The sequence below is a fragment of the Cyprinodon tularosa genome, unplaced genomic scaffold (assembly GCF_016077235.1).
Source record: "Cyprinodon tularosa strain WSP-4 unplaced genomic scaffold, ASM1607723v1 ctg695, whole genome shotgun sequence".
NCBI lineage: Eukaryota > Metazoa > Chordata > Actinopteri > Cyprinodontiformes > Cyprinodontidae > Cyprinodon > Cyprinodon tularosa.
The window spans coordinates 1-143555 of NW_024039446.1; the positions used below are offsets into that span (position 1 = coordinate 1).

General features: G+C 37.3%; 4 protein-coding genes and 1 long non-coding RNA gene across 6 annotated transcripts; 4 read left to right on the plus strand and 1 right to left on the minus strand.

The window, feature by feature from the left end:
* Positions 1 to 1412: 1412 nt before the first annotated feature.
* On the plus strand, positions 1413 to 34453 carry LOC119771921 (insulin-like growth factor 2 mRNA-binding protein 2). 2 transcript variants are annotated; one of them, XM_038268163.1, is made up of 14 exons: positions 1413 to 1471; positions 4175 to 4226; positions 7628 to 7691; positions 9119 to 9409; positions 9494 to 9628; positions 14233 to 14355; positions 17287 to 17422; positions 19480 to 19617; positions 20042 to 20110; positions 22162 to 22284; positions 22697 to 22771; positions 22933 to 23064; positions 24855 to 24968; positions 27149 to 34453. In XM_038268163.1, the coding sequence occupies exons 4-14, from the start codon at positions 9180 to 9182 to the stop codon at positions 27245 to 27247; spliced, it is 1374 nt and encodes a 457-aa protein (XP_038124091.1). In that variant the 5' UTR covers positions 1413 to 1471; positions 4175 to 4226; positions 7628 to 7691; positions 9119 to 9179; the 3' UTR covers positions 27248 to 34453. The 2 variants fall into 2 exon arrangements, with proteins under 2 accessions (XP_038124091.1, XP_038124090.1); XM_038268162.1 differs by lacking the exon at positions 27149 to 34453 and adding an exon at positions 25252 to 25326 and having other exon boundaries at positions 24855 to 25028.
* Positions 34454 to 34456: 3 nt separating this feature from the next.
* Positions 34457 to 42352, minus strand: LOC119771923 (transmembrane protein 41A-A-like). The gene is made up of 5 exons (XM_038268164.1): positions 42002 to 42352; positions 40749 to 40899; positions 40259 to 40420; positions 38284 to 38422; positions 34457 to 36760 (listed from the first exon to the last, which is right to left on the minus strand). Exons 1-5 carry the CDS (start codon positions 42175 to 42177, stop codon positions 36540 to 36542), a joined length of 849 nt encoding a protein of 282 aa, XP_038124092.1. The 5' UTR covers positions 42178 to 42352; the 3' UTR covers positions 34457 to 36539.
* A 2612-nt stretch (positions 42353 to 44964) lies between these two features.
* Positions 44965 to 59057, plus strand: ehhadh (enoyl-CoA, hydratase/3-hydroxyacyl CoA dehydrogenase). Its single transcript, XM_038268161.1, has 7 exons — positions 44965 to 45125; positions 46818 to 46921; positions 47073 to 47242; positions 48354 to 48465; positions 52824 to 52928; positions 55619 to 55960; positions 56767 to 59057. The coding sequence occupies exons 1-7, from the start codon at positions 45052 to 45054 to the stop codon at positions 58014 to 58016; spliced, it is 2157 nt and encodes a 718-aa protein (XP_038124089.1). The 5' UTR covers positions 44965 to 45051; the 3' UTR covers positions 58017 to 59057.
* On the plus strand, positions 54089 to 55475 carry LOC119771924. The gene is made up of 2 exons (XR_005279205.1): positions 54089 to 54188; positions 54460 to 55475. It is a non-coding gene; the product is annotated as an uncharacterized LOC119771924 (long non-coding RNA).
* Positions 59058 to 65661: 6604 nt separating the features above from the next.
* On the plus strand, positions 65662 to 101652 carry zgc:162707 (UPF0524 protein C3orf70 homolog B). Its single transcript, XM_038268168.1, has 2 exons — positions 65662 to 66153; positions 98739 to 101652. The coding sequence occupies exons 1-2, from the start codon at positions 65970 to 65972 to the stop codon at positions 99401 to 99403; spliced, it is 849 nt and encodes a 282-aa protein (XP_038124096.1). The 5' UTR covers positions 65662 to 65969; the 3' UTR covers positions 99404 to 101652.
* Positions 101653 to 143555: the final 41903 nt, after the last annotated feature.

A 143555-nucleotide genomic window follows, 5' to 3' on the forward strand; every position in this document is an offset into this window, starting at 1 on the left:
TATCTACAAACTGAGCTTTAAACTGTTTTTCTACATGAATGTATGCCGACACAGTGAGGTGCTGTTTTTTATGCTTTTTTTCCCTCTCCCCATTCATTTCCTATGGGATTTTTTTTGCGACGTTTTCGCTAATAATTCGCAAACCTTCGGACTAATGAGAAAGTTTTATACAAGCATGCATCGCACCATTGGTCCCTACGCGTGTGCCAACTTTGGGCCCGATCCGACGAATGGTGCGTGACTAGTTACACGCCGAAGTTTTTAGGGGACGAGGAGAACTATAAGCTATAATAATAATACGCGGAATAAATATGTGCAATAGTAATAGGTGGGCCATGCCTTCGGCATGTGGCCCCCCTAATAATACGCGGAATAAATATGTGCAATAGTAATAGGTGGGCCATGCCTTCGGCATGTGGCCCCCCTAATAATACGCGGAATAAATATGTGCAATAGTAATAGGTGGGCCATGCCTTCGGCATGTGGCTCCCCTAATAATACGCGGAATAAATATGTGCAATAGTAATAGGTGGGCCATGCCTTCGGCATGTGGCCCCCCTAATAATACGCGGAATAAATATGTGCAATAGTAATAGGTGGGCCATGCCTTCGGCATGTGGCCCCCCTAATAATACGCGGAATAAATATGTGCAATAGTAATAGGTGGGCCATGCCTTCGGCATGTGGCCCCCCTAATTACTTTGATTAAATGTATAACTTATTGCATAATATTTATCATAATAAAATACATTTGATGTTTTGTATTAAAAGTCCATTATGGTCCTCCTGTCGCATACTGTCTGGCCCCCTCTCTCAGATGGTATCAAATTACATATTTGGGTCTATATGTTGGAAAATGACAATATTTAAAAACCAGAATTAAAGAGGCTGAAAAAGCATGTTGATATATTTAAAATGAAAAACATTTTTTTAACTAAAGATATTCTCGAGGGGCATCAACCACCCTGGTTTTAACCAATTAAAGTTTGTCCCTCCTCTGACCAACCCTTTACAACTCTGATATTTCCAAACTTAATAATACGTGACAGTGTCTTCAGAGAGTTGATGTCTGGTTTTGTTGCAGTATATTTAAGATTATGTTGTTAAAAATAAGGAACTGCTGGGTAGCTGCTTCCCTCAGCACATCTGGATCAGGTCTTGGTAGTTGACAATGAACATCGCGTCTTTTTCTAGCTAACTGTAATCTATATCTATGTCTATTATAAAATTTGCTCTTATTCTAAATTTCTAGCTTTCCCCCTTAGCAGCTGATGTGATAAATTGACATGCTTGTATATACTTAAACTATAAATAGAGTAGAGTTGGCAGCTGGCTTTACTGTAAACAGATGACTGTAAGTGTGTATGAGTTTGTGGTTCAGGTCCGTTAAATCCACTCCGCCTGTGTCTCTCATCTCTGCAGGAGTCGGAAGATCCAGATCCGGAACATTCCCCCTCATCTGCAGTGGGAGGTCAGTTGTTTTCTATCTCTGTTTATGTGTGCATGTGTGTGAGAGACAGTGATGCCCAGTTGAACAGCAACAGGCGGCACATAAACCAATTTCCTAACGATGAGTCACCGGCCTTTGTAGTCTGGTCCTAAGTGTTTGTGAGCACGTGAGTACTGTTGGGATGAACCTGCATCATTGTGTCGACATCCTTAACCTTGTAGGGGTCCGAATGTTGTTGTTCTCCATCTCTATGCCTGCAAGACTCCTATTTCTCTGCATTCAAATCTACATGCAGTTTGCAACTTACAGAGAAACTCACTTTATTGGGAATAATAACTTAACTGGCCCGAACATCTGTAGCATCCTTTCAAGTCAGTTTTTAGCAGTTACATTAAAACAGAAAAGTTGGGCTGAAAGAACTTTATGTTTTGTGCTAATAGTTGACAAAATTGATGTAGTTATGATTATTTACTTCTATTAAAAGTTTGTTTTTAGAAAAATAAAACTGTTAAATGCAGGTCAGGATTTCTGATCAGATCTGCGTTCTCATCTGGCTGCAGCATATCTGCTCAGAGATGACAATGTGTTCCCAAGCAGGTGAAAAATGGTTGCTCAATTTTGTATTTGTAAAAAGAAAAGAAAAAGCAATGACAAAAGAACTCTTTAGTACCTTTATATACCTTATTTCAGCAGACTACGGTGTGAATTATAGTTCATCTATACAGACTTAAATTAGTTCTTTAGTGGTTTAAATTTGCTTCTGTATGACTTTCTTTCTAAACGAATTTTTGATTAAACATAAACCGATCTAATCTTAATTATCAATGGAGCATTTAGACATATGTTCAACATATTGCTCACCTAATCAAAGTTATCAATTACATTCTTATTATTTGATATATAGATTAATGCAAAAATACAGAATAAACTGAACATTGTAGACATTTCATATGTTTTGCAGTTGCAGAACACTGAGAGTGTATGGAGCTGATGTGAACTGAATAATCAGCACAAGTGTCAACAAAATGTTTCATTCTATTAAGCCCCAGAAAAATAATAAGAGCCATTCTTTCAGCCCCCTGTTTTTATGGGTACACCTCTAAATGATGAAAAAATAATTTTTGCTTTGAGGTAAAATACAAAGGCCCAGGTTGTATGTTCCTGTGCCAATTATGATTTCTGCCTTTTGAAAACTCTGGCCTGCTGATATAATTTTGGCCTAATTTCTTCCCATTTTCATAGCATAACAAACTATTAAACACTGATTTTTCTACCAAAACAGAACTATAGAGTTTTAACTGTTACTGGGAATCTTAAATTTAATTTCTCCAGATTTTTGGATGAGAAAACTATACCCCCCAACCCCCTACCCAAAAAAAAAAAATTAATAAAATACAGTAAAACCAAATGAATCTCCACAATAAACTACATAATAGCTACTTTTGAATAGCCTTGAAATAAACACATGAACCAGATACTAGCAAAAACACTTTTTTCCAACCTGAAAATCAATCTTGGGATGGTTTGACGTATTAGAGTAAAAATAAATCTGTTGGCTCTCTTCATTCCACAGTTTTTCATCTACTTTGCATTTTTATGGTATTTAAACAAACTTTACCCAAAGTAAATAATGCTCCTGCATTTCTGTGCAGATAAGCTGCACCATCATTTCTAGCTTATTTGTGCTGCCAGTGCAGCATAACTTAGAAATAACATATATACCACCACATGAGCCCCTTCTATTGATTTAAATGAAGGATGCTCTAATGTTGCAGCAGTGACCTGATATTAATATAGGATCATCCCATGCTAATTTATTATTAAAATTTTTGTAGCTTGAAATGGCTAAAACAGCACCAGGACTGGATTCATTTGCTAATTAAGTTAATGTTTAATTATTTCATTTTTGTTTTCACTTGTTAACCTGAAAACTGGGCAAAGTTGGCCTTCACCTTTGGCTGTACTTAGCAGTTTGATAAGCTTAAATGAGAGTAATCAGAGTAAATTAACATGCTGTTGGTACTGAATAAGTGACTGCATATTAATTATGAGAAATTGGGGTGACAATTTGCCAAAGCAATCATTGACATAATGTATCAATGTTAAAGAGATAATTTATTAATAATTAACAAATAGGTTATTAATGTTTGGCCATCATTAGGAAACTGCATTTAAACCATTTATAGAAGATAAATAGATCATTTTACGCTGCCATGTTAGTTTAGCCTTAACGCTAACATCAGTGGACCAATGACGTGAATCTAGCCTTTATTTTTAATTTAACTTTATCTGTCATGTTGAACTTATCCTAAAATCAGTAGGCTTAATACCTTAATAGATAATCTATTTAACTTTTATAAATGGTTTAGATGTAGTTTATAAATTAATTAAACAATGGTAAATCTTTTTAACATTTAAAATAATGGTTATTGTAAAGTTTAACTGGAGAATAAGGTTCAGAGATACTTTTCAAAATAAAAGCTCTTTAAAAATTTGACTATTATAAAGGTTGTTTTACAGATCCCTAATACACTTTAAAGCCTAAAGCATTTGTGGCACCCTTAATATGGTGCAGGAGGGTATGCGTTATATAGCTCGCATCTCTAGTTTTACTCTTAGTTTCCTTTGAAAGTTGCTCTAAATCAACTTGTGCTGCAACATAAGTCTGTTCTGTTTCAGGTTTGTATTTATGTCTCTGACCTGAACTTTGGTGTCTCTCCTTAGGTTTTGGATGGCCTTCTTGCTCAGTATGGTACTGTAGAGAACGTGGAACAAGGTACAGAACCCTCCTCCTAGATCCTCACATGTCATATTTAGTTCATCCTTCTCCAACTGTTTGATACATGTGTGTCTTTTTAGCAAAACTTCAAACACCCAGACCTCCCAGTGAGTCACGACCCCCTGTGTGACTCCGCTTCCTCATTATCATTACCACACATCCATTATCTAAACATGCTGTTTCTGCATATAAATCAGTCTTTATCATCTTGTCTGTCTCTGTGTGTTAGAGTTTGACCCAGAGCCAGGATAGTGTGAGGCTCTAAATAAGAAAGGTCTGCCCCCCTGGGCCTGTTAGACTCAGTGTACGGATTGAAGTGGGCAGACGAGGCGGAAATCCCGGAATAATGCGCCTGTGTCTTTGAGTTTTGGGATGCGGCGTTGTGGCACAGGAGGCGCCTGTGGTGAAGCTTCTGAACTCTGATGTTGTGTGTTGATAATTTTTCTCTCTGTACATAGATCCATGAGCAGACATGAGATGGGGGTGGGGGGGTAGACACAAAAAAATGCAAGCTTGGAAAAAAAAAAAATCTTGGCACATATTTGCTGAAGGATTCTCTGTTTTCAAACAGCCAAGATGAGCTGCCGCCCACTGTTGTGATGACAGGTGCTAAAAGGCAACCCAGCAGAGAAATTATTTTACGCTTAAAGTTTTGAAAACAGTTTGCTCCAATCTCTACACGACACCAAGGGAATTTCCTCCTCTGTTTGGCACTTCAGACATCACCGGTTACTATGAATAACCCGTCTGAGCCACCTCGTCTTCTTATTGTTCCATTTTTCCTGCATAATGCCACTTCTTCCTGCTTCAGTTCCTGCACTCTGGTTACAGTTTTCTGGAACAGTCCCATATGTGCGTAGTAGCGGGACAGAGCTGGCTGTGAGAGCAAGCTTAGTGCCAAGCTCTGTCTTTGTTTCCTCTCTCTCTCTCAGGTGGGCATTTAACCTATCCAGAGTCAAATTTGACCAACTCACAATGTTCCCCCCTTTTATGATGTTGGCTCTTTGCTGTCCTTATTTTCATGTGCTTTGGTAATTGGCCTTACAATTACGTCTGTTTGAGGGGATCATTTAAGCACTGAGGGGATTTGTCAGCATGACCTGGTAGCTGTTGTTTTTACTAATCAGAATATTGGCTGGTTGGATTTGTTTTGGCGCTGGTTGGTTCTGGTCAAGCTGAAAATTCGGCAGGTGCATTTCTAAAAAAAGAAAAAAACTCTAATGTTACAAAAGACAGATTATTGTTACCTCACAACATAACAAAATATTTTAAAAATGTTTTAAAGTGCTGCACTACTCAAGAGCTTTCAATCATCCCTGATTGTTTATCGCATACAGACTTCGTAAGACTCTTTTTATCTTTTAATATGATCAAATCAATAATTCTTAAGAGTTTTTGAAGGTGGATGGACTTTTATTCCACTATTTCCACTATTTTTATTCCACTATTTTACTTTTGTTCTATTTACTGTTTTAGATGTAGTATATGTTCAGGAATAATAAGTCTGCTAAATTCAGGTGAAGAACCAGTTTTGTTTCAGCACATTGCTGACAATTGAACACATAAGTTTTAAACTGTTTTTTTTTGCCCTCTATTGCAAAGGTCAGGAAAGAAAAAAAAGAAAAAAAACACAGAAAACTGTGAATTTTTTAGTTAATTTAAAAAAATACCAATGGTGATTTGTTTTGCTGGGATAGGAAAAAAACATTTCTCGATTAGAAAGGTGGTTTCAAGACAGCTTCAGATTTCTTTACCATCCTTGAGTTCAGGTTATCTGAACAGTTAGATTATTGCTTTGATTTTAATTCAATTCAAATGCATTTTTAAAATCCGTTATTAATCCCAAAGGGAAACTAAATGTAGAAAATAAATACATGCTTGCAGGTTTAGATTATTAGCTGTTGTCTTGTAGCCCTTTTCCCTAATTATGAAAATCAAGACAGACCTCCTGTACCTGCTCTGCATGCATTTTTGTCTTTTATGGTTTGAAATTTATTAATTATATTATTCAGATCCAGCGGTAAAGTAAAAAACTGGATTCCAATTCAAGAGATGTATTTATCTGTTGTCTGCCTTAGAGGATTTATTTTGTAAACTGTCGGAATTATATAAAGCAATTATATAAAGGATAGTACAATTTTATAACGTATTGTAGATTTTAATAAATTCATGAAAAAAAGAACCATTTTTTGAAAAAAATTTCCTGTATTGTCAATTAAGCAAATATGGAAGCAAATATGATGCATATAGAAATAGCTTTGAAAACTCTTTGTTCTCTTGTCTTTCCTTTCTCCGAGACTGGCTAAGATATATAGATCATATTGTTCAGCGGAAACTAAGTCTATGATGCTTTAATAAAAGTTCCAATGCTAGACTATGACCAACCTAAAACTTTAAAGTATGAATAGTTTCAGCTTCCTTGTATTTAAATAAACTTTTAGCAGTGCCACTAATTTTTTTTCTTATTTGGAATTAATTTAAACTGTTTAAATTAGTCCACTTAAGAGCTGGATTTAGTAACAGAAGATTAAGCTTCTGTTACTACAAGATGAATTTAATTTCAGCCATGTGGTCAATATAGGAAGGTGCTTTACTGTTGCTTTATTATATTTTTTGTTTTGACCAAGTTGTCTTTATTTTATATGAGAACTGCAGAATATTATTGAATGATTGGGTTTTAGGGCTGCTCAAGAAAAGAAAACAGCCGAAGGCAAGCCTTACTTTAAATAAGAAGTAAAATAAGTGTGGGAAACTTTGACAGAGCCTATTTTAAATTAATAGATGCCCAATATACCAGGGGCTATCACATATTTTAGCTGCAGATTTAATAGTTAAGCTTTAAACTCAGATTTTTGTCCCTCTTGAAGCAATTTTCATAATCAGCTCATCACCCAGACTGATCACCTGATTAAGGTGATGGTGTTGTTTGTCGCTGCATGTAAGGGATTCTCTAATTAGTGCCTCTCTCTGCATCAGACCTTGCGTTATCTCAGTGAGATTCACTCTGTGCTGCTCCGTCTTTACAGACAAATGCTCGACCACCTATGTACACCAAGGTGTGTCTCTATTGTGCTCTTCATTTGCTTTAATCGGCCATTATTTGCTTTGTTCAGGCTGTTATGTTGGACTCAGATCCGTTTTGGTGAAAGTGACAGCGAGGCCTTTGTGTTAAGCAGCTTCGTTCTGTAGTGGAAGCAGCAGGGTTTGGAGAGAAGCCAGCATGGTGATGGCTGTAATGGATTCACACAGACAAGCAGCTTTCTGGGTCGCCACGGGAACCTGGACGCGTGTCCGACTCACCTACAGAAACAACAAAGGCCTGATATGTGCATGTGTACTCCTTTGTTTATTGTATCTCATGTTTTTTCCTCTCTCTCTTTTCTTGTCTTGTCCCACAGTGAACACTGACACAGAAACAGCAGTGGTGAATGTTACATACGCAACTAAGGAGGAAGCTAAAGTGTAAGGAGCTCGAATAATGTACTATATGAGCCAAGCACCATGTGTAACACTGATGTACAGACACAAGACACAACTTATAGAAACACTTCTTGTGTCTAACCTGTCAACAAAAGCTGGGGACACACTACATTTTTCACAGTCTTTATAAATAGTATAAATTATTGCTAACAGACTTTGTTTCCATTTCACGACTAAAAATCAAGCTTAACAGATCAAATGAGATCAAGCTAGCAGAATGTATCCAGATCTTAAAAAAATGTGAACATTTTTGTTTGACTGTGGCGAATGAACAGATCCAGTCATTTCCTACGTCAGAGCAGACCTTTCCCAATGGGAAGTTGATGGATAGTTGGCATATCAATCCATCCGTCCATCCATCCATCCATCCATCCATCCATCCATCATACATCCATCATCCATACATACATACATCCATACATACATACATACATACATACATACATACATACATACATACATACATACATACATACATACATACATACATACATACATACATACATACATACATACATACATACATACATACATACATACATACATACATACATACATTCATACATGCATCCACCAACCCACAATATTCAAAGTAGAAAAATAATTTTCCCTTAAAAAACTGTTAAAACAAAATAAAAAATGACTGAAATGAAAATAGTCACATAATTTTGATGTATGTATTATAATATATAATGAGAACAACATTTCTTAGGTGTTTTTATGCGTAATATTAACTTAAATTCAGTAAGTCTACAGAAATCACTTTAGTTAATTATTGTTTATTTTCTATTTTAAGCGTTGTCATTCAGAATGTGCACAGAGGTACAAACTATATTTTTTTGGAGTGACTGGAATAAGTTGTGATTTAAATACCTTAGCATAATTTGTAAAAACAGTCTCTCTAAGACCTCTGTGCAACTGTATGCATATTTTCCACAAGAAGAAGTTTCTTTAAGCTTTCTAAACAGAAAGCTTTCAACATTTTTCTAATCTATCACAAAATGTGATGAGAGATCATGGGTTGCTTTTGCCTATATTAGTGTTTATATCTATTTATTATTATAAAGTTCAAATCGTATTTTGATTTCAAAGCATGGGCAGATTGCAGGAAAATTAAGTGGAATTATTTCAGTGTCTAAATGTGTGTAGGTAGGTTTTTATTTTGAACAGCTAAACTTCAAGTTTGTGTTAGCTGCATGCCATGATCATATCAGTAATAAATGCTTAGTTTATATTACTCATTATTTAGTTACACTTTATACAATTGTATTTTTTTTCTTTTTTTAAGTAGAATACCTTAAAATTACAAATGTTGTTAGTTTTCCAAATTACTTTAAACTGTAATAACATTTGAGTGTTTCCTCTCTGTTTCCGGCTCTTACTTAGTCTCCTTCTCTGCATCTCCTCAGTGCCATCGAGAAGCTGACAGGACACCAGTTTGACGACTACTCCCTAAAGGTGTCGTACATCATGGACATGGATGCTGCCTCGCCTGTCCAGGCTCCACGAACGCGGCGTGGAGGGCGATCCTCCCGGGACCAGGGCACCCCTCAGCCTGGACCGTCGGGAGGCTTTGGGTCGCCCCGTCTCAGACAGCCGGACTTCCCCCTGCGGATGCTTGTGCCTACTCAGTTTGTGGGAGCCATCATTGGCAAAGAGGGCCTGACCATCAAGAATGTCACCAAACAAACCCAGTCCAAGTAAGATTTTGAAATCAGTTGAAAGGCTTACGTTGTCAATTGAAATCATTTGAAATGTGTGTAATCTCTGCATCTTTCTATCAGGGTGGACATCCACCGGAAGGAAAACGCAGGCGCAGCTGAAAAACCCATCACCATCCATTCAACACCCGAGGGGTGCTCCTCTGCCTGCCAGATGATCCTGGACATCATGCACAAGGAGGCGAACGAGACCAAGACGTAAGCCTGTAAAAAACAAGCACATGTAGCGACTTGCCATAAAGCTATATACCTGTCAGCAGGTTGAACGCATATGCAACCCAACATGGAGATTAAGCATCATGTCTGCAGGGCTGTAATCCCATCCTTTAACGTAAGCCTGCAGACTTTTTAATCTCATTGTGCTCTCCTTTCTGGCCTGGACCACTAACACAGTAAGCATTGCCACCTAGCGAGCACGTGATCTCAGCTTAGTGTCCAAGAAATCTAATTGGGTTTGACACTTTTTACAGGAAGCTGCACCTTTTTACGGCTCTTTGAGCTTCTTGGTGTAAACAGCAACCTTTATTTTTAGCATTTGTCCGCTTTTATGTGTGAGCATGTAAACGTTTTAGAGAATGCTAGTTTTATTTATTTTTTTTTTTATTACATTTGTTTTTTTTTTCATTTGGGAGAAGGATAGAAGCATTTGAAGGAAGCACATTTAAATGCATCTAATTTTATATGTTAGAACTGTCTTGCTCTGGTTTTCGGATGAAGTTTTGGGTTTTTGCAGGTCATTTAGGTATAAGCTGCCATATATAGATTTAAAAAAAAAAACTTAAAGCAAAACAACTAAAGGGACTGGAGTTGCATTCTGCCTTTATAGTTATAACTTATAATAAATATATTATTATTGTTCTAGGCAGTGGCTGTTTAGGTCTCGCGTATCTGTGATGGTATCACAGCTTCACTGTTATGTCATATTTATATTTCTGTGGCTTTATTGATCACTGCACTCATTGTTTTAAGATTCATTTTAGATGTCTAATTTTCCTGAATCCAAACTTAAAAAGTTTATTTCATGTGTTGCTAACACTTTATGCACATCTATTTTTCATTTATTTTTTTCATGCTTGTTCATTAGAAGCTTCAAACCATAATTCAAAGTTAATATTCTACTAAATTAATCTACTAATTTGTGCTGGCACACAATAATAATAATATCTATGTTTTATTTAGTTTTTCTGACAAATCATTCACCTGTTGGTCAGTAACAATAGCATCTATATTACACATTAAGCTGTTACACTTCCTAAATCCTTTAAATAATATCCCAGATTAATTCAGTTTATGTTATTAACCGATGTTACCACCACGTGAATTGACCACATTCCTGTTTCCATAGAGACAGCCAAATGGAAAGAATTTTCAGTTGTTTAATGAGGGGGGGAATGACCCACTCTGTAACTATAAATGTAATTCGACATCATTTTTTCTTCCCAAAACATCTGCAAATAAATGCACACAAATCGATATCGCAAAATGTTTCTTCTATATTTCAGTCTCATCCTATCAATACACCAAGTGTCCAGCCTTTCATTCTTTTCCTTTTTTGATTTGATGTTTCAATCATTTGGCTTCCATGGAAACAATGAAATGTTAATTTCATTGTTTTTAGGTGGGAAAAATAAACCGTCCGTTCTGCCCATATGCATCCTTTTAGAAAATACATGATAAGATGAACTATAAGTGGGAAATCATGAATTATGAAATACTTGCTAAGATGTAAAGAAGTTACAGAGATTTAAATACATGGTGATAAATAATTATCAAGATAAAAGACAAGCAAGTTTATGTTACATTATAGTAAAAAGACAATTAAGAGTGCTGCACATGAGCAAAACAAGAGGAAAATACAAAGAGGAAAGTGCAATGCAGCTGCTTAATAGGAGAAAAAAAATGCTAAAACTGATATTTGAAGGTAACAGATTGAAAGATAAAAATTAAGAATTAAAATAAATCCCTTTATTGACCCACAATGGGGACATTCTGGTGGGACAAGGAATGGATTTTCTATTCTATTCTAATTAAATCATTTTAATTATTAATGTTTATTGTATAAAATGAACAGTAAGATTATTAGTCACAAAATAATTACTCACATACGCTACGCTAGATAACAGATTTAATTGAATAATGTTTAGACAGCACAATCAAAGCCTCCCAAAAATATATATATATATTTTAATCTCAATTGGCAGCAACAGTGGGTTTCAGTGCTTTTTCTGTTTTTAGAGAGTTTTAGTCTTTTAATAATTTTATCTTACTTTTTTCAATCATGTATCTTCTTTATATATATATATTCCTCTTATTTTATTTTGTCACTTTTATTTTATTTAAATATTTGTCTTGCCTCTATGCCACTGACATATATATATGTTTATTTTTTTGTTTTGTTTCTCATTTACAGCAGTTTCATATTGTTGGCAACTGAAATTTGCTATATAAAAAACTTGCCTTGCTTCGCCTTCTATGCATTTACCCAAGGCTTAAATGATTCATAGTCGCCTTGAAATATAGTGTGTGAGAAAAAAAGAAAAAACAACTCCTATTTTGAAAATATATCTATGAACATTTTTTTTACAACCTTTTGTTACCTTTATGTATTTCTACATGTTTTCAATAGAATAATATATATTTTTGGTAATTATAAAAGATTGCTTTAAGACAGTTTTGTTATTATTCTATGTAAAATGAAAGTAAAGGAGTGTTAGTGTTTCAGTTGGTGTAATCTACCTCAATCAGTCAAGCACTAATTCTTCCTTCAAAAATGACAATAACGCCCACAGCTTCAAGATGTGTCAACAAAGCGACACCGCGCTGCCTCGCCTAGTGCCACACCTGCAGTAATAAAACCGGTTGCCAGTGCCGCCCTCCACCCTGTCACTCCACTCAGCCTGAACCCACTGAAACTCAAACCACAAGACCCACACATTTGCCGTACCCTCTCAATACACCCCTAACTAAAGACACTATGCAACACAGATCTGTATTTACAGATTGCAGCCCCTAAAAACACACTTCAGGTCCAGCCCTGAAGAAACCCCCAGCATCTGGCCAGCCTCCACCACACCCCACCACATCCCCTGATATAGATTCACACCCTGTAATTGCCACACAAAGCAGTAATGTAGATAATGCAGGAGTTTTTCTTCTTCCAGTAAATGATCATAATCGTACCATCTGCTCCCAACAGGCCCACAGAGGCAGATGTTGTAAATCAAACAGCTTTAAATATTACTTCAGCCCCGACTTTTGCTATCTTTTTATATGGTTGCATCATTTAGTCAAATATGTCTTTGACTTTAAACATATTAATGCACAATAGGTAAACATTATTTGTAAGTCAATCTTATCTGTATCAAGCCAACAGAAAATGTGACTCACCTTACATTACTTTCAACATACACAACACAGAAAATCTATTATGCACCTTAATACGTCTTGTAGAACCACTATCCTCGGAAAGCTTTTAGACAAACATGAATCATCGAATTCTGGGTATTATTTTTCTTTCTAACATTGATGTTCTTTCTTTAGTTTGGATTTGGAAGTAGTCTCTTTTTAGCATGCAATTTTTGTTTTGTTTCTCCTCATGTCATGAATAAGTACATAAAACAACCAATTTCGACTCATGATTAAAGAGTATTGAATGGTTTATATGATGTAAAATCTGCAGGGTCTTATATCAATTCATCAATTCATCTGCAGAAGCAAAAGCATTTTTAGGCAAAGTGCAGAATCATTATCCCAGCTGAACTATCTTCCAATGGATCTTGTTTGTTCTAAACTTTTGAACCCAAAGGAAATCTTACAAGAATCAAATCAAAACAAAAACCAAGTGAAGAAAACAGTACTTCCAGCTACTTCTCTGCATCTATATGATATAAAAGTGTTTTTTTCTGGTCTATATGTACTAAAAGCTCTGGTTTCTTATGCAAGGTGAGACTCTTGGCTCCCCCCCCCTAGCTTTAGCTGACGTGGGCTGAATGTGGCCTTGGGGCCATTTGCTACCAGGGTAATGATTCTGTGCAATCCTGAACAGCTGCACAACTACAATGCACATAAAAACTTTCTTTTTATATATTTTTTATCCTTATTTAGATTTTTATTTATCCACAACTTCTAAATGGAGATAATAAATTTTAACCTATTTCAATAGATCTTAAGTACGATACAAAGAAGCCGTTTCCCATCAATCAAATGTATTGCTTTAACTATATATATCCGTTTACTCAACCTGCATTATTAATGGGAAACAAGCTTATTTCTAATCTAGTAGATAAAAAAACACTCTTTAACTTTTTAATACATTAATACACTTTTTAATACATCTAAGACTTTTTTAGGTCTACAATGAATAACAGATCTATTTTACAGAAACATTTGTGGTCCATAGGTATACTGTACACCAAATAAAACTACATAATCATTTAAAAGAGTGGATGTTAAACGGATAAAATTCTCATCTCTAGTTCTATTTTTTATAATATTTAGAAAAAAAAACTGATATTTCCTCCTAGCACAGTAGTTTCAATAAAAAACAAATTGTATTACTGTTGTTTTGCAGAAACTTGTTTGCAACCTATGTATCTATCAACATAAAGAGATAAATCATTTAGCTTCCGTATCAAAGTCTTGTGCTTAGAGAAGCATTTGCTATGAGGCAGCTGTCCGCATTCCAGCTCATCCCTGTCATTCCAACGACATTCCTTACACCCTAAGTGAGGTGAGAGCGACACTCAGTGGAGTCAGTCTTCTGTCATCCCATCTAAATTTTTTATGTTTCTGCGTGTCTTTAGGACGGAGGAAATCCCTCTGAAAATCCTTGCCCATAACAGCCTGGTGGGTCGGCTGATTGGGAAGGAGGGCCGCAACCTGAAGAAGATCGAGGAGGAGACAGGGACCAAGATAACCATCTCCTCGTAAGTTTGTCATCAGTCATTTACATAAGGGGCGTAGCTTTCTAAATGATGGAACAACTACATAGGATTTAGTTTAATGATTAAAAAAATAGAAACAAAGGGTTCAGCCATTGTTTTTGCTCATTAAAATATTTTTTTTAAATAAAACAATCCAAAAACAATCACATTTTCCATACTTAATCAGGCCTGGAAAATATTCCAGCCATATCCCAAACCTTTCCAGACTTTTCAAAACTTTTCCAGACTCTATAATAACAATGTTATTGTTCCCATTGATCAGATGAACCAGCTCGTTATTTACCACCCCCTACCTTTGGTCCAGAACAAGTAATATCAGAATATCAACATTCATTTTCCAGTTTTCCTCCACCCTAATTGGTAAATATTAGTATCAGTCAGCTGAGGAGATAAATGTATATGCATTCAACCACAGACTGGAAGAATAAAGTAACTGAGGCTGTATGAACCATTGTGAAAGTCTTGCATCATCGCTCCATCTGCAAACACTTTGCATGATGAGGCCTTTCCAGTGGAAAACATCCATACTGTTCATAGTATAAAATCTATGCTGGATTCAGACCTGATCGATAAGCAGCAGGGACCCAGGCCTGTTTCTGCTCATCCAGGTGTGTGAAGATCTAAAGAAATCTACCTGTAGATTTGAGGCCCAGTCACTCTCTGTATCAGTGGAATGACGGTGAATATCGCCCACTCTTAACCTGGTTATACGATGTACACAATTTGCATCAGACATCCAAGCTCCCCATTTAAAAGTGAGGCTCCCATCCTACTTGGCTTAACCGCAATCACTTAGCAAAACAGCAGCAGATATATTCCCAATGCTTATGCGTAACAATATTTAGACTGCTCTATTACTGCTTTGTTACAGTATGTTCTGCTTCATGCAGCCACACCCTCCTTCCTGTACGTTCATCTTTTTAGTTTCACCTACTGTAACTGAGCTGCTGAAAGTGAAACTATGTGGAGATGATTAAGACTCCAGGACATGATGTCAGTGAGGAGGAGATTACATCCCATTCGGCAGAGCTTGCTCAACCGGATTTTTTTTTCTGTTTAGAGAAACCAGCAAACTGGTGAAATATCCTCTGTTGTACTGAAGAAAAATGGATAGAAAAGTATAAACTGCAGGGTTATACCCAGGTGAATTGTTTTGTAGGGAGAGAACTTTAGTTATTGATTTCAAATTGTGCAAAGACTCACATTTTATTGACAGTTGAATGGTCTGTGTTTGTGCTATAAAGGCGTCTGTCAAAGTGAGCATTGATTTTGTCGAATGAGTGAAAGTTTTCATTGCTCTAACCTCTTTTATGAGGTATTTCGTCTTTAAGCAGCGTGCGGCTGTGCTGCAGTTCTCAGGCTGACCTGGCTTCACTCGTTTCGCACAATGTTTTCCAGAAAGGTTGCTCTATTCATCCTACACTCCTGAGAAGGGACAGGGAAATGTCTTCAATATCAAAAAAATATCCTGCTATGTCACTTATTTTATCTCAGTTATGTCTTGTGTCCTGCAAACTGCATAAGTGCCAGCTTAATTGTAGGGACAGCATTCGTACAAACAACGAGGTCTAAATGGGTCTGGCAAGGGTCCTTACTAAAATAGTTAACCTTTTTATGTTTTATCAGTAGACAATAATGAACTTTAACACATTTTATCATCTGATAAATATCCCAGAGTGGTGAATTTTTTTTCCCCCCAACTTTTATTGTCATAACACTGTCACAAGTACAGAGCAATGAACTCTCTGCATTTAACCCATCCCCTTGGGAGCAGTGGGCTGCCATTGTTCGGCGCCCGGGTAGCAGTGTGGAGTTAAGGGTCTTTGCTCAGCAAGCCAGAGTGGCAGTCTGTGGGAGTGGGGCTTGAACTCACCCATGATGGGGGACTTACCACTTGAGCTAGTCAGCTGAATGTCTGTAAAGTGGAGGAAAAATAATACCAGCTTAAAAAACACAAAAAAAAAATAAAATAAAATAAACTGTCTAAATCCATTCAGGACTTACAAGGATTTTTTTGACCAGTCTTCTTTGCAAAACAGTTCAATCTGACTGGATAAAAAATGTCTGCAGATGTCAGATTTTCTTAATGCTTCGCTGCAGCATAAAGCTGCCACCGCTATGCTTGAATGTGGGGTTGGACTGTTGTTTAATTTTTTTGTTAGACATACATTTTAATCCTTCTTAATTTTTTTAATTTGTGCAGTGCATTCCTCGAATTACTTCAGGTTTTATTCCCCCACCGGAGCTGTTATTCCCTGCAGCTCCTCCTTGCATTTTTGTGTTAAACTGTCCTATCAGTGGGATGTTTGACTCCCAGATATTGAAAATCCAAACTCATTCTCCATGATGCTGAATGTTCTCTTGCAAACCCCTGAGACCCTCACATTTATGCATTCAAACTGAGGTTAAATGACACATGGGTCACACTTATTAATGAGGTTGATTTAGCAAGCAATTGTATTCTTTTTTTTTTTTTTTAGCTGTGTCAAAGTTAAAGGGTATAAGTACAAGTGCACATCAAATTCTAAATTTCTGTTTATAAAAGTAATTGAAAACCATGTATTTTTTAATTTTAATATCCTACCTTGCAACCATTAATATCACTGTGTTGGTCTGACACATAAAATATCCGTGGATTACATCCAGTCTGTGGTTGTCATGTTACAAAAAGGCAAAAACTGCATGGGTGCTTTTGCAAGTCACTGTTTTAGTCACTAATATCATTTAAATGTCTACAAAAACACCCCACCTTAACATGTAGCCTTAATTGAGTTGATTCCAATTGTATTTTAAAGGAAATCTCTTTAAATATCTGAGTTTTGAGGAACTGTACACATACAATCAGGAACCCTGGAGCTATTTAGAGTATTTCTGTATTCTTCCTATTGATTGTGTGTGCCCTCTCCGTTTCAGGTTACAAGACTTAACTATTTACAACCCTGAGAGGACCATCACAGTGAAGGGAAGCTTGGAGGCTTGTTGTAAAGCCGAGGTGGAGATCATGAATAAGCTGAGGGAAGCCTACGAGAACGATCTTGCTGCTATAAACGTAAGCCCAACACTTACCATTTGCAGCCCCTTTGTGCTGTTTCTGTGTTGCCCTTGTGGTGATTATGACTGTCGGATGACTCACACAGACTGACAGGTGAGAGGTGAAGGAGATCGGGGGGGGTTTGACCACAGGATGATATTAGCTTCCCCTGTTGTGCGTTACCGCCAGCATTAGTAAGGCCTGCTCTGTAAACAGATAACAGTAAACGATCGCTGAATAGCTCATTAAGCGTGTTGAGTATTTGAGCGCAGCTTGTCTCCGTGTCTCTGACTCACACTCCCTTCCCTGCTGTGTGTGTCTGTGTTCCTGTTGTAACACACCGCGTTTCCCAGCATCCATCCGATATCTGCAGGCCGCTATCTCAACCCGGCTCCTCTTTCACACCGGCCTGTGACATCAGCAGCCGCTGAGGTCAAGCCTCAGACGAAGAGAAGCAGCGGGGATGTCACGCACTGCATCCTCTCTGTTTCCGGGCTGATGGGAATGGATGGACATCAATGATGCTCATTATGACCAACGGCTCCAAAGCCAAGGAGAGGCACTGGAGATCTTTAGGCTAATATATGAGGTCCGTTAGTCCAACTGCTTCTCTGTTACCATGTTTGCTTTACTCTTTAAATTATTATGAGGAAGTTTCACTCAGCATGCAGCTGAATGGCTCTGGCTTGCTTTAGTTGCCGTGGCAGCTGACAGGTTGAGCTGTGTGTGGGGAGTGCCACCTAGCGGTTACCTTTGACTATTACAAATAAGATCCAGCGGAGTATTCAGAAAGGAAAGACGACAGAGAAAACTGGAGGATCCATCCATCCATCCATCCATCCATCCATCCATCCATCCATCCATCCATCCATCCATCCATCCATCCATCCATCCATCCATCCATCTCAGTATTGGGTCCAATTTCCAGATGGTAGAATTGAGAGAAATGGCTGCTTTGTGCCAATTAGCCTTTCAGAAGGTTGCTATCTAGGTTTTTTTTAAGATAACTTAAATAAATTAGTAACATTTTAATTTGAAGACAACTTTAACGTATAACAATTGTTTTATATTTAGCAATGAAAAAAAATAATCTCCTACCGAAACAGCAAAGGTTTGATTTAATATTAAATAGAGAGGAAAAAGTTGTGTCCTTTCGTACAAAAGTAAACTGGTGCCATTTGATCTTCGATGACATGCTCCTCTACTGCACCTTTAACCATTTATAGGGTAAATTGCCATTTTTGATTACTTGCATACCCCTTATGAATGGAGTCCCCCCCCCAGCCCTCAGTGAGTTCTAAAAGCATAAGACTTTTATCTAGCCATTAAGCAAAGATGCTGCTACATGTCTGTACATGTTAATTTGGCATTTGACCAATTAAATGAGTCCTTGATGATATATTACCTACAGTAAATTCAATTTGTAAGAAGTTGAGAAAAAAAAAGATAAAAAGCTAATTGAACAGTTCAAAAATAAAGTAAAAAGGTAATTGAGTTAATTTTAAAAAGTAAAAAAATGCAATTGCCTGTATCAGCATTAATGCTCTAAGGTTATGTTGTAACAAAAACAAAAGTTGTTTCTTTCACTCTGTGACTATTTTTCATGATTTTAATATAGAAGCACTTTGGTTATTTTTCTTAATATATTAGGGGAAGGGGCCATTTTTTGTTATTACATTGACCTTCATTTCTGCCATCAAAATATACATGTTTTTTTAATTTCTCAAAAGTAATAAGGTCCTGTCCTTCAATAACACTTTTGGCTTTAAATGTTGAATTTCAAAGTATTTCAATAAGTGCCCCATAAAGGGTTAAAGACAGCTGAATGCACAGCGCTGTTTGCACAGTAACTTTGAAGCTAGAAGATCATAGGTTTAAATTCATCTGGGACCCGTCTGTATTTTGAGTATTCTTCCTGTGTGTGAATGAGTTTTCTTTTGGTACTACAGCTTCCTGTACCAGCCTTAAACAGAATTGTTGGGTTAATCAGTATCATGGTCTCATCCCTTTTTATTATCTTATTAAAGGAATAAGATAATTTAAATAATCAGACCCTCATAATTCTTCATTTACAGCAACAAGCCAACTTGATCCCAGGCTTAAACCTGAACGCTCTGGGCATCTTCTCCTCTGGTCTGCCGGTGGTGCCTGCTGCTGCCGGACCACGTGGTGCAGTGTCCCCTGTAGCATCAGCAGGATACAACCCCTTCTTAGTAAGTCCTCTCTTTACCTATTTTGTTTACTTCCATAAATGCCGTATTTAAGGAAAAATCCTTAAATACCTTTTTGGATTGGTTTCCTCTGTGTTTGTTAGACATTGTAAATCATCTTCCCCTAGAAGTGCCTTCAGGCGGCACTACACTGTTGACTCAGGTCCTCCTGAATGATGTAGATTGAAACAAGCAGAATTCCCCATCTTATGTGGAAATGAGTCAGTTTGTCTGTGAAACAAGGTCTCCACTCATTTCCCAGTGTAAGTGGTGTGAGACACTGTGCTAGAATGCACAAGCGTGCTTCACGGTCAAAACGATAGGCGTGTGATTCACCGTGAGTGTGAGCCCTGAAATCCCCTCAAGAGTGAACACAGTTTATGTTTGTGTTAACATGCAGTCTGACGGGCCTGTTTATCCCTTTCAGAGTCACTCTCCACATCTCAGTGGCCTGTACGGGGTTCCTCCAGCAAGTGCCATGCCCCACCAGCACTCAGTAGGTTCCCTCTCCTCTTGCAGCTTCAGCCATTGCTGTAAAGTTTAATCACTGTTTGGTATCATATTACAAAATATATGCAACAGAGATACAGTCGATAGTAAAAGAGTTTTAGCAGCTAAACAAAGATCTTTTGAACCTTGAGTATTCAACCATCGGTTTATGACGTTAAGCTCAAACCCATTTGGGAAGGCCCAACTCTGAATGGATGTTAAAACAAACAAAAACCCTAAATAAAGGATTTTAACGTGATATAGTTACTGACATTCGGCCAAGATGCTGCAGCGTAACCTTAAACAGACTGTCCATTGTTAAAACCCTCTACTGTGTCTAAATTTAAACAATTCAACAAATTTCAAAAATTCCCTACAGGTTGCTATTAGTTTTTTTCCCTCTAAAAATATATTAATAAGGATTTTAAAACAGTTTTCTTGTTTTTTCTTTTTTATGTTATATATATTTTATTGACCCTTTTAAAAGAAAACAATTACAACATTAACTTAACTGGGTATACTTCATTGTTAATTACTTTGCTTGTAGAGTGTCCATTATTTTCATTTCTTTTCCAATTGTGGTCCTTGTAGCCTCAGTCTGAATGTTTGTTTATCTTTTAGGAATATGTCTTCTATTGTAGTTATTTATCCATTGCTGATTTGATGATACAGTAACCTTCCCCCATTTCCTTGTGATAATTTTTGTTGCTGCTACCAACATTATTTTGACCAAATATTCATCAGATGAATATGACAATGAAATGGGGGAAGATGAATAAAACCATCACAAAAATTAGACAAATACAGAACTTTAGGCTTTAAAGGAATTGCATATCCCAAAACTTGGCACATGACAACAAAAGTATTTCGGGCATTTTCAAAAAAATGTGTGAATGATCAGCATCTGTTTCTCCACGTTCTCTCCAGCACTTCTGTTGCTTCTGCAATTGTTTGCTTTTTAACTTTGGTGTAATAAAGAATCTTAGAAGATTTTTCCAGGCAAACTCTCTCCATGTCTGAACTGGTAGTCATATGATGGAATTTCCACATTTCTAACCAATCCAAATACCGTAATCAATTTCAATATTAAATTCCTTTTCCTATTTTAATTTCACTTTTTCGGTTGTGTGTTTATCCTTGTTTATCAATTGCTTTATATAATGCAAAGATTGTTTTGTCTTTAACGGTCATATTAATCATCTTTTCTCCGATTTGATAATTTAACAAAATGGGTGATTACTAGAAAACTAGTTTTAGACCTCTTTATTACCTGTTTCTCTAATTCCTTGCTCAGTTTACTTTCAGGCTTTATATTACCAAAACAGATTATTGATTTAGGGGATTATTGAGTGACCATTCTAAAGGTCTTTTAAAGCTGATTAGTTGTTTTTTTTATGCATGGGTTGTAAATAAGCATGTAAGTATGTGTTGATGGAGGTCAGATAAATATTAAACTGGATCTTTCAGTGTTTCATTACCGCAATTATTTTTACCAAGACATTAAAATTACTTCCATTAAACTTTGGAGAAGAAAAAAATTATAATTCTAGGAAAATAGTACTGGAAAGCAGGAAGGCAATTCTTAAGGAGCTGCAGCCGGCATAATAAAGCAAACGACCTGAAGGATGATGCCTGTCTAATATCTGGTACCAGAGGTTTGCTGACTGCTTTTCCAGCAATTAAAAACCTCCTATTCAGACCTCTGCCTTCCCTGTATATACAAAGAAGGAATAGAAAATAGCTAAAAGCTAAAAGGAACTGTTAGATAAATTTGAGATATTAATTGCTTCCTTTTAAGGAAATTCTGTATATTTAAGAGATGTAAATAATAGGCCATTGCAGCTTCTTATTGAGGTAGAGACGATGGTTTCTGCTGTTTCTCATCACCTAGTCAACTGAACACCAGAGATTATTTTGTTTGCAGCACAAAGTTATACAGTAGTTTTACAAAATTCACTTTTAAAACCTCACTAAATAATAATAATGAGTTCCTTCTAATTTTTTGTGCTATTTTTTTAAAGTTTTTCTGTTTTACTGGTCCCTTTCTCTTTGGTTCAGCAACAGGCTCCAGAACAGGAGGTCGTCTACCTCTTTATTCCCACTCAGGCAGTGGGGGCCCTGATAGGCAAGAAGGGCCAGCACATCAAACAACTAGCCCACTTTGCAGGAGCTTCCATCAAGGTGGGTCTGTTTGCATCACCTGCTCTTTAAACCTTAGAAACGTTGAGAATGGCGTTAATCTTCCTGCAGGATGGAGTTCTGCAACGTGAAATAGACGTGCCATGCCTTTTTAAAATAGGATATCACCAATCATTAAAGGGATGTTGTTCTGTTGGGAATGATTGCGGTCTGAGTCAGCAGCACTTCACTGACCGCAGCATGGGCAGCTTTTGTGATTAAAGAGCAGATGACTCGAGAGATGGGCACTTCACATTATATAACTAGAGTCTTTATATTGCATTCGATGTGTTTATGCTTTATGCATTTTTTAATATTTGTCATGATCATTTTGGGCTAAAGCACTACCTGTGAAACCAGACGGAAGGAATTTAAACATGACTTTTTCTCCCTCATTTCATTGTGATTTTCTTAGATTGCTCCAGCAGAGAGCCCAGATGTTGCTGAGAGGATGGTCATTATTACTGGAACCCCAGAGGCTCAATTTAAGGTAATCACACAAACTCAAAGTAATTAAATCAAAAAGAAGAATAAGATCTCTTTTAACAGGAATGACATTTGTGACATGTGTCATAGTAAACTGCAATGGAGCGTCTTGTGTCCCCATCTTCCCCAGTCTCTCTTTGTCTCATACCCGCCTTTGTATTCCAGGCTCAAGGTCGGATATTTGGGAAGCTGAAAGAGGAGAACTTCTTCTCAGGAAAGGAGGAGGTCAAACTGGAGACGCACATCAAGGTTCCCTCAAGTGCAGCTGGCAGAGTCATTGGCAAAGGGGGCAAGACGGTGAGTACACTCTTTCTTATGCAAATAAACCTATATGGACATGATTAAAACCTAAATTTTAACTCCAAAATTCCTTTTTTTTGTAGTCAAAAGTTTAAATGCAATATGCATTGACAGGGAAGTTAAAAAGGACCAATCAAATAGGGGACAAAATTGATTTAAATGTTTTTCATTAATACTGGATGACTTAATTACATAATATTTAGCTTAATATTTCATAGAAATTTGATTCTCAACTCAATCGCAACACAGCCGACTTTTATGAAGGGGTTAAAAGGGACAAAATGTTATAGTTAACTATATTATAAAATAGATAAATGTTCAGTGACTAATACCCTTTTTCCACTGGCCGAAAAACCTGTTTAAACCGGGGAACAATTGGCTTTTAGTGACAGTAGGAACATCTCAATGATGCGTGTTAACCCGGGTCAAATCAGAATCAGAATCAAGTTTATTGCCAAGTAGGTTTGCACTTACAAGGAGTACTATATACAATAAATAGTATATAGCTGTATAATATAAACGCAGTAGACTGTGCATTAATGTAAGGCAGGAGGTATAGAGATGCTACATCGGTGTAGCTTCTAGATTCTGAACAGGGGAGGGAGAGAGGTAGTGTCAGCGTCACGGGGGTCTCTGGGCCTTGTTGATAAGGCTGGTAGCGGATGGGAAGAAACTGTTCTTGCGGCGTGAGGTTTTGGTCCTGATGGGCTGCAGCCTCCTGCCAGGGGGAAGTGTCTTTAATAATTTGTGGATGGGGTGCGAGGGATCAGTCACAATCTTCCCTGCTCGCCTCAGAGTCCTGGAGGCGTACGGATCTTCTAGAATTGCCAATCACCTTCTTTGCAGACCGGTGACATCAATAACGCTAACCCAGCGTGATGGTGTCACCAGACACACAACGGTTGGGGTATAGAGGCCACACAGCTTGCCAGCTAGAGGTTACACCAAGCTTTTTTTTGGCCAGTGGGAAGGGAGCCAAATGTCGATTGTTAGCGGGTCGACCCATCTTTGATTAACCTGAGTTAACATGTAATTTTCAGTGCGAAAGAGGCTTTAGATTAGTCCGTTTCATGTGAGACTCTGACTGGCTCCTTCACACTGAGCGAACCACGAGGGCTTCTTGCTAGTTTGCAATGACTCTTAGTTCCATATTTTGCCAGAAAGTGCATCAATATCTTTAGTTATGTGTAATGGGGATAGCAACTTTCAGACGGGAACAACATTAGCCCCGCATTCTGACTAACACTCGCTCCCATGTAGATATTTCGAGCTAAACAAGAAATAAAAACAGTGTTTTTATAAATAAAAGGATGATGTGGAGTAAGAGGTTGTTCTGTTCATAGTGGTGGGGGATGCTCATTGTTCACCAAAACAAATCTGAAAAAACTAGTTTGCAGCAACCAAACCATAACCATTTGATCGCTGCCATGCTTCAAGTATCCTGTACCCCAGCTAGTACTATAAAACCTAATCTGCTGGTAATAGTTTTTATTAAAATAGTCATAACAAGATCCAAACTCAACCGTATTTAATTCAAAACTACTATTCTATAAAGTTGGATTTATGTCATTTTTCAAATTAAAAGCCAGATTTATGCCGCAAGCTCCTTGGTCAAAAAGAGCAAAAAACTAAATAAAATAAAAAGGACAGCACTACCTCACATCGTCATTAACATGACTTGTAGGCTTAAGCTGAATTTCCCTATGAGGAAAATTTAAATGAAAAATGTCTGTTTTGTTGTAAGTGTGTGTGTGTAGGTGAAATCTGATTCAGGTTGTGTGTTCCAGGTGAACGAGCTGCAGAACCTGACGAGTGCGGAGGTCATTGTACCGCGGGACCAAACTCCTGACGATAACGACGAGGTCTTTGTAAAAATCAGTGGACATTTCTTTGCCAGCCAGGTACACAAACATCAATATGATATTTTGCAAATGTTACAATGTCCTGTGGTATTTGACCCAACGGGGGCATTTACACATCCACCAACAAATTTATCAAAAGACGAGCACAAAACATAATTTCAGCACTATGAAGCTAAATGAAATAACAAACAAAGCAAAAATAAATGAAAACGATGTTGCAAAGACACACACCAATGTTAGTGCAACTCGGTTCTATTAATGAAAACCCAAACCTTGCACTTTCTGATGGTGTCAGCATCAATGGAGGTTTCTGATATGGGCCACATGCGCAGCTGCTGGCGGAGGGGGGCAGTATCACCACGCTAAAGGCGAAAATCCCTGAACCAGCCCATGAAGGGGAATGATGAGACTTATTTCATGAAGCGAAGAACATAAACTCAGTTTCACTTTCACTAATGTAAAAATATTGTTCCTGGTTCATAACTACTATTCACTATCTACAGCTTTTCCATCTCCTGGTGGTTATGTGATTAATGGAAACAGATTCTATTGGCTCTGAGGGTTCAGAGGACGTGTCAGTATAAGTATTTTGACAAGACTAAAAAAAGAATCCAACTCATTTAGTCTAATATCCACCTTACATAGCTAATATTTTTTCAAATCTAAATATTGATGCATCAGGATATGTATTTTTAAGGGCAATAACTTTCTGTGGTGTCCATGGATATAAGGACAGAAAATAATGTTTATCAGCTGTTTTTTTGTTGCACTTTTTATGTTAATAGTTGTAAAACTGTCTCTTTAGGGCAGAAAAAAATTGGGATAAATTAGCATTTTTATAGCTGTCTCTAAGTCCGATAATATTAGTAATATTGTTAATAATTAGTTATTTGAGGGTTTTTAATCTTTTAAATATAGAGAACTGCTTCTCTAAAAACATACTTTTCAATATATTTTACCATACTTTTATTTTGAACTATTTCAAGCCATTATTTGGAAATATATTTCTTATTGCCCAATGTAAACCAATGAATTAAGTTAGGGTAATGAGTATCTATGTGTGGCTGGATTTATTAACTTTAATATAAGTTTATAATGGCAATTATTATTTTAATAGCAAGATGTAACTTTGGTGGTGTAATTAACTATTGTTCCATTAATTTATGCATGTTGTGGTGTTAAAAAAATACATCTTATTTTGACATTTGACCAATTAAATAAGCCCTTGAATGATATATTACCTACTGTAAATTAGTAAGTTATATTTAGGTTTATAAACAAAAAAATATAAGTGCCAGTACCAGCATTATGCCTCTAAGATTATGTTGTACCAACAAAAAGTGTTTCTGTCACTCTCAGTGTTTTTCATGAATTTTGTTTATAGAAGCACTTTAGTTATTTTTCTTAATTTATTCAGGCAAACTTTGGTTATTACATTGACATTCATTTTTGCCACCCAAATATCCATATTTTTTTTAAAGTTCTAAAGGTAATAAGGTCTTATCCTGCATTCCAATAACACTACTGGCTTGAAATTTTGATTTTGAAAGTATTTCACTGAGCGCCCTATAAACGGTTAAAAATATTTGGACTTGGTGTTGTTGACTTCATTCCTGTTGGTTATATGTTCAAGATGATGAGTAAACATGGAATCGTGTAGGTGATATCATTCTTTTTACAATAATTTTTTTTATTAACGTTTGAGAAAAAAGAAAAAAGAAAGAAAAGACTTTGGCATTGAGAAGAATTTAAAAGTCATTAAATCAAACTTAAAACCAGCTCATATCTTAACCAGAAAGGTCAGCACCATTTTTTTACAGTTTTTCAGTTTATTCATTCCAATGGAGCCATTCCCCTCATTTTATTTTCTTACAAACAATAAATGTAATGTACAAGTTGGAAGTAATAGTCTTTCAGGCAGCAATACTTAAAGATTCATTAAGAGGCATTGAAAAAGGTTGCCTGATGGGACAAAAATAGTAAGACACTGGGCGTATTAAGTTTCTATCTATGAAATTACATTAAAACGGTTTAGTCATCAGTGTCAGAGGTTAGTAGACCTCCAGACAATGTGTCAATGTGTGGCCTTTTTTTTTTTTTTTTTTTTTTTTTACATAGATTTTTTGAAAGGAAACTAGTATTTGAATTGCATGCAGGGTAGTTTGTTTTACATTTTGCATGTACCAGATTGTCACCAGTCTGTTTGTTTCCTGCCACAGACTGCACAGAGGAAGATCCGGGAGATCATTCAGCAGGTCAAACAGCAGGAACAGAAGCACCAGCAGGGCGCCGCCGTGTCACCGCACCACTCCAAGTGACCCGGCCAGGCGGCTCCAGTGGGCACCAGCCAATGAATGTAGCCCTCCCAAAACGGACAGAGACTGAGCCAGACTGAGGCCAAGGCCAAGGGGGATGTGCAGGGCAGACCAGCAGCGGCGGCAACGGGATCAAAACCAAAGAACTTCGCTACGGGGGGAAACAAGTGAGAGCCAAAGGCTGAGGGCATTTAGTGCACTGCCAGCCCTGCAAGAGCAGACAGAGTGGGAGAAAACATACTGATAAAAAGACCAAAAAAAAGCAACACATAAGAGGTGGGAACTGCATTAATTTGAAAAAACAATACATCTTATGGGTAAAAAATAACAAACAAAAAAAACCAGGATATGTCGCCCTGCATAACGTTTATCTCTTTAGTTGGACTAACATAGGCCTCAACTGATCAAACAAATAAACCTATTAACACGAGTGCATACAAGGCATTTTGGATTGACAGCGTGAGTTAGAACAAGAGCGACTCCTCTTTATGAGAGTATCCTTAGCAGTATTAATGCAGAGTAGAGATGTATATTGATACACTGAGAGTATGCACTGTTTTTTTTTCCCTCTATCCGAATGACAGAACCAACCTGGTGCCGTTTTAAATGTGTGAATCTGTTCAGTAGACTGAGCTGAAACAGCCACAGAAAGCGATCGATTTCACCCCCTTTTTGTTTGCTGAATTTAAAATCCCTGAAAGTAAACCTGATGAAAGGTTCTGAGTTTTTTTAACAAGCCTGTGTGTGTGCCAACGCAAAAGATAACGTCCCCCTCCCTGCTACTCTCACTGTTCATTTCCCATGCTTTGCCCTTTTTCTTTATAAATTCTTTCTGCTAATTTCTGCTTTCATTGCTCTCATCTGGCATTGTGTTCTTATTGCAAAGGAAGATTTTTTTGCCTTTAGCCTTTTTGAGAAAAAAAAAATTGATTAATAACTGCCACTTTCTTGTTAAAGAAAGGTGAAATGAGAAGAATTGTATCACCCTCCATGCAGTGATGTCCTTATATTAAGAAGAGGCAATGACGATCAGAAAAAATAAAAAATAGATCAATCGCGTCTTAAAGAAGCTGCGCACCTTAGCTAGTGAGCAGGTAATCATTTGTTTTGAATGTGCACTGTCACACGCTTGGCCTTATGGGACGTCACAAGGGTCAACATGAAGGGGTTGAGTAGAGAGCCCAGAAAAGAGGACCTTGTTAGGGTGGGAGGGCGAAAACACTCATAGGCTTAGAGAACAGGCATGGGCCGGTAAATAAGAGATAGAATATGCTGTCAACACGTTTTAAAACAAAAAAAGTATTTTATGATCAAATTTCTTTATTTAAATCTACAAAGCAGCAAGCCATTCTACTGCTACTAAAATACTGTTACATATATTTATTATTACAGCTTTATTAAATATTATCTATAGCAAATATTCTATATTATGTAGATATATAGTACAAGGGGGGAAGTTGAGCTACTTTGTCCTCTGAACAGCCAGAGAAAACTCAGGTCACACAATCATTTTCTCGGATGTCTTAGATAAAAATAAGAGACTTTGGACAAGTCTGGCTGTAACTGTGTGAATATTATTAAAGTTAGTTTTGCTAGTGTCAGAAAGGTGCTGAAAATAATCATTAAAAGCACAATAGCTTTAAGCAATTTAGAAATGATCTTTTTTTGTTCATATTTTAATTTAGAAATGTCAGAGTGGAGACTATAAACTTTTCACCATTCCATTTGGTGATCATTTTGCTGCCTCAAACAGCATGTATTCAGCAAAACTAAGCAGATAACCGAATAGCTCAACTAAGTACAGCTAGTTTGCCATTTTCTACTCTTTTGAGTTTCATCCTATGCTATAAAAATGCAGGATTTAGAAATATTGGTAGCCTTTCAAAAATCTCTGGGTTAAATGTCTAATTTTTTTTAGGAAACTGCAATAGTGTGACAATATAAGATCTGCCCCTAACTAGTTTTTGTAGTTTATGACTTTTTTCCCCTCTAAAATTTTGGTGAATGCATTGAAGGAAAAACACTTTCAGTAAAAAAAAAAAATGCATTTAATCACATTTTCAGTTCCCCAATTTCAGTAAAATAGAAGGAAAATAAAAGACAAAGAACAAAACCATGATAAAAGCAGGTAATAAAGCAATTAAAACCATTCCATTCATTAAAACAGTTTTGATCAATTTTTGAATTAAAAAACCTTTCTTGTGTTTAAAAAAACATACAAAATAAAAAAAAATTATTATTAACATTTTTATTAAAGTTTTTTTTTAATCCCATCATACTTCATTGTTAATAATAATTTATAATTTCACAGCTGGAAGGAAAAAAAACAAAACCTTTTGAAACCTAAACTTATATATCTAATTTCATTGTAATTCTTGAAGAGAAATAAGAATTATTCTTTTATTTTTTAAACGGAGATTGGGCCCAAAAATGAAGAGTAGGAACAAATAATTTATAACTGACTTTATAAAGGCTTGATCCAGGTAACCGGCCCATGCCTATTGGTGGTTGGGAGGAAAGGGGCGGGGCTTGGCACCGTATGACCTGTGGTACACACACAACCGCAAACCTGACCGCATTGGCGTTTGGCTTTAACCCTCTCTTTGTCAGGGAGCTTTCTAAGAAAAAAACGGCATGACAGCTGTGAATGTACAATATGCAGCCTTTTTTTTTTTAGAACACCTCACCTCCTGCCGTGTCCAGAAGGCCGGACCTGCCACACAGACTGTCACTCTCCCCTTCACTCTTTTAACCCCAACTTGGCATTTTTGAAGTAACCGTTTGTGGCCGGCCGCCTCAGTGAACACTCAGGACTCGCAGGTCATGGTGTCCTTTCGTGCTTTACTTTGGAAAGACAGTGGAAGCTTGTTGCCTTATTTTGTCACCTCTTAAACATCACCCATCAGCTTCATCTTCCAGACGCAAGGTTATTGCCAATACGCACAGCTTCCTCCGTGTGTGTCTCTGTGTGTGTGTGCGCGCACGTACGTATGTGTGTATGTATATATATATAAAAACAGAGTAATATTTATGAATCTATTTTTTCCTATTTGTGATGAGATCTATTGATAAGAAACGAAAAAAAGAAAAGTCTGCTTCTGTTTTTTCTTTCCCTCCCTCAATGGGACACTGCCATATTATTTTGAAGGGAAATGTTTATTTTCTTGAAAACTAAGACTATGAAAAATAATATAATAAGAAGAAACGATAAAAACCTGAAAAAATACAAGTCAAGTGAACCACGGCGTTAACTTTGGTTGGGATGTGAACAGTGCGCATGTCAGTATTGTGATCTACCTCAGGCTTCAGGGTACCTCAGTCCAAACTTTCATTTACCCCCTTATTTTCCACATTTTGTATGCCTTGTTAAATGATTATTTTGAGCATTTTTTTTTTTAGCAGAGAAAAAAAAAATCTGTACACTTTCAGATCCAGCTGACTAGTGAAACTTTGCAAAACAATAATCCGCTGGACTGTGTTTGCCTGGACGCCATGCAACCTCTAACGTCCATTTTGTTAGAAAGGAATGAAGCATGGGATTTTTTATAGGGTAGATACCCGAAAGATCTTTGGTAAGAAAGACAGAAAGATACAAATCAGCTAGAAACTAACCAACTATACCTCCTGTTTTTCCCGACTTGACCTTCAGGTTTTTGTTTAAAAAAAAAATGTAAATGAAAAAAAATGACGTTCATTGATTTGTAAGATATTGATAAGTGTTTTATACCAACCTGACCTAATCTCACAAGTTCCGTTTGATAGAAAAAAAAATCACACATAGCAAACCGGATCGGATTTAGAAGAGATCAAGAATGCCGCAAAAATACACTGACAGAACCCTTAAACACGTTATAAAACCCAAGTTTTGAGTGCAAAATGTCAAAACAAGCCTAGTCGTTTGAAATGTCACTGTGCACGACAAGAAAAAAAAACTGTATATCTGTAAACATGTACAATAGAGCCACACATACAATGTTTTCTGTCGTTCTATAACATAAAGCATGGCGGGGGAGTCTAGAGCGCCACAGCTTTCCTTAAACTGACCTCCTAATTTGAATTTGGTGATTTTTTTTTTTGTGCTGTACATTTCAGAATCACCTCTCTAAATCCATGGCTGACTTTAGATACTAAAAAATATGTGTGGTGAAAAAAAAGGAGGTAAACAAGTCATATAGTTGAAGTTTTTGTTTTAGAGCAGTTTTCGTTTTCCCATTTGTTCGTGTAGGACAGCAGAACTTTAGTCTTCAGATGAGGTGGATCATTTTTGTCCCAGTGAACACAAACTTGCAGTACTATATTAAAGGTCTAACAAACTCACACAATGCCTGAGGCTGTTGTTGTTGCCGCCAGCCTCCCCACAGCCGGTACAGTACCTCATACTGATGATGAGAGCCCGCCAGACACGATTCAAAGTAACCCAACGCGACTGAAATGCAGTACGGTGCTCGGACTCCTCAGACAGTCTGCTTCACCTTTTGTAGAGCATGTTTCAGAGAAAAACGGCTTTTCATTGTAGCACTGATACCTCTACTGCTGCTTGCAAAGGTATTAGCATCCCTTAAACCTTTAGGCATTTTGTCACGTTAAAACAAGAAACTGCAATGTGTTTTATTAGCAACACAGGCTGCTTCATGATTAAGGTGATTTTTAAGTCTTTTTTCAAATTCAAAATCCTTAAAAACTCTGCTATCTGTTGTATTTAGTGTTTTAGAAAAGATCTACTGTCTTTGCATGCTTAAAAGAAAATAATTCAAGGTTCTCAGGTTGGATGAAGAGCATTCATGAACATGACTGAAGCTCTCTTTGTCCATGCTTTGGAGACATCATCCAAGAGGCCTAGTTTTATCTGTTTGTTAAAAAAGATTTCACAAATGAATATCACTGCAAAAATGATAAAAATTTATTTCTTAAACTAAGTGTATTTATTCTTAATTTTAGTTGGTAAATTAAATGATCTGTCAATGGAATGAGTATGATTAGGCTTAAAATAAGGTAATTAGAAAGTATGCCCTTGAGATAAAAGACTCCAGTTGTTTTTTTTTCGTACCGTATTTTAAGTTTAAATTGCCTTATCCCATTGGCAAAGTGTCTTATTTACCTGCTCAATTCAAGAAAAAATGCACTTAATTTGAGAAACAGAATTTTTTTTGCATTGTACCACCTAAAGCTTTGCTAAAAGAGTTTTGGAACAACCAAATACCCTTTTAACTGAGGATCAGAGAAAGAGGATAAGGTGGAATCTTAGGTAGCAAGAGTAATTATCAATGTAGGAGCCAGAAGAAGGAATTTAAAATTGTTGTTGCAGTTTAAAAATGAAGAAAAAATCTATTTAAATGGGATGAAGGCATCAAAGGGAGGCCAGACTGACCCGAGGGAGCCAAAGCTGACATAAAAGACTGTGAGAGGTATTCCAAAAAAATGTCTTCTAACAGGTTAGAAGACATTTTTTTGGAAACTTTCTCAATTCTCAATTGTGAGAGGTACAGTAGCAGCCATTCAAAATTTCCCCGCTTTCCTTGAAGTGCCAATGGTTGGTCCCCTACAATTCCTTTTTAAACATCAATCTTTGTACTAAAATACCCTTTCTGTCATGATTTGTGGACATTATCTAAAGAGAAACACCATCTCCTGGTCAGACCCTGTAATTCAGTGAAAGGGTGGATTAAATAAATATGCACACACAGGAGAAGGAGGGGGTCACTCCAGGGGCTGGAAATTGGAGAGGATTTTGCTGGGAGTTGCAGGAAAGTGGGCGTTTGGCTGAAAAGTGCCATTTTGAAAGGCTACTACTGTATATATGTATATAATAAGGCTGAATGGGGTGGGTGACCTCTAAATGCAGTTGGTTTCATTAAGTTTTATTTAGAGCTATCAGAGTTAATTGAGCTTTATAAAAAATCACGCAAAACTTTTCATACTTGCTTACAAAACACTGAAAAATCTGTATTAATTTCCATCAACTTCACTAAAGCCCAGAGTAGTGTAGATATGAAAGAAAACAGAAGAAATTTCTTGGTTGTAACGTGACAAAATGTGGAAATTTGTTTTGGAAAAGGTTGAATACTTTAGCAGGGCACTGTAGTTTGTTATCTTATCCTCTTTGGATACGTTTCATAGATCATTTTTGACGTTGTGGCTCTTTTTCCTGCATTGCAGAGGACTCTGCAGGCCTCTGTCTCTCTCTCGTGTTTTTGGCTCTTTATAGGCGCAGGTTTCCCTCCAGCTGGATCACACTGACTTCATCGCTTTGAGAAAAATCATCCTGGATGTTTACATGGTATGAGGTGAAACCTGCAAGGAGCGTAGTAACTTTTTTCTTTTTATTATTTTTTTAAGGATTGGTATTTCTAGCTATTGTGGGGTGTTAGGCATTCGTTTTCAGTACCATAAAAAATAAATCCTAGTTACACACATCACTAAGGGTGTAAAGTGTTGTTAGTCATATCACACGGTGGATAAATAGCTAAGGTTTTCTTTTATTGTCTGTTCTGATCTGGTTTCTTGTATTTCACTCTGATTAAATGATGTAGTCTGGAGCTGTAGCTGGGAATCTAACTCTTCATTCCTGTTAGATCGCTACGATTAGAACTAGTTAGGAAATTGTGGTGGGGAAAAAAAAAAATCATCCTAGGTAGGATTGTTTAAACAGATAAAGAAAGATAAATACAAAGTTGGAGTGTTGAAAGTACCCAGGCCTGATTCAAAGCTCTGAAGAAATGGTTTTGAGTTTAGAAGACGGATCAGAGGTCGTTCGGCGCCGTCTGATAGCCTCTGAGGTCAAATGTATGCAGAAGCCACAGCAGTGTTTTTGTTGCCCTGTCATGTTGTTGAGTGGAAAACATTGCATGAGATTGATGCAGGTAATCCAGTATGTACTACACTTCACATCGCACTAGACTTGGAATTGTGTTTTGTTTTAATTTTTTTTACAAGGATCTAGTTCTTATCTGCATTTTTCACCATCTGGGAGATTCATTTGGTTTCTTGGTAGATTAAAACCCTCAATGTTACCCACAGGCCAACAAGGCTCCCAACACCAGGAGGTAATAATAATCAGTGGCTGCGTTAGAGGGACATCTGAACCATTGTTTACTACCACACATATGGGTCAATGCCTTTCTGGTTACCAGCCAAGCTGTTCTTTTGAGTTATGAGTGAACTGTATTGCTGAGCAACCTGGATCTGAGCAATAAAGAATATCTGAAAGAAGAGCTTGTTTTTGTTTTTATTATGTTGAACACTTACACAGGAAAGAAAATAAATCACTCATTGTAAAAAAGAAAAAGTCCTCATATTAAAGCAGCTCCCCCTACAGGAGAAACCCTCATTACACAATACTGCAAGGAATTTAAATAATAAATATTCCAAATCAATTATTCCCTCCAAATTATCTTTACACAAACAGCTTCTGTTACATTTCTCGACATCCTAGTAAATATACTTTTAGAAAAAAAAAAATACTTGTGTATCTTTAGTCTACCTCACAAGGGCTTTTCTGTTACCAAAAAGACGGCATGTTTTCTTTTCCTATAGCATTTAGCAAGGCTGGGACATCCAACGATTCTATGTGGATTTGGCCCTAATGGTATGAGTTTTCATTTAAAAGGTCCTGACATTTTAAAGGCAGTGTGATGATATCCACAAAATGAGATCTTGAGGACCTTTATAAAAGAAATAAGCTCACATGATCGCCATCCACTCTATTGAATGCCGGACAGGAGTCATTTTCCATGTATTCATCCCTTGTTCACATCTATAGTGTTTGTTGCCAAACAGCTTAATATAATTAGCGTCATCGGAGCAAAGCATCCAGTTAGTCTCTGCAGACATTAGAAACACGATTTTGTTTGTTACGGTATGAAAGGTCCTTCTTGGGTCTAATTTTAGTTTGGTTCTACAACTATGCAACACTTTAAGGTCAGATTATTTCATCTTGGTCACTGTTCAGGGTCTATTGTTCTAAAGTTGTTGTTTTTTTTTGTTTAATTTCCTCTGAAAGTACAAAAGAGAAGGTTTAGGGCAGGTAGCTTTTTACCTGAACCTAAAACCTGGATCTTAGATATTAGTTCTCTTTTCTTATCCATTTTAAATACAATAATTAAAAGGTCATTTATACTGTTAAGCTTTAAAAATAAGAATAATTGACATTCATTCTTATAACAGTTGATACAGACATTACAAGCTGTTACAGCTATAATTTTGTAGAAACCAAAATAAAAATGACCTCAAGTGACATTCCTTTGCTTACAAGCTGATTGGGTGTAATCTTTTTTTCTCTCCTAGTTAGTTAACAGTTAATTGTTAACAAAAAACAAAATTGTAAAAAGAGATCTCAGAAATGTGACAGGTGTTGTCAGATTAACACAAGATGTCTTGGTAAATATGAACATTTCATGACATTAAAAACCATGTTCATCTCAATGATAAAAAAGGCAGATGCCAACACTTCCTTCCAAAACATTACAGAAAACATACCTGTACCCAGAGTAAACAGCTTGCACACGTGATTATAAAGAGGCAATAAACAGAAGGTACCTTAGCTTTAAAAACTCTAAAAATAACATTTTAGATTTTGAAATACTGGGCTGATAATGCATGTCCTGAACATTAAAATCAGTGTTCATGACTATAAGGAGAACTCGCAATCCCTGTATGTGGTGGGGAATCGTGCAGATTTTTTCAAAAACAGAACAAATCCTTCATGAAATGGGATCGTTCCCGAGCACCCACAATGGTCAGAGTTCAACATTTGGCCTCATAGTTCTGATCTATTTTCTGCTCATTTAAGGCCTGCTGTGTTTCAATGTTTTTTTCTAATAGTAGCTTTAAAATCAGTTGAATTTTCAGTTATTAACAGCACATCTATAAACTCATCAGACAGTTATCAGAACCATAAAGCAGGGCAGGCCTTCAGCGGGTCACAGAGTCCATGGAGGTAGAATTTTAAGGCCAGAACTGCACAAGAGGCACTTTGGATACAAAGTTTAAACAAACAGTCTGAAGACATTTGTTTAAAGGCTTTCTCTCCTCATTATTACTATAAAATTCACATTTTACCAAAGCACTGTATCCACAAAACACCAGAAAAGAAACCCATCTAATACATTTGTAGTTTTCACAAGAGCAGTAATTCCAAACGCCTGAAGGGGCAAAGCACTCCTGAACAGGAGAAAATGTAAGATAATAACATAAATCAACTGTCAAAGTTTTTTCTGAACAGCAGCCACCCTGAACAGGTTTGCTCTGGAGAGCAGAAGGCATCAGAAAACTCAGTGGATTAAAAACACTTAGAGGGTCATTGACTCTTCCTATCCGTGTCCACTCCATTCTGGGGTTGTACGCCCAGTTTGAGACGCTTCTGGCTGAAGCGTCGGATGAGGGCGCTGGGCACCAGAGCCACGCAGGCGATGGCCAGCAGCTGTAGGAGGCGCTCCCAGGAAAACAGGTCGTCCAGCGATGACACCTCAGACAGCATGACACCAGTCTGCACGCAGATGAAGTTGTAGGGCAGCAGGCCTGAAAATGAGTCCCAACATGTCAGAAACAAACCATAAGGAGCCAGAGCTTAATTGACTCATTTAGAAGGAATATCAAACGGCATTCCCAAACCTTGTTTAACAGAGAATCAGGACTTTCAATAACGTTTCAGAACCAATTCTCTAAAACTAAAAGGAGCACACAGCGACATTTACCTATATCAAATCTAAATAACTTAAATTAATGAACTTTCAAATAATTTTGAACAGCATAGTTGCATGTTTGAGCTGAAAGCATGTAACCTACCAGATACACAGTTATCAGCTCCATCTGGATATCACTGGTCATTTCCATGCTACACACATATTATATGATGAAACTTTAGGTGATATGATGCACGATTAACTTAAAGCTCCTAACCACTTAAATCTTTGTATTCACAAATTCTCAAATAAAGTTTCAGAATCAGATGCGAATATTGGAGCCAACTAAAGTAGGCTTCACTTTTTAAAGACATTTACACCATGCAGTGTCTGAATAAAGCCTACTTACTATTTTAAATGTAGGCCTAGGATACAACTATCAGTAATAAGCTAAATCTCTAGAAATACACCGTTTCATTCTAAGCTAAACACGGAGCAAATGTAGATGGGCCAGTATCATCTATTGTTATGGGAAATTAACCTACGACCAGATTTAATATTGAACTGAAAACAATCAGCTGAAAACTGCCATTGATTTTTGCATAAGGGAATATTCACTTCCCTTAAGGTGTATATTATAGCTATCAAGGTTTAAAAGTCTATTTTTGTGAGGAGCTCGTATAGCATGGCTACTCCGCTCTCGACTTTAATCGATTTGCAGCACGCTCTGCGTTTTTTGGGGGGTCTTTTGAAAGCCATTCTCTGGCAGACCATGCATCCTAAATTTGGCATTTTCCGTGACCTGCATTAAGCATCGACTCTGACTCAACATGAGTCAATTCACCTATTTACCTAAACTTCATGTACAGCTGCATATTATGTAATGCACATAGAGAGGAAATGCAAAAATGCAGCAGCAAACCAAAAAATATTAACTTTCAAGGTAGGCGTTTCCTTCCATTCCTGGACTCCAGGGATCCGACATTTTCCTGAATTTAACAGCTTTCTGTCAGTCTATTTTGGCAGGATTGTGTAGAAAAGTCCTTACTTCTCCTCACATACATAGATCTTAGTGCCAGCGGCAACTTTCTCTTCCATTGGAGGGATTAAGAATGAAAACAAAAAGCTTGTAAACAAAGACATATGCTTAAAGTGAATTCCACACTGTCAAAATGTTATGAAAACCCAGGCCTTACTATTCTATTACTGATTTTATTTAGTTAAATACAATCATGATGTTTATGTCAAAATGATCTGGAAAACATTTGAAGTAAAAAAAAAAATTATAAATTAGTTTTCTCCACAATATAGAGCCGATTTACCTCTAAGCTCCAAACAGACCAGGCCTAACTGCAAAGAAAGCAGTAAGATCTTTTACAAAACAAGGTGATAATCCAAAGATTTGTAAGCAACACCTACCAATAAATACTGAGCAGAAGAAGAATGTGATAGGGATGTTGACTATTGGGGCAGACATGTTCAGGAACCAGTTGGGAGTCATGGGAAAAAACCTCAGGAAGAGCAGGAAGAAGAACAAACAGTCTCGATTATCTTCCACCTGTAAACGACAATAATAAAACCTTAGATGTGCAGCAAATTTTTTTTGTAAAGTTACCCTGAGCTTTGAACACATTTAATCACAGATATTTTGAGAGATTGACTATAACAGTTAATACATATGAAGGGGATGGAAAAAATAAAACAAAACATGGATTCATTCAGTTTTTTTTTAACTATAACTTGTGACATACATTTATATTTAGCCTGATTTACTCAGCTATGTCTAAATTAAACCCTGTGCCGATAATTACTGTCAGAAGGGAACTCGTTAGTAGAGCCTCCTAATATAAACTCAATCCTATAAAGACTGACTATTTGTTTGCTACTGTTGCTATTTGATTAGAAGCAGGGTGCGTAACAGCATAATGTGGCAGCAAATAATGATTGGATAAAAGTAGTAAATGAAAGGCCAATTAAACTAGATCCCTTCCCATGAAGCAAAGAAGGAAGGTGTTAGGTTTATTCTTTATACATCATGTGCATTGTTTCTTTGTTAGCCAGATTAGACAGAATAGAAGGCCTTCCTTCACATGGTGGATGTCACTGTGTGTACGGAGGCCATCTAATCAGGAACGCCTTCATGTCTTTAAAAATACACAGGATATGGGCACATCTTGGAGCCGGACTGATAAAGGAGAGCTATGTGTAATCCTGGGGTAAAGAGGCAAGATGTATAAAGGTCAGGGTATGGATGGCGTGTCAGTTTCTGATACGGACAGCTGAGCATCCACCTGATGCAAAACATGGACTCATCAGGTATAAGAAGGAGGCGATGACCTTATTCGGGGCTCAATCTTTGCCGGACGCTCGCTGACGTTTTTTGAGTCCACAGCTGTGCCAACTCCAAGCAATTTCCCTGTCCTGTAACGACCTGACCTGGAATAAACACTGTTACTTTTTTACTCCTGTTTTATAGTCCTTTTTTATATGGTTTTACCCAGTTTGAGTTAATAGTAGTAAAAAAGTAAATAAATAAAGAACCGGTGGGGAAGTTCCGAGGCGCAGCTGCCTTCAAGGGGACCTAACTTCCATATTTAACAAAGGGTAACGGATGATGTTTCTATTAAACCAATCAGGTTGGAAAGCTGAATAAACAACCTAATGCACACTGTGTCCGTCTGTGTGAATGTGACACAATTCAGGTTTCTGATGAACAGGAAACTGTTCAGATCCAAATCATGAAGTAAAATCTTTTAGCCAAGGCAGTCTGAGGATGTGTACTGGGAATACTCCAGCTCAATCTAAAACTTTAATGTTCCTTAAATCCATAAGCTGAAATCCCCTTTATTAGCCCTCATGCTGGGATTGACCAGAAAGCCTTGAAGGGTTGGAAACAGTTTTAGCTCAAACAGCTTACATGCTAAACACAAATGATTGTCCATTAAAAATATTTCTGATGTTTTCCAACTTAATTAGTTTCTGGTGATGAAGACATTTCGCTACAGAAAGGGGAAATCCCTGATGCTCCAGGGAACTGAGCTGGAGCAAGGCAAAGAAAAAAACAGACCAAGAAATCTGAGTGTCACAGCAGGTGTTAGAGGATGTCCAGAGAGCACAGGTCTTCAGGCTCATGAATTAAAACTCTTCTTCACTGCAGAGTCGTCAGCCAGGGGATTTCCTCACCTTTCTGTCTTTGCCTCCCTTTGTCCTGCAGTCTTTGGGTACAACCAATTTGTTCCTCCTTTCTGCCCCTGACATCTTTATTTTACCACCTTTAGCACCAGCATTTTGAGGTACCAGAGTTATGGCTAAAAACCAAAAGCCTACAAACCTTTGCAGATTTGTATTATAAAAAAAAAATGTTTTAGAAATTGTATGTGCAGAGCTTCTTTACCTTTTTCTGCAACATGGAAACTTTATCTGGGAAGAAATTCACGATGTAACGTTTTCCGAAGGATTGGGACAGCAGGAAGCACATGGTGGAGCCCACAGTGGTGAGCACACAGGCGAGAAGCAGCCCTTCATACGGTCCAAAGATAGCTCCTGCAAGAATGTTCTGCAAAATGACAAGCAGAGATGAAAAGGCCTGTTGTTACCACTTTACTTCACTCTAAGTGAGAGAGGAGGGAAATATTTTAAGAAAAAAAAAACAGTTTGAAGTGTCAGGTGAGAGAGGCAGTGCGTTTTGATTCTCATTCAGCTGTAAAGAAAATAGTAAAAAGGAGCAAAAGAAACTGAGCAGTCATCAGTCCAGTATACGGGTCAGGAGTTTTTGTTCTGATTTTCCCTACCTTACATGTTCTTATCTTAAAGGGAGATTTGGAGTTTGTAATATCAATTTTACCTTTAAAAGACATTTAGTACCTTCAAAGCTTTCCACTTACCAGGAAAGACGATCCAGGGATAGCAAAGGACTGCTTGTAGAGATATGCGCTACAGAACAGGAGCAGGACATATCCAGTGTGCTCCGTTTTGTAGAACTGCAGGAGCTCAGCCAGTTCTCGCAGCTCTTCCAGGTCTGATGGGAACTTCAACCTGTCACAAGAGTCACTCTCAAGTTAGATCAAAAATTAATAAACAAAAAAATCAGACACAGATAAATAAACTGTTAACAGGATTTTACAGAGCTGCCTTCTGTGTTCATAAGCGACACTTGTGCTACTGAATATCAGGACATTTACAGTATATAATATAGATCTCATAGTGGTGCCAAAAGGAGGAGATGGGGTATGTGCAGTGTGTGTATATATATATAAAATAAAACAGCTGATGTCTCTTTGCACAGGTTATTAAATAGAGATTGCACAAGTTGTTGCAGATTTAAATAAGGCAGCAGCTAATAGAGGACTCAACAGTATACATACAGTAATTATATTGTAATACATACACTTTATGATTAATACCATCTAACCCTTTTTTTCAGAGAAATACTTTAAGCAAACAATCAGAACTTTTCTCATTTACAGTATATGAAATAAACAACACAAAGCCACTTGCAGCAGACTTTATTAAGGGTCTATGACACCAGGATGAAATCATTCGTGTTTTAGGAAGAAGACCAGCTGGCTGAGGTATTGTGATGCTTTATACAATGTTGTGCTGGTCCCTGCCTACTATGAGTGTATCATAACAAGTTTGGTTAATGTCAAAGTAATCAATTTGCTGTAGACAATATGCACACTTCTCAAGGAAGCTGCATCTCCTGAGAGCTGCAGCCTCCTTCAGCAGGATGAAGGATTTAAGCACAAAGTAAAAATGGTTCAGGGATACTGGGAAAAGCACAACAACAGGCTGGAGACTTTCACATGACCTCCAGTTGGACATCAGTGGGGTTTTGGATAAACAAGTTAGATCTATGGAGGCATCATCGTGTTCCTGGATCTGATCATAATGTTATGTTAAATTACAGCTGGGGCACATCTAACAGAAATCTACAATGCAACCAGACAATCAAACATCAGTCGCTTTAGATCTTAGACTGCTGGATTGAGGAAAGTACTGGTTGTTTAAAGTATTTCTCAGAAAAATGGGTACTTTAATTACTTTATATATACTATAGAGTCCTTCATTAGCCGCTGACTATTTTAATTCTGGCTAAGAGCTAACTGCTAACACCGGAGAAGGGGGGGTGGTTTACCTGCCGAATCCGTCGGAGGTGACACTGCTCTGCTCGGACTCTCTGCCTTCCACATCTCCAGCCTCTGGACCCGGCTGAGGACGTCTCCGTGGTCCCGCTGGGAGGTACAGAGACAGACAGTACAGGTACAGGCTGGCTGCGGTCACAACAGCGGCTAGCCCGACGAGGGAGCGCATTCTCCTCGATAGAAGGACCGACCCAGCTCCTCTTCTTCACTCTTCTTCTTCTTTTATTTATGGTGGTTGGCAAATTCTTCTTCTCTCCTTCCTTAATGTTATTGTTATCCCTCGTGAACAGAACAACGGCCAGCCGCCGCGGTGACGTCGCCGACGACGTTAGACCTGCGTCAACCGTCTCAGCTAGTTTAAAATTTATTTTAAGCATCGGTTCATAATTCATACATACATACGGAGCCCCTCTGATGACATGGACAAAACATTTTTTTTATTGTGGCCACAAAGTAGTATTTCGCGGCCACGCAATAAGTATAACGTGCGCACGAAATACTACTTCGCGGCCACGCAATAAGTATAACGTGCGCACGAAATACTACTTCGCGGCCACGCAATAAGTTTAACGTTTGCACGAAATACTTATTAATATCAATAAATCCGCCCCTGTTTTCAGGCTTATGTTAACTGTAATGACTTATCTTGGACAGGCTGTTACTGTATGTAAAAGGGCCTTTAGTCCTTCGTTTAGCTATGCTGCGGTTGTTTACCCTACGCCTTTTCCACCTCAAATGGCGTCTCAGCAACAAATGTCACGTGACTGGCGGAGACCAACTGGGTAAGCAAATCGAGCGCGCCTTAGACCTTAGAGAAGGCGCGCTCGATTTGCTTACCCAGTTGTCCAGGAATGATAATATTATTAATAAGTATTTGGTGCGCACGTTAAACTTATTGCGTGGCCACGAAATAGTATTTCGTGCGCACGTTAAACTTATTGCGTGGCCACGAAGTAGTATTTCGTGCACACGTTATACTTATTGCGTGGCCACGAAATACTACTTCGTGGCCACAATTAAATTTTTTTTTGACCATGTCATCAGAGGGGCTCCGTACATACATAATAACACAGAGAATAAAAAAAATATATTATATATATTATATATCGAAAGGGAGATAAATGGTAAAGTTAATTAGCTTCCGCTCCAGATGGGGGCGATAGTCCACAGCGGAAACAGCTGGAGGGCAAAATGGTAATAGCGGACGAAGTTAGTATCAGAATCGTAGTTAAAGGCGTTAAGCGTCTTAACTTACCTTATAAATAAATTTTCACTGAGTAAAACTTACCTATCTTATCTGATTAGTAGAAATGTACAGGTTTTTAAAAACACGCCCTCTTAAAGAGATGTTGACACATTGTGCACTTTAAAACATCTATTTACAAGCACTGAACTGTGAACTTCATGTATTTATTAATCAGTGAACTAAAATGTTGTTTTAAATACACTTTTCACAATGTACTTACCTTAAACTAAAAGAGCAGACTGAATAGTTTATTACAAGTAAAATAGAAATATACCTGGAAGAATAGTTTAGGTGTACTTTGATAAACTAAAAGTAGACTTGAAAGTTATTAATCAATATGAAAGACAATTTTAAGTACCCTATACTTGGTGTACAATTAAAATAGGCCAGTTTGGTATATTTTTTTAGGTCATTTCTAGTATACTTGCAACAATGTACTTGGTAATATATGACTATACATTCAAACATGAACTTAAAGTATACTTGGATTTAATAATACTCTCATAAGCTATTTGTTTGATATTATTTCACCTTGTTTCACCTATTTAAAAAAGAAACAATGGGAGAAAAAAAGACTAAACCTAACTTTTTTAAACTTAACCTTTAACCTTTAATAGGAGGTCTTCCCTACCACCAACCTCACTTAGTTTGGCTGTGAGAGGCTAAATCCCTTCCTCTGCCTACATCCCCCAGAATGCTTTATGGTTCTGTTTCAGATTTAGGTGAAATTACAGACTTTCAAAATTATTTGCTATCGGTATTGATCAGTTGTCTGTTGTGATACAGACGGTCCAACCCTATTTTTTTGCTGTCGAATTTTGGGTTATGATAATGCCTGGACACGTTGGTAGTTTGTTTAAATGTACATCTGTACACAAGGGTGTAACTTTGTGATGACAGTTGGTGGGGAAACTCTAAGGGTGGGGGCTGATGGGCCTACAGTTACTCCACACAAACGCTTTCAATAGGGTTTGTATTTTCCAAAAATGAGCTCAAAAGAACCAAAATACACTGATATCTATATGTATGGGTAGTTAGACATTTATGTATATAAAAAAAGGATGAATAACCGCTGATGCCGATGCATTGCCAAAAGCAATATCATGCCTTCCTAGGATGGACACAATTTCAGTTTCATTCATCCATCCATCAATCCATCTAGAAAAATGTGGATTGATGGATGCATGTTTTCCCTTTCAGTTGCATTAGTGAATATCCTCCTTCAAAAGCAGCAAAATCAAAATTAGAAAATTGTTCCACATATTGTTGAGAGCCAGTCTATATATTGAAATTATTGGTGGGGACATGTCCACTCCAGTCCTTCAGAAAGTTACACCTGTACAGTATTTTTGTACATTGAAGTGACTGCTTTGAAATTATTTTTAGACCTGCTTTAATTTCTTAATAGAGTTCTAAGTTTCTACATTAATGTTCCCATAATGTGTGCCTAATTAGTTTAAACTGTGTGTAATTTAAAGCATATGATGAGGTATTCATTTTCTTTCTTTCTTTCTTTCTTTCTTTCTTTCTTTCTTTCTTTCTTTCTTTCTTTCTTTCTTTCTTTCTTTCTTTCTACATAATTAATCATATCTGTTAATTGTTGAGTGATGGTGTACAGGTTTGATCTGGATCTTTTATTTGGAGCTGTCACTCAAAATGGGTGAAACAGCCCTTTATAATGAGACTGTGAATCAGACACTGACTTTACCTCCTCTGATAAAGTAGTCCAACAGTTTCAAAGTTCAGTTGTTGAACAGAAGAGTTGCAGCAACAACAAGAAGACTCTGTTGAAAAATCATGGCTCTGTACAGCCGAGTTTCAGGCTCTGTCGGTGTGATTACTCTGCAGAATCCTCCCGTCAATGCACTGAGGTGAGAAACGTGCTGCGGTTTTACTTCAAAGAGCCTCATTTTCACAAACGGGATTGTTTGCAATGACTGCTGACCTAGAAATAGGTGATCCAGAAAATACATTCCATTGTCAGATTGTGCAATTCCTTGAAAGAATTTGCAAAAAAAAAAAAAAAAAGTTAACGAATGCAAAACAAACAGGGGCTCCGCCTCTGACTGTATTGGCCCCCAAAAAGCTTTCAGTTTTTTTATTTTTTTAACAGAACAATAATAATAAAAAATATTCTGTATATACAATGTGTCACACATTGTAATAAAAAGTAGTTATGTAATTAATTAAATGTGGCATTATGCCAATTAATTTGGAAACAAACAAACAGAAAAAATCAATTTGCAGCTTATTTCTAGAAACAGCTGTAGGCCAGCCAATAAAATGCCAGGGTTGATTGATAAGCCAAAGTTATTGTTTAAATAATTTCATATTGTAGGAATCTCTGGACAAATAGAAAATACTGAAGTATTTTTCGATGATAAGCGTGTTTATTAAATTTTAAATGACTGAATTTTAATTTTAATTTTGATATCTTTTGTTAAGAATTTATTAAAACATTTATTGTATTCATTTATAATTTTTTTTTACCATGTCCTTTTTGAATTTGAATATCATGCAATTAATACATATTTTAATTAGGATGATAATTTATGACACTTTACATACATCTTTAATCTTACTGGAAGTTATAAAAAGATTCTAAAAAGGTTCTGAAAACTGAACAGAGTTTGAAAAGTTTCTGTTTGGTTAAATAAACAAAGATTCTTCCATTAGTAGAATTGCTTGTAGTTGTAGCTGCATCTGTTATAGTTAATTACTACAGAACTAAACAGCCTTTAAAATAATTACTTTAAGATTAGTCAGGAGTTATTTTTGTTTTTATTTATTTTTTTGTTTGTTTTGGCCAACAAAAGTAGGGTATCTATTAAATAATATTACAATGATAATAATAGAAAATGATCATGATCTAATGGATTGGGGCCTTTGTGGTAAACAAATATTCTCCAAAAAGCAGCAAGTTTTTCTTTTCAATCTCAGAATTTCTAAGATGTTCTGTCCCTCACAGTGGCATAATGCTTTTGCATATAATCTGCCTATGATTTATGATTGAATGTGTCATCCATGAAGAATAATCTTAACACGATCAACATACTTACTCTGTTGCATCATGTTACTTTACATTTTTATGCACAACTATTGTGGTCAATTGCTTTTCTTTTGCTATCTCTCCCAATGTAAGAGTTTAAACTCCACTTGCTGATCTAACTCATGTGTTCTGCCCATCAGATAACTCTTTTAGACCGAAGCATGATCTGAGTGCCTACAATAATACACCTTAATTAATCATTTACTGTTAGCTGCATGAGAGCAAAGCAAACTGTCAGGAGCACACTGTTAACATTTCAGCTATTAGAGTTGTTCTGTTTAAACTAGTTTTAATAGATGCTTGTGTTTACTCATAATTCTTGATCTTTTTTTTTTCTTGATAAGGCTAGCAGGGTTCACTTTTTCAACAGTCTTTACCACGAAAAAAATGCACTATTTGCCAGGCACTGGGTTTCTAACCGAAGTGGGGTTGAAATGTGCAGCAGGAAGACTACGATGTTTTGGAACTTCAGTTTTGAAAGTTTCAAATCTGCTCTTTCTGTTTCTTGCTGCAGTGCTGCTGTGAGGCAAGGCATTGTTGATATGATGCACAGAGCCCTCAGAGAGCCAGAGGTGAAATCTGTGGTAATCTGTGGCCAGGATGGGAAATTCTGTGGAGGTACGACGAACCTCTGTTCCTCGTCAGGATTCAAAACGGAAAACAAGTCTATTTTCCTAATTACATTTTCTGTTCCAGCTGATTGTATTTGCTAATGAGTCACTGGTAATGTGTGTTTGACCTGATTTAATGTCATGTTTATGTATAACAGGAGCAGACATCAGAGAGTTTGGAGCTAAAATGAGCGGCCCTCCTCTGGTGCCAATGATCCATATGATCGAGGCAGCAGCCAAACCAGTGGTGGCAGCCATCGAAGGGGTCGCTTTAGGCGGAGGCCTGGAGTTAGCGCTCAGTTGTCACTATCGTATCGCGCACTCTAAGGTCAGTTCACGCTTCAGGTCCCTGTGTCTCTGTTAGTCAGTGTCTTTGTGTTGACAGTGTAAAGCTGCATCAGCATCTAAGTGACAGGTTTATATTTCATAATACTCAACTACTGTCGCATAAGTTCACTTAGAAAGAGTTAGCTTTATTAATTCTAAAAGCAAAATTATTTTATTATTATGTCCAAAAGTATTGGACAGATTCTTTTTCTCTATTAAATGTTGTAGTAATGCTTTTATGGGGGGTACAAAAGATAATTCAGAAATGCTAAATTGTTACATTTAAGATAGTATTTTAGATAAATGTTAATATATTGATCAATCAATATATTTTCTATGTGGCTAATAAACAATGCTTGTATTACAATGGTATTCGTAGCTCTTGAACCTTTATACTTTTGCCCCATGGCAAACTCTAACCCCAAAATATTTTCATATGAATTGATGTGAAGATCTATACAAATATATGCTTGGTTCAAAGGATGCATTCTTTTATTTCATTTTAGAAATAAGAACCCCAAAATTTCATTTATATTTGCTTATTTTACTAAAACACCTCTGCAGTTATTATAATGCTACTAGTTGCTTTCATCTACTAATTATTAAAGATGGGAAAACTGCAGACCTTATTGTCAGTACTAATACAGCTGTTATTTGAAGGCCTCAGTGGTTTGCTGCAGAACATCTGAGATCAAGCAGAATAAAGTTGTATAGAACATTAAAAGGGGTTTAGGTTCAGATACTTCAATGTTTGTTTTTTAAATTCAACCTGCTGCATCATGCTGTGGGGATGTTAGAGCAGGGGAGGGAGGGGAAGTCTGTCAGAGCTGATGGGAAGATGGAGGAAGCTAAATACAGGACAACTATTGGAAGAAGATGTGTTAGAGGCTGCTAAAGACAGGATGGAGGCTCACCTTAAAGCAGAATAATACCTCGGACAGTTGATGGAAGAGTTTAAACAAATCACCGTATTATTATTGAACCAAAAAGTTTGGACTCAAGTAAATGACTGTCTGGGGAAAAAAAATCATGGCTTTATTCTTTGTATAAATGTCTTTATGATGGGTTTAATGAACACAGCGTATTGCATTTAATGAATCATCCTCTTTTAGGCCAGACTTGGACTTCCAGAAGTGACTTTGGGTCTGCTGCCGGGTGCAGGAGGAACTCAGCGTCTCCCGAGGCTCATTGGTGTCCCGGCTGCCTTGGAGCTCATCACTACTGGTACAAATACAAATGCTCCTAGTACAGATACATCAGTTACTATGGAATTGATGCGTTATTTTGTTGTGCTCCAGAGCAGTTGAGTGTTTTAAATAATTAAAAAGCTTTACAGCTTTTCTGTTTATCCATCAATTTTTCATCAATGCTGGTCTCATCAGTAACAGTTATTTAATCGTATCAACAGCCAAGAATACAAAGATAGAAAATCCTGTATTGTAAAGTTTTGGAAAAAAATTTGTTTCTGATTTGAGCGGTTTTGTGAATGCGATATCATCATATGGACTTGGAGAAATATGTTTTGAATTTTCACTGCTATAAAAGGTTACAAGTATGGAGGACCAAAAGAGTCACTGAAAAAGAAAAACAGCCATTTCAAATTAAATCATACAATTAGTTATCCAATTTGAAAAGCCTTTTCTAATTGCACATTTTAAATAATAAATGTATGTAACATAACAGCAATGTTTTTGGTATGTGGGAGGAATCCAGGGTACCCAGAGAGAACCCACGCATGCACTGGGATAACATGCAAACTCCATGCATAAAGACACTGGGCTGGGAATCGAACTCAGAACCTTGTTGCTGCAAGGCCACAACACTACCCACTTGTTCACCGTACATCCCTTATAAACTATTATCTGCAATTTAAAAATTTACTTTCAAACCTTCTTTCTAAATGGATGTTTAAAAACCATAATTCTTATATTGAATTATAAATAACTCCCGTAATCAAACATTTAAAAATTTAATTCCCTATTCTGTTTCCATTTTCTTTTTCACCTTGCATTTTTCAAATCCTTTTTGCAGTTGCACTTCGCAGCATTCTTTTACTTTTGAACATTGTGAAACCAGTTAAACCAATTATTGTTGCTCCTCAGATGTAATCACCCCCCTCATTAGTTAGACTGCTGCACATGGTTCACAAAATGACCAACAAGAACGTTAAATATGAAATGTGTTGTCATTAGTTAATAAGGTTTTCTCAAAAATTTGAGAAAGTAAACAAGTTACTCCAACCTCTAGGGGGCAGTGTCCTGCAACTATATGATCCAAACCAATCCTAATTGAAATGGGCAATGTCAATTAAAGAATGCAATAGCAGCAACCCTGGTCCACTTTATATAAACAGGACTCTTAAAGCAAATGAAATAATGATATTTCATTGGAGTAATTACATTTTTGGATTACATGGAAAAAGAAAAACAGCCAAGAGAACATTTGTTTTTCTGTTTTTTATAATCTCATCTAAAGTTTCTGGAATAATATTTACATTGGATTTAATTTAGAGGTAACAGTGTAAAGAGGGGTTGATACAAACATATGTTGTGCTTAAATTACAAAAAATTAATCAAAATAAAAGAGCTAAAGTCTTAATAAAGTAGGAAAGTCAAGTGTACATCCAAATGAAAGTGCTCCATTACTTAAGCGTTCAGAAATGTATGTGCAAAATATTTTTGCATGAGGTTAAGTTTTTCTCCCAAACAGTAAATTATTTACTTTATGCTCTCTTCACTCCTGACATAAATTGACATAAAAATTATTAGAGAGGGATTAGTGTAATCTGACTGCGTCCACCTGATTTACAGGTGCTGGTCATAAAATTAGAATATCATGAAAAAGTAGATTGATTTCAGTAATTCCATTTAAAAAGTGAAACTTGTATATTATATTCATACATTACATACAAACTCATATATTTCAGATGTTTATTTTGTTTAATTTTGATGATTACAAATGACAACAAATGAAAATCTCAAATTCATCATATCAGAAAATTAGAATATTGTGAAAAGGTTCAAAATTGATGGCCCCTGGTGCCACACTCTAATCAGCTAATTAACTCAAACCACCTGCAAAAGCCTTTAAATGGTCTTTCAGTCTAGTTCTATAGGCTACACAATCATGGGGAAGACTGCTGACTTGACAGTTGTCCAAAAGACGACCATCGACACCTTGCACAAGGAGGGCAAGACACAAAAGGTCATCGCTAAAGAGGCTGGCTGTTCACAGAGCTCAGTGTCCAAGCACATTAATAGAGAGGCGAAGGGAAGGAAAAGATGTGGTCGAAAAAAGTGTACAAGCAAGAGAGATAACCGCACCCTGGAGAGGATTGTGAAACAAAACCCATTCAAAAATGTGGGGGAGATTCACAAAGAGTGGACTGCAGCTGGAGTGAGTGCTTCAAGAACCACCACACACAGACGTATGAAAGACATGGGTTTCTGCTGTCGCATTCCTTGTGTCAAGCCACTCTTGAACCACAGACAGCGTCAGAAGCGTCTTGCCTGGGCTAAAGAGAAACAGGACTGGACTGCTGGTGAGTGGTCCAAAGTCATGTTCTCTGATGAAAGTAAATTTTGCATTTCCTTTGGAAATCAAGGTCCCAGAGTCTGGAGGAAAAGAAGAGAGGCACTTCATCCACGTTGCTTGAAGTCCAGTGTAAAGTTTCCACAGTCAGTGATGGTTTGGGGTGCCATGTCATCTGCTGGTGTTGGTCCATTGTGTTTTCTGAGGTCCAGGGTCAACGCAGCCACATACCAGGAAGTTTTAGAGCACTTCATGCTTCCTGCAGCTGACCAACTTTTTGGAGATGCAGATTTCATTTTCCAACAGGACTTGGCACCTGCACACAGTGCCAAAGCTACCAGTACCTGGTTGAAGGACCATGGTATCCCTGTTCTTAATTGGCCAGCAAACTCTCCTGACCTTAACCCCATAGAAAATCTATGGGGTATTGTGAAGAAGAAGATGCAATACACCAGACCCAACAATTCAGAAGAGCTAAAAGCCACTATTAGAGCAACCTGGGCTATCATAACACCTGAGCAGTGCCACAGACTGATCGACTCCATGCCACGCCGCATTGCTGCAGTAATACAGGCCAAAGGAGGCCCAACTAAATACTGAGTGCTGTACATGCTCATACTTTTCATGTTCATACTTTTCAGTTGGCCAACATTTCTATAAATCCTTTGTTTTTATTGGTCTTCAGTAATATTCTAATTTTCTGATATGATGAATTTGAGATTTTCATTTGTTGTCATTTGTAATCATCAAAATTAAACAAAATAAACATCTGAAATATATGAGTTTGTATGTAATGTATGAATATAATATACAAGTTTCACTTTTTAAATGGAATTACTGAAATCAATCTACTTTTTCATGATATTCTAATTTTATGACCAGCACCTGTAGAGTATCAGATGGAATTTTATGGGGTCTGAAATTGATTTTAGCAGCTAAATGTACTACCGCCTCTGTCCAGCAGGTGTCAGCACATGGTAAGTTTTACTGACTCCCTGTATCCCTCTAAAGTTTCAGCTCCTTTTCACTTATAAGAAATGATAAGTGAAATGAATGATTCAGACATCCCCAAACTTTTTATTAAAATGTTTGAGCTTCCAATCCATTACTTTTTTTTTTTTGTAAATGTAGTTTCTTCTGGTTTATTCTTGTAACTTCTTTTTTTTCAGGATTAACGACATTAATCGTTTAAAACTTGAAGAAGAAACAAATCTTTTAGATGGTAGAAAAATAAAGCTGCAATCACCTGAGTGATTTGTGTAAAAAAAACTTAAAGAAATACTTTGTTTTTTTTTTATACAATCCATTTGATGTTATTATTTTGAAACAAAGTTTAGGCTTTTTATGACATTTTCTCTTTCACATCTTTTAGGTTTAGGTATAGTCAGCTTTTCCCAAAGTGTTAAGAAAGAATTTAACGAACCAAACTGTAACTTTTATTACAGGCAGCATTATGATTAATCCTTTAAATAACGTTAGGAATCTGCTGGAAAGCTGCAGATGTTGGGGTTTTATTTTTTAGCAAAACTCTTAAATCAAAGCAGTAATTTAAAAATCAACATTGCCAATATTCAGACATTATGGATGAATTTTGGTAAATAAGCAGATTTTTTTTAGATCATAAAAACATAAAGAAATGGTTTTACTCTTGTCAAGCAACCCAGTAACAAGGCCTTTATGTATTATCATTTGCCACCCAGTAACTCCAATATGTCACGTTATACACTGCAAAAACAATCTGCAATTAAGTAAAAAATTCTTAAATCAAGTGTATTTACCCTGAATTTGAGCAGGTAAATAAGATAGTTTGCCAATGGAATGAGTATTTTTACACTTAAAATACGTTAATTAGATAATATGCACTTGAAATAAGACAATGCGATTGATTTTTCTTATTTCAAATGTAAATTATCTTGTTCCATTGGCAAAGTGTTTCATTTATCTCCTCAAATCAGGATAAAATGCACTTATTTTAAGAAAAAAATGACTTATTTAGATTTACATTTTTTGCAGTGTACATAATGTATAAAGGACTTCTGTGTGTCCCACAGGCCGCCATGTGACTGCGGCGGAGGCTCTGCAGCTTGGAATAGTTGATGAGGTGACGGATCAAAATGCTGTCGATGCAGCTGTGAAGTTTGCTCAAAGCGTTGAAGGTAAGTTTCACAAAAAAAAAAGCATATTCAGAAGTATTTAATGAAGTGATAGAAAATAAAATAAACATTAACTCAGAAGAAGGAGGAGAAACTGTTATTTTAGGCGAGGCTGACATCAAGACGTGTCGACATGAAGCCTTTAGAGGGCAAAGCAGGCAGAAGACACGGCAGCCAGATCCTCCACCGACATGGTCCATAAATGTTGCATGGCCCTGTCAGATGGGATCTGATGTCTTCACTGCTTTTGCTGTATAATTCAGGAGGGCGAAAAGGGACAAACTTTCCTAGAATATTAATATTGGGGCCTTCTCCAGCCACTTAAGGGGGACCAGGAATCCCGCACGCACCTGAGTCAGACTCATTTACGCACAGAGTAGATTCCTGAAGTGTGCCGCGTCCCTAGAGTGTCGGAGGAGTGATCTCCCAGTCTGAGTGAAGAATGGCTCATTCATATCGGCTGAATAATTATTAAAGTGAAAAGCAAAGCCAGTGTTCTCAAATCAATTAAAAAATGAAAGAAGCTTAAAGAATAAAGAAAGAAAGTGATGTTTTAGGCTTTGGGGAGGCTTGGCTAGCATCCTGTGGCTACCTCATATCCGTCTGTCAAGTTAAAATGAACTTTGGCTTCATATTTAACATGCAGAAATAAGAAAGAGAGCAAAGAAGTGTGTCTACAGCTCCAGTGAACTGAAAACACCCCGCCCTCTCTGCTGTGTGTGTTGGAGTTTACTCAGGGGGGATATGTATTTTGCCTCAGCGGGGTCCTGCTTTATGGAGACCTTTTATTTTTCTGTGTGAAACAAACATGAGTCGGTGTATTTATGACTGCACTGTAGGCTTCACTGCACTACACTTTGTGTCAGAAATGTCGCAAAGTGACATATCCTCTTAGCTGTTTAAGAGTTTCTGAACCTTTACATTTTGTCCTGTGGGGTTTAAATCAGCTGAGAACCTGTTTGTCTCACTATTAAGCCTGTTGCTAAATGAATCTCTTTTTCCACCTGTGGGAAAATTTCAACTTTAAATCGGAGGATTTTAACAGATTTTTAATCGGAGTATTATAAAAGATAATGTCCTTCCTTCCTTCCTTCCTTCCTTCCTTCCTTCCTTCCTTCCTTCCTTCCTTCCTTCCTTCCTTCCTTCCTTCCTTCCTTCCTTCCTTCCTTCCTTCCTTCCTTCCTTCCTTCCTTCCTTCCTTCCTTCAAGGTACAGGAACTTTAGAGATTCTCATCTGAAAACTGGCAGATTGGACAGAACCTTGTAAGAAAGGGGTTTGTGTTTGTAAAGCTGAATCTTTGTTTTACCCAAATGCCTGAATTAACTACCAGACATGGAGTATTAGGACTGGAACTTTAGACTGTGGATGCATTTTGAGAAAATGCATGACCTCAGCATGCATACCAAGCTCCAATGTCTCCAAATGCACAGAAAAAACAAACAGTTTGTGCATGTAATTTATTACAGGCATAGCCGGAACAGATCTGAGTCTCTCACTGGTGACGAGATTAACTTTTTTTTTTTTTTTACCCAGCGGTTGCAACATCTGCCCGCTACATCTGTCGAGGGGCAGCCAGGATTCCCATCCTCTGCAAATCCACGGCTCAACCATTTACAGATTAACTGCAGCAATAATGCCTCCTAAAACACACTGAAACTGCATCAAGCTGCCACATATCTCCTCAGCGACATATAATTGTTTACAGAGAATTAAATATGTCTTCATGGATGTCCTTCATCTTCATTTCTCATGTTGTAAAACCCACTTTTTTTTTTTTTGAGAAATTAATTTCTCATTGGAGAAAGTGGATAAGATAAATCAAATATAGTTCCTGTAGCTTTAAGCTTCACAGTAGTGACCCAGTTTTAGACCCAGACCCTCATGTGAGAGTAATTCAGTGTAGCTGTGAAGGTTTCTGACTGGTGTCTCTTGTAATCACATCAGCGTAGTCAGGGTTGGGAATTAAGATGCTGTTAATGTGTTTTTTTTTTCGAGCGACCATTTTTTTTCACCTTGTTCCCAGCCTTTAAAATCACAGCATGCAGGATGGGTTGTCTTGTAAAGTGGTTGGATTGAACAGTAAACAATCCCTTACAGAAGGATTTACTCAGTGGTCTGAACATTACTGCATGCCACACTATTCATTTGTTTGAAAAAAATCCCCCAAAATTCCAATAATGCGCTACGGTGGGCTGTCCATCTAAAAATCTGGATAAAAGGTTTGTTTTCTGGAATATGAAAAAATGTCAAGTTCAAGGTGTTTGAACATTTTCCAAGCCACCATAGGGCTGGAAAGCAGACAAGTCGATGAACTTTGCAGGAGGGGGAACCTTTGGCTTTTTTGTTTCACTCAATGCTGCAGCGTTCAGGCAGTTCCTGCAATTATCTGGAAATGGCCTGTCAGATCAGCCTGCTCTCAGAGGCTGACTGAGTGGATGAGTGTGCCTGAAAAATGAATTATATCCACACTTCCTGAGTGCCAGTTGAAATTTTCAACAGAGTGGAAAGAAGGAAGCACTATGTAAAAAAAAAAAAAAAAAAAAAAAAAAAGGGAGCTTAAAAAAAAAGGGAGCTTAAAATTGCATATTGACATGACCAGAATCTAAGTTTAAGAATGTTTTTTTTTAATGAATTTCTGCTTTTCACTAGATGTAATGTATTTGAGGCAACTTCTTCCTCATATATTTTCCAGGTAAATCTCTGGATGCCCGTCGAATCGGTACGTTTCCATGCCCACGCCCCCCTGATTTGGATGCAGTCTTTGAAAAAGTGATGAAAGAGGTGCGGCGGAGCGCCCGCGGAGCCATAGCACCTGTTACCTGTGTCCAGGCAGTTCACGCTGCTGTCACTCTGCCCTACGCTAAGGGGATGGAGCGAGAGAGGGAGCTATTTTCCACACTCTTCACCTCAGGCCAGGCCCGTGCTCTGCAGTACTACTTCTTTGCCCAGAGAGCTGTCAGCAGGTGGAGCACGCCCAGTGGTGCCCGCTGGGACACCAGCAAGCCCAGGCCTGTCCGTAAAGCCGCTGTTATCGGTGAGAGTTTAAGGCTTTTAATTTGCGCTCAGCTTTCAATTAGCACAGGCACACCGAGTCTTCAGGCTATCTGTGTGGCATCTCCAAAGTCCTGTTGCCCATGGAAACTAAGCCCTCATTAACAGTTCATCCAAGTTTGGTAAATGGACTCGCTCTTTCCTGCAGGGAGGATGGGCTGCAAAACATTTTGGATATGCAAGGCTCAGCAGCTTGTGCATTGAAACTGCAAGCTCTAAAAAACGATTGAATATGCCAAAAATGATTTCTGAGAACACTCTGACAACACTACGCTGTCATGAAAGCGTAGTGTGGGGGGCAAGGATTCCTGTGCAGTCTGAAAATAATATTTGTTATTTAAGTAGTGAACAAGTCTGGATGGGTATAGAAAAACGTTTGGACAAACTGCTCAAAAAATAGAAACTATCCAAAAAGTTCAGAATTTTTTTCCTCGTTTCATAAAGGAAAGTTAATTGATTCTTTTGATTCAATTGACAGAGGGAAATATTTCAGGCCTTTATACTTAAATTTTTTATGTTTATAGTTTATACATAATGAAAACCCAAATTTAGTTTGGTAGCACTGGCTGCATTTTTTTCCTTGTGCTCAGCTTTCTATGAATGCACTTTATTCTTTTTACAAAATCCAAATTTTTCAGAGGCACATTTGATTTTTTCCTCTTATTACACAAGGAAGACGTAAAAAAATGAAACCCTGTCATTAATTTAATTTATCAATTAAAGTTTTAACAGATCAATTTGTGTACCAAATATGAATTATATTTAAATGGTGGATTTCTTTCCTCTCAGGGCTTGGCACCATGGGACGAGGTATAAGTGTGTCCCTGGCTCAGGCAGGGTTCTCTGTGGTTGCCGTGGAAACCCAGGAGAAGCAGCTGTTGGAGGCCAAGCAGGCAGTATCTGGCATGTTGGAGCGTGACGCCAAGAGGCGAGGGGCGCCCCTGGCACACGGTAATATCAAATACAGCTGCAGCCTTAAGGCTGCAGCAGATGTTGACCTCGTCATCGAAGCTGTGTTTGAGGACATGGCTCTGAAGAAAGCCATTTTTAGGCAGCTGTCGGCCATATGCAAACCAGGAACATTTCTGTGCTCAAACACCTCCGCGCTGGACATAGACGAGCTGGCTTCTCAAACCCAGAGCCCAGAGCTGGTGGTTGGGATGCATTTCTTCGCTCCGGCTCATGTCATGAAGCTGCTGGAGGTGGTGTATGGGCCACGTTCCTCTCCTGAAGCTGTGGCCACGGCCATGCAGATGGGGAAGAAAATAGGAAAAGTGAGTGTTGCAGTTGGAAACTGTCGGGGCTTTGTAGGGAACCGAATGCTGAAGCCTTATTTGGAGCAAGCTTTCTTCTTGTTGGAAGAAGGAGCCACACCTGAGCAGGTGGATCAGGTGTTGGAAGAGTTTGGGTTTCCTATGGGTGTATTCAAGGTGTCTGACCTCTCTGGGTTGGATGTTGGGTGGAAAATCAGGAAAGCAGATGGTTTAGTTGTGCCTGACTCTACAGGAAAGTCTGCTAGAATCCAGGGAGGCAGGAGGTACAGTCCTTTGGGAGACCTGCTCTGTGAGCAGGGAAGGTTTGGTCAGAAAACGGGCAGAGGGTGGTATCAGTACGACAAACCTGGTGGTCGTGTGGCTAAATCCGACCCTTGGCTGCACAGATTTCTGGAGGAGTACAGAGCCCGGCATGGCTTGGTAGCACGCCGCATAGATCAGCAGGAAGTGCTGGAGCGCTGCCTCTATGCCTTGATTAATGAGGGCTTCCAAATTCTCCAGGATGGAATAGCTGCAGGACCTGAAGACATCGATGTCATCTATGTGCTTGGGTATGGCTGGCCCCGCCACCGCGGGGGTCCCATGTTCTTCGCTGACATGGTGGGCCTGGACAAAGTTTTGGACAGGCTGGAACGCTACCACCAGCTGCACCCTGATGTTCCAGGCCTGAAGCCCTGCAGCCTGCTCAGAAAGCTGGCTGCCGGCGGCTGCCCACCGATCCACAGATGGAGGGAGGTCATCCAGAAACCCCACAGCCAGCTTTAAACTTCAGCTCACCTACAATGTGTGAGCTAATTCCTCTAATCAGAAATGCTAATTAACCAAATGATTGTAAATCTACTTTGCATTTAGCTTTAAGAAACTGCATTAAACTAAATCATATTACGTAAATTATTTTCATCATGTTTGTAAATGTAAGGGTAGCAACTGTTGAAAGAGGGCATTCTATACTTGTAAAAGCCAATTTTTTGTTGCAATTAATGTTTAATAGCTTAATGCCATTTTAATATCATACAAAGCTTGCTTGTATTTAGTAATACGATTTCATTTATAAAAGGGAAAACACTCTTCAAAACAACCAGTCTCTAAGTGTAATTTGCTTTTTTTTTAAATTATTTTAAGAACACACAGTCGCAACTCATGCAGAATTACATCCCAACTTTGTCTAGGCCGTTGAAACCTTCATTTTGTTGTTTTTCATACCTGTCCTCCACTATATACAAAATCGGCCTTAACTTAAAGACATGAATTGGTCGACCATTTACAGCAAAGATTTCTGGTGGAGAGAGAAATTCACAGTTTGATTGAAATACGGCAAATTGTCCTCAGCCTCATGAAGGAAGTAGACTCAGAAAACCAAACCTCCAACAAATTAAGTATATGTATGATTCTTTAATGTGTTTTTTGTACCTTTCTGCTGTTCAGCCTGTACTGGGTCATTTAGCTCATTTAGTAATCCATTCCAGTTGTGTAGATGTGATTAACTTTGATTGTCTTTTCTAAAATTACTTTCGATTGCACCATGATGTCTTCCATGGAAATTATTAAAACTCGATGCTCGCTTTGTTTAAGCTGCACTCATATTTAACAAATAAATAGGTGTATTTTGTGCACAGTAGGACTAGATTTGATAAAATGTATAAACGTCATAGATAATCTTGCAGATATTTGATCTTGATCAGGTTTGCAATATCAGAATAAGAGCTTAATATATGCTTTACTTTGATTTGAAAACCTGATGAACCCTTTAGAAAAAAAAAAGATCTGGAATGCGGTACTTATTGCAGTTCTGACTGCAAGAACAAACAAAAAAAAAAGCTGAAAACAATTTAGTTTGTGAAATTCCCAGTGGTTTTACAGCAGGGTGTTTAGATGTGGATTGCTTGTCATTTATATGGAAGGTGACAGTAATGGGAGTGAATTGTTGAGGCTTTAAAACTTATAGCTGCAGCCTCTGCAGAAATATTGAGAAATCTTTTAAATGGAAGACTACAGGAGAGACGGTTCTCCTCTGCCGTTTGGAATTATTCTGAGTTTTTTTTTATGCTCATTTAAAATCTGTTAAACATATAGGACTTTTTTAATTATTTTTTTTAATCTAATCATTTATAAATATCGGCCAAATGAAAGCCGAATCGTCAGTTTAATGTATTAATGACATGTTTGACACCATCAAACTCTACATTTGATTTTGGTTGAAATGATTTTTATTTCATTCAGAAATTACATGATCAAACCAAAGACGGCGTTGAATCCTTATACAAACATATACAAAAACATACAAATGGGAAAAGACTTAGATTTCTTATTATTAAAGGCATTTCTACACTAAAACACTCAGAAAAACATTATGTATATGAATGGGGATTTCATTGCTGTGCTATAGATGCCTTGTAAGTCCGGACGATAGGTTTACATAGCCAGTTTTCATCTTTTGCCAGAATTTAATTTTTGTAATATACTTGAAGTTCAAAGCTATGCATCAAGGTACATGGAAGTGGAAATTTGTACTAATAAAATGTGAAAGTATGCTGTAAATACTCATCATGCTGGAAGTTGAAATTTAATGTAATGCATCTAACAGGTTTTCTTTCCAGACTGTACTGTTTTTACTCTCCTCCATCCTCCCATTAAGTATATTCAAGCTTCCCTATTAAGTGAGGTATTTGTTTTATGTTTTGATCAGAGGACCCTCTTCCAACTGTTTTCTGTCTCTATTTTGCTTGTAACAACTTTAAAAATGATTTAATCTAGTTGGTCTTTTATCAAACGCCAGATATGTGGAGTGTCGGAGCAATCGCCATCCTGTGAACCGATTCTTTTAATTGAGCTTCAGATCTTTGGAGCTCCCCCAGAGCTAACATGGCCGTTTTGTTTGCTTAAATGATTAATATAACCTATCAACTTGTTTGACGTGCTGAAACAAGTCTCTCTTTTAAATGAGATCCTGGATCTGAGATAGCCTGCATATATAAAGGTGAAATCAAAAATAAAAACAGCACCATGAAGAAAACTTAGTTTATTGTTTTATAATCTAATGTTTTCTGAGGTTTTCAGAAAAAAAGCAGATTTTAAAAATAAAGCAAGTGGATGCTAAAAGATGAATATTAAGGGGTGTGTGTGAAAAGGGGGTTTAAACATACTTGCTTATGAGGGTTGTTATAAATAAAATCACTGATATTTCCTTTGCATCTTATAGTTATTTTTCTTCTTTGTGTCCGTCTGTCATGAAATTCCCAGAAAAAACACAGTTTTTGGTTGTAAATTTACATTTTTTTGTTATTAATTTCTACTTGTGATGTATTTTGTAAACACGATTATGCCAGATCCTCGAATTAAACACATATTCTGTGTATTTCTTTGTTATGTGAAATGTTTTGAGTTTTTTTTTTGTCAGATTCTTTCCATCTTAAAGGAATAGTACACCCAAAACATGATTAGCCTTCATTTTCTACTCACCTCCATGCTGAACAACACTCTGGAGTACTTTTTTGATATCTCAAATGCATCTGGAGATCTGGGAGGCTTCTTGCTGTCTGCTGACATTCAAATAATGGAGGTCCATGGCGCCCGAGACAGAAAGGTCCATAAAAGTCCACAAAAAACGTGTCAATATTCCTCCATACTGCTCGTCCAATGTAATCCAAGTGTCCTGAGTGGGTAGCATCCAGAATTTACTCGAAACGAAGTCATTTAGAATGTTTTTAGAGCATAAACAGTAGTGTATAGGATTTCCTAATAGCGCCCCCATGCGCGCTCACGATTCTACGGAAGCCGGCAGACCAAACCGGAAGAAAGTGCGCATTCAGCGTCTGGTCTGCCGATAATGCAAGCGTAGAAGAAGAAATGTGCTGTTTACCTGTGCAAAGAAAGAAACAACGAAAGAAAAATGTCTGAGGACTTCAGTGTTGAGGAAGAGCATGAGTTCTTTGCCGAGCTGAATGCGCTGGTTTGGTCTGCCGGCTTCCGTAGAATCGTGAGCGCGCATAAGGGCGCTATTAGGAAATCCTATACACTACTGTTTAGGCTCTAAAACGTTCTAAATGACTTCGTTTCGAGTAAATTCTGGATGCTACCCACTCAGGACACTTGGATTACATTGGACGAGCAGTATGGAGGAATATTGACAAGTTTTTGTGGACTTTTGTGGACCTTTCTGTCTCGGGCGCCATAGACCTCCATTATTTGAATGTCAGCAGACAGCAAGAAGCCTCCCAGATCTCCAGATGCATTTGAGATATCAAAAAAGTACTCCAGAGTTTTGTTCAGCATTGGGGTGAGTAGAAAATGAAGGCTAATCATGTTTTGGGTGTACTATTCCTTTAATGGATGTTTATTATGTTAAGAAAAAAAATGAAGCTCGTTTCTAGTTTCACTTGGTTCGTTTTCTGCTTGGCCTGCTTCATCAGAGCAGAACAGAGGGAGACTCAGAGCTTTAAAGTGGTTTAGCATAAATCAATGGCTCATTTCAGGTAAATCTCAGTCTGACTTCCAGTCAGCTGCAGCTGCGTGAAGCTGACACCCCACCCACGTCAAAAAACTCTGCAAATAGACTGAATGGTTAGTGCAACGTTAGTGCAGATTTGTGCAGAAAAAAATATCGTTTGTGCTACTTTTGTTTAAGAGATATTAAAGATTATTTTTTAGGTCATCCAGAGGTCACCATCCCCCCATTAAACTCCAATTTGAACCAAAGTGGTCTCGTTTTTTAGTGCTTCGTTTGTGCTGATTTGTGCAGTTAAAACGGTCATTTGTGCTATTTTACTTTTAAAGATATAATCATTTTAATTTTTGGCTGATGACGTCACCATCCCCCCATCAAGCTCCGATTTGATCCAAAGTGGTCTCATTTTTTAGTGCTTCGTTTGTGCTGATTTGTGCAGTTAAAACAAACATTTGTGCTGCTTTACTTTTTAAGATATAATCATTTTAATTTTTTGGCTGATGACGTCACCATCCCCCCATCAAGCTCCGATTTGATCCAAAGTGGTCTCATTTTTTAGTGCTTCGTTTGTGCTGATTTGTGCAGTTAAAACGGTCATTTGTGCTGCTTTACTTTTTAAGATATAATTATTTTAATTTTTTTGGCTGATGACATCACCATCCCCCCATCAAGCTCCGATTTGATCCAAAGTGGTCTCATTTTTTAGTGCTTCGTTTGTGCTGATTTGTGCAGTTAAAACCGACATTTGTGCTGCTTTACTTTTTAAGATATAATTATTTTAATTTTTTTGGCTGATGACATCACCATCCCCCCATCAAGCTCCGATTTGATCCAAAGTGGTCTCATTTTTTAGTGCTTCGTTTGTGCTGATTTGTGCAGTTAAAACGGTCATTTGTGCTGCTTTACTTTTTAAGATATAATTATTTTAATTTTTTTGGCTGATGACATCACCATCCCCCCATCAAGCTCCGATTTGATCCAAAGTGGTCTCATTTTTTAGTGCTTCGTTTGTGCTGATTTGTGCAGTTAAAACGGTCATTTGTGCTGCTTTACTTTTTAAGATATAATTATTTTAATTTTTTTGGCTGATGACATCACCATCCCCCCATCAAGCTCCGATTTGATCCAAAGTGGTCTCATTTTTTAGTGCTTCGTTTGTGCTGATTTGTGCAGTTAAAACAAACATTTGTGCTGCTTTACTTTTTAAGATATAATAAATTAAAATTTAGGCCGGTGACGTCACCACCCCCCTATTAGAGAGCTGCGGAAGTGAACAAGTCAGCAGCAAAGCAAAGGAGTCTCGTCTAAGTTAGTTTGAGTCACCTATGCATGTCAGTGGATGTTTCAAGTGTGTAACTGATGACATGTAAGTTTATTATGCCTTGTGTGTTGTAAAATTTCCTTATATAACCTCTGTTTAACTGTGTTGTTTTGTAGCTGCAGCTTTAGTTTTGTAGCTGCAGCTTTAGTAGTACTAACTAACTGTTTATACTCAATGTTGTTCATTTTTTGGCACAATAAATCTTGCTGCAATCAATCTTTATTAGGGAATACAAAACAATATAAAACACATTTTACAATAACAGCTAAAACAACTTGCAATATAAAACAAATATATGAAATTAACTGCTTTCTTGAGAACAGTGGTTAGACCAAACGGTGCATCTGGCCACATCTTCTTCCACCAAGGCGTTCTGACAGCGGACCACAACTGCTGTTGTTGAATAACTACTTTCCTTTCCAGCATGGGGCAACCAAGCCACTGTATAAAATAAGTATTCTTATAACAGTGGAAAGTACAAAAAATAATAATAATAAAATAACAATAAAAACACGTTTCCCTAGAGATCTTTGCCAATTAGCATGAATATATAAATAATCTAATAAGAAGGGGACAAACAGGCTCGGTAATCTTCATAATAAAGACACTGATTTATCAGTAGAAACATTTTAAAAAGACTTCCCTTCTTTCCAGTGTTGGCAGTGAGATATAATTTACTTTTGTCCCAGACTAAATTACTGACAAGAATTTACAGGATAAAAAGCGGCCTGAAACAAAAACAGCAGTTGTAGATGTGTAATAAATGTAGTCGGTTGTGATCATCACCTGCAAGTATAGAGAATATAGTTTGAATCGGACATGCAAGCAGCACAAATGTCGGTTTTAACTGCACAAATCAGCACAAATGAAGCACTAAAAAATGAGACCACTTTGGATCAAATCGGAGCTTGATGGGGGGATGGTGATGTCATCAGCCAAAAAAATTAAAATGATTATATCTTAAAAAGTAAAGCAGCACAAATGTCGGTTTTAACTGCACAAATCAGCACAAACGAAGCACTAAAAAATGAGACCACTTTGGATCAAATCGGAGCTTGATGGGGGGATGGTGATGTCAGCCAAAAAAATTAAAATGATTATATCTTAAAAAGTAAAGCAGCACAAATGTCGGTTTTAACTGCACAAATCAGCACAAACGAAGCACTAAAAAATGAGACCACTTTGGATCAAATCGGAGCTTGATGGGGGGATGGTGATGTCATCAGCCAAAAAAATTAAAATAATTATATCTTAAAAAGTAAAGCAGCACAAATGACCGTTTTAACTGCACAAATCAGCACAAACGAAGCACTAAAAAATGAGACCACTTTGGATCAAATCGGAGCTTGATGGGGGGATGGTGATGTCATCAGCCAAAAAAATTAAAATAATTATATCTTAAAAAGTAAAGCAGCACAAATGACCGTTTTAACTGCACAAATCAGCACAAACGAAGCACTAAAAAATGAGACCACTTTGGATCAAATCGGAGCTTGATGGGGGGATGGTGATGTCATCAGCCAAAAAAATTAAAATAATTATATCTTAAAAAGTAAAGCAGCACAAATGACCGTTTTAACTGCACAAATCAGCACAAACGAAGCACTAAAAAATGAGACCACTTTGGATCAAATCGGAGCTTGATGGGGGGATGGTGATGTCATCAGCCAAAAAAATTAAAATAATTATATCTTAAAAAGTAAAGCAGCACAAATGACCGTTTTAACTGCACAAATCAGCACAAACGAAGCACTAAAAAATGAGACCACTTTGGATCAAATCGGAGCTTGATGGGGGGATGGTGATGTCATCAGCCAAAAAAATTAAAATAATTATATCTTAAAAAGTAAAGCAGCACAAATGTTTGTTTTAACTGCACAAATCAGCACAAACGAAGCACTAAAAAATGAGACCACTTTGGATCAAATCGGAGCTTGATGGGGGGATGGTGACGTCATCAGCCAAAAATTAAAATGATTATATCTTTAAAAGTAAAATAGCACAAATGACCGTTTTAACTGCACAAATCAGCACAAACGAAGCACTAAAAAACGAGACCACTTTGGTTCAAATTGGAGTTTAATGGGGGGATGGTGACCTCTGGATGACCTAAAAAATAATCTTTAATATCTCTTAAACAAAAGTAGCACAAACGATATTTTTTTCTGCACAAATCTGCACTAACGTTGCACTAACCATTCAGTCTATTTGCAGAGTTTTTTGACGTGGGTGGGGTGTCAGCTTCACGCAGCTGTCAGCTGCAGCTGTTTTAGAGTTGCCACCTAGCGGCTGGAGAGCAGCTGGAACATTATGGCACACATGCATACATAAATACTTAAATTATATTATTAGTCAATTTTTTTTCTGCAGTATTTATTTGATTTATTGCAGAATTCAACGAATGGCACCTGCTTACTTTCCAGGAATGTTGTGTTACTTATATATTCTCTGCAAATCAGGAGAAACCTTGAATAAAGCGACGCTTTTGCAGCCCAGATCTTTAAGGTTTATTGGAGATGATGAATATCACATCCAGACGATGAGCTTTGAAGTTGTCTGAGGAGCTGATGAAAGCCTTTGCTTGTTGTGTTTGAAATGCGCGCAGCAGCTGGCTTTGTGTCCGTGGGGCTCCTCCCGTTCCTGTGATGAAGTTCAGATGCGCGTCACCAAAGCAGCGCGCACAGCTGAGGAGCTTCCCCGACGCCACACGGCACGAGAGATGGGGAGATGCGTGGATCACGATCACGGGAGCTTGTGGATGTGACACCACCCGTCGTTTGTACTTTCACAGAATGTGTGAGCAGCGTTTGCATGAGTAGCTGACCGAGCTGATCTGGATTCAGAGGACAAAAAAAGCTTCGCTGGCTGCGTGGACCGTGGAAAAACCTCTCTGATCCAACAGATCTCGTTCTCTTTTCTTTTTTTTTTTTTACCGAATCCGGGAAATGTTGGCATGGCCACTCCCGGAGCTCATAAGTGTCCGAAGAGTGAGAAGTTGGACGAGGCGCAGGCTTTGGCCAAAAGCTGCGCGGGGAGACCAGACTTCCTGCCGTGTGATGGACTCTCCATCTGCGCGACGCACAGCCACGGGAAGTGCTTCAAACTGCACTGGTGCTGCCACTTGGGCTGGTGTCACTGTAAGTTTGTTTCTGCATGCGCTAATGACCAATCTGGATCAATAGGAATGAAAACTTAGCGTCCATGAAGGATTAAAAAGCTCAATATTTCATCCATGTTCCAACAGGCAGAGGCTGAGCATTTTCCTTTGACTGTACATTTAAAAAGAAGAGTAAATATCAAACATGTATTTGAATTAAAAAAGTGGCAATATAAGTATGTCTCAGTAAATTAGAACAGCTTTAAAAAGGCTGAGTCTTAACACACATAGTAGGTTTTTATGTTTGATGGCAGCTGGTCTGAACTATATGTCCGTTTAAAGCGGACATCATGTATCAGTGGTTATATTTACCTTTACTGGGGTTATAATCTCGAAACTATTTTGATCACAGTATTGCTTTCTGCAGGAAAAACAAAACAAAAATATTTTTTTGCGTGTGTTTTATACAAAATTTTTGCAGGACAATTTTTTGCGTAAAAGTTTGTTTCTTTTTTATTTTGCATGGCTAAATGAAACTGTAGGGTAATTGAGCTGTTTTGTTTATTCCGTAAAAGTTTAAAAACAATCCACTGGACTTGGTTTCCAAGGTTTGAAGACGTTTTCGCTTCCCCTCCAGAAAGCTTTTTCAATTCAAATGTGAGTATTGCCAACATCACATCTATATGTACGGAAGAGGATTAGGGCCATTGTATTGTTTATTGCAGTATTTAACCTTAGGTTAAAAACAATTTACTTTAACAGGTGAATTACCCACAATATAGATACAACGATTCATCACACACATTTGAGCAATATTATTTTATTTAAAAAGACCAAATCTAATTATTACAATTTTGTGGTGCATATTTACGGAAGAGGATTAGGGCCACTGAAAAATAAAAAAGTTAACTGATTTTTAAATTTTATTACAGTTTAATATAGGAGAAAATCCTAATTCTGAGAAAAAAAGTCGAAATTCTGAGAATCTGAGATTTTTCTCAGAATTCTGAGATTTTTCTCAGGATTCCGACTTTTTTCTCAGAATTCTGACTGTTTTCCTAAGAATTCTGACTTTAATCTCAGAATTCTGACTTTTTTCTCAGAATTCTGACTTTAAACTCAGAGTTCCGACTTTAATCTCAGAATTCCGACTTTAATCTCAGAATTCCGACTTTAATCTCAGAAATCCGACTTTAATCTCAGAATTCCGACCTTTTTCTCAGAATTCTGACTTCTTTCTTATATTATACAGAAATAAAATGAAAAAATATGTTAACTTTTTTAATTTTTTCAGTGGCCTTAATCCTCTTCCGTACATATAGATGTGATGTTGGCAGGAATTTTACTCCAATTTATCTAGAAAAAACATTAATCACACAGAAGTTATCCTATAGAAAATAAAGTCAACTACAGTAGTTATGCACCATTAGACTGTACCTGTTAATATTTGTTGTTTGTTTTTTTATAATGAACATAATTTGTTAAAGGTGACTCCCACTTTTGGAAGTAACCTAAATTAAACATATTTGAAAAAATATATGTTTTAAGTGACAAATTATTTATGTTGGTATAAAAAATAGAGCAGTGTAGCAGATATGATAAACCTAAAACAAAAAAAGTATCTTTAAAAGGTTGACTTATTCAATTCAGAACGTTACACTTCAGTATTGATAAAATATGACTTTGTTCATCCCCTAATTGAATTATTACAGTAGCAGGCAACAGTGAAGGCCCAATGATGGACCACTCTGTGCTTTTAGCATGAAGAGGTTGATTTCTGGAACTGTGCATTTAAACCACAGGCTCTGCTATTGTGGAACCAAAGTGTGGATGGTTTAAACTCATCTTTTCTCCTGAAATATTTGGATCCTTCATAAGTACAAAAGATATAACAACTTTTGTCCAGATCTTGCATAAAATGCCTTCTCAGTTTCAGTGAGTGCTTTAAAAACAAACAGTTTGAACAGGCTCCTTAAAATGGAATTGTCTGCATAGGATCCTGCTGATCCGATGGACTCTGGAAACCCATATTGGGGACCTGCTTTCGTAGAATACCACAGACTTCTGCTTCTGTAGCTGTGTTTGCTTGATATTATCACAATCTCACATCTATTTGGAAAGCGTGTAAAGAACTGGCGATTTCCTGCTGAGATGATAGCGGCATCATACGAAATGTGTGAGATAAGTCACTGCGGTCATTGTCAGGAGCTTACACGTAGCAATTTGTAAGCTACCTAAAAGGTTACCTGTGAAGATGCAAGCATATTACAAAGTGCTCTATGTAAGTCTTTTAATGTAAAAAATGTAGTTGAAGAAAATCACAACACAACGCAGATAGCTTCAGTTTGGATATTGTAATGCAAACCCAAATCAAGACTTTTAGGGGAGATTTAAAAGGTCTGAACTTTAGAAGTACTTTGCTTTATTTTAGTAACCAAAGATGGACAGTAACCATATAATTGCTTGCATTTAATAACAGTAGAACTTATCAACCATCACCATTTTAAAATGTCAAATCGGAGAAGAAAAGCCCTGAACTGTTTCTCCCTGGTTCAAAGTCCGCTAGGAATAATTGATTCTGTTTAATTTGGAACTCAAGGTCTTAGAGTCTAAAGCAATGAGTGATTGGTTGTGTGAATTTTTTACTGTAATGACTTGTTGAGCCCTTTCATCTGTCAGTGTTGGTCTGCCGTGTTTTTATTAAGTCAAGTCATTGTGGTCATGCAACAGGAAATTGTAAAGCTCATTAAGTGCTTATGACTCCAGATAATTATTTAGAGCCATATTTAGAGGGAATTAATTTGCTGCCAGAACTTAACATTTGACTGTTGTTTATTGAGGCAGAGTTGTAATGACTTCACCACCTTTGTCATTTCAAGTCACAGTGTTGGTCTGAATCTTCTGTAAAATCTAGTCAGTGATGAATGATGCTAAAATTTTATAGAACGCTGAAATCTCTGCTCAACATAATTGTTTTCCTTTTTAATTCTTCATCTATTCTTCAAATATTTATTGGTTGCTTTTGTCCTTCAGCTCTATTTGATGTTATAAAATATCTCTTCCTGTGAGACTGTCGTGCCATTGACAGACTGGCAAGTTCTCAATGAGCTGCTTAGCTGCTGCTGACCATCCTCTGTGGGTTATTTTTGTAAACTTATGATGGAATGACACCCTGAAGTCCAAATCAGTTGCTTAAAAGCAGATATGATCAACACCCTCAAACATATAAAATAAAACTGCTTTCTAATGGCTGTTCACTGTAGTGAACACTATGCATTAACAGCTAAAGGATCAGTCTATGTCATCAAAGCTCAAATGTCACCGTCTGTTCTGGTATAAACTAGATATTTTTGGTACCCAAAGCAAATCTGATGCTTCAATATCGTGGCATTAGATCCTGTTTCTTATCGTTATATGATGAACTTATTCTGTCCTGAGACAGAGTACCTTCATTTTTATATCTAACAACACTTCTATGTCTATCATGAAATCACGTTATTGTTAATGATGTACAGCCTAATGTTCCCTCAAACAGATTTAAATCTTCCAATAGAAAAAACACTTTAAAATGAGTTTTGCTGTCTAAACGGTTGTAGAAGATTAGCTGGAAGGGATTTTTTTATGTTCCATATTCTGATTCTGTTTTTTTTTTTCTGTCTCTGTGACACATTCGTTTTCTTGATACAGTCTGATGACTCTGTCACACAACTGAATCACCACTTTCATTTCTGCTTTTAAAGGCCATGTCTGGTGATTTCGTTATAAAGTCCTAGTCATGTGTTTTATAAAAGTATCCTTTTATATGTTTTCATTATGTGATTTTATATATATATTAAAAAAAACTATTTGTAAGCTTATTTAATCTTAATAGTCGCCCACCAGTATTTGGAATGTATTTAGACTCAATATATAATGCTTTTAACACTCAGCAGGAGAGCTAGGGTTTATTATTTCATGCTTGATAAGAACAAAGTTATTTCTCCAAAGTTATTTTTGAAGTTCATAATAGGCAGAGGCTATGTAGCATTGTTCAGGTATACCAATGTTTTAAAAAAATATAGAGACTTTTTTAAACAATAAAATTAATGTGTGTGTACTGAAGTTGCTTTAAACTCCTTTCCAATAATGAAAATAATGATTTTTCTTCCACTCCCAGAAATAAATTTTTTGTTGTAGTGGTTTTATTACTTTTTTAAGGAGGAGAAAATAACTGAGTTTTCCCTAGCGGTATGGAGTATAGGGTAGTTCACTGCTGGCCCTCTCCCACCTATTGCTTAACACCAACCCTTCAATTCCTCACAAATGTGTCTCACCGCCCCCTGGTTTGCAAAAAAGTTTAATAAATTTTAAATATTCTTTCAGTTATGAAAAATATGGTCACGTCATGGTTAGAGGAGTGGCAGCCTAGTAGTTAAGACATAGAGCTTGGAATCCTGAAGTTTTAATTTCGAGCCCCAGTCCCACAAACTACCACTCTGGGTCTCTTAGCAAGTCCCTTAACCCCACACTGCTCCACTGAAGCCCCACGATGCCAGCTCACTGCTTCCCAAGGGGGTAGGTTAAAAGCAGAGGTAAATTCTTTCAATGTGAGATCAATAAAGTTCAATTATTATTATGTAAGGAAGATAAATGTGAGCCATGCATTAATGTTATAAAGTTATGCTGTTCAAATTTTACAGTTGATTGATTCAGCAAAGTTATTAGATAAGTTATTAATTTATCTGAGAAAGCATTCTACAAAGAAAGCCTTTATTCCGTCACTGTTCAGTTTCTTTTTTAAATTATCTTTGTTAGAAACATGCAGCTTCAAATAAACCATTTCCACTCTTTTCTGATTTTGAGCACCGTCTCTGGTGTTCCCACTTCTTATGTTTGCTTGAACTTGAACTCAGTCTGAAGATATTATACTCGTCCCCCTTGACAAAACACCAGACCCCTGACAACATGTCTGTTTCTTTGTGCTGTCCCTAATTTATCCCCATCTCAATCCAGCTGCCCCGAAAATCCTCAGATCAGTGTAAAACACAATCACCATCTCCTCTGCAGCAGCCACACAGGGGCTTACAGCGTGCAGCCGCACAAGTCACATTGTAATCTTTTTGCTGTGTAATCGTGGGATTTCAGATTTCCCCTACCTCCCTTCCAGAATGAGCCATGCGATTTTGAAATATTAGATGTGACAGAAATATGATGAATCCCTTCCAGTGTCTATTGCAGTCTACAAACATTTAGAAAGCCATGCAAAGCCAATTCAGTGTTTGTTTATGTGTGAGCATTCAGACTTGCCCCTCCCTTTTGGCAAAAAATTTGCTGCAAAACGGCTAAAGAAAACCGATTGATTTAATTTGACTAGTGTGCCTTCTAAAGATATTCATACCCCTTGAGCATTCTCATATTTTGGGAGAATAAAGCTGATTTTGTGGTGATTACAGGTATTGGGAATTGTATGAAAAAATTACTTGAACAACACATATAGTTTCCAATGTTAAAGAAGCAAACATTAGAAAGTTGTCATTTTTGTTCCAGCACTGTCAAATTGGATTGAAGGCATTAGTGAATATCAGTTTTCAAGACTTTAACTAGGCCATTCTAACATATAGATATGCTTTGAAGTAAAGCACTCCAATGTAGCTGCCATTGTATGTTGGAGCTAAAGTATAATTTCTTTAGCAGCCTTTAACAGATTTTCTTTCACTATTACCTGGCTTTTAGATCTGTACATATCCCATAAACACACACACACGGGTGTGTATATGTGTGTGTATATGTCGGTATTTACTTTTTTATTATTTTTCCAGTACCTAGAGCATTTGGACAAAAGCAATAAAGTAACATTTTGATCTCATCTGATCATAAACACCTTCTTCCATTTTTGGTTGTATCCAATTGCCTAATAACAAACCTTTAAATGACAATTTTGTCCTTATTTCTTTAAGCAGTTAAGTTTTTTTTTTAATGACTAATAGTTCTGTTGTGATGCAGCTTCTTCCGATTTAGCCTTTCGATTGAGTTTCTGAGAACAGACAAGTCTTGGTATGTTTCTGTTATCTCTGTTCAATTTTCAAGATGATTGATATTGAATAGACAGTGCTCTTTGGGATGTTCAATATTGTAAATTATTGTATTTAGGGGTAACGTATAGTGTTTTGCCGATGCCCTTTTTTGGCCACGATACTTGATACTTGGCTGTGCAGTATTGGCGGATACCGATACCATCTGTTTGAAATTGATGTGTGTGTGTGTACACTGCAAAAAATATAAATCTCAATAAGTTATTTTTTCTTAAAATAAGTGTGTTTTTCCTTGATTTGAGGAGGTAAGTAAGACACTTTGCCAATGGAACAAGACAATTTCCTTTTAAAATAAGAAAAAACTATTTTATCGTCTTATTTCAAGTAAATATTATCTAACTATCTTATTTTAAGAGTGAAAATACTCATTCCATTGGCAAATCATCTTATTTACCTGCTCAAATTAAGGCTAAATATACTTAATTTAAGCCATTTTTTACTTATTTCTGGATTGTTTTTGCAGTGTATATATGAAGAACTGCATACTACTTGGATGTAAAATAATCGCCATCATGGCTTTGTCAGGCTGCTGCCTTCCTTTGTGAAGCAGGAAAAATACTAATACAAACTGAATCCAGTAGAACTTTTTATTGCCTGCCTGGAATGAGTGACAATGGTTGAATAAACTTTTGGATCTCAAAATGGTATCGGTACCCCATTTGTTGGTACTTGTCGATACCGATACCACCCATTTAGTGCTGGATCGGGGCCCCGCCCGATACTGGTATTGGTATTGGTGCAACGCTAGTAACATATCAAAGGTGTTTGATTTAAAAAGTTTTATATTGTTTGGAGCTGCGCAAACAATGGGGCACAATGATAAATAAAGACTTCTGTTTTTGTTTCAGTTGAAAACCAAATTAACCTTTTCTTCCACACCACTTATATTCACTGCACGGTATTGGTCTATCACATAAACCCTGATTTAATGCATTAAAGTTTGTAGTTGAAATGTGGATAAAAAGGAAAATGAAAGGGAAATGAAATTCTTTGCAAGACATTTCTTCATTTAGCTGCAGGCAAAATAATAATGATAAAGTTTCTCACCTTCACATCAATCTCCACTTCCACTCTCAGCTTCCCTGTGCAGGACAGTCATGCATCATCAGTGGAAATAAACCATCTTTGGGTGCTGAATCAGACAGAACCAGGGCGCCCACTGAGAAAACTGTACGACGCTGCTTTCTCTGCTCGCCTCAGCTTGGCTCACTTCCTCCTTCTCTCCAGCAAAGCATAGTAATGCTGAATTCAAAAGAGCAGAACTCTGTGGCGGCCCTGTATCTTGCCACATTTTATTTTTTTTTTTTTTTTACATTTTGAATGCACCAGCAGCTGCTGCCTGTTAGTATGAAGTTGTTCTAAAAGCTGATAATTGTTCGTCCACCACGGGGAGCCTTGCTGGACTGCTTTTTTAATTACATTTTTAATAGGTTTTCAGGAAAACAAACAAAAAGGTCACTTTGCTCAGCGATTATGTCCTCAAACACAAATGACTACCATTATCTGGAAACGGCATGGGGCCGTGATTACCTGTGACTTAATTCCTTCTTCTATTTCCCATCCGCCTGCTGAAAACTGAGCAACAGCCGAATGCTGCTTTGTATTTTTTATCTGTTTAAATGCAGTTTTTTTTTTTTGGCCGAGAAAACGGAGGAAAGAAACAGAATTGGATGTAGGTGGAGGCAGTGTTCCCAGCTGGTGACAACAACATCAGTCCAAGCCTCTCATTAGCAGTAATTAGCTGTGTTTAGTGTCACCGCCAATATGTCACATCTGATGGCTGCCTTTGCTCGTAACATCACTGGAACCACCTGGTCTTATTTCTTTTTTTCTCTTCCTCTCACTTAATCCTTCTTTAACTGATTACACTCGCCAAACAGAGTGATGAATTGCTCATTAACAAAGTCTATCAGAGGCCATAATGAGCACTGAACAGTCTTGTCAGTCTGCTTGTTCCTTGTCAGCACCAATTTTCTGATGCTGGGGCACGTTATCTTATGTTGATACAGGGAAGTGGGATCTCTCTCTCAGATTATCTCAGCAGTCGCATCTGCTAAGTTGACGACTTGCAAGTTGCAGCTATCCTATAGTGAAACGTGAAAGTTTGCTTCGGGTTCCTTCTCTCCAGTGCAGTTTGATCTGCTGACTGATTCTGAATCATAAACCGCTCCTCCTTTCGTTAAAGGAGCTCTAACGGGACCTATGGGGAGCTTTTTGACTGATTGTCAGGGTTTCCAAACCACAGCTCCTTCAATCATTTTAATTGCAGCTCTGTTGGTGATAGAAACAGAGCAGGACCAAGAAAGGAAGCTGGTCTAGATATTACACCATATGCCTTTTTTGAGTTAGTCCTTCCACTGCAGCACAGTTAATAAAACACAAGAGAAAGAGCTTTGCTTTTATACCCTACGGATATAGAAATTTAACATGTTTATAAGCGAGAGAAGGTGTAGGCTTTTAGCCTCCTGCCAAAGGCCATTTGTAACAAACTGATGCTGTATATCACCCAGAGCTGCCCATTCCCATTGTGAAACATGGTGGTGGCAGAATAGTGCTGTGGGAAAGATTCTCTTTTATAGATAAGGGAACTGTTCAGATTTGACTGGGATATAGATGGAGCAATATGCAGGCTGAACTCAAAGAAAAACCCCTTACCACCTACTGGAAAAGGAACTCTGCAGATAATCAGCTAAGTCATAATAGAATGATTTAGGTCAAATCATATTGTTGGTTAACATGGTCTTGTCAAAGTCCAGGCATACATTGCATGGTGTGTTAAGCATTTAAACATAAGTTAGCAAATTATAAGCTTGGGAGCTTAAGGCTTCCTCTCTTTCTGCTTTTAAAACTTTTTCTGTAAGACTTTGTTTGACATTACTTGTTTTAGCTGATTTAATGGTTTTGAGGTTTTGATGTATGTTTTTATTATGTGATTGAAGTATACAGGGATTTGGAACAATTTGCTTCAGGTGTGCTTATTTTAAAGTAATTTATATATAAAGGGTAGATAGAGATCTGAAAATATATAGTAAGCTGGCTAAATCTATCTTACCAAACCTCAGTAACCTCCTTTAGCATCCATCAAGCTTCATATGGCCTTTTCCTTACTGGATAATGGGAATTGTAGTTTTAAGGCAAATGAGTGACGTCAGTGCAAAGGAGGAAACAAATGAATACTCACAGTTTATTAAAAAATACATTCTCACCCCACATAGAAAATTGCAAAAGTGTTTGTATGCACAAAGCAGATCTCCAAAGACGCAAATAAGCATGCAGGAAGCATTATGTTTTATTTTCTTCTACTTTTGTTCTTCTTGTACTTTTGTTTTTGTAGCCATTTGAAATAAGCTACAAGGTTTAGTGTTAATATTATTTTGTTTTACCAATATTCTTTTAACAGTTTTCATTACCTCAATTTCAATGGCTGTGTACCTCGTCTTTCTTTTATGGCCCATCTCAAACTACGTAATCTGCTTGTTTTAATTGTTGGAACCAAATCTGTTTGCACGCCCTCTCATTTGCACAACAATCTTTGTAGATCATCCACAACATCCCCACTTATTATACACACTAGAAAAAATGCACATGCGAACGTGTTGTATTTTGATAATACCCTTTCTATTAGACTTGGGCTCCAGGATTACAAAGTAATATCTCTGGACACCTTAACACAGATGGTTGCCACACTTTTAAGATTTGTATTTGTAAGTTTCAGTCATATAATTTTTCTTCACATTTCACAATTATGCACCTCAATATTTTTGATAGGGCTGTAGTTCTAAAGGAGATGAGAACCGCTTTACAATTATTTAGATTTTCTTTTTAATTTCTTCAGTATTAGATGTTTTCATGGATAGGGTCAGAATGGAAGTGGTCTTAATCTGTCAATAGATGGTACATAAATTAGAGCCTAAGCACACAGAATGGTCTGTAAGATCCCTATAGATTGTGTTAAAGACCTTTTACCGACCAGTATTGGCAGGAAGATTGAATTTAGTGACCTTTTTCTTAAATTAAGTCTAATTAGAAGAAATAAAAATGTTTCTTTTGACTGATGATACCTGGGAGGGATTTATAATCAGAAAGACCCTTTTAAAGCTACAGTGTGTAATAATTACAGGGATACACAGTCAGAAATGTAATATATTATACATAACTATGTTATTTATCATCATCTACGAGCTCAGCCTCTTAACCTTAATATTTGCGTTGCCTTAGAATTCGTTATTTATAATTACATAGGAGCGGGTCTCGCAGCCATGGAGGCAGACATCTTTGCGCTACGGCAGCGCAGAGCCAACAAACTAGTGACTGCGAGATCTCCAAAACGTCACCACGATGTAGAAAAAATAACAGGTATATTTATCTTAAGTCTACATGAAATCTATACCCTACACAGACTAATGAAATACTATCTGTTAAATTATCTATGTAAACAAACCTCATCACTTGAGAAGGTAGGTGATGCGGACGTCGTGGAAGACATTTTGTCCCGTAACGCTCGCTGTACTGTTGGCGGGGGAGAAGCGGTGGGGGGGAGACATTCATGTTGCTGCGGTCTGCAGTCTGGACGTTAGATGTCGCTGAAAATTACACACTGTAGCTTTAAGGTTTTGTTTTTTAAAGAAAATTTGAGCTAATCATTAAATAATGTTGGTCCTGGGTTATCCAATGGTAGACTCTTGTAAAGAGAAGTAATAGCTAATCTTATCATGAACAGAGAAAACTTGTTGAGCATATTTATTAATTATGCATTATGTATTATGTATTTGCTGTTACAACTTTGTTTTGCCAGTGGGTCAGTACAAAAGTTTTTGGTAACACCTCTCAGGGCTGAAGCATACAGAGAGGGATCGTTAACCATTCTTCTTGGATCTCTCTATTCTTATGCTTTCCTCTCTTTTGCACTACCCACAGGTTTTCTATATTAATTTTTTTTTCTCAGTGATGACCCATTTTCAGCTTTTTAGTTACAATTGCATGGTATTTCAAAAGATGCATAACCCTATTTGGTTTAATAAAGTTTCCGGGGGCTTTAGAAATTAGACAGACCCACACCTTTGCACATCCTCCGTCATTCTTAACAATAGAAATTCTTTTCCAAAAATTCATGTTTTTCCTTATGTCAAGCTCACTTGGAGCACTTTTAACAAAAAAAAAAAAAAAAAAAGCCTGCTGTTAAGGTGTGTCTGTACTTCTCATTAGTGTAGAAATTTGTCATTTCACTAAATGGTGGCAACCACAACAACAAAGCTGGACATTTGACTCTTAATAAGAACAAAACAAGTAAAACGTTCATAAGTCCTTCTAGGTCAGTTCAACTGCAGCATTTCTTTTTAACACTGGTCATACAATAAATATGTCCAGATGATGTGTGAAGAAATAGCTGCCGGAACTCCTGAACTAGGGCCACAGGAACAGAATTGTCATTTTTGTTCTTGCAGAACTGGGTGAAAGATAAAAGCCTAATAGTTGTTAATTACCGTATTTTCACGACTATAAGGCGCACTTAAACGTCTTTTTTTTCCCTCAAAATGTGCGGTGCGCCCTATGGTGCGGTGCGCCCTATGTGTGTTGTAACTGCGACTTTTGAGACCACCTCATTGAGGAGATGATGAAAGAGTGGCTGAATGTAAGGAGACCAGGTGTTTTTTTTCCACCCCTCACCATCGCTGTTAATATGTAACTCCATGCGTGCCCATCTCACAGCTGATGTGAAAAACATGGGGAAACAAATTAACGCTGTGCTCGCTGTTCAACCGCTCGACATCGGTGTGAACCAGACCCAGCAGGTGCAGCAGAAGCAGCGAGTTTACATGCAAAGTCAATGGTTGACGCGCATATAGGTGCAGCAAAAGGTCCTGCAGCGCGTTTTGGTGCAGCACGTCGGGAGCGTTTAAGCATCTGATGCACCGCCAACGCGCTGCTGCTGCTCAGATGGAAAAATTGAAGTTTTGCTGCTGGACGCGCCGCATCAACCAATCAGAGAAGCTGATCTGGGAGCTGGCTGGGAGACAGACACAGCGCTCTGATGACATGATATTAACGCAAATGAAAAAGGCTGGATGAATGAGGAGATGATGAAAGGCAGGTGTATGTGAGGAGACCAGGTGCTTTTTTCCACGCATCACCATCGCTGCGTGCCCATCTCACAGCCGATGTGAAAAACAGATGAATCAAATGAACGCTGTGCTCGCCGTTATCCCGGGGGGTCTGACAAAGGAACTTCCACCGCTCGACATCGGTGTGGAGCGGCCGTTCACAGTAAGGCTGCGAGCGGCGTGGGAGCGATGGATGACAGACTGAGACCACAGTTTCATGATAAATGGAAGGCAGCGCCGGGCAAGTTACGCCACCGTTTGCGGATGGATTGTAGATGGACTGTGTCTGCTGGCTCTGTTGTTCAAGCTTTCGCAAAAGCCGGCATTATTTCTGAGGAGCTGCGCTGCACGGAAAGTGACTCTGACAGCGAAGAAGGGGAAACTGGCATGTCTGATTTAGCGCAGCTGTTTTATTCAGAGGAATGCTGAGGATAACAGAGGATGATGACTTTGATGGGTTTGATTAATACTTTGTAATAAATACATGAATAAAGCACAATCATACTCAGGTTTGCTTCCGCTCTATTTTTCTACCTGAAAACTTAATTCAACAGCAGCGGGGGGTCTCCTCCTCTTCAGCGCGGTGGCTGGCAGGTGTTTTTTCATCTAAATAATCTAAATCTTGCAGCTATATTTGCTGTGATCAGTTGGAATAAAGTAGTTTTAATATGTTTTTAAGTGAGAAAGTCCACCTGAAAACTTCATAATTGCAGTCAGTTCATCCAGATTATCTATTTCTGTCGGAGGCGCTCAGACCCCCACATACCAGCGGTGCGCCGACAGGAGAAATCCTTTCGTTCACCGCGGCTGCTGGCAGGTGTTTTTCATCTAAATAATTTTAACTGCAGGCACCAGGATACCGGCAATAAAAGCGAACATATTCCGTCGGCAGGTTTCAGGATTTTAAGTTAATTTAGGAGTGATCACAGCGCTGTGTCATCTGCGATGTGTCTGTCTCACGGCCAGCTGCCAGGTTTGATTAATACTTTGTAATAAATACATGAATAAAGCACAGTCATACTCAGTTTTGCCCCCGCTGTATTTTTAAATACGCAGTAGAGGTATTTAAAGGTAGTAGAGGACATGTACCTGTATATAAAAAAACGCGCCCTATAGTCCGGTGCGCCTTATGTGTGTGTTAAATACAGAAATGGGACACATAACTGAGAGTGCGCCTTTTAGTCCGGTGCGCCTTATGGTCGTGAAAATACGGTATGTATAAGCTTTTGGTCTCATCTCTTTGAAACACATGACTTTAATGTATGTCTGAGTAAATCTTCCATGAGATATGGTTTATGAAAAGGCTTTTGTTGGCATCTGATGATTAAGGTGCAATAAAAAGGTTTCCAGTGACAGTTTTACATATTATCCCTATGTGGCGGTGCATTCAGGAATGATACAAAGCAATGCGACTGATGTATTTATAGTGCTGTGACAGCCATTATTTTGGTGATTGCAGTGACACCTAAGATGGATGCAAAGCATTGGTATGATGGAAGAGATGGAAAATCTAAACTTTTGTTTAAATTTCAATCAAAGTGGAAGATAGAAAAATGTACTGTATGTTTATCTTTTATTAATCCCTTCATAGGATAAAATTTGGAATCATCTTAAGAGGTTTGTGGGTGGCTTTTTAAAAAGCTGATTTAGTTTCATTCATTCATCCTCTTCCTGTAGCTCTAGCTACAGCGGGACAAAGCCAGCTGCATCTTGCACCAATCATCTGTTATCAGCTTCCTTGGCTCCAGAGCAGGGCATAAAACCAGCCACCATGCTTTGTTGCACTCTTCGCTCGGGTTCTTGCTCTGATCTACCACTGTCCTCCAATCTCCAGCTGTACATGTTGTTAGCTTCCAAAACAGGCCCTGGCTACTCGCCGCTTCTCCCCTGCTCTGGTGCATCTCTGTTGGGATTCTTGCCCTTATCTCCCCCTACTGCTTTCTGAGCTCCAGGATGCCGCCTCACCTTACCTCTGTTGTCTGGGGGATCCTCCCCCAAAATGGTGTAGGTTCAGGTCCTGGAAAACAGAAAAACCAAATAAAGTTATAATGATCATGAGGTGTAGCTTAAACCTGGACTCTCTGAAGTAGGAGCATTCCTGGAGAATATCTCTGGACACTGGTGCCACTGTTCAGCTTCCCATAATGAATAAATAATAGTGGCCAGGTCAGTAGAATCCATTTCCACCATGCGTGCAGCAGATTGAATCTGCTACTAATTTTTCAGTTTCAGCCAAGAAATTTAATTTCAATTCGATTAAATACTTTATTAATGCCAAAGGGAAATTAAATAATAAAAAATGAAAGTGAAAGAAAATAACTCAGTGCATCCTTACTCATAACATTGTTGATAGGATAAACTTTAGTTTCCATCCATCCTTTTTTGTCTCCAGAACTTTTTGCTATTTCTCTGATTTTAGATAAAGGCATTTCTAGGTGAGCAGCCACTATCTTATTGCAGTTAGATGACTTGTGAGGATCCTCACACTACTTCAATTTAATGGCATGTATATTATCTTTGGCATTTTGTTGACAGGAGAAATAGCTTTTTATTGTGCTATATATATATATATATATATATATATATATATATATATATATATATATATATATATATATATATATATATATATATATATATATATATATATATATCTCAGGATACCTTGGACATTTTAAATACATCAAAAAGCTGTAGCAGGTCTGCTGCTCAACCTCGATGTGTTGTAGTAAAGGTGCTGAAAGCCCAAACTAGTTCAGAAGCAAACAAAAGATTTTAGCACAATTGATCTGCAAGATTTCCCTTTAATGTGAACTTTTAGTCACAGAGACCTTCATCAGAGTGTGCAGAATAAGCAGATGATGACGATAATGTATGTATATATTATTAATATATATAATGATAAAGAGCAGGTAGATAAAAAAAAAACAAAAAACAAATTAGTCCTGCCCTAATCATTTAATATGCAATCAACTGGTAAAAGTAAAGCAGTCTTGAATTTGTAGTTCTTAAGGCTCTAGCCATAAAGACTAAATACAGAAGCCCACAAAATGATTTATCACTGTGAAAAAAGAGAGACAAAAACAATAAAAGTACCTTTCAAAATCAATGTGTACATAGGGTTTAGGAGAATAATTCTGAATAAGAAATCGATCTCCAGATCAACAAGAAAAAAGAACTAAACCAATAGAGTCCTATGGGGGACTACAGATTCTGCACAAAGACAAAGAGTAAAGAAATATGCTGAATTACAGCATAACATTAATTTAAGCCTGTAGATTAAAGAGCATTTAAATTATTGATACAAAAAGACAGTATTTTGTATCAGTTCCTTTATGATATGTGATTATTCTGCCATGACATAATTTAACCATATAACATAATTTATGTCCAAGAAAGAAACATGTTTATATTTTGCCGAGATCAAGAGTGTGGAATTCTTTTGTTTCTCAATTAAATAAGAAAAAGTATAAATTGAAAAAGAACTGAAATTACATGCTTTCAACTATGGCACTTGTGGTTTTCTGAAAAACAATAATTATTTTATATAGGATAGGATTTATGTTCCCTAAAAAATTAATGTGTTAAATTAAATGTTGTATTTTTCAACATTTTTCACTATGTGGCTATGAAAACTCTTTACCAGGGGTGCCAATAGATGTGAAGGTTGAAGTAGATTGTTCTGATGTCAGCTGAGTTGCATCATATGTGCAGATAGAAAGAAAGGTGAAATAATTGGATTTCTGCTCTCCGCTTATCACCTTATAAGCTGCCATGACCTTAATTTCTGATAAAATTTCATTTTTTTCCAACACTTTTGAGCAGGTTGGAAAAAAAAGGCTTTGTTGTTTTTTTTTCTTTTTGCTGCATAACAGTATTTTAAAAAGAAAGATTGTGGAATATTGTGCACCTGTCACAGTCAGTGGTTGGCTTGACAGTAGGAAAGGCTAACAGACAATAACAAATTTTTCGACGGCAGGTAATAAACATTGAGGAAAACAAGAAATAATCTATATACTTTATTTTTTAATGTTATTGCTTGATTGCAAAAATATTTGCAGAATAAGGAAGAAAATGCTCCGACTGTTTGTGCTCTTCACATCTTCCAGCAACATCAAATTATGTTGTTACAGTAACTGTGCCTTCTCAGCTACACGCCAGAGCTTTCTGGGTAGTAGTTTCTATATATAGCCACACACATCTTTGCCTGCATGCGCGCTGCCTTTATAGTAATCATGAACAAACAGGGACAACAAACAGCATTAGAAAAACCCAACAACAATAAAACCCACGCATGTACTAAAGAACTGTGTGATGATGAAGTGGTTAATTCCTCACAAAAAGGAGAAGAGCTGACCAGTAAATAGGCTCCACTTTTAGAATATAAAGAAGGTTTTTCTGGCTAAACCCTGTCAGATCTCCCCTGCTGGTTTAATACAGGCTCCACTATTACTTCTGTTTTGTTACCCACTCTTCAAACCTTCCTGGAGCTACAAAAGAGACAAACACAACTTACCTGCATTTAAAATAAATTGATATATGAATGGTGGGTTTTCAATCTTCTTATGGAATGTATTTCAGGGTTTTTGGGGCCATGATATAAAGCAAATTTGATGCAAATTGATCAAAAGAGTGAGTCGCATACGCAGAGACAGAAAAATGGACTCCTTCTACGGAGGGGGAGATCTTTTTAAATTTAAAAACATTTTGAAAAAAATATTAGTTTGATATTCCAAACCCAGGTTTAGAAGTCCAGAACTGATTTTTCTTTAAAAAAAAAAAAAACGGTAGGAAAAAAAGTCTTAAACAAGTGTGGAGAACTAAACCTTATGTTTAAATACAAAACGACTAAATAGTCTGGGTTAAATATTGTGCTAGCTGCATTTTTCCTGTTTGCTCTCATCTGCTATTGACTGATCCAACATTGGTTTTTCAGCCTTTTGCAAGCTATTATTTTAGACCATCTTTGCACTAGTTTGATGTAAAGTGCTTTGAAATATTATTGTTTTTTTTTCTGGGAATGTAACAATGAGCCAAGAAAAACAAAATTATAGCAGTTTTTAATATTTCTTTTACACACAAAAACAGTTTTATTTGGAAACAACGCTTTGGAAAATAATTGCATGACTTTACTATTTCAATGAAAAAAAAGTAACACTCGCATTGCCTTTGTAAAACGAAGTAGGCAAATTAGCATCATAACAAAATGCCCTTTGAACAAGCGGATTATCCTGAGATAAAAAAAGATAACAATCAAACCTGTAATGCTTGAAAACACCATAACAGACAATATGGTTGGGAATATTTTTTGCATTGTTGGATATTTTATATGTTTTGTTGGTTTAAGTAGAGCATCAATAACTTCCATGTTACTGCATCAAAATAGGGTTGATTGCAGTCAGTTAGCACTACAGTTGCTCCTCCAAATGAAAATGAACAAATTAGGTAAGCTTTTTATCGTTTCCAGTATTTTATTTTTAGAGCTCAATATTTGCTTTTGTTTGGCTCAGATTTAATTCGATAATGGCCCAAAAGAGTGTTGACAGTTTCTAAAAACTATTAATCAGTTTTGTTGTTATAAAGAATAAATACAGCAAAACAATATTATCTGAAGTCAAGATTGTACCCTAATCCATACTAGTTCCAAACTGCAGCAGACATAGCAAATCAACACTCTTTTCAGTTTTCCTTCAGTGGAAGTTTTTCTTTTCTACTGCCTCCTTCTGCTCGGCTTGTCAGTCTTCATTCCCTCCTGGTGGAGTGAAGGAGCTGTGTGCCCAGCACAACAAGTTCTACTTGGACCATAATGAATTTGTTTTTGAGCTGCCAAGTTCCATCAGTGTATAATTCATTCTCATTTCATTCCATCAGAATTTACCTCCTCCCTATTTTTGTTGGTAAATGTTAGCAGTAAAATGGTCCATAGGAAACAAAGGGAACGATGCATCACAACAGCTTCAACATTTTTAATGAGTTCAAGACTGACCTGTATTCAGTTTTCATTAAAAGAATTAGAAATAAAAATTTTATGAATGTTTAATATTCTGCTGCACATTAAAGGGGTAAACTTTATGATGGTTTAAAGTAGAAAGCTTTGGTGTCTCAAAGGAGATTGCAGTTTGTTTTATTGCAGGGTTTCATTCACTGCAGTTACTTGTGTTGTTCAGCTGTTAAGCAAAAAAGGGGGTGTAGGGCAAGCAAGAAAAGCTTGGGGTAGAAGTGTATTATGCATGGGAAGAACTTGGTTTACGGAGCTCACAGGAAAATGTCTGTGTGGAGAAAACAGGAGAGGAGTCTCACATTATGCTGGGTCAGAGCGTCATCCTGATTGAAACCTGAAACTTGTGTTGCTGCCCTTCCTGCAGCCTCTTTGTTGAAAAGATTTTAGCAGCGGATGTTTCTGCAGACCTTATCTTCCTGTCGATAGGGGAGATTTAGCACGCCTAACAACTAATATATATTTTTAGGTTTTAAAAAAGAGCAGCTTTGAATAGTTGATATTTAGTTTGCACATAAATAATGCTGATATGTTAAACTTATGGAACTACTTCTATATTTGTTTTTTCTGTTCCTACATATTGAGCTTGTTTACATTTCCAGCTTCAGCCTGTAGGCAGGCGGAGAAGTGAATAGAGTGATGTTGGAGCTCTATAATGGAAAGTGGGAGAGACAAATGAGTGGTCCATAATATTTTCCGGAAACTCTACCTTTTCCATTAAAGCATAGAAAGCAGCTTGCAGCTAGCCACAAGCCCAGGAGGGAGGAGAAGCGACATGCAAGCTGGAGATGTACCCTAACAAAAGAATAATCCACCACCTCCTCTGGGGATGAGCTGCTGCCCTCCCACTTCCCTTTTAACCTCTTTAACTCTATTCAGCCATACATATCTCTAAAAAACAACTTCTAACTACTTAATGCCTTCTCTTTTTCCTTTTTGCTTGACCCAATACTAATAGAAGCAGTTATTCTCTATACTTTGGGTTCTGTTTTTTTTTCTTGGTATAAGGCTGCAAAGTTATTTTCTATACTATTAAAATCATGCAGTGCAAAAAGCTTACATCTTTAATAGCGTTGTATTTATAAAGCTGTGCAGTCATGTGAAAAAAATAGGATACCATATGAAGTACTGAGCTCTTCAAAGCAATAAATCCTCATTTATCAATATCCCAACCCCTTTTAATTATCCTTTGAATCCGATTGAGTGATTTCATTTTAAACACCAAAAATGTGCTGGAGATGCACCGATCCAATATTTAGAATCGGATGTCAGTTCTGATATTGACTAATAAGCTGGATCGGATATCGGATGAACGACGCCAATCCAGCATTCCGATCCAGTCATCCAGTCATGGCAGTTACAGCACCCTAGTGACTGCAATTTTAGTTGAAAATTATAGCTTTCATTTCTTACCTTTTTTATTTATTTTTTTTTCTTTAACAATGTTTATGTGAGACATGATGACTTTACTCGCATGTCGAGGTATACAGTTATTTAATTCAACAGTAGGATCAGATCAGCCAATAAGCTCAGTCTAAGCATCATTTTTAGATTTTGGGAAAAATGGATCGGTGCATCTCTAAAGTGTACCCTGTTATTTATATTACATGCTTCTGTTTTGACATTCTTTTGACAAAAAAAAAAGTAGTTCCAAAAAATGTGAAGATGTGCTTAATTTGAGCAAGTAAATAAAATGATCTGCTTTTGGAATTAGTTTTATTGTCCTTAAAATAAGGTACTTAGATAATACACACATGAAATAACAATGTTCTTTTTTGTTTTTAATGTAATTCATTCTGTCATTGGCTAAGTCTTTCTTGCTCAAACCAAGAATAAATACACTATTTTTAAGAACAATTGGGCCTGCTTGTATTTATTTTTACAGAACTCTTGGAATCCATTACCAGGCTAAACAAATTAGGTCAAAACAAAGCATACCCTTTATGAGATACTAATTATGCTTCATTCATGCTCAGCAGATGTGGTAAGTTTGTGTATATTTTTAGCCGTTATAAAAAGTAATTCATTTTAAGAGGGTCCTAATTGGTACTTTATTGTTTAATTATGTTTTCCAGAAAAGGTCAGTAGATCTTTCCATAGTTTTGCTGTTTATTTATATTCCTTTTTTGCATCCTTAAAGCTATTAACCAAAATAAATAACTAAAATAATTCTAAGTGAGCAGATATGTTGGAAAAACTCTCAAGCTCATATAAGATGTCCTTATTTTTCACAACAAGGAGGTCTTTGCTTTTTTTTTTTTTTGGTCCCCCCCCCCCCCTTAATAGATGCTTTTAGCTTCATTTAATTATGATGTGATGAAAGGTTGTTTCAGTCCTTGTTGAAAGTGTAACTTGTTCTGCAGGTGGTGTAATGAGTCCACCAGCTGAACAAAAATCATGTCTGCATTTGAAGAGCACTGAAACATTTGACATTTACAGTTAAAGGCAAAAATTGCAATTTTCTTTTTGTTGCAGGCATGAAAATGTTCTGTAATGTCACAATTTTGTTAAAGCTTTGTCAGTTTTCTGCATAAAGAAAACACAAAACAACTATGTTTTTGAAATTAAACAGCAATATTTATTATGTTATTTTTGAGCAAAACTTGATTTAAAAAAATGCATTTGGTATTAGACTTGCGATTAAAGCCAAATAAACTAACTTTCATACACCAACACTGCTGCTTTTTGAATACTGATAATGACATTCATGAGGCACAACATTAGAAATGTGACATAATAGTTCATTCAAATTATCCCATACAATCTAAGCAGGACTAGAGTTTTTAATTCCTGCTCTCCATACTATTTGTTAAAAGAAGGCAATGAAATGGAAAATATCAGTTACTTCAGTTCGGTTAGTATTTAAACACAGTGTAATGGGGCTTCATGAAAGGTCCATACGTCTTTTCTTTAGTTTCAGCATTTTGGTCCATACAGCTTTTTAAAGGCTGGTGTCAACCCAATGTTACTTGGATGTAAAGCATGAAAGTAAAATACCTGAAATATGATGGAAAACCAAATATCAGATCATTTACAGTTGCAATATTACAGATCAACAATCCAATATATTGTGCTCCTCTATTGCGGTATTAACATTTTGGAATATATATATATATATATATATATATATATATATATATATATATACTGTATATACACTATATTGCCAAAAGTATTTGCTCACCCATCCAAATTATTGGAATCAGGTGTTCCAATCACTTCCATGGCCACAGGTGTATAAATTCAAGCACCTAGGCATGCAGACTGTTTTTACAAGCATTTGTGAAAGAATGGGTCGCTCTCAGGAGCTCAGTGAATTCCAGCGTGGAACTGTGATAGGATGCCACCTGTGCAACAAATCCAGTCGTGAAATTTCCTCGCTCCTAAATATTCCACAGTCAACTGTCAGCTGTATTATAAGAAAATGGAAGTGTTTGGGAACGACAGCAACTCAGCCACGAAGTGGTAGGCCACGTAAACTGACGGAGCGGGGTCAGCGGATGCTGACGCGCATAGTGCGAAGAGGTCGCCAACTTTCTGCAGAGTCAATCACTACAGACCTCCAAACTTCATGTGGCCTTCAGATTAGCTCAAGAACAGTGCGCAGAGAGCTTCATGGAATGGGTTTCCATGGTCGAGCAGCTGCATCCAAGCCATACATCACCAAGTGCAATGCAAAGCGTCGGATGCGGTGGTGTAAAGCACGCCGCCACTGGACTCTAGAGCAGTGGAGACGCGTTCTCTGGAGTGACGAATCGCGCTTCTCCATCTGGCAATCTGATGGACGGGTCTGGGTTTGGCGGTTGCCAGGAGAACGGTACTTGTCTGACTGCATTGTGCCAAGTGTAAAGTTTGTTGGAGGGGGGATTATGGTGTGGGGTTGTTTTTCAGGAGCTGGGCTTGGCCCCTTAGTTCCAGTGAAAGGAACTCTGAATGCTTCAGCATACCAAGACATTTTGGACAATTCCATGCTCCCAACTTTGTGGGAACAGTTTGGAGCTGGCCCCTTCCTCTTCCAACATGACTGTGCACCAGTGCACAAAGCAAGGTCCATAAAGACATGGATGACAGAGTCTGGTGTGGATGAACTTGACTGGCCTGCACAGAGTCCTGACCTCAACCCGATAGAACACCTTTGGGATGAATTAGAGCGGAGACTGAGAGCCAGGCCTTCTCGTCCAACATCAGTGTGCGACCTCACAAATGCGCTTCTGGAAGAATGGTCAAAAATTCCCATAAACACACTCCTAAACCTTGTGGACAGCCTTCCCAGAAGAGTTGAAGCTGTTCTAGCTGCAAAGGGTGGACCGACGTCATATTGAACCCTATGGATTAGGAACGGGATGTCACTTAAGCTCATATGTGAGTCAAGGCAGGTGAGCAAATACTTTTGGCAATATAGTGTATATATATATATATATATATATATATATACACACTAGAACATTTCAAAACCAAGATTTTTTTTTGTTGTTATGATACTTATGTTTCATGCATAGCATATTTCAGCTAAGAAACAAAGTGTAAAAGTTTGATAAGGCTGGAGCGATGGATGTCTTATCATCTGCTAGCGTGTATGATGTAAAATAAGATTATATGGCAGCCTTGAGATGTATAAAATGCCTTTTTAACTATTAATCGGGGCCACTTCCTGAGAGGTGAGCAGCCTTCTGTACATTCTAAGAAATTTCTCTGATCTGAGTAAGATTACAATTTCTATCAGAATCTGTTGTCATGTCTCCTGGTTATTTAATACATATTAGTTATGAAGTGCTATTTAAAGAGTTTGTCCTGGGTGATCTCTTTTCAGGGAAAAGAACCAGAGAGTTAGAGCATCAGGGTGAATACACAGAGCCTATCTTTAACAATATGTATATATATTTTATCCTGGTTGGTTGGATGCAGGGTTTATAAAAACCAAGCTATTTAAGGCTTCCATGTGTAAACTGCAATCATAGTGGGACTTGTGTTCAACCACAGCTTCATCTATGATGAGACACTGTAGCGAACTCACCATGCTGTGTTCTTTCTATAAAATAAACAAGGTTTTAATGATTCTCTGGAATTTTAAAGTTAGAAAACGATCAAGCACTTTGGTGGGTGACATGCTGAAAAGAAGCTTTCAGTCATTTCTGTTTACATCAAATTCAAATCCATTTCCCACGTGAACTTGTCCTAAATCAGATTTGTTTGAAACTTGTCCTACAAAAAAAAAAAGTTTCCACAATCTCTTTTGACACCCAATACTGTATATTTATGTATAAGCTCCACATTTTTCCTCCTTTCTATAATTTGACTATTGTCATTTCTGTAGGGTACGGCTAAAAGATAGCACAGCTGATTGCTTGTGGCACTTTTTCCATTCAGTAGATTTAGTTAATAATATCAGAAAACATCAATAATAAAACAAGCTTGCTCTCATACTTCACTGGTAAATGTGTCTCTGTATCATATCTGGGGAAAAGTGCGCATACTCTTTTCTCCTTTGTTGCTTTCTTTGTCATGTCTTCAGCTGGTGGTGGTGCACACAAATGGAGTGATATGCGAATGATTAATAACAGAAATGTCTGCAGCCATTCATGGCATAAAATATGTGTTGAAATCAGGCTTGTGCATATGAATGTAATTCATTTGTTATTATAAAAAAAAAAAAATAATAAAATCAGATTCACACCCAAAACCAACTTATAAGATCTACTGAAACCATTCCCTTTGTGATAAAAAAATCTCTTTGTCAGGGTGGGAATAATAAATTTAAGCAATGAAGATGCCACCTAGCTGCAAAGAATGTCTTGTCTGCTTAGGAGGATTGTGAGAGAGATGTACTTTATCTGTGCATCTATGCAGATAGAATATGTTTTTTGCTCGATGCATGCTTCAGCTCAGTCAAAAACGTGCAGAAACATGATATTTAAACTTGGCTCACATTTCTTCATCTGTCTAGCTTTGTTTAGGCTTTTGCGTGTCACTGAAATTACCCATGTTAAACATAATAACCACAGCTATTTGTACAAGAAATACCGTAAACCAAAGTTTTGGCACACAAGTCAGGGGTATCCTGATTCTAATGTCAATAGATGCTGTATGATCACAAAATGAATGTCCTATTTTTAGTGGAATGACATGGATTATGTTCCGAAATTGATATATAGATCACTAAGGAGTGCCATTATTCTTATAAAAAGGGGGGGGGGGGAATAATCTTATCTGGCTTGCATTGAACTTTTTACCTAATAAATCAATCATGCATAGTTAAAAAACATATACTGTATATATATCTCACAAGCGGCATAAAAAAGAGGTCTACAGACCGTTTTGCTCCACTTCCAATTCTTGTCTCTGAATCTCTCATTCCTTCCCCTATCTGCCTGCGCACATTATTCGGTTATAAAGCTAAATGTTTTTAACTGGTGTTTCAAAGTGTTTATATATGCAAAAAGAAAAAAAAAATCTAATTTTATTTAAATCAGCTTTGAATCTTGTAATTTGCTCATTCATATTTAACCATACATGTTACTACATTTCAAATACAGATTTGCATTAAAAATGAATAAAGAAACCCTTATGGTAAATCAGTTTTAGATTTTATACCATTTACATGTAGGGTTTAAATCCTGAAATCTCAAACCTTTCATGACTTAGGAGTTTTAGACCAAGCCAGAGTTTTTTTTTTTTTTTACCAAAAAAATATTGACAAACTGCTCTGACATACTGAATGCTTCAAGGTTTTTAGTGACAGAATCAGCAAATCAAAGAGACCAGTGTTCTAGATCAGCATGGTGATTAGCGGGCACAGGCTAAAAAAAAAAAAGTCATATTTTTCTTTCTCTTTTCTGTCTTTTATTAAAGCTACAGTGTATAATAATTACATGGTTTTACTGAAAAATGTAACATAATAAGTATATCATGATATGAACTGAAAGTCTTAATCTTTATGTTTATGCTGCCTTAGAAACTGCTATTTATAATTATATTGTAAAGGGTTTTGCATTCATTGAGGCTTAAACCTTTGCTTTACTGCAGCGCAGAGCGAAAAAAAACTAGTAACTGTAGAGATTTCCATTATGCTTGAAAGTACTTGCGGTAAGTTAGGCACAGACCAAAATTATCTAGGTAAACAAACCTCTTCATCTAATGACAAAAAAGGCGATGACCATTTTGTACCATGATGGCCTCCGTATTGTTGGAAAGGGAGAAATGGTGGGGGGAGCGGTTCATGTCACTACAGTCTGACCATTAGATGTTGCTAAAAATGACACACTTTAAACTGATTACAAGTTGTTTTTTTTGTTCTGTAAATGCTAGTTAACAATGCTATTTGGTTGCATTTTTAGGCCTCTCCCAGCCATAGGAGGGCTAATGGACTTCTCATACGCAAACACGCACCAACAATGTCTCCCATGGCTACAGATACACGAGCCCTCAAACTCACCACCTCCGCTGGCTTCCATTTGCTCATGTTTTTCTGGCAGCCTTACATCATGCCTTGTCAAAGGCACGGTGGGAGATTTGATTTTATTTTTTCATCCCCATCTTCTCCCTTTGTGTGCAAATTACTACCTTCTAACCCAAGGGCAGTGCCTTCAAAGACTGCAGCCTCAGGCACCTGTCCTCCCATGGATGTTGTTTTACTGTGTCTCTTGGATGGGTGTTCTGGAACTTATTTCCTTGTCCTTTGCACAATAACAATAAAGGCAATTTGGTTTAAGTTGGAAATTGATAAAGATTAGTGATATATAGTTTGATTCATGTCTGGCCATGAGAAAGAATTTTCCGGAAACATTTATTCTGCTTTAGTTATTTTGTCAGTCATAAATATTTTGAAGTCTTATGTGGAAAAGTATTTTTCTCCTAAACCTTAGAAAAATAGCAAGTACAACTGCTGTCGAATATTTCAGATTATTGGCATCTACATTCTCCTGCTCTAGGGATCATTGCATTTACAGAACTACTGTGATGTTGTTACTTTGAGTTTTTAAGGACGAAGAGTCAGTATTTCGTCTGAGTTTAGTTTAAACCATGACTTGGCAACTCTTAAAACCTTCCTGTTTATTATTCCACTATGGACCTACAGGTGTGCTTCAGATCATGGTCCTGCAGCATAACCCAAGCAGGCAGGAGATAAGGGTTGAAAAATTATGGCAGGATATTCTCCTTTAGGGTTTTTGCTAGAGAGCTAAAGTAATGGTTTCATCAATTACAGAAGCAGCAAGGAGTCCCAAACCATACCAGTTATATCAAACTGCTCCTATAGTCACTCTATTACAGATGGAGTAATCTAAGGAAAGTAATTTCGCCCTTGGCTTATTAAAGTAATTCTGATTCTCATTCCTGGTTGATGGGACAGGTGTTGTGAATGAAACGGAGCCCAGCTTGAAAGAGCTCGAGTGTGTCGCTGAATGTGTGCATTGATGACTAAAAGACATCTTCTGCCTCCATTTTTCTGTTTACTACAGTGTGTTGAATTTATGTTAAAATGTATTTAAAGACATTTCAGTTAGTGGAAAAAATTGCAGTTGGGAATATAAAAAAAAAAAAAAAGTCTAATCAGCCAAAACTTTGGCGACCCCCATGCAGTACCTCTGTGGGCCCCCTAGGGGTCACGGACCCCCTTTTGAAGACCTCCAATATCGGTGGTTAAAAAGCAGCTGATTTACCCACCAGAGTAGTTATTGTTTGCCTAATTTACCAACTTAACCCTCGTTCTTAAATTTTTCAAGTATCTAATGTAGAGCTACTGTTCATTTTTTATATAAATTAAAGGGAAATATATTCTCTTATTGTGTATTTATTCATGTTTTCCACCTCGCCTTGTTTAGCCTCTGTATTATACATCTTCCTGCCTTTGTTATAAATAAGTCAAAGCATTTGTTTCCTCTCTTTGTTTCAGCCAGGCCACAGAGCGAGATTATCTGTAGCTTTGCTATAATGTTCCTCAGGGCGAAACAGAAACAGCAATGCATTAAGCTCAGACTGATACACCCTGGAAATTTACATACTTCTTTCTGCAGAGCTGCCAAAATCAACCAGTGTTTGTGTAAAATTGTCTCCATCTGTCTGTGTACGTGCGTGCACTGTGTGTCCGAGCAGACATCTGTCCTTCCCTTACTAGGGCTCTTGGTATTTGAAACTCCAGATGGATGGATGCAATTAGATGTAATATTCTAAAAACTAAATGTCAACATGTCTCTTTTTTTTTTTTTTTTTTTTTTTTTTTTTTTTTTTTTACGGTTGTAGCTCTCATTTGCAGGCGCTCTCTTGTCTGGCTGAATGGGCTCATCTCATTCTGAACATGGACCACTGAGTTTGCCTCATTTAACTGACCTCGGCTGCTGCTTCCGCTCTTTTGTCTGCATTGACATCAGCTCCAGTGTTTTCTGTTAACAGCATTTGCAAAGTGTAAAGCTTCTGTGTTTTTAATCCCCCATACACTGGTGGCTGATGGAGACTTGCGTCATTAAATAACAATTCGTTTGGAACAATGAATATCGTTCTCTGACAGTGACGCCGATTTGTAAATCGGTTTGGTAAATTGGTAAAACAAGAGAGCCACTTCCCTACTTCGTGTTTTTATTGTAAACCTGGAAAGAAAAGGTTCTGATTTTATGGCTCTTCGTGCCAGGGAAACAAAAGAAAAGGAAAGAAAGCAGTGGGAAGTGATGTGTAAGCTTGTCATTTTCTGTGGTTTCTCTTGCTCTCTTGGGGGCCTGTTAGACAGACAGCTATGCTTCAGTATTCACGCTGCACAGAGTCAATCAGCTGTAAACAATCATCAACATTTTAGAGCTTACTTGCTCACATGGAAACTTAGAAATTAATGTGCTAATTTGTAAGATGATGTGAGTAAGCCTGGTGTAAATAAAAAAACAAAACAAAAAAACACAAATTTGTGATTTGAAGCTTAAAATGCTTTGCTTTTTGTTGACAAAGTTTCATGTTTCAGACCATTAAACTATTGTTGATTCCAGGCAAGGATAACCTTTTAAAACTTGGTATTGTGTGGCTTTTTTTTTTTTAAACGGCATCTTAATTGTATTTCATAGTCTATGTCGATTTCATGCTGTTGTTGGGGGGGCTTCAGTTCTTTGTTTTACTACAATTTGTGGATTTCCCAATTGATATATGTCAATGACTTTTTAATTCTTCAATTTCCTAAAAGTAGAGAGTAATGTAATGTCTTTTAGATCTATTGGCCCATTTCATGTTCTTAGAAGGGTTTATTTATATGTTCTCTTTGTTCTCAGCGTTCAGATCTGGGAGAGTAAATTAAACTATGCTTTTTGAAAAAACATGGTTTACCATCAGGTGAGCGTTAGCAGGCGTTCACCTTACCTGTCCAGAGGGAAAGTGACCAGTGCTTAAAAATATTTTCATACTTCTTTTTTGGTCTGCTTGAATCTGAGCAATGCATCACCAAAAAGAAACCCTTTCTTAGAGCTATCAACGAGATACTACGATTTGGCAAAACCTAGTTTCATGCAAGTTCAACACATTATTCCTGTAGGTGCAGAATCCTTTCCTGTTGACAGTGGCATTCCTTGGTATTGGCAACCAGAATGAAAAATATGTATAGTTTGGACACATCAAAATGCAGAAAACAAATTTTTATGTTATGTGTTTTTTTTTCAGTAGAATGAATACTCTACTATACTGAATATTCTGCACCACTCAAGGTCTTTTTGATGAAAAACTTATGGCTCTGACCTTTTTATACATGATTTGGCAATGGAGGAGATTACCTTTTAATATTGCTCCTTGTCTGTTTTGAAACATTTTAATTATGAAATATAATTTGACATGTCATATTTATTTGTGTTATCCTTGGTTTTAAAATCAGTTTGTTGTTGGAGGTTTTTTCACAGTACAGTAGCTGTAAACACATGGCTGAGGTCGGCCGTGCATTTTATTTTCAGGCATCAAATTGATGGCGTGGCCGCTTTGCTCTAAATTAGCCTCTGTGTTGGTACAATAGGAAGAAAATAATATTTACCTTCAGCAGCAGGGAGTGTTTTGTGATATGAAAATTGATTATCCTAGAAAGATGATTCAAAGCCGCATCCTTGACTAAGTTTGACTAAAAGCCATAATTTTGTGTTTTTTACTTTTTTGCTTTCATATTGATTTGCAAAGTTGTGCCCAAGTTCGGTAGAAACTATGTTTCTCAAGATTATGCTGCAAATGAAGGACATTTGAAATGCATAAGCTCTGGGGAGCACTTGCAGGCGACCCTCTTCCAAAATCTCACACTAGAAATGACAAACATTTTCACACATTTGTGAGCAATTCAAAAGCTCACCATCAATGAATAATAATGGAATACAAAGCACTGCTGGAGAAACTTGGATCATTGGGCTCATAAATCACTAATATTACAACATCTGCTGTAACCATTGTTATAACAATTAACACAATTGTCACATTAATTGACTGTAAATATCATGTTTAAAAATGCTTTTGTAGAAGTTAGAGTATCAATTTAAGCTTTTTACTCTAAAAGTGTAAATGTACAATTTTTAACACTACTTAAAGCATAAAAGTAAAAGAATGCAGGGAATTTTTTTAAGGAAAGATGCTTTAAACCATATACTGTTACTGCACTAGCCTACAATTCTGGATGATAACTTCCTTATACTTCATTTTCTTAGTTTTATAACCAATGGCAACCATGTCAAATTTCACTTTTCATTATCTTGAAAAGCAAATTGCTTGACATGTGGCAAAATACAAGTTGGTGCAGCACCAAGACGAACCACAAAGAAATGAATTGCCTAGATGAAAGAAATTATTTTGATAGGTTTTATTTTTTTTAAATACCAAAAGTACCACAACGAAAATCAGTTTAAATGAAACAAAATTAACACATCTTTTTTAACATATAAGGGGTAGAAAGTAGAGCTCAATGCAACAAAATGTAAGAAGTACAAGTAAAAAGTTGTCTAAAAAAAATAATTACTCCACTTAGGAATAGAAGGCAAACATTTCTACTTAAGTCTAAAGTAAGGTAACAACAGCATTTTTGAGTTATTTGTGGAAGTGAACAGCTACAGTGGAGTATTCAGTGACAGTCTCCAGCTCTGAGGAGCTGTCATGGTCAAGGGCACTTTGTCAAAGGCAGGCGAATTAACTGAGCGTGTTTTTGATGCTGGGAAAAACTGGAGCTCCCGGAGGAAGCCCATATAAGCTCTGCTTGCTTCAGGGTCCTCTTGATGTGATGTGACAGTGCTAACCTTGAAGTCACAGAGATGCTCATATTTGCTCTTTGCCGTTAACCCTGTGCTGGTTTTCACCTGCTCCTGTGGAAAATATCTGGCCCATTAGCTTCCGAATGAATCTTCTTTCTACTCCCGGACTCTGTTGTTTTGGTTCTGGCAGGTAGTGCTGTGGGTTTTCTAATAGATGTGGGTGAAAGGTAGCTTTTTGAAAGGATTTCAATTTCCATTCATATTCTCGATTGTTTAACTACAGAAGATTCTCTAAAAATGGTTCTTCTTTATTTCCTTATGTGAAGAAGAAACAAAAAGGAAAAGGTCACTGATGATGTTTCTTGAAAGGTGAAACATCACCTATTGCAAATAACGCCAAATAACCTCAAAACCTGGAAGGGTATTCACCTTAACCAGTAGATTGTTTTTTTTATTTTTATTTTTTTAAAGAATGTTGATACTTAAACCAAGTGTCTTGACTGTTTTTGTCTATTTAAGGGATTTTTTTTCTATATCACTTTGAAAAACAAACCTTTGATCTTTGTACTTTAAAGAGAATTTCATTATTCTTGGAATATAACAGATTTGTATGCTTATTTCACTGATCACCAATATTTCACTAAGCCTTTAGTAGCAATGATGGTTTCAAAGTGCAAAAAAGTTTATAGTAAAAATGTATAGCATGAATCAGTTTCTTTAAAACAAATGAGAAGGAATTTAATTTGCTGCTGTTATAATAATCTCAAATGTTGGGGAATAAAAAAGTTTTGCTTTGACAGCAGGTCATTTTAGCTTGTTAGTTATGGTTTATCTGTTTAACTTGTAGGTTCCTTCTTCTGCTCAGGTAGGAGCTTCTGTCACTGCTTAACAAACACTCCACTAAAAAGTTATTTCACAGTATAGGCTGAATAAAAGTATCAACGATATTTATAGGGGGGAGTGTTGGCCTAGTTCAGGCATCCCCAAAGTCGGTCCTCAAGGGCCGCTGTCCTGCAGGTTTTAGAGGTTTCTCTGCTTTAGCACAGCTGATTCTGATGATTGCAGTTCAGCAAAAGCCTGTTAATCAACTATCAATGTAAATCAGCTGTGCTGGAGCAGGGAAACCTTTAAAACCTGCAGAATAGTGGCCCTCGAAGACCGACTTTGGTGATGCCTGGCCTAGTGGTTTAGAGCAGTGCACCGGTTCGATCCCCCCATCCTTAACCCTTAACCCCACAATGCTCCCAGGGCGCTGCACAATGGCAGCCCACTGCTCCCTAAGGGGATGGGTTAAATGCAGAGGTAAATTTCTCCAATGTTAGATCAATAAAGTTAAATTATTATTATTATTATTATAGTTTAGAAAATAGAAGACACTGGGTTAGATTATTTTGTGCTTTTTGTTATTTCTTACAAATGCAGCTGATGTTTTAGTTTTTAATAGGCAAATATTATTGCTTTAACCATTTGTGTTAATTGGATTTCTTTTCATTCATTTGTTTTAAATTGTATCGTTTGGGTTCTGTTCTCGTAATGAATGAATTCCATCTATTCAATTAAATAAAATACATGTCTTAGTGATCTGAGTTCTCATTTCTGGGGTGGGATGGCTTGATATCTCCCTTTACTATTTTAAGTCAACCACACATTCCTCTTGTTTACAGAAGGAAAGTCGATGCATGAGAACCAGTGGTGGCTCTTTTGTGAATGCCACTTTTATATAAAGGTGAAAGAGCTACCTTACTCTTGCAATCTGTTTTCAAGATGAATTATTGTGGATAGCCAGATCTGTGGGAAAATGGTTTAAAGGTTTCATTTCTAACATGTTTTCTGTACAGTGGAATGATTTCTAATACCACTGAGTGGTTTTTAAGTCCCATACCAGACTCATAAGCTTTTAAAGTCTTCTTTCTTAAGAACACAGACAGCTTTTATGAACTCACCATGGTGTTCAGTCCTCAGTATTCACCCCAAACTAATTATGTGCGCATTAAACGGGTAAATCTTCTCCAACCTGTATGGGTAACAATTTTCTCATGATGTGAATAATTTTAATTGTGTTGAAGCATACAAAAAATGGTGGTATGCCTATTTATTACTTATTTATTTCTCACCAAAAGTTATTTTTTTGCAATAAATTTCATACCCTTTTAACTGGTCTGTTGCTCAGTATTTTTAAGACTGAAGTTACTACAGTTAAACTGTGAAAAATCTAAGTAATGAAATACAATTAGCAATTTTGTCGTAATGTTTTATTTTAATTTCTCTTTTAGGTAAGTACGTCTACCAGCCAATGACCAATGTGTGCCAGCTGCCCAGCACCTCCGTGCCGCCAGTGGGATCAGAATGCAGCGACACTATTGACCTCTCCGTCTCTCTGGCTGAGCGCTTCCTGAAACTAGCGCCCAGCTTCCAGTCTCCACCTCACCTGGAGTCGCCCAAGTACTGTGTGATTGCGGATCTGTTTGTGGACGACTACATTGTCAAAAGGATCAATGGGAAAATGTGCTATGTGCAGCGGCCCCTGCCTCCCTTACCAGATCCGCCTCAGCCTTCCACTCCTCAACCGCCCGCTCCGGCTACACCTCCAATGCCCCCTAATCCTAGTCCGCCCCAGCCACCTGCTAGCCCGCAGCAGCCTCCTGCTCCACCGGTCCCACAGGCATGCAGAGAACAGAAACACCTTTCCACTGTTGAAAAGCTAAAAGGCCCTAAAATGGACCACTGCTCCTCCCCATCCAGCTCTGAGGACTCGGGCATCAACGCCCTGGGCCTCCACTACCTGGAGTCCTGCGAAGAGGGAAGTGAGGATGAGGATGGGTTGAGCACAGATGGAAACTCGAGCCCTGGTAGCCTCTGGGATCAGGACGACTGTTCTCTTCTCTCCCCCTCCAAGTCAATGATAGAAATCATCGAAAAGATAGAAACAACTGTGTAACTGACATGCAGAAAACCTCTTGTGGGGGAGAGCCACAGAGCAGCGGCTCCTAACAAAGAATAGCACTCCAGGGTTTTATTTCCCTTTGACTCACAGAGAGCAAACTCCAATCTAGTGCTTCTGCTGGGTGGTGAGAGGTTCCTTCAGGCTGAATCTGCTCTCCTGCAGATGGCTGAGGACTATACAGCCACAATTTCACAGAGCCTCTCTTCTGTCCGATCCCCCCGCATGGAATTCATTTCTGAGACCTATTGGAATCAAGGATTAAGCTCATAAATCTTAAGAAACTGAATAGTAGATATAAAATGGCTAAAATTCGAAGGTAGAGTAGAAACACTTCAAAACAGTCATGAAAGAAATAAATGATAGTATTTTTTCCCTTGTGTAGGTAAGTTATGGGAGCTCCATTATATATGAACAAGTAGGAAATCTTTGGTGACGATGAGCAGTGAGGTCGTTCTTTTTGTCCTCCAATTGTCAGTCTTCAAAATAATTGAACATCCAAGTGGCAGATAAGGACGCCATCTCTTATTCACTGGTCAGCGACTCCACCCACACACATATTACTTATCTGACACTTCAGCATAATGACTGCAAGGCCAGCTACCTCTCATGGGCCTCAAGCACATCAGCCTTTTAACCCGTTAAAGATTCCCCTCCCTAGCTGCCGATACGCCGCTGGCTTCTGTCGTGTTAGAAAAGAAGCTTTCAGACTCCACAGTTTGTGTGCACTTTACCGACACCATCACAGGCAGGAGGTAGGCTGGTATTTGACAATCAAGAATTACACAGAAGCACATTCCTATGCTGTACCTGCCACCGAGGAACACTTCTAGAACTATTTACCATGCATTAAAATGTTCTTCTGCTCACCTTTGTTTAATTGACCCAAACTAAGCTGTGGATCTATTCATGGTTAGAGGGATAGTTCCATTTTTTTTTAGAAGTGGGGTTCTGTGGAAAGTGTTTTAGCAGTTTGTGTCAAACACTTAACTGTAGGGTTGCATTTTTACATGCAGCTTACTAAAGGAAGCAATTTGCTTCTTACAAAGCAAATAATAGCAGTGCAAGTCCATGAAAATCTGATTGAATTAAGGGCAAATTTATATTAAAGTTTTGAACAGATTAATGTATTTCCTTATGTCCAATTAATTCTTTAATGTGTGTGGTTATTTAATTTCTCTATGGGATTAATAAAGTATTTCTCAATTGAACTAAATTGTTCTAAAAACATTAGATAATACTAGGTACAAATATTATAACTAAAATATTTAAGTTTATTTTCCCTTGCAGTAATAATTGTTTTTTTAAATAAAGGTAATAAGATCAGGCTTTATTATTCCCAACCATTTATGTACTTACCAATAACAAGAAACCACTGTATTTAAACTCTAGGGTGTCATACTCTGAGAGTCAATATTCTAGATGACGCCTAGACTCCTTATCTGCTAAACTTAGTTGTATCAGAAATTCTGTTATCCAACAAGCAGGTAACTGACTGTTTATAACAACTCCAAAGAACCCTGTTCAAAAACTTGGAACTTGAAAATTAAGGTCTATATTCATCTTTCTAAGGAGCCAGATATTGAAATTACTCTGACATAATTCTGGCAACAATATTCTTACATGTCTAGATTATAACAACTACATATATATTTGCATCTGGGGCTATTAATGCAAATTTTATGATGATTGAAGAGTAAGCTGATAAAAAGAAATAGAATAGTTTGTCACTTAGTTCATACTATTGGACAGAAATAATCACGTATTGCACCTTTAGAGGGATATTACAGTATGACGTGGGATGTTTAATAGGTGTTGTGATGTGATCGCTATAACAAGAAACAGGCCAGCCCTTTTATTAGGTCAAAAAAAGGCGGCTGGATAATTTTTTTTCTCTATTTGACTTTTTTCATCACTTCAGTTATTTTTCTTTTTGTTTTATGTTACGCTTTTTGAAATGCTATCAGCAAAAATTACCAAAATTTCACACAAGTGTTGCTAAAATTCTTTAAGCACAGAAAGCAGAAGTCATCATGCATGACTGCATTTGTTCTAACAAATATATATAATATATATATATATATATATGTAGTTTAACAAATTTTGAGATTCTATGTAAAAAGAGCAGATGAATCCTAATTCAGGGTGACATTATGTGGAGCAGAATCCTTAATACAGTTTAAAATGTATGTTAAGTTCTTATCATTGTTATATTATTTTCATATAAATAAATCTTATGAAACAGAGTTTTTCCCCCCCTCTCTTTTGTGTGGTGCATCACCGCTTTTTTTGATGAGAATGTCATCAACATGACACACACAGATGACTAATGCTTAACAGAGCATCAGAGGAACTGCAAATGAAAGAGGGATCAGTTCAAAACGAGTTGAGCTGCAGCCATTTCCTCTTGAGGAATGTTCTTGATTTTTCTCGTTCTCTTTATTGAAACCTTTAATCTAACTGCACAAAGACATATTTCACTTACAAGAGCTAAGCCTAGACGGTTAAAATATGACCTGTGCGTCAGCTTTATGTTAGAGGGAAATATTGATCAGAGGGGTGTCTCTCCAGCTGCGACAGCCAGGCTTCCCCTTCACTGATCAGCAGTGCAGGTGGAGCCCTGCCATGTCCTCTGGGTCTTCCAAGTCCACCGTCTCCTTCACACTTTTAAGTAGGAGCTGATTTTCATGACAGCATGTGAGTACGTTTCTCATCTCGACTGCAAGCTAAGATCGATTTCTTCATGCTTCTCTGTTCAACTTGCATTGTGTCTATTGATTATTTTTGGTGGAGAAGAGAGAAAACAAATGCATGGATGAAATGCTAATGACTTTATATAAATGTGCATCCACTCTCCTGCAAAATAAGGATGAAGAGGAGTGAACTGCAGCTAGGAAATTGGTTGCCTTCTAATAGATTACTTCTATTTTTCTTACCATTTTAATAATAATTTGAGTAATGATAACATGAGAAACTAGAAAAGGTATTTTTAAAACTGATCGTTTGCCTTATGTGACAAAATGAATTGGCACCTAAACCCATTAACGGGTCTTGTAACACTTGGCAGAAATATGAAGCATTTGTGAAAACCTCACAATAGGTTTTAGAGCAGCCTGGTTAAGGTCTTGCAAGGACATCCATCTATCTTCTATCGCTTGTCTGTCAGGGTCATGTTGGGTTGGTACTTATCCTTTTTTATCTTTTGGGGTGAAGGTAGAGTAAAACTTGCAAGAAAAAATCAAGTTTAAGGGCAGACTTTGATCTTTGCCTTCCCTAAAACACCAACTGCAGTTAGGGTAAGATCACATTCAATTCCTTTTGAACTATCTGTTAGAGGAAATTGTGGTAATTGGTGTAGGTGATGAAGCAGCAAAGCAGCCCCAAACCATCACACAACCAAGTCAGCATGGCACTATTTCTGAAATAAAGTTAGTTTTACACCAAATACAAAAAGACAATCGTCTGAAAGGTTCTGCTTTTTCATTTTAGCTAATTAAATGCTTCCACTAATGTTTTGGCTGCCAACAAGTGTAAGAAGGGCCCTTTTGCCATTAGGTCATCATTTTTGACCTTGAAACTTTCTATATGGGCGCCATTTTGCCTATTTTCTATCTTGTTGAATCATAAACGCAGAGCAAATCTGAGGCAGTTGAGAATTATATTACTTTAAATATCCTGAGTTCCTTACCTCCTCTGCAGAGTCATCAATATTACTCCCTCTTAGAGTACCTTTAGTATGCAATCCACTCCATGCAAACTTTGCCACTGCTCCATGTTTCTCATTTTGCGGATAATGTGATTTGCTTTTGTTGCAAAGCTGTAGAAGTTGCTTAGTAAACCTCTCCAAAGGGGCATATGTCAGTTAATTTTGACTTAATCAGTTGTGTGATGAGAAAAATGGTAAATGGTAAATGGTAAATGGCATGTACTTATATAGCGCCTTTATTCAAGTTAGGAGACTTGACCAAAGCGCTTTACACTACATTCATTCACCCATTCACACACACACTCACACACTGATGTGAAAAATGTGACAAATAAAAGAAAACACATTTTAATCCAGTTAAATTTATTATTGAAATATAGGAATTACTTCTTTATTTTCCATTTAAAACTAATGGCACTGTTGTATTTATTCAGTTGTATGTTAAAATGTGTTTGAGGACTTAAACCATATAAGGGAGTCTTGGAAGCAAACAGAAAAATGGAAAGGGGAATATCATATATATAATTGTTCACAGTACTTGACAATAAAACCAAAACAAAAAGTTAATAAATACAAAAGGGAAAAAAACAAGACAACTTCACTAATCTAAAAATAAATAGTTTCCTTAAAATATGTGTATTTAACTTAAACTGAATAGGTTAAGACAATCTGCCAATGGAATGAGTATCTACTTCCCAAAACAAGATTGTTTAATATAAATAGGACAATAATTAGACTTGAAATAAGACAATGCAATAGCTTTTTCTTATTTAAATGTAAATTGTCTTATTTAATTGGCAAAGTGTCTCACTTAACTGCTTGATTCAAGAAAAAAAATGCTACTATTTTAAGAAAATGTACCTACTTAGCTTTCATTTTCTAGCAGTGTTAAAAAAATCTCTAAATATTTAGATGTTTAGTCCTAATTAAAGATCTATACAAAGCTCAATGTATATCACAAGAGGGGTCTCACAGTGGAGAAATGGCATAGGTAACAAAAACATCAGGGTCTTTTAGTACCACTATTATAGTGATGAGAATAAATCTAACCAGCCATGATGCATCTTGCAGTATTTTAAGAGCCAAGTACTTTAGAAAAGCCTGGAATTAGCAGGTACGGTTTGTCTATGAAAATTAGAGTGATGCCCTAACCACAATAGCCTCTATTCTAATCCACTGCTTAAGAGTCAGCTGGTGTAGGAAAAGGGCTTGTTGATGCTCATCCAAACTTTTGCTGCAAAGCATTTGGACATGTCAATAGGAGAGGAATATATTAGAATATTTTTGGATGAAACCTAAACTGAACTCTTTGGATGTCATTGTGCACAGTTTATTGGAAGGAGGACCGTGACTTTAAATCCCCCACAAAACCAAAACGATTAGGAGCTGTATGTTGCATGAATATAATGTTTTGCAAAGTTTTCTTATTGGCAGACTACATTACTTTTTCTGAGACATTCTTGATTAGAATTAAGGATTAAACACAAAATATTTTTCAAGGAGACATGATGCTAAACACCCAGTTGAGAAAACTCCAGTGGTTTAAAGCTGTTGTTATTGCCATGATTGCAGATGGAAATCTATGAACATAATTGAATTTAATTTGCCAAAGCTTTTAATATCTAAAGACTTTGTAGAACGTTTAAAATCCTAAAACTTAAGATCTTCACTTATGCATTAGTTACATCTTGTCATTTATGCAGCTGTTTAGTTCATCTGAATGAAATATTAGGCTTTGAATCCATAAAACCAGGGTTCAGTTTCAGATCAGTGCACTTTTATTTTATTTTAGAAAGCAAGTTCAATATTTTCGCTTTCATTAGACATAATTGCTGGACTTATGTGTAGCGATTTCTTTGTGTTTGCTGATTACTGGGTTGTTTCTCACAGCTGATGTGAATTTTATATCAAAAGGCTCATTAAAAAGTGTATTTGCTGAGAAAAACATTGATGTTTTCAGTCCATATTTTCCCAACGTTGGATTGAAGATAGAGGGGTGGTAAATGGGGCGGGAAGAGGAAGCTCAATTAAAAGTACGATGATGCAAGAACGTGCAAAGTCTCAGCAAAGGCTTTGGATGTCGGCCTACTCTACTCAAATCTGAGTGAAGTTGAATATTTTTTTTTTTCTCCAAAGCTTCAGATACACTTGAAGACGTTCCTATACTGCTAATCCCTCCCAGCAAAGTCGTTCCATTGGCAGGTACCTTGAGCATGCAGACACCCACAGGATGGAAGATACACGGCATATCAAAAAAACACCCCTGTTCAAGTAGTGCTTTGCTGGCATGATGGCCACACACGCTATAGGGATGTCTTGTCAGTTCCACTTTCCTTCATTTCAAGGTGTTTGCAAAGATGTTGCACTTCATTTCATGCAATTTCTGTTTGTCTCCAGGGGAAAACACAGGAAGAACCCAATTACTCAGGAGAAGTTAGAAAATAAAAGAAATGAAATAGTAGCACCTTGGAAGGGCTCAATTTTCTCATTGCAAAAGTTGCTGCTAGGTTAAAAATACTTAAATTATATTTTACAGACATTCTTCAGCCTCATGGTTGACTCTCTGTTTAAAAGTGATTAAAATGGAGCAAAGTTTGCTTTGTATGTATGAAACTTTCAGTTAGAATAAAAAGACCTGATTAAAAAAAAAAATACAATCTGAAATATAATTTTAATATTTTAAGTAATATTTTTAAATGATTTAAAATCTGAGCTAATTTATAACAGAAAAGAGGCTAATTTACCAAGCTTAAAGAAAACAAAAAGGGGACATTTTCTTCGCTAAGGAGGCAGAAATTCATTGCCTTGTTAGAGCTGAGGCTTAATCGTTAGGAAGAGAAATGTCAGACCAGGTTAATGAGTTTGTAAAACTATTTAATTCCTCAGACATGGTCTCAACAAAGGGTGAAAGCCTTGTGAGCAGCAGATTTACACTTTGTTGGAATAAATAACAGGAAGATTTCTTTTAAAAGATATCAAAGTCTTTTCAACATTTTTTAACTCTTAGTGAAATTCTGGCTGTTAAGTGAAAAGTCCTTGTTTTATCCTGAGCCTTTATGAATGTTCAGACCACAAGCAGACTATTATGAATAAAACAGTATGCATTTATTTTTTTTTTACATAGCAATATGCTAATTTACAGCTATACAATAAAAATCTAATTCAAATTTTTCATCATGCAACCACTCAGTAATATATTAGGATTTTTTGTGATAGACCAATACATATATAACTGTGGAGGGAAATTTTACAGTTGACAAACTCTTCACAATTTTTTCACACAGATGATATTTTTTCCATAACTAAGGCTGCAAGTCTATACATACTATCTAGAGACCAGATATATAATCTGGTTCTTTAATCTTCTAATTTCACCAAAGATCTTCAAATTAATCAGTGTGAACTCTGACTGGTCTGTTGTAGCTGATGAATAAGGGATAATAACCGATGAGATGTCCATTATGAGAAATTAATGGACAACATGGTGGTGTTAGCTGTCCAACACAAAGGTAAGTCCATTCATTTATAATAATGGGCACCTTGAAGAGCATTATCCTGCTTATACCACAGTTATTTATAAAATAAATGTGTATTAAATCAATTAATCTATTAGTTTTTCTTTTTTACTTCTAAAATCATATGTTTTGCAAAAAGTTGCTGTGTCGATTTTAATTTTTTTAAGACATATCTCCTTTTGATGGGTTGCCAAATTAACTGGCACCCAACAGCCAATCAGAACCCAGTATTTACCCAGGCCATGGCATAAACTTGGATGTAATCCCTTCTGTTGTAGCTCTAAATGCATATTTGAGAATCATCTGGAAGTTGACTTTCTGATTATCAATTTTTTTCAGAGCTTCTAACTGGCTTTCCTTAATGGATTACCCTGTATTTATTTACTGGAGCTCTCTCTACCTTCCCAAAAGCCTCGAGGATTGAGACATCACCGCCATTTATTATTTTGGAAATACTTATTTCAGGGTGATATAAAACTCCAAATACTCAGAGATGGTTTACCTTGCCTCTCTTAAAGATTGCTCTCCTTTCCCTTTTATGTATGCATATAAATGTAAGCGTATAAATTGTTGTAAAAGGTGAGAAAGTTCACATAGTTAGTAGCCCATTAGCAGCTCCTGCTTTGCAGAACAGGTTTTCAATGAGACTGCAGGGCTTAAATATGAGATTTAAAAGACTTTGGCCTTTCATTTTTAATAAAACATATGCTCAGTATATGAATATAATGAGTGACCGTGAGTCAAAGTTGACTATACCTTTTTTAAGCTTCTTTCTGTTGAGAGACGAGTTCGGAAAGTGTTAGATTTGAAGGTTAATGACAAACTCAAATAGAGCGCCCACAGAGATCCAAACCCATATTTAAAGCTTCCCATAGAATAAACCCATAACTTAAAACAAACTTCTTCTCTCTACCAGGAAGTTCTGAGCTGAACTTTAGCAGCTATGCTCCTTTTTTTATTTTTTTACCAAACTGACCCTTCATGTTGCAGCTGTAGTTAACATTGGACCAAAGCAAGCAGCATGCAGGTAAAAGGGAGGGACAGTGGGGGCGACCTACGAGTGCTCTGCTGATAAGCAATCAGACACAAGGTCTGCTTTGGGCCATGCTTGGTGGGCGATGGCTTTCTGATAAGCTCTAAACACGCCATAGTGTCACCTAAAGTGCAGCTTGGCTCCCCTCACCTGTAAAATATTCATTGCTTTTCAGTCACCGTCTGGCCCGCATCTTTGAAATACATTTTTTCTTATTTTAGACACAGAGCGTAACTTTCTGCCAGCGAACAGCAGACAGCTGCTTTGAGCTTCAGTGTCTCCATTTGAAAATATTCCCTTTTTGTTGCTAAAGGCTGCTTGGTGATTCATTCTCCCAGCTCTTCTGTTGGAAAGCTGAGAGTGGTATTTTTTCTGATGTCAGAATGACTCACAGTGGTGTAGCTTAATGTGATCTTTCTTGCTGTTAACTGGCCTGCATTCATCCATCATTGTGTATCTGAGAAAGTACTGGACAAGAGTTTATTTAAAATTTGCTAAATAGTTTAAAAAGTTGAACATAGTATACAAAAAAACCCTTTCACTGACAGTTATAAATGGATTCATTAGTTTACCTTTAAAACCAAAGAAAGGTTTTCCGTCTTTCTATCCTCCCTTGATAAAAAAAGCACCTTCTGGTTTCCTGAGTGAAAGTCTGAATCCATCTTAATCACATCAAAGGGCCAGGATAGTGAAGAAGCCACACATGAAAGCAAGTGGAGTTAAAATTGATGCCTTGAATCTTTTCCCCAATGACTGTAAAAGCAGGACGAGTGGGACATTACAGCTATCAGTAGGAGGTAGATATTTTTGCTTTGAAAGGCTTGAGTAAAACGTGATTAAAATCGTTCTTTCTTGTTTGAATGAGCTCACAGCACCGAGCAAGATTTATTTTGAACGAAGCAAGTCACTAAAACTGAGGCTGATGTCAAAGACACCCTTCATGTTTTTACACAATATTATACACAGATAAGAGACAAAGATCTAAAGACAAACTGAAATGCTATAGTCATGATCTCAAGACAGGTATTTCATAAAACTCTCAGAGAAGTCAGACTTGGACGTCCTGTTCTGACTCAGCTTGACAAAAGTCAGCCTGGCTGTTTAGGATAAATCAGTTTTGCAAAGCATACCTTGCAGGCGTTCATTGAGAAACCATGGAGTAACTTGAATAAACATTGCATTTCACTGTTGGAAGCTTATGAGCTCAGAAATGTCATTAAAAAATAAAAGGAGAATTCCGTTATTATCAATAAAACTGGGACAAGAGGAGCTGATTTACTGAAATCCGCACATTATAACCTTTTTCATCAAACACATAATTTCCAGAGATATCGAAATGAAATGTGACACTTAACCAGTCTTAATTTTGACGATTAGATAAGTGTTGGTGTTAGTCCTCTGATTAAAATCTAAATGATTATAGTAAAATCTTAGTCAAGTACTTTTTTCCTATTTTAACCTTTTTTCAGTTTGGAGATAGTATAAGTCCAGAGAGATGCTTTTAGATAAGATTTAGTTAGATTTTTGCCAACAAGAATTGGTGGTACCATTCCTTCCCCAGAAATCCAATTGTTATTGGCTTTCTCACATTTTAAAAGGTATTCCATTTTTTGGTCATTTATGTGACTCGAATGCTTCAATATTCAACTGTTATCGTATCATCATTTCCAAGTGAATAGAGAAACGCACAGGCTGTCTTATCTATCTACCTGCATGTTTGTATATAAATATAAACTGAGCTATAAATCCCCGTAATGCCTCTGCACTTGGTTTGCTCAGGCACTGATTTTGATCACTATGGCTCCCTGCCTCTGTGCAGATGTGGCTTTCATATAATTATATTTTATAACGCTGCCTCTAAAACAGGCATTGTTTTCTGTTTTGATTCTTTTCAAGTGATTTGCTATGATATAAAAGTAAATCAAATTGAGAACAGAGGTAGATTCAGATTGCTTTGAGCAAATATGTCTGAGAAAAATACAATTTGAAAGCTCATGAACCATTAAAAATACATTGGTTTCAGGGGTTACTATTACAGTGAAATATTCTAGCCATTAACCTGCCTCAGGATGAACCTAGTGGATCAATTTATGTAAACTGAGATCCTGAAGGAAGAACTGGTCTTCAAAGGGTCATAAACCTTTAAATAAAGCCCATAAAATAGCAGTAAAACTTTTAGACTTTCCACTGCCTGTTTGTATTTTCCTGTGTCAGAGTTAGTAAATGCCACTGGGTTTAGCGTTCCTCCCAGCCACGCACAATAATTGGTTACTTCACAGGTGATTGGTGTTATTACCGGTTTGCTGCAGCCATGCCTCTTAGAGGCTGTTCTTTAGCCCTTTCTTTCTTTTTCTGTGGGCAGCTACATTGCAGTGCACCCACGCCAAGCCTTGAATTGCATCTAAATAGGAGACATTACACCTACACTGCACAGTGAGAGTGTTGAAAAGAAATAAAGGTTGCTCATGTTCTGGCCTTGAATCCTTCTCTCACGTATAAATAAAGACATTTCAGTTCAAGTGCAGAACATCTACAAACCTTCTAGTAAACTAAAAATAAATGACACCTTTATATTGGTCAAAAGCACATGCTTAAATCAAACAGCACAGAAGATGAGCAGAGACATTTAAATATGAAAAGAGATTTGGTAATATCTGTGTGCCAGAGAAAAGCAGTAGGAGGAGAAGCAGCATAGAGTCGATGTGGCCGAGTGAGCAGGGTGTAAATGGACTCCAGCCACACCAGATGAGGACCAGCAGATGGTTTCCCTCACTGCAGGGTTTCTGCACACTACTACCAACAGAAAAATGCTTTGTAACAAGCAGCAGAGTGTAACCCCCTTTGTCAGCCTCCTCCTCCTCATCACCTTCACCAACACAATTAGTATGTAAATGATAAATAAGCCCCTTTGGCCTCTCCTGTCATAGATTGCATTGTACCTCCACCTGCCTGGTGCATTAATATGATTTCCTGCATTGTTGTGGGATTATGAAGAGGGAGGGAGCAGGTCATAGACAGGTGAAACTGGCTGGATTCTTCTATAAATGCCTAAAAAAGACATGAATGACGAGGTGATCCCTTGAGTGCACGTGATTTAACCAACTTCAACTTTTGGTCCTGTAGAGTCATGTTTTGGTCGCCATGATAATGTTAAACGTTATTCAGCATCTGCTTACATTTGAACAACATCAGGAAAACATTGCTGTTGTCAGCCACAACAAGACAATTTTCTTCATCTTAATTTTTTTTATAAAGGTCATTAACATTATCACTCCGTAAAAAATCAAAAAATATCCACTGGACTTGGTTTCCAAGATTTGAAAATCTTCAAATCTTGGAAACCAAGTCCAGTGGATATTTTTTGATTTTTTACGAAATGACTAGGACCTGGATGACTGGGAACCTTCATCAGCATATTGCAACATTACCACTATTTGCAGTATCATCCTCATTTTCCTCTATCTTCAGGTGAAGCATTGTTATGATCGTTTACTCATTTTTTTTTCTCATCATAGTATTTGTTAGAATTGTTTTTTTCCTTCCTCTCGACAACATTGAACCTGTATGCAAGATTAATTACATGTAAAGTAAAGTTTTAAAAATTTTAATTCAATATAACAGAAATTCTCCTAAACTTTTTTAAAATTGAAATTCTTTATAACAAATATTTCAGTAAAGGTATACTGGAGAATTTTTCACGTATTTATTGAAAAGAACCACCCTTTCCACCCTGTACCCGCTCCCGAGATGGATCGCCTATTAAACACGTGAGAAAGCGTGCACGAGCCCATTTATCCTCGTGCATGCTCTGTTTAAAAATTGCTCTTTGCATGGCTCATACAAGCTTAATTTCCAAAAGAAGATTTGCAATTTTTTCCCCAATGTCAGACTCACCACCGGTAGGTGAGAATAGGGATGAGCGTGTCGCACGGCCTTATGTAGACATATCACCAGAATGATTGACAATTAGGAGGATCACTTATTTAGATGATCCACCTAGAAAAAGAACATCCTCCACTATACCTTTAAGATAAGATTGTGTGCAGCTCACTTGTGAAATTAAGTATTTTAACTTACATGTTCATTGGAAACTGTTCAGTTATAAACCTCAAAAACTCAAACTTTTATTGTAGATGACAGATTTCCCACATAAAGACTCACTGCTATCCAGAGAAGTAAAAATCTACAGTGATTCACTCAAATGTAGGTATTTCATATTGTATAATTTGGTTGCAAATAGCCCTTTAATTGTCAAAAGATTGCATTTAAACGGGTTGTAGATTTGTCTCTATAGAAAACTAATAAAGGATCTACCAGCAAATACTGTTTTCAAATCTCCAAGTCTAAATATTAAATGTTTGCTTTTCTTTGTTTTTATCTGAAGTCATACATTTGTATTTGCAAAGACATAACTGTCCATCTAAACTGACAGGGCTGCAAGGGAAGCATTATTCAGAGAAGCAGCCAAGATGCTCGGGTTGCGTCTGAAATCTACAAATCTGTCTTAGATAAATGGTAAAAAAATAAAAATAAAAAAACATAAGTCCTGTTGGCATTGTTCCCAGACATTCATGTTAAATAAGACCACAATTAAACTTCTTTTGTTTACTTCCATGAGGGGGAGGACTAACTGCTCATTACGCTGCACAATCCCACCTTGTAACATGGCAGTGAAGGTATCATTCTGTTGGATAGTTATTTTTTATAGGGAAATTGTGAAGGATTTTGAAGGAAAAAATTACTTTTCACACAATTCTGCATAAGTTTTTTACTTATCTATCAAATAAAATCATTACAGCTGCTGCAGCAAAATCAGAAAAATGATGGGTTGAAACATTTTACTCAAATATAAACACAGCTCTAGAAACGCTAAAAGTTCATTTTGAAAAGACAAGTTATTTTTAACGTTTTTCATGCCTCCTCAGGTTTTCTCTGACAGCTGGAGGACGCCGACTGTGTCCGCACAGCACCCTCCCATCATTTAGATGTTCTGCGTTTGTTCGCATGAATCTCTTAATCATCAAATCACTGAAGCTGAAAGATGAATTGCCCCAGTTTACTCTAAAAAAATACCTCTGTTGTGTGCTCTGCCTCTGTGTAAGAAATCCACAAATGAGGGGAGGAAACACATACAAACACACAAAGGTATAAAACAGTTTCAATGTTTTCTTCCCCAGAGCTGTGAACAGACCGGAGGTAGCTGAATGACAGAGCACCGAAGGTTTCGCTCAGAACATCCCGATGTCCTTAACCGCTCTAAGCTTGCTGTAGCTGCACTAAATTATTCAAAAGGCAGCATTCATCGTAGAGGAAACTGAACAGACTTTCCACTAAGCTCAGGATGAGGAAGGCGGGGAGTCTGGGCACCGTTGCTAGAAATAACAATGGAGAAATTAGAGTGTTGTGACTTAAGCATAAAGAGTTTGTTTCTGGTTAAGAGACAGCTTTTAATGGAGTAGCTGTTATCAGCTGAGAAGTGTAAAACATATGCAATCAGAAGTGCTGATGCAACATAAAAAAAAAGCTTCTAAGTATTCTGATGATAGGTACAGTGGACTATCAGTCTCTGCTTTCACCTCTGCTGCTTTCCGTCTCTGTCTGCAACTCCCCCTGTTTGCTCTACAGAGACATCCCTGCTCTGAAGAAAGTGACAGAAAATCTTTCCCCTTCTGTAAGCGTGACCAATCAACTCAGAGAGGAGTGATGGATGATCACTGACTCCTGCCACTTCTGCTCTCAGCACCTGACTAGTTCACTGCTTGGTTATCAGCCTGCCGACATGAAAATCCTCATTTGCAAAATTGAGAGTTTTTTTTTCAACTGCAGTCACCTAAGGAAAAACACTCTCCTCGATTAAAAAAATGCAGCCTCTGCACATCGTTCAAGACATTTTAGGATGACTGTGTAACGCATCCCAGAATATTAGAATATCATGAGAAAGATGCATTTATTTCCGTTACGGAAAAATGAAACTTATATTGATCACATGCAGAGTTAAGATATTTTGAGAATTTAATCGATTCATTTTGATGATTATGAAAACCCAAAATGCAGCTTCCCAGCAATAAAAAATAGTTTAAAAGTATAATAATGTATGTCCTGACAGGGTTCTAGTGGGCAAGTCTGATTTTAGCCACGCCCATATACACTATATTGCCAAAAGTATTTGCTCACCTGCCTTGACTCACATATGAGCTTAAGTGACATCCCGTTCCTAATCCATAGGGTTCAATATGACGTCGGTCCACCCTTTGCAGCTAGAACAGCTTCAACTCTTCTGGGAAGGCTGTCCACAAGGTTTAGGAGTGTGTTTATGGGAATTTTTGACCATTCTTCCAGAAGCGCATTTGTGAGGTTGCACACTGATGTTGGACGAGAAGGCCTGGCTCTCAGTCTCCGCTCTAATTCATCCCAAAGGTGTTCTATCGGGTTGAGGTCAGGACTCTGTGCAGGCCAGTCAAGTTCATCCACACCAGACTCTGTCATCCATGTCTTTATGGACCTTGCTTTGTGCACTGGTGCACAGTCATGTTGGAAGAGGAAGGGGCCAGCTCCAAACTGTTCCCACAAAGTTGGGAGCATGGAATTGTCCAAAATGTCTTGGGATGCTGAAGCATTCAGAGTTCCTTTCACTGGAACTAAGGGGCCAAGCCCAGCTCCTGAAAAACAACCCCACACCATAATCCCCCCTCCAACAAACTTTACACTTGGCACAATGCAGTCAGACAAGTACCGTTCTCCTGGCAACCGCCAAACCCAGACCCGTCCATCAGATTGCCAGATGGAGAAGCGCGATTCGTCACTCCAGAGAACGCGTCTCCACTGCTCTAGAGTCCAGTGGCGGCGTGCTTTACACCACCGCATCCGACGCTTTGCATTGCACTTGGTGATGTATGGCTTGGATGCAGCTGCTCGACCATGGAAACCCATTCCATGAAGCTCTCTGCGCACTGTTCTTGAGCTAATCTGAAGGCCACATGAAGTTTGGAGGTCTGTAGTGATTGACTCTGCAGAAAGTTGGCGACCTCTTCGCACTATGCGCTTCAGCATCCGCTGACCCCGCTCCGTCAGTTTACGTGGCCTACCACTTCGTGGCTGAGTTGCTGTCGTTCCCAAACACTTCCATTTTCTTATAATACAGCTGACAGTTGACTGTGGAATATTTAGGAGCGAGGAAATTTCACGACTGGATTTGTTGCACAGGTGGCATCCTATCACAGTTCCACGCTGGAATTCACTGAGCTCCTGAGAGCGACCCATTCTTTCACAAATGTTTGTAAAAACAGTCTGCATGCCTAGGTGCTTGAATTTATACACCTGTGGCCATGGAAGTGATTGGAACACCTGATTCCAATAATTTGGATGGGTGAGCAAATACTTTTGGCAATATAGTGTATGTGCTCCCATACCCAGGACCCGTTATCATTACTAATGACCAGGACATATTTGATGGCATTCTGAAGCATGCCAATCCACTGATGCTCAAAATGACAATATACTGTAGGCGTCTGAATAGGCAGAGCTATTTATACTGTACCTCAGAGGTGTAAACACACGTGGACAGAATTGTTGATACCCCTCGATAAATGAAAGAAAAATCTATAATGGTAAGAGAAATAACTTGAATCGTACAAATGTAACAATAAATAATTGTTATATGAAAATGAGAAAAATATTTTTTGCCTTAAATACAAAATTCTACCAAAAGCATCAAGAATGTAACATTAGAGGCATAAATATTCAAGATAATTATAACGTAAAGGTATAGAGGATTATCTTTTATTTCCAGGGGGATCATCAAATAAGTGGTCCTCCTAATTGTCACTCATTCTGGTGATATGTTTACATAAGGCTGTCCTATGTGCTCGTCCCCAGTTAGCTATCTTTTTGGGCACATGCACTCTTTCAGGCATATATCTGTGGTAAGCTATGGTTTCAGCCAGTCATTGAAGCTCACCGCGGATAGTTTCCAAGAAGTATATGAGCAGATAAGAAAGGCCTCAGAAGAGGCAGATATATCCCGGAATACTTTGCACAGAGAGCTCTCCTCGCAAAGCATTATGGGATTTGCAGTCACAGCGGCCCGCTGATGCAATATTAAGTGATTCAGGGGTTAGGGAGGACGTTCGAACACAGTAAGCTTTTAAGAGCTTTGAGAACAGCAAGCCTTAAATAGAGTGTGCACGAGGAGAAATGGGCTTGTGCATGCTCTCACACACACTTTTTTTTAGTGGAGAGGGCAGGTCTTTTAAAAAATTCGCGAAAAATCCTCAACAATACCTTTAAGCAACGTCTAGATCATCAACTGTTTAATAAGCGTATATACAGATCGGAAAGATCCGATCGGTGGTACTTTTTATTCTTCAAACAACATCTTCAAGCAAAGTAACAAGGGATAAAGAGCCCACCAACTGTCCAGAAAGTCTGTCATTGTCACTTTATGTGATCATCACTCATTAAATTTTCACTTGGTATCCATCTTGTCAAAACCAATTTTTGCTGACCTTCACTGACTCTCCAGCTGAGGTGGCGTGCAAGCAGGCTGCAAACACTACATTAAAGCTATAATGTAAAAAGCTTTACATACTGCCAACTTAAAATTCTGCCTAGCTAAAAACAACTTTTCATCAAGACAAAATGCTATAAATGAACCTTTAAAACAATTAACAAACAGCAATTTTGTTTCTCTGATTTATTTTGGAACCTTTAATTTTATAAACTATATTTAGAATTGATTTATTAGTGTTTGGAGAAGTAAGGTTTTCCTACAGTGGGGCAAAACGTTCGTAGCCAGTGATCATATTCTCCTATTGAAAAAGATTAGAGGTCTCTAATTTTAGTCATAGGTACACTTTAACTATGAGAGACGAAATGAGAGAAAAAAACATTCAGGAATTTCTTTTTTTGTAAATTAAGGAAGAAAGTAAGTATTTGGTCATCAACAAAAAAGCAAGATATCTGGCACACACTGACTCTTCTGTCTCCGTTCATTACCTGTTTTCATGGCACCTGTCAGAACCAATTATCTGCAATTAAGACACCTGTCCATAGCTTCAGGTAGTCAAACTCGTGGATGAATGACCTATGGAGAGCCAGGACCAAAGTAAAAAGGCTACCATCAGGTACAGACTACGGTACACCCAGAGGGACTCAAATGCTGCAGTGCCAGGCATATCAGGCTGCTAAAGCCAGCACATGTCCAGGCCTCTCTGAAATTTGTCACAGACAACATGGATGATGCAGAAAAGGACTAGGAGAATATCACAAAATCTAATCAAACCAATGAAAAATAACTTTTTGCCCGGACTCAATTGCCCTGCTCGGAGGAAGATATTTTTTGAGTTTCATCTGAGAAACATCATGGGGATGAAAACATCATGCTTTGAGGTTGGTTTAAAGGATCCAGATTAAGGACAAAACAAATGCAGCTATGTATTGTGAGATTTTAAGCCAAAAACTCCTTCTTTCAGTGAGAGCATTGAAGATGGGGCATGATAGGGCCTTCTAGCATGACACAGATCCCAAATACACTGCTCATGCAACAAAGTGACACATTTCAAGGTGCCTAGCCAGTCTCCAGACCTCAAACCCAATGTTTACATTTGCAAATAGAGATATTTCCAGTTTTTAATTTAAGAATTATGAGGCACATTTAGCTTTCCATACCTGTTCCAGTAACATTTGATCACATTTATAGATTTTCACTTGTTTCTACTTGTGTGGGATGTTTAAATAGGACCACAAAATGTTTTGGCCAAAATCTTTCTTAAGCAGTTAAGGCTATACAGTAGGATTATCTATTTATTCACTTCCACCACAGAACTGTTGCAGTCATGGACGCACCATGTAGTCACGTCAGTTAAATTCAAAACTTCTCAACCTCTTAACAATACCCTTTGGTCCGGTCTTAATTATAACTTCATCTAGCTAAAATAGGGAAAAAACCCTTGACAGAGACTGCAGAGTTTTTTGCTCCATCAGAGCGCTTATAAGCCATGACTGCCTTCTCAGGCTTTTGCAGGTGAGGGCAATCTAAAGGGAAACTGTTCCTGCAGCTTGAGGCGGCTTCTTCAGTTGAGAGCAACTGTACCCTTCATGTTAAAGTGATGGAGCTGCTGCCTGACCGTGTACAGGGGAAGGTTCAGGTTTTGTATTTTCCTGTCTTGACCTGCAGTGCAGCCAGCCCTATGTATAGCAGCTTGACAGTTTTTACAGAAAAAGCGTGAGTGGCATAACCAGTTAGAAGGAATGGCTGGTGGGGGAACTTTCCAATACTGCAGTGGATAATCGAAAAAAAGTAATAACAGGAAATGATTTTATTAAAATTAAGAATAAAGCTAGAATTTCCTTGCAAACATCTTTGCAAAATAATAATATTGTGGCAAAAGATGTATGGGGCTGATTCGGGGCCCCCCATCTACCCTGGGCCCGGGACAACTGGCCTGGATGTGCCCCCCTGTCAGCGTGCGTTCCCAGAGGCAACCCCAAAACATCTCTTCTCTACATGATATGAGCTAAAATATCAGCTACTGTGTGAGGAAATCTGGTGAAGATTTACAGGAAACATTTGACCTCTGTCATTGCCAACAAATTTGAACTTTGGTTATGACCATACTGTACATGTTTTCCCACCATTATATACTTTAAATTATATATATATATATATAAAAAAAGAACTATAACGGGATTTCGTGGATATTGTTTCTTCTAATTTTGTCACTTGTAGTTGAATTGTATGGAGGACCAAATAAAAATGGAATATTTAATTTTTGTTATTTTGTCAGATTTATTGGCACACAAATTCATAATATTAGCTTCTTTTACAAGCGATTTTATAATAACAAGTCCATTTATTTCTGTATGTATTTTTAATTATGTCAGAGTTGGCCCTCCATAGAAGTGTACCTATGATAAAAATTACAGACCTGTCTAATCTTTCTAAGTGGTTCTAAGTGGTTCTAAGTGACTGAATAAATACTCTTTGCTCCACTGTATGTATTTAATAAAATTTTCTTTTGTGATAATTCTTCATTAAATCATTCTATCATGGTTTGTCCTCACACATTTTTTCTTTACTGGTTATTGAAAACCCAAAATGAACCATATAATATAAGAAACTGAAACATTTTCAGCCTCGCCTTGCTGTTTTGACTCAAATTGTTCAGTTTAAAAAAAAAAAATCTATGCAAGTTTCCAGCCTTTCATTTTCACACTCCATTAGCCTATTTAATTTCCAAACATCTCAAGATGAGCATGTTCTTTGATTTATGCTGCAGTCTGCTCCATCAACAATCATTATAGGTGCTGTAATAAGCCCCCCAGTTTGTCTCTAGCTGTCATTTACTCCCACCGCTGTGCCTTAGAAAAGCAGGTGCTCTCTTTCATGATGTACTGCAATATACTTTGAAAGCCATGGTTATTTAAAAACAGGATTAGACTCCAGCTGTTTGCATTTCTCTGCCTTCCAGAGTTGCTTTAGAATTACACTTATGAGACAAAAATTCCAGCCTTTAAAACATTTGAAAATAAGACGGAGAAGAAGAAGTCTCTTCTGATGTTTGTTATAATGAAATAATCCTGACAGAGTGTATATGTGGGTGTGTTTAAGTAGCCTCTGTGCATTTTAATAATGACCTTTTTGGGAACTATAGAATTAATGATCATCCCTGTCCCACAGTAACACTGGGAAAAAAAGTTCTGCTTTTTAACACATAATATGCAATGATTTTTTTCCCGAGAATAACGGCACAAAGAACAGAACTGCAAAATGAGAGGCAGGTTTGCTAGCAGCCTTGGAGTACAGAAATCAGCAGTAAAGAAAAGAGGATTAGAAGTCCATCTATGGTTCATAAGAATGATAAGAAAAATAATAAATGTATAGTAAAGCTATCTGGCAGAGCGCCATGCAAAAAAAAGTTCAGCCTCTGGTCGGTATCACACTTGCCATTTTAAAAACTACGAACATAGAGTATCAATATCATACAAATTCAACATTTTTGAGCTTTTAACAATGTTTTGCTGCTGCTCCTGTCCAAGAAAGGAGCAGTCCCTCTCTGTCTTGGAAAAATTAGTAACCATCAGGGTTTTATGTAAAGCTTTAGACCTGCCACCTGCCAAGTTCCAAACATGCTTAAGCAGTTACATGAGGCAAAGCATTTCTGTTCCATTCCAAAAATGATGACATTGTTATTTTTTTTATTAAATAATCTTGCAAGTGACAGCAACTGCTCTCTTTTAGCTAGTGTCTTAGACAAGATAATATGTGACTTTTAGCTGTGAGAGAACTTGGATTTTGTTTAGCCTTCCTAAAGAAGAGCCTAAACAGAGTACATGATAGAGCAGCAGCAGCACTGCAGCAGCTTTATGGCACCCCGTGGGAAAAGTTGCAGAGAAGGGAAGGTGGGTATCTTTCTTTTGAGTTGAAAGAAAACAACCCATATTTCATAAATTTCAGTCTACATTCTTCCCCTTTTACTCCCAGATGCTCTACTAGATTAAACTCATTAAAACCAATTGTCTTCTGAAGTAACTTAGTAAACAGAGTAATCTACAGTATGATATAATCTAAATAAAAATTTTGCGGCTCTGTGAAGGTTTCAAACACTAAAGATAAAATAAATTAGGAGACAGGTTAATCGAGTGCAGGAACAGCTTAAAGTGAGGTCTTGTAATAAAACAATATGGTAAGCTTTAAGCTTTTGGAATCTTAGATGGGAAGAAAATGGCACTAATTCAGATTTAACAATACATGGAAATTTAGAGCTTTAGTTGGAGAAGCAGCCAAGGGACCCATAACTCTGGAAAAGATCTTGCTGTGCAGAAATCCACAGCTAATATGGAATAATCTGTTAACAGGGAAGCTTTTAGTAATGCACTTCACAAGTCTGGTATTTACATAAGAGCAGTAAAAGGAACAGAGCTAATGAAAAAACGCCTTTTATCACAGATCCAGAATGCAGTATAGTGGTTCCAGAAAAAGATTCTAAAAGTTATATGCATTAAGCCTAAAGAGAGAAACATACATTATACCAAAAACTTGCACGATTACATCAAATTGTTGATTTACGCCTTGCTGTTCACCCTTTCTGCACTCCACATATCAGAACCGTTCTTAATTGTTAGATAAAAGGCAAGATAGAAAAGTCACCCAGCTTGGAGGCACATGTGGTCTTTTTTAATGTTAAAACTAACATTAGCACTACAGTTAGCTGCTAAGGCAAGTTATAAAAAAAAACCATCAATTTAAAACAACCCTCCAGCCATTACTTCAAATGTTACATGATTGTCCATAATTCTTTTATGGATTTTTGCTGTGTGACATTTAAGCAGATAATCAATGCAGTGAGTGTGTTTAATAGACTGCAACACTGATGTTTATGATTGACTATTGACCTCCACGATAAAGGTTTCTCTTGAACTGTTGCTGCCAGTTGGTAAAGGTACAGCTATATCATACTGTCATATTTATACAAGGATAATCTTACTTCTTAGCGTGACAGTGTGGTCCTGTTACTATGCCTTTAACTGATCATGCGTCCTGGCTACTTGGCCATAGGGATATTCTTTTGGCTGACTGGTCAGCACATATGGCTTTCCATTGGGTCATCGTCCATGCCCTCTATTGTGTACCTGACCACATCAATATTTATTTTCAGTTACACTAGTTGTTCACGACTTGCCAGGAAAGCCTGTATTTTGAACATTTGGTTATTTCTGGACACTTGAGTTTTCTGTGCAAATTCTGAACTACAGAGGTGATTACTGATTGATTTAACAGACTTTATTTTGATTTAAAAAAAAAGCAAATAGGGCACATGTTAAAAACACTGGTATTAAGATCAGCTCAGAAATAGACAAGAAAAAGGACAACAACATAGGGACCTGTAAAGTGCACTGAATTGTCAAACATTACATGCATAGGGGAGTTAGGCCTAGTGGTTACGGCATTGTGCTTCGAATCCATAGGTTCTAAGTTCAAGACCCTCTCGTACGGGCTGACACTCTGGATCTATGAGCGAGACCATTAACACTGCTCGCTGGGCGCTGAACAATGGCAGCACACTGCTCCCCAAGGGAATGGGTTAAAAGCAGAGAGTTCATTCCATTGCTCTGTACTTGTGACAGTATAATGACAATAAAAAAGCTGAGAAAAATATTTTTACAGGTTTTAGTAAACACAGTTTCTGATTCTTAAAGCCTTTTTTTACTTAAAGAAAATAAGCTGATTAAAATGAATTATGATTTCCTATTTCTCTGTCTCTTTGGCTCGATCTCTGGCTACACTCCTCACTTTTTGAAATGTTTCTGGTTTATTAAAAAACTTTCCCTAAAGTGTACCTGCTGTCCCTGCGTCTCCTCTTGTTCTTTCATCCTAAGTTAAATCACAGTTGGCAAAAAAGTCTAAATCAAACCTTTACCAGAGGAAGCATTGTTAAACATTTGCATTCAGTCTTTTGTACCTTTGTAAGTGAGTGGGAGACAGGCAAAGCACAGCTTGAGATCAAGTGGGCTAGAAAATTAATTATGAGATTAATTATGAGATGGAGAAGTGATTGTGAAGACAGAGCAGTAATCACAGAAATACATTTTAACTCTGTTTGAAAGTGATTATATTCTAGACCCTAAAGAAAACATACAAGGCAGTACTTTCCAGCAGAAACTGAATGATTATGTAAGACCACTGATTTGTGAAAAAAAGTTAATTCTTTTTTGTTGCTTCATTGTTACAGCTCAGATCAGTCTTCTACATAAAGTTAAACGATGAATTGTCAAGTTATATTGTAGTAGACACTTCTTTATATGTGATAAACAATACATTAAACACAGGAAAATGGTCCCACAGACAAAAATAACAGTTTTATTCTGCAAGCAAATACAATTAAACTGAAAATAAACTTTCCAAATGACATAAAGCTTGGCTAACCATTATACTTTGGAGTTGAAAACTAAGGTTATGAAATGAACATTTCTCCAGCCCATCCTTCATATGATGCCAGAGGCAGCAGGCACTTTGACTGAGCAATCCAATTTCTGTCCAGTAACATAAATGAGAGCATAAGTTCCTGACAGCTGTGCAGCAGTAAAAGCACATATGCTGTCTAAAAATAGACTCAAAGATTGTCTTGGAGGGCAAATAGAGGAAAATTACTGACCAACTAAAGTCATGCAAATGTGATCAAAATGACCTATGGGTGGTTCCATTTAGATCTCATATTTAGGAAAACACATCAAGAAAATCCATGTGGTAAATATGTAAAAAAAAAAAAAAATAGGAATTTAAATATTCTGAAATAATATGCTGCCCACCGACACCCCCACCCCTCATTCATGACATTGAATGGCATCTGTCTTTAAACAAGTATGAATTTACAATTGCCAGATTTTGTTACAGGATTTTGCAATAGTGTCCACATTCTAAGGTGACCAGATTTCTGAAATCAAATCTGGGAACATTTCCAGCTTGTAAATAAAAAAAAAATACATCTCAATTTAGAAAACTGGAACTGGTTTTATTTATATTGACATATATATTGATATTACAACAACAAAAATAAAAGAAAGAAAGAAAGAGCATGACATTTTTTTTAACTTCAACTCGGGGGTGGGGGGGTCAATGGTGGTTAACAGGGCTTTCCAATTTTGTGGGGCTAGAGAGCTCTGCTGCCCCCTAAGGGGAGAGAAACACAAGGAAAAGAAAAAAACAGAAAAGCAAATACCGGTACAAACATTTATCCAACATTCAACATCCAACATCAAATGGACACAATGTTACCCTTCAAAAAAGTGCAACAATACTCATTCTGGTCACAAATAAATACCAATTACAATATATTTTTTTTCCTGTGTTAACATTGATTAAAATAAGTAGTGGTCAGTCAAGCCTGCAGGTAAAGGATAATGTATGTTTATTACTATCAACTTACAACCGCATCAGCCTGTGCATCTGAGAGTTAAAGGTTTTGCGAACACTTTAAACAGGAGGCATTCTAGATAGATACGTGCGTTTCAATTTGAATTCTACACAGCATCCATCTGGTTTATGCCAGATTACATGGCCCCTAAATTTTTTTATATTTACTCTTTACTCTATATACTCTTTACAACCACAAATTTCAATGAATTTTCGTGTGATTTCTGTCGTGGCTGTGGTTTATGTGTGTTGGGTGTGCTTGTGATCTCTCCACAGCGACTGCAGCTGCTGGATGGATGCTGTCTGACGATGAAGCTGTGGTCCTCTCTGGTTACATGAATCTGTTGGTCACCACTTAGATCTAAACTGCGATTTTTTTGGACAAAAAAAAAACAACCTCTTTGTCCTTTGCTGTAAATGTTTATGTCCTTCATTCTGTTCTACTCTTATCTTCAGTAAACATTGGCCTGATCAAATTTCCTCAGGTAATTTTTCCTCCTTCAATTTTATCTTTCACCTTCCATAAAATTCTCTGAGACCTTCCTCATTAAAACCTCAGCCTGCTTGATCTCCAACCGAATTTCTGCAGTGTCTGGAAAGCTCAGGGTCTGGACCACAACCAACATTTCAACCCAAGCTGGACCGAAGTTTTTCTCCTCGGAGCAACACTTTAATGCGAAGACTGCTTAGCAATATATTTCCAAAGATCATTCCCGCACTCACATTCAAGTTCCTAATCCGTTTCGGATTATTTTCTTCCCTTTTTTTCACAAACAGAAAGTTGAGAGCCGTAATTCACATTTGTATTACAACCTTAATGTGTTAATGGTGCATTGTATAGAACCTACTTTGTCTCCCAATAAAAGCTGCAGGTCCATTGGGGTATATATTTACAAACTCTGCAGATCTGTGTACATAGAGTTTATTTTACTATTTTGGATTAAAATTGGACATAGAACATCTGAGACCAACAGTTTTTACGAGTCTTACCACAAATTATTAATTGCGTCTATGCAGGTGAAGGCCTGGTGGGCCCATTCTTACCCATTTATACACATTAATCTAAACCTTTCCATTCCAGCTTCCATTGTGGTTTAAAGCTGTTGGCTGGAAATGAAGCTCTGCCAAGCACTCATGCTTTAATACTTTAATAATCTATAAGGGAAAGTATATGCAGAAACTCATTTTTTTTCTTTCAGCATCTGCATCATTTCTTTCACGATTGCAGCATATTTAATTCCATTGGTTTTCATATTAAGCATGACCAGATTTTCCGACACTGCATGACGCTGCCACTACTATATTTTACTTCTGATGCTATGCTAATATTATAGCTTTTAGGCTTTTACCTGACAAAAATGTACATTCCTCATTTTCTGTACAAGCAGTTTGCGCTCTTTGTTTAGTTTTTTTTTTTTTTTTTTTGGTTTATTACAAAAAGTAAAGATAAAAATGCTTTTAAAGGTTTTGTCTGTGTGGAATTTGTTTGTTCTCCACAGACATATGTGGGTTCTCCAGCTTGCTCCCATAGTCTAAAGCATGACTTAAGCCTTGTTTCCACTTCAATTAGGCGGGTTGATGCAGGTTTTTAAATCATGAATTGAGCTTCTAACAATTGGCACTTTCCCCCCTTGCCATTGATCAAAACAAGCTGCGTCTGACCCATCACTAGCAAACCAGCCTCTGTCCCCTGAACCCTAGGTTAGCATTGATGATGTTACCAGTGTGACAGAAATCAGGAAAGTAAACAATGGAGAGCAACATTGATGGGAGCCAGGGTGTAGTCAGTTTGCTTTACTGTTTGACTCTTTTGTCTGTCCGAATCCCTTCTAGCTGTGCTGCACCATGTTTATTGAATGCAAGAGAGAAGACAAGACTGTCACGATGTCTTGACATATGTACATTGCTCTCAACGTTATTACTTAAATTAGCCGGTCAACCCAGGCCTTATGTTCCCACTGGATGCCGATCAGAACCAAGCCATTTGAAGGTGATTTCAATACGGGTGGCTTGCTTAGTCTTTTGACGCAGGTCAGGGGGCCATCCCCATTTCAACTAAAAGTTGATTGTTCCCAGGTTTAAATTTATTTTTTTTGGCCAGCTGGAAAGGGGTATTATTTGTGAGGGGTTGCGTGCAACATGGTTGTTTATGCACACATTGTTTATCTCTGTAAAGGTCTGTAAACCTTTTCAGGGTGTACTTCGCCTCTCACCCAGAGATTGATGGGCAACTAAGCATATATGTGTTCATCAATTCAGAAAAAAAGGCAAAAACTTTCAGAATCATTAAATTTAATTTTCATCCAATGTTAAAAAATGCTTAGCAGTGGCAAAAAACATATATGACTAGATTTTGTAGGTATGTCAACTTCTCTGTGTACAACAAGAAAAAAAGAACAATGTTTTCCAACTAAGACACACATCTGCAGCAGATTTGACCTTTCTTGCTCGTAGTTTTAAAACCATAACAATCAGAGATCTTAAAAAATGTAATGTAAACCTGGCAGAAGGCTAAACTTCTTTTAACTATTTTTTGGTAACTCAAAGTTAAAGTTATAGGATTCACATCATACCTTCTATATGTCTATCATCAGCGGCTGTTAGAATGATTAACAGAAATAATGCGAGAATTAATGTTAAAACAGACTTGGCGTCTCCAGTCGAAAGAAAAATAAATTCCACAGAGAATAATAAAATGATATTAACAGTTTTTATTTTTAACCAAATGCATGAACACGCTGAGAGCCATAAAGTTAGGTCAAGGCAAGGTATACTGTACAAAGTGAATAATGTATCTGAGAAGCAGCAAAGCTAGAAAATATCTGAGGAGGAGAGGAATGAGGTTAGGGTGGCTCTGGGGAATTAGCTTGAACTGTATGCATTCTGATCTAATCTGCTTGGATTTTAATGATGAACTGGGAAGATCTAGTTGTGGCTGTAGCATGTGGTGAAAAAGAAAATTGTTGTAAGAACTTGATGCATATTTCCCCATGGACAGGTTTTACTTATTTTAAATTGCCGAATGAAGGGCATATTAAAGGTGAGTTATGGTAAGTTGGGAAGAAGAGACATGGGTTTTGCAGATGTGCTCCAGACAAAGAGTTTATTTGTGGAAACCCAAACATTTGACTGAAGTAATTGAGCATTACTTTCACTCTTATGTTTATTATTCAAGTAAAATTAGAAAACATTCAAATCATTCAAGAAATTACCTAAAAAGTAACTGGTAAAAAAGGTACTCAAGTAATGATTAATTGTTGGATCATAACATCAGATTGAAATTTTGGTGAAGGGAGATGAGGGGAGCACCAAACCTCCCAAACACAAGCTTCTAGCTTGTACAAAGTCCTCCTAAAGCAGATGCAGACAACTTACAGAACAAGCAAGAGAAAACAGTTCAAATTGCCCAAAGCAGTTGTAAACCCAAAAGGTACGGGAACAGCTTAACAAAAAGCTTTTCCTACTAGCTATCCCCCAGTTGAATGCTTTCAGGAGCCTTTTACTGTATATGGTGCAGGTGGGCCTCATCAACATCTGATTGACTTGACAATCCTTTGCTGGTCCAATGAGGTCACTGCCCCTCTGCAGCCTTCAGACAGCCAACAAGGAAGGTGTTCTGTCACAGCTGAACCTCTTAAGGCCAGGGGCCGTAACAGTGAAACGAACAATAGAATCCAGTATTCAAGGCAGAAAAACAGATTTCTCAAAAAATTTATTGGAAACAGAACCGCAGTGAGCAGCGTCCTAAGGCAGGGACCTCTGCATGAGGAATCAATAGGTTAGTGGCCATATCTTTTTGGAGTTGGAGGATAATGAACGTGTGAGTTGCTAACCTGGTCTTATAGCTCAGTCCGAGCCCAGAGGGTAGGGTAGCTTCCAGTCAGTTGGCTGCCAACATGATGCAGCGGGCGCCACCCAGAGAGTCGCAGATGCTGATGTATCAGAGGTCGCAGGACAGGAGCAGAGAACCGAGTAGAAGAATGCAGGCAGGATAATCTAAAGCCGGTGTCAGTGAGGTGTTTGGTAGTCAGAGCCAGGAGATCAGAGATACAAAGAGATGCTGAAGGGGAATCCAGAATGGAGTAGGGTAACAGCAGCAGGTATATATATATATATATATATATATATATATATATATATATATATATATATATATATATATATATATATATATATATATATATATATATATATATATATATATATATATATATATATATATATATATGAAGGTGTGAATGAAGAATTGAATTCGCAATGATAGATAACCATAAGGAAATAATCAGTATCAAGTTAGGTATCACTATCATGAAAAATCTGCAAATCGTGGTAGTTCATGCAAAATGTCTGATTTTTGTGTTTGTCCATGCAACAAGTTGTTCTGGACCTTAACCTTATCTAAAAATAACATTCTGACCTTTCAGTGGTAGGTTTTATAGGCCTATTCAGCAGAGGTCACAGCCACCAAGCCAGTTAACAGGCATGAAGCAGTGATAATGTTGGTATTGATAGAAACTGAAGGTCAATCCAAATTCTAGCTGATGAAATACAGCGTGCATGCTGTAACTTTTCTGATTCCTCTCTTCTGGAGTTGTAAATTGGCATGTGGATACGGCTTAGGTGCCAGGAAAGAAGATTCCCTTTCTCGCCGTGGGGGTTCAGATGTAAAAAAGGCTACGCATAAAGGTAAAGCGAGCTCTCCTTGGGCAGGGGACGACTCATTTTAATGCCTCTGTACTATACTTCCCTTTAAAGTTGCAGGTGAATAATCTTCACTTGTCAAACTGGCAGGTTGTCTTTTTAATATTTTTTACCCCTTCCAGAAATGACACTTTGAAGGTCCCAGCTCATTCCTTTGACTTTTTTCCCCCCACAGAGTTTAGATGTTGCTGATTCATCCTGTCCCCTGCAGAGAAAATAACTACAATCGGAGTCTGGTACTTTGAGAGCAGAGTTCTGCCTCAAAGAACAGCATCTTTGACTTGTGGCTTACCGTGCGCCTTCGTGGGATATCATTAGCTTCTGTAGGGAATGCCACCGCAGAATAAATGAAAAGTGACATTATAACAATAAAGGCATAGGAGGTGTTACTATAATGTTAAATGGTGTGGGAATTATTTTTTTTTAACCTGTGTATAATCTGGTTTCAGAAGCTTACCGTGACATGTGCATGTTGAATTTCTTCAACCTCCTCACCTTATAACCTTAACTTAACTGTGCCACACAATATTTTAAATTTGGGCTAAAAGAGAGAGAGTTCTTTGGATTTACAGAAGAACTGGCAGCTGAACAAACAGCATTGCAGAGTTACAGACGAACAGGATGTCCCGGTGCCACAACCACCCAAAGCTGGCTCCTCTCCTACACCTTCTTTGCTTCAATTCAAAAGCACCTTGCACAAATTAGACCCACGGGGAGTAAAAACAGACCAATGTGCTGCAAACAACCGTCACTCAGATCAGCTTCTGCCGAAGATGGAGAGGAGTATGCTGCATATGCAAGGAGCTCCAGAGGAGGAATTAGCCTCAAGGGAGCAGATGTTCCTCTGCTGTGATGCTTCTCGCTAATAAATGAGCTTGACACTGTATTGCTGCATAGCCCCCACTCTTATGTTTACTTGTTTCGTAATAAACTTCAAGTTCAAAAGTATTGTTACTGGTTTTGGAGAATTCGTTTTCCTTGATTTTCTGTCACATTAGAACAGAAAGCATATATTTTATTGGGTTGTTTATGTGAGTGCTGCAAAAAGAAAGTGTGCAACATATTGAGTATAAATATGATACATTGTATTATGAGCTGTACAACTCCCCATGTTAAAACTACAGCTGCAGGTTTTCATAATTACGCTTCTACCATTGTCTGTAAATTTTTGTTTTAAAGAGACGCAACAGATCATCTATGAGATTTTGGTTTGGACCTTTCTTCTAAACAATCAAATTATGTGCAACTTTACTATGATTTTTGTAGAGAGTGAAAAGAGTGAAAAGGGGTCAATATAAATGCACACAAAGGTTTTCTGATTTTTATTTCTTATAAAAAGTTAAAAGATCATGCGTCATTTTCCATCCGCTTCACAATTATTCACTACTTTTTGTTGGTCTATATGACATTCATACGTTATTTTGTGGCTATAACTTTTCTGAAAACATTTCCTAAAATAAATTTCTTTACCCATAACTTCAGTAAGTCAATAAGATAATATGCCAATGGAATGAGCATTTTTACCCTTACATTAAAATAATTTGATATCATGCACTTGAAATTAGGGAGTACAGTCATTTTTATTTTTATTGCAATTTCTCTTACTCCATTCGCCAAGTTTCTTATTTACCTGCTGAACTGAAGAAAAAATGCACTGATTTTAGGAAAAATTTAAGAAATGCCTGAAGAAACATCAGATCTCATTGTCTGTTCACTCACATCAGGGACAGGAGGACAATAGCCAAGGAGAGAGCATGGCTTCACACGACAGAAGCACAGCAGCTTTCGTAACTTTTCAGATCGTAGGTTCTGTATTGGTAACCATGATTGAGTTAGGATGGCCACACATCAGTGCAGATGAGCAGGGTGAGCTGTCAGCTGTTGTCTTCGTAGAAAGGCCTGGGTGAGGTGTCTCATCTGACTGGAGAAACACAACAAACGCTTACCCTCCTGCAAGACGAGAAGTGATCTCCAAAAAGGAGAGGAAAATGCTGCAATAGAGGACAGTGTGTATGTCAGAGTGGAGAGATGCAATTCAGCATGTCAGTGCATAAACTGGATTCTCCACACTTATTAGTTACACATTGTATTTTATGCAGAGAAAGGGATTACTCTTATTTAATACTTGTGAACGCATTATTGTGTGGCAATCTGAAAGTACATAAATCACTGACATAAAAGCGGCCGCTTAAAAAGGGAGGGAAGGCTTTTTGAACACGCCAGTAGACAAATTCTTGAGTGCAAATAAAAACTGCTGTACAGCACTGATAAAAGTAATTAGACGGTGCATACTGAGTGCAAAATTAACACATTAAAAACATCCCTGCTTCTCATTGAAACAACAAAGGACTTTGTTCTTTTGCTTTTTGATACTCGCTGGAGTTCAAAAGATGGTGAAAACACGTTTCTTATCTCTTTGCCCGCTGCCATTGTCGAGGATAGTATACAGTTTGTAATGGCAACCAATTACTTTGGCCTTTCATCCAGGAGGCAGCATCAAACGGCTCCACTGTCAGCCTTTTGTTGCTAGAGGCGGAGAGAGCGTGTGTGTGTGGGGGGGCTGATTCACACTTTCCTTTTATAATGTCCATCTTCAGATAACAAAACGCCTTCATGAAGATCGCGTTGACTTCATTTTAATCAGGACCTCGGGCAAATGTTTGAGATTGCGGCATTAAATACCAAGTAAAGGTTAAACCTCTGATTCATCAGAAAAAAAAATAAATTGGATCAATTTAAATGTGCTTGTACATTTAAGAGGTTGTTAATCCAACATGTTTGTCACACTGTTGCTACCTGAGAGGTTTACTTGCAGCTTTCCCTCCTCCTGGGATTTGACAGACACAACAGATGAAGCCTCAGAGCAAAGAAAAAGCCCCTCAGGTCTGTGTTTCTCTGCAAACAAAGCATGCATACAAGTGCACAGATGTAAAGACAGGAAGGGACAAACAAAACCCGCTTGTGAGAGGGTATATTTAGATTCTTGCATAATGTGCTTTTAACACAACACAGAGTGGATGAATTTTTAATGCTTGGATGGAGAAATAGAGAGATAGGGGAAGAGAGAAAGGGGAAAAAAATCAGTAAAGTTAAGCATTTAATCTGTGCAGTTGCTTTGGGGTGAGACAGAGATCTGAAAGCTGCCTATCAACATCAGCCATAGGACGCTGGCTAGTCTCTGATGCTGTAGCCATTGACAGCTGCGTCTGCAGACGGAGAGATGAAGAACAGCAAAGAGAGGCAAAAATATTTGGAAGATGCATGAGGCAGAAGACCGAGGAGAAAGAAGTTTGCATGAATGAGTGAGCAGGAATAACTATGAGCCATGTCAGTGCTGTGGTGGTTTTCCCAAAGGGATCAGAGTAGTGCAGCTTCTCCAGCAAAGCTTCTCTACTCGGATGTGAATGTTTACTATGAAAAGACAAGAACAAACATGTATACCACATTGTTTGACTGGGAGAAGTATGTTTAGAGTTGCTGTAAAAATTAGAGCAACTATCAGCCCTGGAAGTCATATTCTTTATTTTCCCTTTATGTCTTGTTCATTTATTTGGTTTAATTTCAGAGAAAATTTGCAGAATGTGAAGGAAAAATCTACAAGACACTGAGCAGAAAAACAGGGAGAACATCTAAAAATAGAAGCTGGACAATTTCCTCTTCCAGTCCTGGTATTTGAGTGTGAAAAAGCTCTTGCACTCCGGGAAAAACAAAAAACAAATAAACAGTATAATATTTATTTAAAGCATGTACCTTTATTCTTTTGTTAAGCACAGAATGGGGAAAACATGTCAGAGAGTACCAATCACAGTCTTCACAAACAATTCTTTATGGGTGTAACATTGAAAACTGTCATGCAATAAGCCCTGATATTCAGTAGCTTAGATCACTTGTGTTTCACTAGTTTAGTCAAGACTTTTTTTTTTATTGAAATGTGTCTTACTCTGAGTTGAATGATTTTTGTTCAGAAATTCTTATGTTTTGAAACAATGCAGTTGTGAATTTGTGCGCAGATTTAACAGTTTGACCATAATTGGAGCTCAAACCACACTGTTGTCCTAACACACAGCCAGCTGGGCGTATGTTAACAGGACAGCATATGGTTGTCTGAAAGTTATCAAATCAAACAACATAAGTTACAACAGAACTTAATAGATATAACTAAATAAATTAAACAGAATGAACTTAGTTAAATCATATCTTACAGGTTTTGAGTGAGATTTGATTATTTGTAGAGGTCGATGTGCTGGTGCACCTCAGATAATTTTCCTGCTACGTAACCTAAGTGACCTTGGTTTTATATCTGCCAAAGTACAGAACCTATCAAATACATTTCTCTTTTAGATCTCCTTTATAAGGTATAAAGCAGAATTCATAAATAAGTAAACTGTGGAAAGCCGTCCAGCTCCTAAAGAAGGATCACACCAATCCTAGGCCATCACACTACCGCTACCATGTTTAGCGTTTGAAATAGTAAACAAAGACAAAGGTAATGGCATGAAGGACTTCCAGGGTTAAAGACATGATGGTCACTGCTAAAGATAAATCTTCAGAATAACAGTAAAAATATCCAACAAGCTGTTGGCAATTATAAGAGTTTGATGCCAAACAAGACTGTAGAATTAAATTAATTCAAGAATTAAATAAAGGTTATTGTTTAATGCACTACCTTCCCTTTCACCATAAGTTTAGATTTTGAAACCTAAGCCACCTTTTAGAAATAAAATTAGTCTACAAACTGAGGTGGTTTAATTACAGCAGCATGACTTTAAAATTGTTTGCAAAAGATAGCCGACATCTATCAAAATAAACAATTGATGTCCAGCTGCATAAAATAATTTTTAATGTCTTTTTCATTTTAGAATAATCAGGCTTTAAACATCTGAGGATGTATCCTCCAAATATGCAACAAAGTAGGGGATTATAAATACGATCACATGTTTTAAATTCCCCACGGTGATACTTTGCCCACAAGTGGTAGGACAATATGAAAAAAGTAGAGATAGCACTCTTATTTACAGCACACCTATTGGGGTTAATTATATTTGTTCTGTCCAACTGCATGTGATCTTAATAAATTCTGTGAAAAAGAGGGCATTCAAAATGTAAAACTAGAAAAAATACAAAACAGAAGCTATTATCTTCTCATTATTAGAAATTGCATTGCTGTTTTCAAACAAAAAATGTTGTCCAGTAAAGCAAATACAACTCCCTGTCTCTTGACCACCTATTGCAGCGATAACGGTTGTATGAACTTTAGGACTGGATACAGAAAAATAATGTATGTAGAGTTTTTCTTATGAGACTTTACATATTGTTTCTCTTTATTTTGGTTCTAATGATAAAAAATGTCTGCTTATCATTTTATGACCTAAAAGCAGAATCATATAAGTTTCTTTATTATTTGATAAAAGTGATTAAACATGTACTTTTCTCGGATCGAGAGTATGACCTAAAAAAAATGCTCTTTCCTTTTTGTCGTATATAACCCACAAACCTCAGTATCTTTCAAAGGACTGGAAAAGAAAAGTGTAAATGCTAGAATTATTTGGAGGGGTGTGGAGACATTATTTTCAACCTTTTGTGATAAGTGAAAAGTGCAACTGTACGACCAAAAATGAAATTTGTGACCTACATGTAAAATGTTATGTGTGCAGGGATATCTCACCAGCACTTGACCCTTAAGGCATGACCACAGTGAAACATGGTAGTAGCAGCGTCATGCTATTGGGTTCAATTTCTTTAGAAGGAGAGCGCACATTGCCCTGACCAGACAAGCCCTACTAGTGATACAAGATGGTGGCTGCTTCATGATGTGTGGATGGGACAAGGATGCTGCTCAGAGTAAATGGGAAGGTGACTGAATTTTAAGACAAACCAATCCCGGAATAAAAGTTGCCAAAGGTTGCATAATGAGTTTCCTCGTTATGCAACATCTTCAGATATCAAACCTGAGCAAACAGTCATAGCTAAAGGAGTGGTTTAGACCTGCGGCCCTAGGGCCACATGCCATTTTCTTTGGGCCGTCACTGTGACTCTACGAAAATGAAATAAGAAATTCTTTACATTATCAGGGGAAAATTTTTCCTGTATGTTTTTTTAAATAAAATATCTGCATAGAATATCTACAACAGCAGGGCACCAACGCTCCAAGGCTTTAAAAGGTAATTTCATGTCCTTTAGCATCAACTATTTGTTTTATTTTCTTAATTTTAGTTATGGTGATTCATTTAGCTTGCCTTATTCTACAAAAATGTTTTTTTTTTTCATTTGTAAAGGCTTAATCCTGAAAAATAAACCCTTTGTTGAACTTCTTAGGTTTTCAAATATGAAAATCTTTATGAAATCTTTACACATTTTATTTTGTTGCCAAAGTGGCAAAAGTGACTGAAGTAAAAGGTGGCTGAGCCCTAAAATGGCCCAGTAAGAACCGAGACCTAAAATCACCAAAGAATCTGACATTAAACTTCTAAATCCTAAAAAAAAAAAAAAAAAAAAAAAAAAATTTACTGAGTTTAATTGTAAAAACTTCAAGGAGTAGAATTTTTTTTTTTCCAAGGCACCGTTTCCCTTTACCTTTTAACAAACCAACTGCAAATCTTCTAGGTGTTGTAAAGCACCTGATTTATATTCCATCAGTGGTGTGATTTAGTTTCCATAGTACTTGATCCAGTTTCAACTCAAATAAATAAATGATGGAGGCTTCTAAAATCAGGCTAAAAAATTTATTAAGTTCTTCATAGTAGAGTCCAGCGGCTTCATTTTCTATTTGCTTGCAATTAATTGTTGAGAAAAAACAGCCAGATATGGAAAGTGCAATCATATATCAGTGGGTGAGGTTAGAGCATTACTATCATATTTAGGTGCATCGACATACTGATTCACTGACACATAATATTGATTTTTTGTACTAAGATCAAATAAGTAACCCAGTTCCCTGCTGCCACGGTTGTAAAAAAAAAAAAAATCAGATTAAGCAGATATAATTCTTAAGATGTCTTGGAAACACCTGCCTCTAAATGTGGTGAGCCAGTTCCTCTGGGAGCTCCAGACCTGCAAGATGACTCGCTACATGGTTTTCCTTTCAGTGTTGCAGCTTTCCCTCTAACAATAGCACCTTGGAGAAGTACAGATGACAGAAAACACAAGACGGAAAGTTATTTGGCCCTTTTCACAAGTTTTCCTGAAAATACTGTGAAAGCCAGAGTCTAAATTTTGCATGGCTTCTATATATACATTTAACTCTGATATTTTAGAGGCGGTGACAGAAGAAAATCACAGATGGCCAGTGAGGGACTATCCATCTCCTTTCTCTGCTTTACTGTACGAAGGGTCAGAGGATTGGAGGAGAATCTGTGTGAGTGATCAGCAAATGTATAAGCCTGCTATTAAGCCTGCCCATATGCTCCTATCTCCAAAAAGAGGCACAAAAACCGAGAAGGACGACAAAAGATTGTCAAAATACACTAGCTGTGGGTAATGGGGGGAAAACAATTGCCAGCCTATACTACAAGAAATCACAGTTACCTCTCAGTCCTGCCTTTCAGTTAGTTATAAATCTTCTCTTCAAGCTGGAGCTCTTTCAGTGGATAAACAATCTTTAAACTATTTCACTCAGTGGAAAATAACGGTTATCTATTGATCACTACTTAGAAAAATCACACCGTTGTGAATAAGTGATGAAAATCTTTCTCTCTAGACATCAAGGTACCTAAAGCGCATAGAAAATATGAATGTAAGAAACTCCAACTGACCCCATCGTTTGATCTGAGCAAACTTTTTTAACCTCCTGGTGAACAAACCCAGAACATTTTGAGACAAAATGGGAAGAATTAATGATGGAAGCCTGCCGTTGAGGTGAGAGGTTATGCGATGTGAATGTCAACTCAAACTTCTTCAATAATAATCCTTTTTTAATTTCCTAAAAAAGGATTTAAACTTTACTTTACTGTTCATAACTGCAGAAGTGCTGCAGCCTCTTAAGACAACTGCCTAATGATAAATCTAAAAAGAGTGATGCCAAGCAGTAGGCACCTTGGAAAGAGAGGTTAGAGCTCTTTACGCTCTGCAAACAGATTGCTGGATTAACAAGCAATTGTGTTATATTCCTTGGGCAACGTGTTCATGCAGTTACAAAATTTCTTAGTGAAAGAAGGGTTTGACAAAACCCCTTTTGTCCTTAATAAGATATGTATAAGGCTTCATGTTAATCCCCAACATGACCTTCTCCTTAATCTTCTCAACAGTAGGAAGAAAAGCTGTTAGTATCACTATTTCCAGGTGTCTGAATTCCAGTTTTCTTCTGTCTTTATGTTTAATATTTGTTATATTTAGTTTTTGTCTAGCCATGTTCGCTCTTTTGTGATCAGTTTCTTTGGATTTTTTTTTTTTTCACCCAATTGTATATGTACTGGAGATTATTTGTTTTATGTGTTAACAATTTAAAAAGCAAATAGTTTAACCCCTATTCATGTTAATTGGTCCCCCTTCCTCAACCTCACAGTTTTACTTGCTATTCAGCTGCTCCAAATTTTATCTTGATTAACACACTAGGATTCTATGTTATTCTCCAAACTCCCCTCAGCATGTAAGTACTCTGTTTGTTGATGTTCTAAGCTAGATTTTTATGTGAAATACCCATTATATATTTTTTTATGTCTTTTTACTGCCTGCTTCTCTATCCATGCTCAATGACAGGAGAGACGGCAATTCCAGTTCCTTAAAGTTTTAGATGTGTTTTTTGTCCATCAAAGTTAATTCGAGTAATGAAAAGATAAGGGACTCTGGATAAATTCACTGCTTACCAAGGAGGTAATTCAGCCATTTGATTCAAAGCACTGCATATATTGTAGGCAACAGGCAACTTTCCATATAATACACATAATTTATTTTGTTAAAACTCAGGTATAAACTCTGCCAGAATGTCCAGCTTTAATTTATCAAAGAAAATAGGTTCTGTGTTTCAGGGATCAACATCTTTGGTACAAAATGTGCATATGAAAACCAGAGAAAGAAAGAAAAGCCTTAACTAAAAGAAAGACAGGAAAGACAGGAAAACCAGATCAAAGTTCACAAATCTACATTATAACCATAATATGGAAATACTGAACTGAAATATCAAGACATTTGTCAGGCAGCTAAAAGATTAGCACAAATAGGGCTCCAAATGAATAATGTCCCCGATCATACAAGCAAGGTAGCTACAAAATGACATTTGAACAACAGAACCAATCAATGTTTAAGAGTGGTTTATAGTAAAGCCCTGATTTTAGTAAGAGAGAGCATTATGTGCAGAGATGTATGCAGGCAAAATGACCTACAAACCTACATTTAATTAAATCTGTCAAGAAGAATAGGCCAGATGTTGTGGAAGAATGCCAGACACATTTCCAAGTCCTTTTTAAACTAAGATGCACCTTTAGAATAGAACAAAATAAGTCACCACTGCTTCACTCTAATAATAATAATTATATTTCCAAAAAAAGTCTGAAATGATGGTTTTCAAAACCATCTCACAATAGTTATACATGAAAACCTGCAATGAAATTGAAAGGAATGTATGTAAACTGAGCACTGTCTCATTTTCTTTTCATCATACACTATGTAGGTGGCATATAATGTGCTAGAATTATATGGTGACAGGATAGCAATGAAAAGTCCATTAGTAGCAGTGTTCAAGTTATATCACAAGGTTTTTATGGTTAAAAATAGAAAAAAAAGCTAGAAAAGAACATTTCTAGAGACCACACAAATTGTTTGAAAAATAGTTTAATTAACCTTAATATTTACCCCCATAGACAATTATGCTAACACATACATATAACCCCAGAATACGTAGGATGGTCATAGGCCTCGCAAATGAATTCATACCCTATTCACATTATGTTGCATAACTAAGAACACAAGAGGTGCTTATTATGAAGTGGGGGGATAACTATACTGCCATGATTCTCAAGGGTAGCCTGAGTGTGTTGGATGTGCTTCTCTAACCTTTTTCTGAGTTGCAGGTTTTCAGTGGGTGTGGCGACACAGATTGCATGGTTTCCACCAGACCGCAGTCCGGCCGTTTACTGTTATTTAAACCTGCAATAACCCTGCCTCTTTTCTTTAGACCCCACATGCCTAAAAACAAGGGTTATCAAATGCAATTTAAATTCACTCAAGTTTGTAATATAAACAAAATCTTCTTACTTATTGTTTTCTTTTTGGTTCCTGCATGTAGGTTAAGCATAAAAGGTAGTTTTTTCTTTTCAAACAGAATTAGAATTGTGACATGCATTTGCAAAATTGATATGGCCCTAATGTGTCGATTTTGTAGCCTCTAGCTGGTTTTCTCCAGGACTGATCTGAATGGATTACTTTTGTGACTGTTTAATACCTTGCCATGGTGCTCTTAATTAACCATTTCTAACCATTCATATTTCTTTCTACACTCATCCATACATTATTGCTGTTTTGTTTTCCATCTGCTTTGAGATCACTCTGTGGCATCAAATTTAAAGGGGCAATTTTTATAGTCTTATATTTAAGTTATACACAAAGAAGACATTCTATCTTCACTGTTTGACACTGAGGCTATGAACTAATCTCTGTCATAATAAGAATAGAGCAGCCTTAAGCAGAGGCAGAACAGATGCAGCCGGAGTATACAGTCAGGGTTATTACCACTGCACTACTTTCTATTTACATGTTTTTTTTTTATACTACTTGAAGCTGAAGCAGCAGATGTGCTTGTGTCATTTCCTGTTCAAATGCTTGATTAGGAGAAGAAAAAGAGAGGAAAGTGGCGGCAAATTTTTCCATTAATTGCAAGGTTTTGTACATGAGGAAGCAGCTAATCCGGGACCAAACTACATATACAGTAGTGTGCTGTATTTAAACTGCCATTGATTATCAGAATAAAATCATCTTGAAACAGCAATTCCTTCCATGACTCTTTTTCATAGGCGGATCTACTGGGGTGGCATGGGGTGGCAAATGCCACCCTAAATGACAGCCTTGCCACCCCAGCTGCCACCCCAGTTGGCGGTAGGGGTGGCGAGGCTTATGAATTATGGATCATTTGAGAATTACGACCGCTAATTTCTAATGTCGGACTGCAGTGAATGCAGCACGAGATGACGCGAGAGCGGCTGAGACTGATTGTTTTGAAAACCGAATGGGGCAAAGCGAGGGGGCCAGGGGTGATGGGGAGAGGAGACATGGGATGAAACAGGTAAAAACTGATCAACTATCTATCGAGAAATAAAATCATAATGAGAGCACAATGTTGCTAGCATAGCTGCAATGCTGATTTTGAGATGAGAAAAATCAGGTTGCAGATCGTTATTTCTCTATCTATGATGTTAGTTAGGCCTGATGTCTCAGGCTCATAAAGACATATTTGCGGTCAACTATGACAGAAAAGAGACGATCAAGTTTGGTTGAACTCAAATCAAAACACACAAAGGCATTGGATCTAAATAAAGTTGTGAAGCGTTTTGCTGAGCAACATGGAAATCACTGCATTCAGCTGTTATAGTCATGGTAACTTTATGTTATGCTCTCTGGTGAACCTTTACAGAGCTGCTACATTTTGTTTTGGCACCTGAGAAAATCTGATATTTCCTTTAATAAAACCAAAAGTGTTAAAAGTTAAAAATGTGATACTGGTGTGAATCCTGCTTAATATGAAGCAGTGTTGTTGTTTCTTTTTTTGTATATATAATATGAAACTATCCAGAAATGACCCGTATGAACCTACTCACAAGCAAAATTTATTTTTATGTTGCTTCTTTTCAGATTTGTGGAGATTTTGATGTAACATACAGAACCTGCCTTTTTGTTGATTTGTTGATACAGCAGTATGGAGGACCAACTCTGCCATATTTAAAAATAAATACAGAAATAAATAAATGCTTAATAAATAAATAAGCATACAATTAATTGCCACCAAAAATACAAACAACAAATAAATGTAAGTAGAAATTAAATTATACAGCTAGTCATAAAGGTATATAACTCTTTTAATTGGCTTCTTTATTTCTTTGCCTTTTTAATATTTACCTTATTTACTTTTTGGTCATTTATTATCTTCAACTTCATTTTTTAATTACTTATATTTTTAAGTATTTATTTATGTGCATGTTATTATATTTTTGTCTGTTTTATTCTTCCTTTGTATTTTTTTACCCTAGTTATTTCTTCGCCGCTATTTCTTTCTGCCTGCCCTTTTAACATTTCTGCCTGCCATTATAATATAATTTCTAATTACATTTATTTGTTGATTGTATTTTTGGTGGCAATTAATTGTATGCTTATTTATTTATTGAGCATTTATTTATTTCTGTATTTATTTTTAAATATGGCAGAGTTGGTCCTCCATATCAGCTCTATCTACAGCATATTTACATGCATGAAATGTCGCTTTCATGTTGCCATAACTGCTGTATGTCAAGTTACTGAGGAACAAATGTGGTAAATGTGTGTTCAGAGTAAACATTACATAGATGTCCAGTACCTTGTTCGGGTGCCTTGACCCATTTATTTCTATTGTGTAGTTCTGCTCACTTTAGTCCAGCTCAGTCCATAGATCTCTGATGGGGAACTTTTTCTTTCTATAGTTTCTTCTTGTGCAAATGCTACAAAGCTGCCTCTCTGACAGTCAATCTCACACATCTGCGACTCAGCACCTGTGTCTTACCTTAATACCTTTGCTGTCATAATGCCCCTCTAGAAGTAGTGTTATCATTCTTCTATCTCCTATTTAGTGAAATCTCATTGTACGATGTATTATTAATATGAACTGTTTCACATGAAACACTAGTACTGTACATACTATTCTCACCAAACTGTGATAACTGTGATTAAATTCAGTGTAAACAAATGCCATATGTTGCCACCCCTAAAAAATTCCTGCCCCCCTCTTGCCACCCCATAAATATTTTTCTAGATCCGCCCCTGCTCTTTTTCCTCTTACAGCTGAGTTTGATGGGGCCAAAAAAGGCGTGAATTACCAGCCAGGGCTCATCTGGGCTGTGATGGCCCTTAGGCGGCAGCTGTCAACAGCCGAGTGGACCTCCTGCTCCTGGCTGAGTTTTCAGATGAGCTGGGGCTGGCTAATGAGGACATTATCAGATCAGAGTCCTCACCCTGACACAAACAGAGCCGCCAGGACCACCTGTGTGACCTTTTTCCACCTGCTCAAGAGATAAATGACTGGGGGCTTTACACAAAATTGTCACAGCAGATGAGAAGTCATGGATATTATTTAATATGTCCAGCAAGAATAACTTTACACAGAAACTAAGATAAAGCCTTGTGGTCTAGTTGAATACATGAACTCTATTGTCAGACAGTTGCACCAAAATCATTTTCTTACTCTGAACCTTGATTTCTCCTTCAATGTTATCATTATGAGCAAATATTTTCTGAGGGTGATTTATTACATTTGGGCAATTTACCAATTGGTATACACATAGCTCTTACCACATAAACTCTAATATCTGATTTTTTTATTTTATTGGTCCAAAGCAGAATATCACAGTTGGGTTAAAAAGACAATGGGCCTCACGCAACAACATTTTCCTATTCTTATCATACAGTTCTCTTACTTTTTCTCCAATCGTGGGCTTTTATAAATGGGACACATCAGATTCAACAAACATTCTTAAAGGTATAGAGGAAAATATTTTATTTCTGGGTGTATCATCTAAATAAGTGGTCCTCCTACTTGTCAATCATTCGGGTTATATGTTTACGTAAGGCCGTCCTAAGTGCTCACCCTCTTACAGTAGGTATACTGCTTACCCTGTATATAGCTAGCTCTTAGTTATAGAAAAAATATTCATTGTACAGGAATAAGGTCTTACCTCTGTTACACTGGTAGCCAAGATACATATTTAACCTTTAATGACAAGTAAAGTTGTTTCTTTCTTTGGATTGAATCTTTGGTCATATACTCTTGTTGTACATGCGCAGTAGATATTCTGCAATACAAAGGTATAGGTGTATTTCCTATGTAGATTGTGCAACCGTTGTGATGTTACAGATGGTGACCATGATGCATTAACCATCAAGGGTACAAAGCTTATGCGTAGAAACTTAAAGCTTACACATCTATAGCATAGTTTTAAACTTTGGGTGCCACGTTTGCTTAGACAAATTGCCATCACAGTAAATATACGGGTTAAAATGAAGGGGAAATTATGATTTTTATCTGAATGCTTACAAATGTTTTAAAAATGTTTAATTCAAAGTGGTTAGTCACCAGCTGTCTTATTTTTCTCTGGACTCTGTAACAGAGTAAGTTTAAAAATCTTTTTTAGATAAGGGATAAAAAAGTATTGAACAGCCTACAACACCTTGTCTCCTTCTGCTAAAGCCCTTAGCATTACCAAACATACTGTCATACACCCATCCTCACTCATCTCTTTCCAGCTGGAAACTGTGTTGGGGCTGTTTTTAGAAATCTGCACTTGGGGCTCAAACCAAGTGTGAAAAAACACCTGTGATTGCTGTCTGTGCACTGGTGAGCAATTTCTTAAGATGCCTAAAAACAAGAAATATACAACAGATGAGACCAAAACAACAGATAGGACCATCTGGACCATCTGTTCTGGCATTACTCTTGATGTGACCCTAAACACTTCAGTGCTGCTGTGATCAGATGACGATGATGGACACAGCATCATTTTATCAGCTGTTGCACAGCATGAACCTCTGCAGTAAAACATCCACATTATTTGTGCAGCTAGAAAAACACAATTTTTCTATAGAGGAATGAGCTGAAAGCAGTGTTTTGGACTATTATCAGCCCTGTGATAGAAGAGTGTTTATAGAAAATGGAGAAGTTACAATTGTCATTGCCACAACAGAACTCTTCTATCTTATTGAAAGAGGGCCATTAGTATGCACAATGAGCAGCACTTTATCTTTGGAAGAAGGAAGAAAATTATCTTCAAGCACTGCCACTGTAATGGTGTTGTGTAACAAGGACTGTAAGACTAGGTGCTGCTTCTCCAGCACACAGGCACAAACTGAAGGTCTGAAATAAAAACAACTCTGTAACATAAGGTTTTATTCTCCATGTCCTTGTGTTTCTTTAAGTCAACGTGATCTATAGCATTCTTCAAAGGATTAGAGAAAGACAGCTTAATGTCCTGGGTGGCAGCAAATTTAACTGCATTTCCCTCACACAGACCAACACGTCTTGGTTAGGAGGGGAACTTGTTTTTTCCAGAGGGAATTTGTTCTATGAGAAAATGTTTAAAAGTGGTACTACATCACTCATAGACAGAGGATGTGTT

Coding starts and splice junctions, on each gene's coding strand:
- LOC119771921 (XM_038268162.1), top strand. CDS start 9,180: ATGGACATGGATGCTGCCTCGCCTGTCCAGGCTCCACGAACGCGGCGT. Junction 9,410..9,493: donor ACCAAACAAACCCAGTCCAA/GTAAGATTTTGA, acceptor TCTTTCTATCAG/GGTGGACATCCACCGGAAGG. Junction 23,065..24,854: donor TTGGCAAAGGGGGCAAGACG/GTGAGTACACTC, acceptor TGTGTGTTCCAG/GTGAACGAGCTGCAGAACCT.
- LOC119771923 (XM_038268164.1), bottom strand. CDS start 42,177: ATGCGCTCCCTCGTCGGGCTAGCCGCTGTTGTGACCGCAGCCAGCCTG. Junction 38,423..40,258: donor TTTCCATGTTGCAGAAAAAG/GTAAAGAAGCTC, acceptor TGTCGTTTACAG/GTGGAAGATAATCGAGACTG. Junction 36,761..38,283: donor CTTCTGCTCAGTATTTATTG/GTAGGTGTTGCT, acceptor ACTCATTTTCAG/GCCTGCTGCCCTACAACTTC.
- ehhadh (XM_038268161.1), top strand. CDS start 45,052: ATGGCTCTGTACAGCCGAGTTTCAGGCTCTGTCGGTGTGATTACTCTG. Junction 46,922..47,072: donor GGATGGGAAATTCTGTGGAG/GTACGACGAACC, acceptor TATGTATAACAG/GAGCAGACATCAGAGAGTTT. Junction 52,929..55,618: donor GTTTGCTCAAAGCGTTGAAG/GTAAGTTTCACA, acceptor TATATTTTCCAG/GTAAATCTCTGGATGCCCGT.
- zgc:162707 (XM_038268168.1), top strand. CDS start 65,970: ATGGCCACTCCCGGAGCTCATAAGTGTCCGAAGAGTGAGAAGTTGGAC. Junction 66,154..98,738: donor CCACTTGGGCTGGTGTCACT/GTAAGTTTGTTT, acceptor TTTCTCTTTTAG/GTAAGTACGTCTACCAGCCA.